The sequence below is a fragment of the Centroberyx affinis genome, unplaced genomic scaffold (assembly GCF_046629955.1).
Source record: "Centroberyx affinis isolate AG114_WGS23_722 - 3 ecotype Tasmania unplaced genomic scaffold, CSIRO-AGI_Caff_v1 ptg001047l_1, whole genome shotgun sequence".
In the NCBI taxonomy this organism is placed as follows: domain Eukaryota; kingdom Metazoa; phylum Chordata; class Actinopteri; order Beryciformes; family Berycidae; genus Centroberyx; species Centroberyx affinis.
In genome coordinates this window covers 1,466-145,644 of record NW_027279601.1, presented here as the reverse complement: position 1 = coordinate 145,644, position 144,179 = coordinate 1,466, and the positions used below count along the sequence as shown (strand labels likewise).

General features: G+C 41.3%; 3 protein-coding genes and 1 long non-coding RNA gene across 8 annotated transcripts; 1 reads left to right on the top strand and 3 right to left on the bottom strand.

Moving 5' to 3' along the window:
- Positions 1-183: 183 nt before the first annotated feature.
- LOC139647105 (multiple C2 and transmembrane domain-containing protein 2-like) lies at positions 184-23,889 on the bottom strand (the record flags this gene model as incomplete). The annotated part of the gene is made up of 4 exons (XM_071522955.1): positions 23,751-23,889; positions 7,023-7,606; positions 2,586-2,639; positions 184-301 (listed from the first exon to the last, which is right to left on the bottom strand). Coding segments are annotated over exons 2-4 (706 nt in total), but the record flags the coding sequence as incomplete, so codon positions are not given.
- Positions 23,890-29,019: 5,130 nt separating this feature from the next.
- On the bottom strand, positions 29,020-47,245 carry LOC139647103 (uncharacterized). Of its 3 annotated transcripts, XM_071522952.1 has the most exons (16): positions 47,151-47,230; positions 41,620-41,643; positions 41,437-41,470; positions 40,964-41,159; positions 37,000-37,152; positions 36,679-36,850; positions 36,442-36,542; positions 36,122-36,275; positions 35,498-35,545; positions 31,827-31,868; positions 31,641-31,674; positions 31,186-31,387; positions 30,776-30,928; positions 30,462-30,633; positions 30,225-30,325; positions 29,020-30,042 (listed from the first exon to the last, which is right to left on the bottom strand). In XM_071522952.1, the coding sequence occupies exons 2-16, from the start codon at positions 41,639-41,641 to the stop codon at positions 29,863-29,865; spliced, it is 1,764 nt and encodes a 587-aa protein (XP_071379053.1). In that variant the 5' UTR covers positions 41,642-41,643; positions 47,151-47,230; the 3' UTR covers positions 29,020-29,862. The 3 variants fall into 3 exon arrangements, with proteins under 3 accessions (XP_071379053.1, XP_071379055.1, XP_071379054.1); XM_071522954.1 differs by lacking the exon at positions 41,620-41,643 and having other exon boundaries at positions 47,151-47,245; XM_071522953.1 differs by lacking the exon at positions 35,498-35,545.
- LOC139647104 (uncharacterized) lies at positions 46,836-52,241 on the top strand. The gene is made up of 3 exons (XR_011695504.1): positions 46,836-46,989; positions 50,900-50,985; positions 52,088-52,241. It is a non-coding gene; the product is annotated as an uncharacterized lncRNA (long non-coding RNA).
- Positions 52,242-56,884: 4,643 nt separating this feature from the next.
- LOC139647102 (myocyte-specific enhancer factor 2A-like) lies at positions 56,885-138,565 on the bottom strand. Of its 3 annotated transcripts, none has more exons than XM_071522948.1 (11): positions 138,438-138,565; positions 125,736-125,861; positions 109,883-110,012; positions 99,964-100,167; positions 75,537-75,671; positions 72,352-72,580; positions 71,848-71,901; positions 67,999-68,159; positions 60,487-60,613; positions 59,056-59,146; positions 56,885-57,505 (listed from the first exon to the last, which is right to left on the bottom strand). In XM_071522948.1, exons 3-11 carry the CDS (start codon positions 109,934-109,936, stop codon positions 57,145-57,147), a joined length of 1,416 nt encoding a protein of 471 aa, XP_071379049.1. In that variant the 5' UTR covers positions 109,937-110,012; positions 125,736-125,861; positions 138,438-138,565; the 3' UTR covers positions 56,885-57,144. The 3 variants fall into 3 exon arrangements, with proteins under 3 accessions (XP_071379049.1, XP_071379050.1, XP_071379051.1); XM_071522949.1 differs by having other exon boundaries at positions 109,883-110,009; XM_071522950.1 differs by lacking the exons at positions 125,736-125,861; positions 138,438-138,565 and adding an exon at positions 123,262-123,388.
- Between the last annotated feature and the right edge of the window lie 5,614 nt (positions 138,566-144,179).

Sequence of the window (144,179 nt, the reverse complement as noted above, 5' to 3'; positions counted from 1 at the left end):
TTTTACTTTTGTTGCTTTCAGTACATTTTGATTCTAATACTTTTGTACTTTTACTTAAGTAACATTTTGAATGCAGGACTTTAACTTGTAACACAGTATTTTTATTCTGTGGTATTTCTACTTTTACTTAAGTCAAAGATCTGAGTACTTCTTCCACCACTGGTGGTAATATGAGGTTCTTACCACATCGGTCCCTGATGACCAGGTTGCGTCCCTCCCTCAGGTTGATGGTGAGGAGGAAGGACCTGGGAGAATCCCTGATGCTTTCCGCCACACTCGGAGCGTCACTGCCCATCTCACACTGGACACCACACCAAAACATTATTATTAGCATTATTATTAGTAGTAGTGTAGTAGTAGTATAGTGTAGTAGTAGTAGTAGTAGTAGTAGTAGTAGTAGTAGTAGTGCAGTAGTAGTAGTAGTAGTAGTTCTCATGTCACATTTCAGGGATAGTTTCATATTGTTTTCGTATCATTCCTTATTTCTGTGTCCGTCTCTACTAAATATGTTCTTCAAAATGTTGGAATTGTCAATTGTATTATGGGATAATGCAAATTTGGGATATTAAAATTTCCCAAATACATTCTTAGCTAGATTCAAATTTTCTTTGCTATACCTTTGTATTATTTTGCTGCAGCAATGACCCAATTTCCCTACAGGGATTATTTAAATTTCTCCTAGTCTTAAAATGATTATACAGATTATTTTGAGATGAAGACGATGAGATAACTGGTACCGTCTAAACGCTGAACACTAAATATACAGTGTTCTAAAACTCGTATGCACTGTAAAGGATTTAAATAATGGACTCGCAAGTACAATTGCTACAATTCTTCACATTGTGCGAGAGTAAGTTGCATGAAGAGCTTATTTACATATTCCTTGCAGGTGATTTACATGCTCAGTTAGCTTTCCCTGGATAAACAAAGGCGGGGAAAAAAACACTTCTAAATGATACTACATTTCGACCATTTTGTTTTTACTATTGTGTTTGATGTAATGTTCAAAGTACACACTGTGAAAGACTTTTGTGCGGTTGTCTGCTGTCCATGCAATGTATTATTTAATCACAGTTAAGCCTCTGGACCAAACCAAGCATCTTTCAGAGAATAAAACCTGGTGGCCTGGAATGACGCGGCTCAGTGTCCTGGCCCTGACCCAGCCACAGCGCACTGGATGACATACTGATTGCTGAACAATACTCTACCACACACCGCCTACCGTACTCCCGTGTCCTGGACATAATGCAATAATCTGGAATTCAACTTTAAAGGTCCCATATCCTCCACTGTCCAGAGTTGTATTTTGCGTCTTTCTGGTCCATTCAAAGCTGTGTGTGTGGCGTCATGAACCAAAAACACTCTCAGTCCATTTCTCCACGTTCATTTTCCAGCATCTCTCTGAGCCTTACCAAGAACAGGCCGTTTCTGTCGCCGTGTCTTTAAGCTCATTAATATTAATTTTTGAGGTACTTGTACTTCACTTGAGTATTACCATGTTATGCTACTTTATACTTCTACTCCACTACATTTCAGAGGGAAATATTGTACTTTTTACTCCACTACCTTTATTTGATAACTTAAGTTACTAGTTACTTTGCAGATTCAGATTATTAATACAAAATATAATCAACTAAATAAATTGTGATGTATTATTATAGATTAATGTAAGCTACCCAGGAGTATATAAAGTAGTGGAAATCAGCCCCACCTTTTCCAGCTGCAACATTAAAGTGATGCTTACACATTAATGCAATCAATAATTATAATTCAATAATATAATATATACTGTATTATTCTGAAATGGGCCATTCTGCATAATGAGTACTTTTACTTTTGTTGCTTTAAGTACATTTTGATGCTAATACTTTTGTACTTTTACTTAAGTAACATTTTGAATGCTGGACTTTTACTTGTAACCCAGTATTTTTATACTGTGGTATTTCTACTTTTACTTAAGTAAAAGATCGGAGTACTTTACATTAATATTAATGACCCCTCTGTTCCGATTGTCTAACCGTTTCCAGAGTGAAACGTGAGACTCCGCGGCCCGGGCAGCTACAGGTAGGGAAAACAACGACAACCGCTCAACCGCTTTGAAAAAAACACTTTGTTAGTCTATTATTTCTTACAAAAATGATAATGAGCGAACCTTTGTGACGCCACAAAGTTACGGAAGTCCAAACGGCTCGTTTAGAGGCTCGCTGCACTAATATGGATTGTGTGGATTTAGTTGGCGACCGTGTGTTTTGATACTTTCACCATGTTTAGATAGACCATCCAACTCCTTTATCATCACAAAGGCAAGGGAGTCCTGTTTTCCACGATATGGGACCTTTAAGGCGAGTGTATACGCCATAATAAGTAGTATCAAAATGATACAAGTTATAAGAAGATATGGTCTTTTGAGTGATTTCATTGATCCTCTCTCTGGTTCAAGGTGTTCTAATCAGTGAAATCACCCGGCATAGTCTTTGGTCGGAATGAAAACCTGCATACTCTCACCCCTGGCCTACACCGCTATGCCAACAACATAGAATTAACATAGAACTTCACAAATGGCCGAGTCGGACGATGGCACTTACACTGTGGTTGTCCGTGTCTTGTAACGTGTGGCCGTTGAAACCATGGTTATCGCGCTGTGGAGACAAAGGCAAATATTAGTTAGTTTGAAAATCTAATATGCAATATAAGGGAGCTATGAAAAAAATATATAAAATCCCAGAGGGTGACAGAGGAAATATTCAGTGAGCGGAACAGTTGGAAAGTCCAGGCTCTGATCTCTCTGGCATTTCCACCACCAGCGCAAAGCCTCAGAGCGTTTATTAAAAATTCCTGTACCCTAGGCTCTGAACAATGTTAAGCCAAAGAACACAGTAATGACAAAAAAAAAGGAATTTGCTCTCCCTCTCTCTACCTTCTCCCCTGCTGGGAAGGTGAGGTGCACAAACGACTGTGCCCTGCCTGCATGTTTGGTAACTGTTGCATTGCAGGGCTGAACGATTTTGAAAAAATATCTAATTGCGATTATTTTGACTGATATTGCAATTGCAATATAGGGCTGCAACTACCGATTATTTTCAGTGTCGATTAATCTGTAGATTATTTTCTCGATTAATCGAGTAGTTGTTCGGTCTATAAAATGTCAGGAAATGGTGAAAAATGTGGATCAGTGTTTCCCAAAGCCCAAGATGACGTCCTCAAATGTCTTGTTTTGTCCACAACCCAAAGATATTCAGTTTACTGTCATAGAGGAGGAAAGAAACCAGAAAATATTCACATTTAAGAAGCTGGAATCAGAGAATTTTGATTTATTTTTCTTAAAAAAATTACTCAAACCGATTAATCGGTTATCAAAATAGATGGCGATTAATTTAATAGTTGACAACTAATCGATTAATCGTTGCGATATGATTTGCGATATTAGAGGGAATGATAATTTTTACATCATTATTCTCATTTTCATTGAAAAACGTATTAAATGGATTATGGTGTGATTTTTGCGGGGATCTGTACCAAACAAAGATGTTTTCTTAAGTCTGTAGAATATGATGTGTAGGCCAGGACATCTCCGCAGCACCACAATATTTCATTTAAAATGCTATTTTGACACACATTTCACTTTTAACAAATATTGCGCCCCCTGCGATTTGAAAATTGCAGTATAGTAGGCCATATTCCGATTTCGATAAAATTTTGATTAATTGTTCAGCCCTGTTGCATTGCGCATTTGGCACTTGCTAAATTGGAAAGGTTTCTGTTATTTTACCTTGGGTTGACCAAATACCCCATTTTGGTGTGTGTGTGTGTGTGTGTGAGATGTCCCTGCACATTTTGAGTAAATGTGTGTTTATCTTAACCTTGGCCCAGCCTAAAGGTAATCTCTGTGTTTAGACACTAAACATCTCAAGGACTCTTGCGCATCACATACACACTCACATATGCATTCACACACACTCAACCCTGTAACATTTCGATTAGGAAGCCAGTTGATGTGGCAGCCTGTCTGAGTGTCCTGTAGGTTTCTGATGGCATAGCCTGATGTGGAGCTGAACAATTAATAAAAAAAAAAATCTAAATCGCAATATGAACTTGTGCAATTTCCAAATCGCTGAGGCTGCAATTAATGACTTGTTCAAAATGGATTTCTAAACACACTAATTGTGTTTGAACTAATTGGGTTTTTTTTTTATTTTAATATTTTAACAAATTCCAGCCTGTTTTTAGATCTACTTAAGTCTACTCTCCTGAAAGTCTGAAAGTCCTGAAAGTCACAAATGACCTTCGTTTAACAACTGATGCAGGAGACAATTTCTGTTTTTTCTGTTATTCCGTTTCATATTTCGGCAGCATTTGACAGCATCTGGATCACGCAATCTCAACAAACACTGGGTTGACATTTCAGTCACAGCAAAAGAGTGGCTCAGCTCTCTCCAACTGAACATTAAATAAAGTTTAGTATTATTTATTACTCCCTGTGACCTTTCTTTATTGCTATGTTCAACAATATCCATTACACAACATATTGTTGTTGTTGTTGTTGTTTTGTTTTTGTACTGTTGTGATTTTAATTGAGACCGAAGACAAATTTCCACATTGTGGACAATAAATGAAACTAACTAACTAACTAACTAACTAACTGTTTGCAGACAAACAACATTTGTGGGTTTTTATCTAAAATATAAAACTGGTCTTGACTGGGAGAGCATGTATCTGTTGCTGGACAAAAAAATACATATCTGCAAAAAGTCTGTTTTTCAGGAGTGAAAAAAGAATGATTTGATTTTATTCCCCTGGATTGTTTATGCGTGTGATTGCTCACCTTACTGGTTTTATTCTATTCTATGTACATTTTCTTGTCATTATTATGTTTTATTGTGTATTGAGACAACTGTGGCTTTAAATCAACTTTAACTTGAATAGGAATGCTCTACCATTGGGGCGTACTGAACAGTGAAGGTACATAGTAATTCAACACCAGTAGCTCTGTCTAAGCTGCTCTAGCAGCGACTGGGCGGATTCTAGGCGGAGATCATATGGGACTCTTTGTTTCCCTTTGTTCCCTGTAATACTATTAGCTACTGAACAAAGCATAGTCTGCATGGACACTGAGCTTTGATATTAAGCGGCTTTCTTCCTCATTGGCTAGCATGATCATCATGATAAAGACAAGATAATCAAGCTAGTAATTCACAGGTCACCTGGTTGTGTTTTGTCTAACATTACATACAAAGTGAAAGGAGATTCTTAAGGTATTGCTTTTCAATATAAGCCTTCAGGAAAGCTGTATTATTATAATTTATTGATATATTCTGTACTTTAAAACACTAAAAAACACTTTTTAGGCTTGATTTTAATATGTTCTGTATTCAGAATTGATTCTTGTTTTAATTAATCAGTGCATTTGGCATTTTATTGTTTTTGTCTTTATTGTTATATTATTTTCAAACCCCGGGGAAGTTTTGAAAAGCACTTTTGTTGTCAACTGAATCCGACCTGCACCAAGGTGGCTCCTGTTGATTTGCCTGTCCTCCCTAATAAATGATCTTCTGGCAAAAAAGCACCAAATAAACATAGCTGTCTGTCAATCTAACTCACACCAAACAATTCAAACAAGGTCCAAAATGATTAACCTGAGAAAAAAAAAATCAACTTCCTCCTCAAAATCAATCAGGGTTCCTGCAAAATTCTGGACTTTAATCTCTTGATTTGATTTGACTAAAGCCACAGAAAATATGTTGTCATATGTATATCAGGACAGTACAACAACATTTTCCCCGTACTTTTCCAAACATTTTGTGCAAGACCTGGAAGTGACCAAAAATATTTTTCCATACATTTACAGACTTTCTAGACCTATGTAGGAACCTTGGTCAATCCATTAAACCCTATGGCTATGGCACAGTCCCTGCATGTGATATTCAATCCTTCCAAAACTGCTGATATCTACTAATTGTCTGGCAATAAAGTGGAGCTGATAACTGACGCAATATTATTTGGTCAAGGTGATATATTATGAGACGTAGATCAAAGTGTCAGCTTATGGGAACACTGGTCCTGAGTACTCCAAGATGTTGATTTTTTTTTTTAGATATGGCTTAAACTACAGGAGTGATTTTGAACATGGCTGGGTTTTAGCTAGTGCCACATCTTACCATAACGTGTTGACACCATTATATTACATTACATTAAGTCATTTAGCAGATGCTTTGGTCCAAAGCGACTTACAATAAATGCATTTTGTCAACAGTACAGTAAGTGCATTTTGTCAACAACCATGCTCAAATCCACATCCGTGACTATCGGGATGTGTTTTGCGTGTCACTGAGATGGGATAACATAAGACTGGCAAAGATGTGGAGTGTTGACTCATTAAAACACACTCAGTCTGGCAGTGCAAATACACACACGGCCAGTGTTAGTACAGTACAGCTGTGTGGGCTGTTGATTTCCACTAATTCCAGCTCCTCCATGTGTAAAGAGCAGGCTGACTTTGTACAGTTTGAGTAAATAGACCTGACACCTGCTTCTGTGCCACAAGCCAGTCGCTTCATCGAAAGTGCATTAAGTCTTTACTACTGTATTATAGGAAGACAGTATATAATGCAGGAGCACACAGGGCCTTGAACGTAAACCTCATTACGGGTTATTAAAGCTATGGGTTGTCTGAAGACATTTGCTTGTTATTTTTTGAGGATTGAATTACAGTACTGTGCAAAAGTCTTAGGCACCCTAGATTTTTTAGATAAATTTTGTCTTGGATGTTTATTTTTTTTTTTTCTGCATTACTGTGTCACAGTAGTATCAGATTGCTCTTTATAGTATTTTTTTATACATTTAGAAACCTCTAATTTCATTATTTCTGAAAGCATCTCCGCTTGACAGATTTTTCTTTACATGTGCCTAAGACTTTTGCACAGTACTGTATATGTATTTTTTAAATATTGATGAATTTCAGGTAGTGTTTATTTCCCAAAATGGATACATAGCATTTGGAATGAAACCTTTCACACGCAGCTTACCTGTGAGCCGTCCTGGGAAACCTCCACAGTGGGAACGTCTCGGCTGTAGACGGTCATCAGCTCCGGCAGGCCCAGCTCCTGAGGCTCCATGCCCCCGACGGGTCTGTAGTTCCACTCTGGAGAGCCCTTCTCCTCCTCACAGGCACTGCTGAAAGACTCCTGGGAGGAGGCCCAGTCGGTGCGGTCTACAGGCACGCTCAGTCTGTGTTCGCCCCTCCCGCCTCCTCCTCCTCCGCCGCCTCCCGCCGCCCCCTGGCCACTCCCGCCGCCTCCGTGCCCCAGAGGCGGCTTGGCGAGCGGCGTGGAGGGGCTGCTGTAGCTGGGGGCGCCATACTGCGGGGGCTGCAGCCGGGGGGCGACGGGGCAGTAATCCCGCCTCATGTCGGGAGCCGAGGAGCTCATCCGGTGGTCGAGGGTGTGTTCGGGCCGGAGGTCCGGCTTGCTGGGGCTCAACTTGCCCCGCCGCAGGTTGGTCAGCAGGGGGCGCGCTCTCTGGCGCAGCTGCCTCATTATGCCCGGCTTCTTGGAGTCCATGATAGCGGGGGAGGTTCAGTTTGTGTCTAAGATCTGGACATCACTGACTGCTACAGTAGAAGACAAAGAAAGAACGGAGTCAGTAAGATATATACAGTTTCTGACTTAAGCCGCAGTTCATCCAGGACTTTTTAACCCCTTCTACTTAAGTTGATTTCACTACTGTTGACAAAATGCACTTATTGTAAGTAGCTTTGGGCAAAGGCATCTGCTAAATGACGTAATATAATGTAACCCTTCACAGTCATACAGTTCCACACATTGACACATGGGAAATTCCCAGTGCAACCACAGTCTTCTACTCAATTTCTGCAGGAATCGCCATTAATTGACTCACTCATTGACAAATTCAAATTAATTTCCTATGAACATAACCAGACCAGCCATTTTTGAACATGTATAATTTAAATACATTTCCTTGCAATAAAGTCTTTGAAAAAAACTCAATTTTGTCTTGAGCAGACCTCAAGTAATTACAATTATTAAAGGATGATGGATTTTATGTCAAAAACGGGATCACTGACATGTTTAATACACTGTACTCAGTAATATAGTAATTTATAATAAATAATAATAAATAATAACAGTAATTTAATTTTATATCAAATTCAAGACAGATTATAAACAATAAGAATAGACTGAATCCAAGGTGACTGCAACAAAGGACAGTTTCTTGTGAAAAGTTTCATTCTAAAAGGTTATACATGCCTTTTGGGTATTGAGCCTCATGGCCATTGCTCAATATTTCATAGCAACCATCCTCAGTAATATTCAATAGTCAGTTTTACATTCATGTCAGCAATCCTTGTGCACATAGGTGTCACATTGTTCAACCAATGTGTATCTCATGTTGGAATAAAAAAATATTTTGCTTTGTTGCAAAGGCTTTGACTATTTCCATTATAAAATGGATTCTGACAGAAGCAGAAGTGACATGCGAATCATAAAAAAAAACAAGAACAAAGAAAAGAGAAAATGAAAACCATCATGAAAACCATTTAGGGATCAGACTTAACTGTCATGTCACAGGTTGGAGGAAAGCAGGAAGTAAGGAGGAGGAACTGAGACTGAGACTATCATAAATCAATCCATCATCCTGGTTCAGAAGCTTTATGTGACAAACTGCAGCCAGCAGAAAGTAACATGTGGTTTCCCTGAGAAAACTGGAGCAAATGGGTTAATGTGATCGGCCCCAATCCAATGGGAATTAGATAATTAATGCTTTCACACGTGCACTTACATGCTGCTGGGATCTCTGGGTAAAAGACACAAGCCGTGGGTGGATGGATGGATGGATGGATGGATGGATGGATGGATGGATAAATGTAAACAAGGAAAGTATTTTTACTATCCACAGCTGTACAGGCCTCAGCAGTTCAGCTTTCATCAAAAAGAGAAAGAGCCAGGGACAAAACAATAACATGGACAATAACATTAGACACCTTGCTGGAATCAGTTTTCCTTATGGCTTTCCTTATGGATTTTTACATTGTGGTGAATTCATTAGTGGGGCTCTCTTTCAATCCCATCCATGATCTCACAATGTCTGATTTGGTTATGCACCCACACCATACTCAAACATTAAAAATTGACAGTAAGGACAGTAAGTAAGGATCTTCAGTCATCATTGCTCAAACTGGCACTGATTTTGCCCCGTCTTCTCTGTCCCGCTACCTGCAATTTCAAACATCAGTGTCCACCGATGATCCCCTGTTCCTCTCTGATGCTGGCAATGTTATCATGAGTTCCTGAACCCTTTCAAAGCCAGTTCAACATAGTCAGGGTATCATTGCGATAGCTGGTTTCACAAAACCTGATAATGGCAATCCTGGCTACCTGGTCTCATGAAGGTGGTCAGCAACTGGCTCCGTCAACCCAGGATTTTCCAATCCAGTTATGAGCGCGTGTTCATGTAAATGAGGCGGGTTTGTAACAAATAGCCAATCACATGCAACATGGACAGAGCCAGAGGGGACATTCTAAAAGGCTTTATGTGGAAATGGCTTAAGACAAAAAGATTTTTTCGTTGATGATTTTTTATTTTTTTTTTATTTTCCAGGTATACAGAAACATAAGAACTAGCAATGGTGAAAAGAAAAATCTAATTTACATCAATTTGATTTTTTTTATGAATTAATATAGTGAAAAAATGACACAAAAAAGGGCTCGACATGGCTTAATGAGCCAATATTGATATGGGGAAAAAAAGAATGTCTAGAAAAAAAATAGGGAAACATTTTTAAAAAATCATCAAAGTCTGAATTTAGGCAAAAACGAGGGTTTAATGTGGCCAAATGACCTAAAAAAAATTAAAAAAAAGACCTTCTTTAAGTCAACCATCAGGGGGATACAAGGAGATACTGTGGTGAAATGTTCCAAGTTAAAAATAAATCAGCAACATGGTCAAATAACTATGACAAGATCCCCAGTTGAAAATGAATGGAAATGAATGATCTTAATGTGGCTTAATGTGGTTTACTTATCTAAAACTAATGATGCATTAATTATCTAATTCCCATTGGATTAGGGCCAATCACATTAATCCATTTGCTCCAGTTTTCTCAGGGAATCCACATGTTACTATCTGCTGGCTGCAGTTTGTCACATATGCTATATTTATGATGAAAGGTCACAGTCAAGCCCTCGATTTTGCTTAAATTTGGACATTGATGATTTATTAAAAATATTTCTTTCTTTCATTACACCTAAATTTTAGATCTTTAAGCCCCATTAAGCTGTCATATTTAATGTTTTACGACAATTTACCACATTACTATTTAATTACAAGTATTCCTGTATATACCCAGGTTTTTCCTTTTTATGGTAGTGAATAATTAGGATTAAAGGTCCCCCTTATTTATCGATGTTTATTACTGTTTTTCTTCATCAGTTTTAGGTAAGTAAACCACATTAAGCGCATTAATTTCCATTCATTTTCAACTGGGGATCTTGTGATAGTTTTTTGACCACGTTATTGATTTATCTTTACCACAATGATTATTTGAACGACGTATACTGTAAATACGAATTGGTTCTCAATTAACTTATCTGGTCAAATAAAGGTTAAATAAATAAAATATCTCTGATCTAATAAATCATCATGGAAAGTAAAGATGTTCTTTTTATAGTCTCAATAATTCAAGGTTGAATCAGCCAGCCCTTTATCAAAACAGGACTGAAGAAATGTCACAACAACAGGTACATCACACAGCATTAGATTTGGCCCCCTGGAGCTACACCAGTGACTAAACCTGTCCCAGGGGCCCTTGTGGAGGAAGCCTTGGAAGCCCACAGTGTTTAGAAGTGTAGGCGATAAATCCCTGAGTGTGGGTGCCAGAGCTGGCCCTGAGCCTGTGACCGCATGTCTGCCCTGACTGGGAGACGCCACGGGCCGCGTACCTCCTTCAAATCTGCTATCCACACCTGGTGGGGCCAGTTTGGAGCAACCAGTTGGACCCTGGCTTTCAGAATTATTATCGTCGCCAGAACAATGGGCAGGAGAGGAAAAGGAGGGAAGGCATTCAGCCACTGGTTTGCTAACGCATCTATCCCCAGAGTCTCTTCGGGTCCCACCGTGGCATACCACAGGGGGCAATGAGTGGTCTCCTGAGAAGCAAAAAGGTCCAATCGAGCTTCCCTTAAGTGAGACCATATGGTGTGCAAAATTACCAGGTGAAGGCGCCGCTCCACTGGTTTGGGGTCCCCCCTGGACAGAAGATTGGCTGCAACACTGGCTGTCCCCGGCAGGTGAACAGCCCTAAGAGACACGCCCCCTCCCAGGAGGGGCCCCACATGCCTCAAAGAGGACGTCCCTGCCATACAGCCCCCCAGTCCGTCTCAGAGGCATCCATAGTTATGGTTGTTCTTGAACACACCGGTCCCATGGAACCCCTTCGCTGAGACCAGGAGTCATACACCACCAATCCAGTCTGTCTGTTCAGCCAGTGGGAAATGGCGATTTCGATGGCAAAGTAGTGAAATAAAGCAAAAATGCCTTTACACTCCAGACTAGAGCCCTGCGCTGGACTGTTTTTTTAATCCTGCTCCCGCCCGCTCCCGCTGGATTTCTGACCATTACCGCCCGCTCCCGCAATATGTGTGTTATTGACCGCCAGCTCCCGCCCGCAGCAAAGTTAAAACCTCCCGCCCCTGCGAGATTTGCGTTGGGTCCCGCGGGACCCCAATCCCAATGCAGTCCCACCTGTCAGTAATAACGTAGCAAAATTACGTTCTAGTGACAACTGACAACTGAGAAATTTGTCCAAATGTCAGACTTGCTTTGCTTTGCTTTTGTAATGACCTGCTTTGATTTTCTTTTCAACTGCATTTGTTGACTCCGTCTCCATCCTTCTGGTTAAATCACGGGACCCGCAGTTCATTTTTTGACCGCCCGCTCCCGCCCGCAGCAACGTTCCACCCAACCACCCGCTCCCGCGATATTTGCGTTGGGTCCCGCGGGATCCCAATCCCAATACAGGGCTCTACTCCAGACCTACCCCACATAAAATTAGAAAACTGTCTAATAATAATATCCTGTGTCATAAAAACGTATACAACTAAATAGTGTCTTTGTTGCTTTAGTTTGAAAGTCTATCATTTGTCCAAAAAGCATCTACATTTCATTATAGGCTGATATGGTGTGAATTAGTCTCAATTAAGTGTATTACAGAGAATCGGAGCAGCGGGAGCGGTACTGCGCTCGCTTTACCGCACCGTTGTTACGAAAAGAGAGCTGAGCCAGAAGGCAAAGCTCTCGATCTACCGGGCAATATTCATCCCAACCCTCACCTATGGTCATGAACTATGGGTCATGACCGAAAGGACAAGATCGCGGATACAAGCGGCCGAAATGGGTTTCCTCAGGAGGGTGGCTGGCATCTCCCTTAGGGATAGGGTGAGAAGCTCGGTCACCCGTGAGGGACTCAGAGTAGAGCCGCTGCTCCTTCGCATAGAAAGGAGCCAGTTGAGGTGGTTCGGGCATCTAGTAAGGATGCCTCCTGGTCGCATGCCTAGGGAGGTTTTCCAGGCATGTCCAGCTGGGAGGAGGCCACGGGGCAGACCGAGGACCAGGTGGAGGGATTACATCTCTACGCTGGCCTGGGAACGCCTTGGGATCCCCTAGTCAGAGCTGGTTAATGTGGCCAGGGAAAGGGAAGGTCGGAGCCCCCTGCTGGAATTGCTACCTCCGCGACCCGACCTCGGATAAGTGGTTGAAGATGGATGGATGGATGGATGGATGGATGGATAAGTGTATTACAGTATTTTAACAGAGCCCTGATTTGTCCCAAATTCAAGGTGTTAACCAACTGGACTTAATGTCACAAGGTTACAATAATGATGCGCACTAGGCACTAAGTGGGGTTTCCTCCATTATCAAGGTGAGTCGAGATGAGCGACTTCTGAGTCCACGCAGCAATGCAGGGGCTAGGTGACCCACAAGGAGCGGAGCGAACCAGCCAGAGTTTGGAACCTGACCAGTGATTGTAGATAAGTTCGATGTACAGCCCTGTAGGCGAGTACCAGTGTATTAAATTTTATGCAAGCAAAGATGAAACCAGTAAAGTGACCGGAATAGGGGAGTGATGTGAGAATTTTGGCTGGTTGAACACCAGACGTGCTGCAGCATTCTGAAGGCGTCCCAAAGATCTGATTGCAGAGACCGGTAGCCCGGCCAGAAAAGCGTTAGCAGTAGTCTAGGCGGGAGATAAGGAACCTTCATAAGGAGCGGTCGCATTTTTTTCCTGGCATTCAGAGAGAGCACAGTAGTCTGTGTGAGGGCAGACTTTCCCAAGGGAGAAAGAGTAGCTCCGTCTTGAGATCGAGCTTGAGGTGGTGCACAGAAATCTAAGCCCTAATGTCTTTAAGACATGCGGAAAAGCGCCCATCAATTCATGTTTCTGAGGGGGGGGGGGGAATGAAAGGTAGAGTTGAGTGTCATCAGCAGTGATAGGAGAAGCCAAGAGAGGAGATCACATGGCCGAAGGATTTTGTGTACACGCCCGAGTTTGAGAGATCCAGAGGGGGGGGGCCTCGGAGGCTTGAGATGACGAATCCTCCAGGTCAGACTGTGTTTACATGGAGCCTTTTAATCAGTAGTATCAATAGTAGCCCAATCAGAATAAAAATGCCTTATATAAACGCCTCAATCAGAATAAACTGGCCCGATCCGAATGAAATTTCATTCCGTTTGAGAGGGGTGGTTTAAGATAAAACTTTGTCATGTAAACACTCATTCCGATCACTGTCTTCATCTCGCCTCTTTCTGCACACGCTAGCGCATTTAACGTAAGTAACGTCAATTACGTTGCCCTTTTTTTCCGGGAGGATTCGAATGGATGTGCTTGTTATGTATGTAGGTGGTGCAGCCCGTTTTTATATCAAGCCCTGACTCTCCCGCCCACCCACAAATGGAGACAATCATTGAGGGGCAAAACAAAACGTCCTTTTCTGACACTTATGGAGTCGTATGTTTTGATAAAACTGTTGCTTAATCAGAAAGAACAGCAGTAAAGAAATAAACGACGCAGGTACATCTTTTAAAAACGTAAGCCCATGTTAGAGTGCTGGATTCGTGGTTTTGCGCATGTCAGAAACTTTTATTCTGATTAAATGGTAAATGGACAGCATTTATATAGCGCTTTTATCCAATGCGATTGTTACATGTAGCGCTCATGTAAACACTTGCGTGGCAATCTTCCTTCAGAATGATTTCATTCAGCATGAAAAAGAAATGTCTCATGTAACCGCAGTTATTGACTGCCCCTCAAGGTCAGACTCTTGAGGGTCCAACAGTTGGTCCAAGTTGTCTGATGCTGCAATAGACAATTCATCAGGATGACGACGAGGTTGCTTGGCCACTGGCTCCCAAGGATCTAGGGACACAGGGAGGCCCTGCTGGGCTGCCACAAGCTCGAGGTGTCTCCTGTATCGACTGTATCTGCGGTCACACCTGGCGTACATCGCCCCTTTCACACTGACAATTAGGGTTGGGGATCAAGAACCGGTTCCAAATTAGAACCAGTTCCAAAATTCTGATTCCAAAGGAATCATTAAGACATTTCAATTTCGATTCTGCTTATTGGTTCCTAAACAAATTTCACTCGCGCTAGTTTCAGTTTCCGTGGTGGCGGCATGCACCTTTGGTTTGTAGTCCGCCAGTAAAACCAGCAAAGAAGAAGAAGTTTACTGTTTCTTAGTTATGCAGTTTAGTTTAGTTATGCTAAAAGCGTTAGCGATCTAAAAGTCCGCAAGCCGTGATGCTAATTTTAGCTATGTTCAACTCATTGAGTTATGCTAAAAGAGTTAGTGATCTAAAAGTCCACTAGCCGTGATGCTAATTTTAGCTATGTTCAACTCCATTGAGTTATGCTAAAAGCGTTAGCGATCTAAAAGTCCGCTAGCTGCAATCGAGTTTTTACTAAAAGTATTAGCTCTCTGAACTAATCCAGCACTGGATAGCGAGCCCAGCCCACAAGATACAGAACCTGTTGCCTGCAGTAAGAAGACTGAACTAAGGAACATGTATTCCACACCTACTTCAAGTGCGGTAGGATTGAACTGTACACACACACATACAGCTCCGGAGACAGACAACATACATACCTTTCTTCATACCGGCCATACCGGAGTCGGAGTGACAACTGTGACTCTTACAAAGACTTTGAAAAATACCCGGGTCTTTATTGAGGTTTTTTTATGTGCGCACAAGTCAGAAGTTTCTGAATATGACTTGTGTAAAGTCATATTTAAAAAAAAAAAAAAGTTTTTTCTGTGAAATAAGCATGTGACCTGTTTTGACCCTGCCCCTCAAAGAATCGTAATCGAGAATCGTTAAGAACCGGAATCGATAAGCAGAATCAGAATCAGAATCAGAATCGTTAAAATCCAAACGATACCCAACCCTACTGACAATCCCCAGTGCGCTTCCCCCTCAGGGGCCTTCGCACACCTGAGTCCTCTCCCCCAGGGCTGCACTCAGGAGGAGGAGGTCTCCAAGCATGCGTAATATCATTAGGGGAAAGGGACACCATCGTCCTTACTCAGTTCAGTTTGTGATATAGCTCAAGGTAGCTTCTGCCCTCTCAGACGCAGAGGCTTCTGTCAGCTTTTTGGCTGAATCGCAACAGCGGGGCCAGCCCTATAAATGTGAATGTCTGTCACTGAGTGATGAAGTTACACCATTGGTCGGCCGTGGCACGTGGCACATCATAGGATCACACAGCCAGAAATTTAGGTTTCGTTTTCTCCGCCATCTTGTTTCTCCGCTGAGATCGGGAGCTAACTGAAGTTAAAGTAGAATCTATACAATTATATCATATCGCTGTTTATTTCGATGCATATGTGTGAGCTCAGTCCACCTGACAGCCCTCTGTTCTGTCGGCGGAGAGAGAGACACAGATAAGCATGGAGGTTTCGGCGCACCGAGGGTTTACTGCTGACGCTTTCCGGAGTTTCCCGGGGCCACGGTTCCGGCCAGTGCCGATAGCTGGGCGGCGATTTGTTCCCGGTGATCCGGCCGAGATTTCGGCGGGGGTCCCGATGCTGATGCGTCACCGGGCGAACGCCGTTTTCGTCACCGATGGGTACCGGAGCGACCGGGGCTTGGATCTGGAGGATCAATGCGGGCTGTGGGCGCGGTGGAGAGGACAGCGGCAGAGAGAGGAGACGGGACGCGCTGGAACAGAGATCAGTATGGGTGTATGGACTATTATTCTGTATATTAACAGTCTACAGCGGAGTTTGTTACACCATTGGTCGGCCGTGGCATGTGGCACATCCATACACGGTCCACTGTCCACCGATATTAGAGGGAATGATAATTTTTACATCATTATTCTCATTTTCATTGAAAAACGTATTAAAATGATTATGGTGTGATTTTTACGGGGGTCTGTACCAAACAAAGATGTTTTCTTAAGTCTGTAGAATATGATGTGTAGGCCAGGACATCTCCGCAGCACCACAATATTTCATTTAAAATGGCATTTTGACACATATTTCACTTTTAATAAATATTGCGCCTCCTGCGATTTGAAAATTGCAGTAGGCCATACTGCAATTTTGATAAAATTTCAATTAATTGTTCAGCCCTAGTTTTGACCTAGTCTTGTTTTCTTCTACTGTGCAATATACGCTGTATGTTTTCCATGGATACTTTTTGGCTTAGTCATCTATCCATATACAATGCAAGCTCACTCACATTCTGTAAATCAAGAGCTGAGTTGAAAATGAGATGAACAGTGGGAAGACAAAGCAGTCGGTGCATACTGCAGTGAGTTATTAATCCTTTAAGCTGGCATCTCTCCATTATCTCTGCAATGCAAACAGTGACTGCACCTGCCTGCCTGCTGCTGCGAAAACACGACTTTTGAAATGCAACAGCCCCATAATCCTCTTACCGGCATCATACTTTGTATTGTGTCATTACCCGTGACCCATGACCGGGCCTGTTATAAGCTGAGAGGGCAGGTAGGACGTGGGGTGGGGTGGGGTTGCAAGAGCCTGTCTGTATTGGTGAAACACATGAAGATGATGAAAGATGTTTACGGGGTTGTGGAAATTAGGAATTTTGTTTGAAAAAAATCAGAGTCCCACCATTTGAAAGGGGCATCTTCTCTCACTCAGGGATAAACAGTACAAAAATACACAGTGCACAAATAATTGTATAAACTAAAAAAAAACAAAAAAAAAAAAACGAAGGTAATCCAAGTCTCACAAAATGAAAACACTTTTACAAAACAAGATAGTGATAGATGGACTTCAGGTATTTGATATTAATATTTGATGACTTTTTTTCCCCAAAATGGATGCGTGTTTTCAAAATGATCTCTTCACATGCAGCGTCATGTATTTCCGCATGGTTTTCTAGATCTTAAAAGTACAGTTTACAGGTAGAGGTGTGCTGGTGTGTTTTTCCTAGTTGTCTGTTTGTTTGCAGTCACTCATCTCTTCAGTGACAATATCTAGTTTAGAGAAAACTCCTGACTCAGATCCGATCTCTGTAGCCTAGATTCATAATTCTCTAGCCTGACCCAAATATAAGGATTAGATGGCAGATCACTCAAATGGTCCGAAAAAAAAAACACACAGAGAGAGAGAGAGAGAGAGACAGTAGGCAGTGGGACGATGTCGCCATTAGTTGGGACAAATGACTGATGTTAATACCATCAGTTTATAGTCAGGCTTGGTAACCTTGAAAATGGTTCGATAATGATACGAGTTCTAGTTCCAGCTCTAAAACAAGACTTTTATTAATAATTTCTGCATGCCATCTGGCCTTCTACAGACTACAATCAGTTGATTTTCTTAGTACAAACTCCCATAAAAAAGAGCAAAGTCTTTAGTGTTTTGAAGCTTTTTTCAGTTGTACAAATCAATATCAAAATAAGCAAATAATTGGTATTGCTCTTCGATACTCAACACTACTTACAGGTTATAAGCAAACTGTACATCACATTATCACCGAGTATTTTTAGTACAAAGAGCACTTTGACTAATAGCCCAGCTACCAGAATCATTATGAGGTTAATGAGCTTAACTAGAGGGAATAAAAGGCCAAACAGCCTGAAGCGATTGATGCTTAACAGTATGGCGATTCTGACTCATGACCATCATTATTAGTCTCGATGATTTGAGGAACAAAATTATTTTACTGCATTTTTGGTATCTCATATCATATTCGAACTATTTTCAATGACAGATGACACTCTAAATGAAATGAGGTTTCAATATTGCCAATGCAGTTATTGATCATGATAACTAAAATCAAGACATAATGTTATGCACATTAATTGTGCATTGACCAAGTTACCAGACAGAGTTGTGGCGAGGCACTAACGGTTCCACTCTGGAAACAATGCTGTACCATCCTTATCCATCAATACTGCTGTATTGGTCACACCAGGCATACCAGTTAACCTGCATGACACCCTTCAGAACAATAGCCTGCATTCCTTTCTCATCATTACATTTGACATTTTAGGCATTTAGCTGATACTCTTATCCAGAGTGACTTAGAATAAGCTTAAATTCCTACATGAGTCATGTCACAGCACCCTGACAAATAGACAGAACAAATACTCCCGTGACCCTGCAATAATCATGGATGCTAGAGAAACGAAGGGAAAGACACCAGATGATCATGGATGACATGGATGATTTGAAGGTCTGAATGAGCTATATTGCATTTCCACACAGAGTAACCAATTTTTTGTTTCTAACATTTACATGTTTGTGTGCTGCATGGTAAAGCTATACGCAGTCCCTGTTTGATACAGTAGAGTCTTGCTCAAGGACACTTGGGTAGAGATGCTTCCTGGCCGAAGCGGGGATCAAAGCTCTGGCTCTCTGCTACCTCGGGAAGATCTGAGGCTGCACTCTGTCCTCATACCCTGAACCATAAAATGAATAATTAACTAGGAGTGAATAGGAACAACAATCCTGACGTTCCTGTTCTGAATCGTTACGACCAGAAGGTGACTTTGGTTATGTGCAGCAGGTAAGCCTAGCATTTACTGCATTTCCACACAGGTGTGGTCCCTAAGACAATAAGTTAACATGCCTTTATGCTTAGGCTGTGGCACGCTCCAATGGAGCTCCAGACACTTGTAAGATTGATAGCAAGGCACAGTGAAGCTGATCTGGTGGCTCCTGATGGACGACCGTCATCATCATTATCATAAATAACAACAATAATAATAATACAAATTTTATTATGTTGGCGTTTCCTTTATTTTGGCCGTCCCCTGCAGCCCCACGTCCTTTTTCATTTATTGTATACTCACTTGCCACGCTGATCATAGCTGGTAAACATGCAAGTGGCTCTAAGCTAATTCTCACTTGTTACTTAATATTAGGGCTGGGCGATATGGTTGAAATCAATATCACGATAATCATAAGGATTTTTCTCGATATCAATATATATCACGATATGGTTCATGTATGCAAAATCACGTTAAATAATCAAATGAATGTTCATCTCATTGAACCGAATGGTGATGTTAGGTGTGATGTCAAGCAAAACAGAAATATTCAAATAATATTCCTACCATACCTCATATGGTAGGAATATTATTTATTTACTATTATTATTATTATTATTATTATTATTATTTACTCGCCTCACTTTCATTACATTTACCTTTGAGTCATTTATCTGACACTCTTATCCAGAGTGACTTACAATGAGTGCATCAGTGAAATAAGCTTCAATTCCTAACTCGGAAAAAGTTGGGACAGTATGGAAAAATGCAAATTAAAAAAAGAAAGCAGTGATTTCTAAATGTACTTTGACTGGTATTTCATTGCAGACAGTATGAACACAAGATATTTCATGTTTTGTCTGGTCAACTTCATTTCATTTGTAAATATACATCCATTCCTGCCATTCAGGCATGCAACACATTCCAAAAAAAGTTGGGACGGGGGCAATTTAGGGCTAGCAATGAGGTAAAATAATTAAATAATGATGTGATTTGAAACAGGTGATTGTAATCATGATTTGGTACAAAAGCAGCATCCAGGAAAGGCCTAGTCCTTTAGGAGCAAAGATGGGCCGAGGATCGCCGGTTTGCCAACAAATGCGTGAGAAAATTATTGAAATGTTTAAAAACAATGTTCCCCAAAGAAAGATAGGAAGGGATTTGGATATTTCACCCTCTACGGTGCATAACCTGTACTGAACAAAAATTGAAACGCAACATTTTTGTTTTTGCTCCCATTTTTCACGAGTTGAAATAAAAGATCTAAGACTTTTTCTATGCACACAAAAGGCTTATTCCTCTCAAATTTTGGTCACAAATTTGTTTAAATCCGTGTCAGTGAGCACTTCTCCTTTGCCAAGATAATCCACCCACCTGACAGGTGTGGCATATCAAGATGCTGATTAAACGGCATGATTATTGCACAGGTGTGCCTTGGGCTGGCCACAATAAAAGGCCACTCCTTGTCGAGCACTACAATACGTAGTTACATCCACAAATGCCAGTTTTGTCCACAACCCAAAGATATTCAGTTTACTGTCATAGAGGAGGAAAGAAACCAGAAAATATTCACATTTAAGAAGCTGGAATCAGAGAATTTTGACGTATTTTTCTTTAAAAAAATTACTCAAACCGATTAATCCATTATCAAAATAGTTGGCGATGAATAGTTGACAACTAATCAACTAATCGATTAATCGATTAATCGTTGCAGCTCTAGGTCAGACGAATCCGTATTTCAGGCGGGAAGAATGGGACAAAATGACACCGGAAAGGCTTCATCACTTGGTGTCCTCAGTCCCTAAACGTCTTTTAAGTGTTGCGAAAAGGAATGGCGACATTACAAAGTGGTAAATGCTTTACTGTCCCAACGTTTTTTTGAAATATGTTGCCAGAATCAAAATTGAAATAGGTGTTTATTTTGGAAAAAAAGACAACAATAAAATTCATGAGGTGAAGCGTCAAATAATGTGCTGTTGTATTGTTTTCAATGTAATACAGGTCAAAGATAATTTACAAATCACTGTTTTCAGTTTTAATTTTAACACACCGTCCCAACTTTTTCTGATTTGGGGTTGCAGATCACCAACATTACAAGCGACAAACAGTGAGAAGGTCAAGACCCAGAGAAGTTGAAGGAATAAATATTCCTGTGACCCTAGAGTGATCATGGATGACAGAGAAGTGCTGGATAATTTTTTTTTTTTTTTTTTTTTTTTTTTTTTACTGGAGGACAGGATTATATTAGAGCAAGTACCTTTACATGCTCTCATATAATGGAAATAAGGGAGAGCAAGGTGTGGCAATACTGTCAACACCAAAGACTTCCAGTGAAAACAGTATCCCGGTGCTGACTAATCTACGGGAACTGCTTTAAAAAAAAAAAATACAGTAGCCATTACAGCTAGTTCTGGCCTGCATGCAGAAGTCCTGCTTAATGCTTTGCCCTTAGCAAACAGACCATTGATGCTACAGATAATAGATGTGCACGTGCTTCTGTAAGTACTTTGGAAGAGAAATAATGATCAGAGCATAAGATACTTCAGAACATATGAAGTCCCTTTAGGCCCAAATGAGAAGACAAACGTCAAAATAAAATTGACATACGGGAGAACACACTGACGCTATGAACTGGTGAAATATGGTGCTAAAAATTACACTGAAACATTAATTCTGGAAGCTTTTTTTTTTTTTGACTGTGCAAACACAAATAGGTATGATCAATGGGAAAACATGTACAGTTACTGAAAACAGCCCTTCTTCATTACTGGCTCATGAAGGTTTGACAGCTTTCACTTCTTTCGTTCTCACTTATTATTCATCTCTACTTATCTTGCGGTCTGGGTGAGGAGAGCCCTTCCCCTGTATGAGTGATGCCAGTCTGTGTCATGTTTTGTTAATATCATGGAAAACTTTAAGATGATATTTTTCCAACTTAAACCTGAAATTGAGATTCTGAACGGGCGTTAAGGAATGCCAAAGATCACAAATGTAACTTAGACCTGAGCTGGTTAGCAACTCAATAAAATATACTAACCCTAACCCTAACCCTAACCCTACTTCAGCATGAATAGGGCTAATACTGGATATACATAGGCGTGCACATAGGTTTTACAGTATGTGCCATATTTACAGTACAGTATTGCAGATGATAGAGCTGAGAGTGTTAAGACAGGAACCAGACAGAGCAAGCTGACACATGTAGACTGTAGACATGTAGACACCGTGACTGTTAAGAAAACCATGCAGGTCCATACAAATTTCCAGAGTTTCATTCCAAAATGAGATCTCCACCATTTGAAAAAAAGAGACTTTGACTCTCTTACAAAATGACTTCAAGGCCTAAAACAAAAATACAACTGATGATCGTTATTAAATGATACTGGGTTAATCTGTTGTTGAGAACATGAAAACACTTTTACAAACTGCATCTTCGAGATTTTAGACATCTGAATGATTCATTTCAAATCAATAAATGAATCCTTCACCTATTCTCAATTCAATATCAGACATGTCACTCATCTACAGCATATGATAGCAATTATAGATGTTTGTTTTTGCCTTTTTGTAACATTTCCTCAGTCAGTGGGCCAAGTTGAGCAACTCACACGCACTCCCTGTCTTCTCAGAATAAGACAAGAAACTATTTCCTGAAACCATTGCACACAGTTTGTGGTTCCCACACTCACAGGGGGCAAGACAAAAGCACATTTCACTGCAGAGAACAGACCACCAAAAATAAAATAACTCGTGCATTAATGATAAATCTATATGCAGCGGTGGATTCAGAACTTTTGATGGATGATTTCACGGTGAGAACATTTTGTAATGTATAGGCTACTTACAGAATCCAGTAGTAATACTAAGAGGACCCTGAGCACATAGTTCTACTGAGATTAACATCGCCCCAAACATGTTGGTTTCCAACCACAGTCAATAAACACAGTGAAACTAATTAGAACTTATTCACATAATTATATTAACTCAAATAGCCCACACAGAAACGGGACACTTCAATAACTAGTTACATACCGTGGAGAAATTGCCTGGAAGTGTCCCCGATACTCGTACAGAGAGATCACAGGCCAAACACCTTTCAAAAATTTGGCAATTCAATTGCCCTGGTTATCGACAAAGGTATAACGCTACATAATACACCTCAAGACCAGTTCTGAGTCATTGGAGGTTGCTCTTTAATTCGGCGTACATATAATCCACCAAGCGGTACGCAATTTGAAAAAAACATAGTTACAACATTGCTTCTCTACTGTCCACTACAGTCTATTTTGGTGGAGGAAGACTGGTGGAAAATCAAGACGCAGTTCTACCGGTTGGAATTGCATTGACACACGTGCTGTGTGGTGGAATGTATCGATGGCGAATTAATGAGTGGCACCTAACAGTTTGCTATGAAATTGTTTTAAATCATGTTCCACAAGCTAGCCTATGTAGGCTGCGTTTTCCGACAAACAAAGCATTAAATCACCACGTCAAGGGAGTTTGTCGTGAAGTTAATTTCAGAGAGAAAGTTATAAATAGAGGATTCGTAGGATTTTAAAAGTTTGGAGTTAGTGAAACGAAAGCCGTCGTGAGTTGTCGGCTGTCTGCCAGGTGAGATTCCCCTCCGGGCAGGTAGGCAGCTCACCTGGACAGCCCACCTGAAAGATAGCCGCACTGTCTGCTTCGAAAGATGAAGTCTAAAATAGACCTTTACCTTTTTCCGCTGCAAGAAACATCCTCAGACGATTAGCTCCCATTCAGCACATGGTTTCAGAAAAGTGTGGTTAGAAACGAGAGCAAACATCCAGCACAACCTGCGGGTTTGAGAGACTTCCTCCCCTCCTGTCTCCTCCAGACCAGCATCAAGCTAGCCACAATAAAGAATGGCACGTTGGGTCAAGATTTTCAAAATAAGACCCATATTGACGAGCACGCGTTTCAACGGTCTCCAAGTAATACAAACTCCCACAGCGAAAATAAAGAGTATAGCCTATTTAGCGAGGAATCTGTATTTTACGAAAATACACTGGTTTCCAAAATGTCAAAAGTGTCATTTTATAACCTTAAAATGTAATTTCCAGAGCATTTATAGCCAAATAGATCTATGGCGTGTACAGCTTATAGGCCTACAGTATATCAGGCTGCCAAAAATACAAATAAGAATTCAAATAGTCCTATAAAAACACTCAAACTGTACATTTATACCACACAACTTAGAAGTAGCATATGTCTACTATCTTGAAAATGTTAGTAGACATAGGCTACTTGTGGTGTCTAGTAGCCTAGCTATAAATTCGGTGTTAGGTGCATCTTTCTTTGTGTATTTATTCAATAGCCAATGCCAAGCACAGAGCATGTGCTATTCTGACTGGCTGGTACAGGAGCTCCCTGTGTCACGGCTATGGGTTGAAAATAAATCATTTCGAGATAGTATCCTACACACTGATGTCAGTTGTCTGGTATGTTTCTTGTGTTTAAGTCTTTTTTTTTTGTTGTCCGAAAATTACCTGTCCATGAGGCACTCAGGAATGCCATATTTCTTTTTAGTCTATTTTGTAACTACAGTTTCATTTCAAACATTAATGAATCCACTGAGGATGTGATACAATTATGTTAGAAAAAAAAAAAAATTGGTGACCCATTTTGTTTTGAAGGTACACCCACCTCACTTCCGGCCTCACGCTGGCTAACAAACTGTGGCTGCCAGTGACTGCTCGGAGAATTAAAGGGCAGAAAGCCTCAGTGTCTGTCGCAAACAAAAAACCAACAGCTCTTACAAATCTAGTAATTCTCTACTAATGTAGCCCTACAACACAAACCACCACCCATATCAATTCACTTATTTCATCACAAACAGATTCGTTGTTTTTTCGGGGGTTTTTTTGGGGTTTTTTCAGACAAGCTATCATTAAAAAGAGGGAGTAACCAGCCCTTTTACTGCAAAAACTTTTTACTTTACTTCACTACAGATAGGCTACACAGTAGAATAGAATTCCTACCATTTCTTAATAACGCTGCTACACTAACACTACATTAGACAGTACTAAATAATGACATCTGGTGGTCAAATTGTTCACACTTTTACAGCTGAATTCAACTTTTTAACCAACACACTTCTAGTTGCTCTCAGATAGATTAGGGCTGCAACTAACGATTATTTTCATTTTCGATTAATCTGTCGATTATTTCCTTGATTAATCGATTAGTTGTTTGGTCTATAAAATGTCAGAAAATGGTGAAAAATGTCAATCAGTGTTTCCCAAAGCCCAAGATGACGTCCTGAAATGTCTTGTTTTGTCCACAACCCAAAGATATTCAGTTTACTGTCATAGAGGAGTAAAGAAACCAGAAAATATTCACATTTAAGAAGAATCTGAGAATTTTGACTTATTTTTCTCAAAAATAAATTACTCAAACCGATTAATCGATTATCAAAATAGTTGGCGATTAATTTAATAGTTGACAACTGATCGATTAATCGTTGCAGCTCTAAGCTAGATCACACATTTTCTCCTGTAAACAGACCTTACTCCTTGTGATTATTTAAAGTGGCAAGTGCAAGAGATGCCAATTAATGTTCAGTCAACATGAATTGATCTGTGTCGGCCTAACCTAGACTACTTTTCAACATGAGTTGTATTTTTTTTTTTTATGCTTGCCTTGTCAGTGTAGCACACCATTCCCCTTCATTGCTAAGAGAGTCTTCTGGAAACATATTTAACTTATTGAACAGTTTCCTTCAATTTGAGAGCTGTCATAATACGCTTACACAATGACCTACATCAGCGGTGTGGACTCAAGTCAAATTTGCTGACTTTAGACTCGACTTGACAAAATCAAAAAAGACTTGCAACTCGAATTGGACTTTAACACCAATTACTCGTGACTTCACTTGGACTTGAGCCTTTTGACTTGAAAAGACTTGATACCTTACCCCAAACCCAAAGATTAAAAAGTATGTTATTTAAAAAGTGTGCCACGAATCAATTCATTTCCCTTAATTTCCTGAATCAACTAACGTTAACGCTATTAATTCCCAGCAAGTCGACACTTCATTTCCCAGATCCACTTTGTTTGAACCAATCTGACTGCATCCAATCAAGGTGCAGGAGAGAACCATGAAGAACTAACGTTATGTTACTGAGCGCCAGTTGGAAGAAATGATACCAAAGATAATTTCGTTCGCGTACAAAAACTATCAACTATCAACTATAACTACAGCTATCTGTTGCATCCACCGCAGAGCCACCACACCCCCCCTCCCTAGTTATTCCGTTGGCTCTGTGTCAGCCATTGTACAGCAATGATCTGTTTAAACAGACGAGAGTGTTGTGGGTTCCCTGCCCGACTCGTACTTTGATGTTCACCCAAAACGAGATGACAAATGGGCTTCTAGATTAGACGGCCACGCGCTGCAATCTGCTAACGTTACAGCAGTGAAATCGCAAGGTAATGTAACGTTAACGTTACTTCCTTCACTGAAAATGAATGATTTCTTCTGTTGTTAAAATGGCATTACATTTGGTGAAGAGCGCGTTATGACTTGTTTAGGACTCAAAACTCAAAGTTTAGGACTTGGGACTTGACTTGGGACTTGTCAGTCTTGACTTGGGACTTGCCTGTCTTGACTTGGGACTTGACTTGGGACTTGCAAAACAATGATTTGACATCCCGCTACACCAAATGATGGTACTTTTTAAAGGACAGTAGGTAACTTAAAGCAATATTCCACTTAACATGGGGGTGATTCAGCACTTGGCCACCATGAAAACCAGAATATAACCTATCCACCAAGATCGGATTCAGCTGGACGAGTTTGAGAGTTCGGAATTTTACTTCCCATGTATTTGAATGAGGCCACGAAAATAGCCTAAAAAACTCACATTTAACGCGTTGGTGAACAGATTCAACAACATAATCTGCTTATAAGACAACAAAGCAGTCCTGGGTCCTTCATCATTTTGCATTTCTATGCTTGATTTATGGTGCATTCCATTGCACTCGGAACTCAAGAGACAAACGACTTCCAACATGGAAAAGTGCAACAGAACGGTCGTTAAAGTCGGAGTTCCCAGTCGGAAATTCGGGCGAGGTTCATTCTGGCCCGAGTTCTCTGACATAAACACAGCTGATGTCACAGCATCAATCTGTAGGCTGCTTAATAAAATGTGATTTTACTTGATACTAGTGCAGTGCCCGTTCGCGCCGCTGCTGCACAGAGCGCTGTTCACTTGTTTATTCAAAGTTTATTAATATTGAACGACCGCTAACGCTAATGGGCAAAGGCTGTTGCGTCCATGTTTTCCCTAGAAGATGCACTGGAATGCATTTAGATCGGAGGTTGGTAGTTCGACACTGCACCTCCTCGGGTCCCCAGCTATACACCCGCCAAGCGTGAAGTAGATCGGACGAACGGTTCTCGAGATATGCAACGGACAGGCAGACAGACAGACAGACAGAGATTCCTTGCTTTATAGCAGTGGTTCTCAACGTGGGGTCCGGGGACCACCAGGGGTCCTTCAGGGCATCCCAGGGGGCCCCCAGCAAATTGATGAATCGTTAAACTTCATTATTTCATTTACAAGAACAATTATAGAATGTAGAAGAATGATCATAGTCTCACTGTTATGTCTCTACCTACAATAAAGATAGTCATGGAATTCTGGACAAAATCATATCTAACAATAAAAATATTCTCAGATTTGGGTCCAAGAGACAAAATCTCATCAAATGGGGGTCCGTGGCCCTGATATGGACTACATTATGGGTCCTTGATATGAAAAAGGTTGAGAACCACTGCTTTATAGTATGATGTAGTTTTTGTGTTATGAAAACCTGTTGTAACAACTTTGTAGTTTCCATTTGTAACGTAATTCAGTGACTTGTGCTTCATTACTAGATAGAAGTCTTTGCTGTATGAACTCGCCTGCTAACGTAACTAGAGCTGTCAGATAGCTGCCACTAACCAGGGGTTAAAGTGAAAAACAAATTCATAATTGATAACGTCGCAACGCGAAAAAAAGGACACTGACAGCGCACGGACAGACAAGACAGAGCAGCACCGTGCAGCAGCAAGTTATTCAGACCATCTGAATAGCGAGAAATATACACAAATCTATACTGAACAAAAATATAAACGCAACACTTTTGTTTTTCTCCCATTTTTCAGGAGTTGAAATAAAAGATTTAAGACTTTTTCTATGCACACAAAAGGCTTATTTCTCTCAAATTTTGTTCACAAATTTGTTTAAATCCGTGTTAGTGAGCACTTCTCCTTTGCCAAGACAATCCATCCACCTGACAGGTGTGGCATGTCAAGATGCCGATTAAACAGCATGATTATTGTACAGGTGTGCCTTGGGCTGCTCACAATAAAAGGCCACTCTAAAATGTGCCGCCATCTTGCTCTCTCTCTCTCTCTCTCTCTCTCATCTCCCCCCCACCCTCCACACACACACACACACATCCATACGTGCCATATGCTGCTTGTGCCTTATGCTTGTTAGTTTAGATCCATAGTTATAGTTGTGTAATAGTTGTTAATTAACTGAAGTGCTATTGATTACTGATTAATATTGCTAAATAAATAAGAGAAGTTGTCTGTGATTTCTTATGCATATGTGTTGTGGTAACTGCTGGTTGTGAGGGCCTGTGTGAACGAATTCACCCTTCACTGTTCACTCATAAATGTACAGTGGTACTGAAACGTCATCTGGGAGTGAACAGCCATTTTGAGACTGTCTTAAAGGTTCAGTTATTGGTCCCTGATTCCAGGGTGGTGCCCTGTTATTATTGACTCCCGTCAATAATTTTATGAATATTAATAATTCCATCATTATTAATTATTAATTGCTAATAACCAAACCTGCCCCTATCAAAGCCCAACACAAGTTACATGACATAATTCTGCTAGAGGGAATTAATCAAACTAAGAGGGGAAAGAAGTTCAAGTCTATCCCACAACATTCCACAATTATCTTTGTTTATTGTGTGTTTTATACAGCAGTAAACTTCAACACTATGAATCACCACCTGAATCAACACAACATGGCTACCAATCTCCATAAAACATAAGTCATAATTCATGGAGAGAGTGATACAGTCCCACTCTGGGCACATCCAGATGGTGTTGTTTTGATCTGTCCATACCTTGTTCATACTCAATTCAACGAGGTAAATTACAACACGAGATAAAATGATGTGACAAATTTTCAAACTCACCCAAGAACCTAGTGGCATGACATCACATGTTGCATTACTTAACGATATCCACTACATATACACAAATACAACAGATATTAAAAAACACATATGGCCAAAAAGTGAGCCATAAAGAGAGTTTTTTTTCTAGAAATATTGCTGAATCTCCCAGAAGTTTATTTTACTGAAAGCTCTATACATAACAGTATTGTATTATGCAATATCATGTCATGTTGAGTTCAACATTCTGTTCTGTGGGATATTGTAATGAAATATACATATAAAACAAGTATGGTTAAGTTTGGCTTCTTTACTCAACGTAGCATATTCATAGGACATTTTATTACATTATTGGTCAAGTTCTTACATTATTGGGTTTTATTATATTGAAAGTCATTACGTTATCGGTAAAATGTTATTACAATATCAGTCAGGACATTTTATTACATTATCGGTCAAGTTATTACATTATTGGGTTTTATTACATTTTTGATCAAGTTAAGTGGAAATTTTATTACATTTTCAGGAAATGATTACATTATTGGGTGCTACATGTCTTTTTATGCTGCAGTCAAGCAAGATTGACCATATACATATTGCCATGTACGCTCTTCAATGTTTGAAACTCAAATGATCATGGACAAGTGTGGACCGTTGAGGAAGTCTTCTCCAAAGTCAATCATCTGTCTCAGTGCACAGAGTGTCAGTGAATCAATGTCGTCATCTAAGCAGATTTCTGAGCTGTAGTTCTTCACAGGAAAGATGCGGTTCATTGGAATACCCAGCTTTGAACTGAATACCTCCATCTAAGTTGAAAGAATCATTTCAGTTGACAACTTAATGTAAAGTGTTGACCTCATGAGTTTTTTGTTTGCTCAAATACTGAGCTCTTTTGACTGTAAAGATAAATTATATTCTGAGGTTAAATTATCTCTGTTTTATCTATCTATCTACCTATCTATCTATCTAGTCACCTTCAGAGACTCACCTGTTTCTTAAGGAATTTGCTCTTATAGACATTTCTTATACTTTCATTGACCTCAGGATAGGCTTCATCAATTTTGGTGAGAATAGCCACTTGGGGAATCCCTGCAGATACAAAACAGAAACCTACTCAGTCCTTTCAGCATAATGCTTTTCAGACAGTTTGGTAACATTCACAGAACCCAATGTGGCACCGAGACTGGGCACACAAAGCAATAAACACCCTGATGTTTGCTCTTACCCATGTCACTGGCTGCTACTCTGATGTCCCTCATCTTCTTTAGGACTTCATCACTCAATAGAGATATTGCGTTAGCAGGTATGACACACACCAGAACATGAACTTTGTCATCCACAGTGGGGCTACTGTTATAGCCTTGGTCTCCCTCTGACAGTGTAGATATAGGGTTGAACTGGAAAAGAATGCAAACTCCAATTCAATAATGTGACTTGCATGTAAACAAGAGTTTCCATCTGCACGCAAAACAGATCACAGAAATTGATTATTTGCCTTGAATGATGTCAAACACAGTTGAAAGAAGGCAGTCATTTTACCTTGTAACCGTCTCTCACATGCCCCTTCATGGCCAGTCTGATGTCTTCTGGGTGGACTCCTCTGTTAGTCTCTACCTCAAGACCCATGATGTCATTGAAGCTGAAAGGGTAAAAGGTCCTGGGGTTTCCTTTTTTGATTTTGTAGGTTGTGTACTGTAAAACACATATGGAGGAAAGTTTTTATGACAATGTTGCCATCTATTGACTGGTGGACTCACACAGTTTGTAATCTACACAATGATGCTAGTTGCATCACTGCTGATTCAGTGTACTGTAATTATCTTTGGTGGTGTACAATACATGGTAGTCAGTCACAGATGGTTCTTTGTCAAATTTTAAATAACATGAAATACATAAGGAAATGGGAATGGCTGTTGCTTAGTTTATCCACATAATCAAGTTATTCATACTTTTTTGGTAAAACTGCCACCGGCAGAGGTTGAATCCACCAAAGCTACTTCCGTCATTCTGCCTTGCATGACATTGTTGACAGAGTTGATGAAACTGGACTTTCCAGCACCAACTGGGCCATGAAGCAGAATTCTGAGATGTTGAACCTCTTCGTTTTGAGGCTGGTAATCCTTCACGTACTGCAGATCTCTGTCTTTGACACTGTTCAATAAAGAAAAGACTTAGATTAGATTTTAGACTTAAAATATGTTCACTTTAAATTTTACAAATGGTGCATATAGCCTACTGTATTTAATGGTTGGTTCTCAGTTGTCACAGACAACAAGTTAACCAGGATGTTACTGAGACAGTAAAAAAATATTTATACTGTAGCCTTATTAACCTGCAACAAACAGTAAATACAGCCAACAAGGCAAGAAACAAAAAATAACTTAACACCACACACTTTACTCACCCCCATTGCATTTTCCTCCATGGTTCACTAAAAGCTGACAAATTTCACATGTTTAATAAGACATAAACAATGTTTTAAAGACATAATTTCATCAGCATTATTCAGGCATTTATTTTCTATGAATGATAATTCATCAATCAAAGTTGAATTTTGAACAATGTTGAGAATTGCTTTGGCATATCTTACTTGGAGAAGGTGGGGGGGGTTGGGATTGTTCATGTCCCATTGCTAGAAAGTAAGGCAAGACAAGGCAAGTTTACTTATATAGCACAATTCATACACATCAGCAATTCAAAGTGCTTTACAATTTTATATATACTGTATATAACGTGCAGTTCTTTGGCCTAATATTTAAATTAACAGTCTATTTTTTTTGCCTTAAATCAACTGTTACCATATATTTATTATCTTGATAGTAAAGAGAGTGAATATTGCAAACTTGGACTTATAGGCTCATAATGCCCACAATGGGTTGTTCTAACTTCCAATATCAATGGTATAATTGACTCAATATGCTGCAGCAGTGAAATATTTGTGCCTATTTGTTTGTGTATCTGTTTAATCCAAGTTTATGATGCCAAACTAAAATTACGTTTTTAAAAGGACATTTCAAAAGGACATTTCAGTTTCACAATGTAAACAATAGTAAATATTCCACTGTCCTATCAAATCTGAGGATAAACATAATGGAGCTTCAAGTAATAATGCTGAGTGAGATAAATGTTGCCTTTTATAGCTTCCCTCTTTCTCTGCACTTTTACTTTCACTGCGATACACCATGTGACTTAAAAGACATCCAACAGTTTCTTACAGACCATTGTCACTCATCTGACTTTTAGTTCCTTTTGTAAAGCACTTGCAAATGATTCAATTATTAGGTAAAATTAGGCAATGAACCAATTATGATCTGTGGTACAATTTTTGTTAAAAATCATTAATCACAAGTTAGAATTGTTTGACAGCCTCACATTATTTTCTCTCTAAGATCTATGATAGGAACGGTCAACAATGTACCATTGAGTACCAAGAGTCTGCAGGTTTTCATTCCAACCAAACATCAGCTGATTTAGTGATTAGGTCCTCCTCTCTGGTTGACATTGTGCTAATCAGCTGCTGTGGATTTTGGATGGATTGAAAACCTGCAGACTCTCACCCTCCATGGCACATGGTTTCTTTTCTCTGATCTATGAGAAACGGTGCAGACATTTTACTTAACTGTTCTCTGAGATGTGATTCCAGGAAACTGGACTAATAGTGTCCTGCTGTAATGGTTGTTAATGATTATTTGACCTTGTAATGTCGATACACAATATGACTACATTAACGTTATTCCAACATTATTACACTAGTAGTAGAAATGTTGCTTTTGTTTTTGAATAAACTTGACCAGCACACCTGCACACACACACACAGACACACTAATGAAATGGTTAGTTTTAGCTTTAAAATCATATCTTATCTTGTAACAGTGTAATCATGTCCCTCCACTGGTTACTCTCTCTGGTATTTATTTCCTTTCTGTCATGTGATTTATTAGACACGGATCTCTTCTGAGATAGCAGTCTAGTATAGTGAGGAGGGGGTAGGGGGAGAGAAGGGCCTTACTATGGGAGACAGGGTGAATGGTGTTATGGGAGGAGTTCTGGACACATAGGGTATCTTTGTGCCGGGCCTATGGGACCAGCCTAGAAGAGTGAAAGTAGCTGACTGACTGACTGACTACCCATTATTGAAAGTCACGCGTCAAGACCTACACAGTTATCGGGGTATACGTTATATTGCATTGTTTGCACTGTTAAGGCCCATTCACATCTAGAACGATAACTATAAAGATAACTATAACTGTAAAACGATTTAAATAGTTAGTAAATAAGTAAATAGAATGTATGTGTTCACACTACAACTGTAACTATAAAAGCATTGAAAATGACAACTATAACTATATTCTTGGTTTCATCTCAGAGCGATTTTTCTGGCGGTAGAGACAACAATAAAACATTTTCAACCAATCAAACTAAAGGAAGCTAGGTAACTCGCTCAATTTTGCTAGCATGGTGCTAAGAAAATAGCATAGTCTCTTGGCCAACCTGACCACAAATGCGCTATTATGAGACTGTCCTCCCACAAAAAACGACCCCATAGGTTGTTTGTACAAGCAGCTTATTACGACCTATAGTTAGGTTTTAAAGTTAAGCGCCCTCTGGCGGTCGTGTAAATAACGACAATGTGCTACATTGGTCTGCGTCCACGTCACCTGACTGTCAAGTTTCTCTCTCAACATTGAAATAGCGCGGTGGAAAGTCAGGGTGTTGTGGTCAGGCATGGTGGATGGGCGATACGTTTGCCTTCGATGTCGGCGACTGGGGTTCGATTCCCAGCGTTTCCAAAGGACACACAACCATGAGTCACATTATATATTTTTTTTTATTTAACCATGACCAAACCATTTTCCTAACCTTAAACAAGTTGTTTTAGTTGCCTAACCATAACCATAACCCATGTTGTTTTATTTGCCTAAACTTTACCATAACCTTAACCCTAACCTTAACCAAACTTGTTTAATTTGCCCAAATTTAACCAAAGTGATTTTAATTGCCTAAATTTAACCATTAACCAACCTTTGGGACATAATTCAATTTGTGGCAGAGGAACGTTTTCAAATTTTTCGAGGTCGTGTTCATTTCATGTATTTTTGTGAGATCACGTTGGAAATGCCTCTGTGGGTCGTATTAGAGGGTATGAACAAACAACCTATGTGGTCATATAGATTGGAGGACTTGTTGGATATTGTCCTATGTTTTTACAGTTTTTTCTGAATGCTTAAACACTAACAGTGATTCTTGAAGCACTATCTCTGAAACCATTAACACTTGTAGCCAATGTATTTACCATGTGTCAAACTGAATGCACAGCCTATGCTTTACACTCAGTTTGTCATTTTATAACACACTTTTTGCAAAACTGTAAACACAAGTCACTCCTTTACACTCAGTTTGCAATTTACAGTAATACTGTAACACACTTCTAGCAACACTGTAAACTTATGGCCAGACCAACAAAGAAGGCGAGATTTAGCCTAAATTCTTTCTGCTCTTTTTTTTCTAGGACAAATGTTTTTGTTTTCTTCTTGTTGTTTGAGGAGTGTTACTGTAGAACATTTTGACAAAAAAAAAAATGTAAATAACTTTTTCCCCTTATTTGTATTGATAGTGTTTTATGTTTGGAATACACATCCATACTTTACACATTTGGATACCTGTGTGTTTACTACATGTATGACAAAACTTTATTGCAAACTGCGATGCCCTGCACACAGAAAAAGCAAAGTGTTTTTCATTTATACTATCAGTGTGTAGTTGGTGCTTCGTGTGCTTATTCAAATGATGGTTTGTGTGTACTGTATTGACGCAAAAACACAATTTTTTAAAAGAGTTGGAAGAGTTTTGCAAGAATTGTTTGCTTTTGCAAGAGATGTAAAATGTTTTGCTGGTTTGGTGTGAGGTTTTGTGGTGTGTAGAGTTTTGCAAAAATAGCCTATAGTTTCAACGATAGTGCCTAAGCGATCAGAAAAAACTATAATATGACTGGGAGGTAATGACTTGTGTCCCTCCAGTAGCCTGTTGGTGATGTTGCAAGTAATCATGCTCCATTTTTTTCTCTGAATATTCGGCGCCGATATCGTTGTAGCGTGAACGCTTGAGCAACAGCATATCGTCCTAGTTTATAGTCATCTTTATAGTTATCGTTCTAGATGTGAATGGGCCTTGTTACAATACAGTTGAATTGAACTGAATATCAAAATGTTTACACGCACTTCCCAGGTAGGAACCCTTAAAATTGTACAAAGTGCCACTTACATGTGTGGTGGTGGTCTGGGAGAACCCGTCGGATGTGGTCGGATGCCGCTGCACATTGTTGGCAATGAGCCAAAATAGATTGAAAAACATTTGCGGGGTAGATTGAGTGATTTTGTTACTTTTACATCATGGTGAATATTTATTGTCAGAACATAAAAGGTAAAGTATTTATCTTTGTGGAAAATAGAATGTTGTGGAATGTTTTAAAGCCATTTTTCTCACTTCTTACTTTTAGACACATAACAGGTTAAAAAACTCAAAATCAACATATCACAAATTAAACATGTCAAATTTTCACCATGTGTAGGGTTTTTGCAGGCCACCACACTTACAGTAGCCTATCACTACAATGCAGAGGGCAGAACAGAACACGTATTATGCTAGGGTGCGAAAGCCAAGAGGCCCGGCTTGCACTAGGTCTACCTAGTCTTGTTTTTTTTCCGGGAAATATTGCTGAAAGTGAAAGTTTATTTCACTGACAGCTCTATACATACAGCATTTTATTATGCAATTGAGCTGTCTTTTTCATGCTTCAGTCAAGAAAGATTCACCATGTACAGTACATATTGCGATGTACACTCTTAAATGTTTGAAACTCAAATGACCATGGACAGGTTTACATACTGTTGAGGAAGTCTTCTCCAAAGTCAATCATCTGTCTCAGTGCACAGAGTGTCAGTGAATCAATGTCGTCATCTAAGCAGATTTCTGAGCTGTAGTTCTTCACAGGAAAGATGCAGTTCATTGGAATACCCAGCTTTGAACTGAATTCCTCCATCTAAGTTGACAGAATCATTTCAGTTGACAACTTAATGTAAAGTGTTGACCTCATGAGGTTTTTTTTGCTCAAATACTGAGCTCTTTTGACTGTAAAGATAAATTATATTCTAACTGAGGTTAGATTATCTCTGATACAAAATACAAAATCACCGTCAGAGACTCACCCTTGTCTTCAGGAGCTTGCTGCGATAGACATTTCTTATACTTTCATTGACCTCAGGACAGGCTCTATCAATTTTGGTGAGAATAACCACTTGGGGAATCCCTGCAGATACAGAACAGAAACCTACTCAATCCTTTCAGCATAATGTTTTTCAGACAGTTTGGTAACATTCACAGAACCCAATGTGGCACCGAGACTGGGCACACAAAGCAATAAACACCCTGATGTTTGCTCTTACCCATGTCACTGGCTGCTACTCTGATGTCCGTCATCTTCTTTAGGGCTCCGTCACTCAGAAACATTACGTCCTGAGCAGATATGACACACACCAGAACATGAACTTTGTCATCCACAGTGGGGCAACTGTTGTAGCCTTGGTCTCCCTCTGACAGTGTAGATATAGGATTGAACTGGAAAAGAATGCAAAATGCAGTTAAATATTGTCACGTGCATGTAACCAGTTTCTGTTATGTATTTTTCTGTGAACAAAAAAAAGTTGCATGCGAGACAGATCAGAGGACTGAATGTCAAATAGTTGAAAGAAGGCAGTAATTTTTACCTTGTAACCGTCTCTCACATGTCCCTTCATGGCCATTCTGATGTCTTCCACACGGACTCCTCTGTCAGTATCTTTCTCAAGAGCCGTGCTGTGATTGAAGATGAAAGGGTAAAAGGTCCTGGGATTTCCTTTTTGGATTTTGTAGGTTCTGTACTGTAAAACACATATGGAGGAAAGTGCTGTTTTTTATCACAATGTTGCCATCTATTGACTGGTGGACTCACACGGTTTGTAATCTGCAAAATGATACTAGTTGCATCACTGCTATGAGCTGATTCAGTCTACTGTAATTATCTTTGGTGGTGTACGATCCATGGTAGTCAGATATCACAGATGGTTCTTTGCCTAATTTTAAATAACTTGAAATACATAATGAAACAGGGTGGCTGTTGCTTAGTTTATCCAAACAATCAAAAGTTATTTGTTGTGTGTTCAGTGCAATTGTTGCATAGTATGATGCACTGGGGTTGTGCAATGGGTTGCTGTGTGTTCTTTTATTGTTATGTAATAACAATAATAAGAATGATATACTACCATAAAAATGTTGCCTGATATCAGACAGAACTGTCAACTCGTTCCACTTCATTTCCATCTTCAGTCTGACATTGCCTCCACTCTAACTGATTTCCGTGGGGGAGGGGGATTCGATTTTCCCTAACCAATCACTACAGACCAACGTATCCGCCTGAATCTAACAGCATTTTATGTTGACACTGATGCGTAGCCATGACAACACCAGAAAGTATAGAGCATCTTTGACAACACGGAACCAAGTAAAAACAAAGTACGACGACTTTTAATTGATTTAGAACAGCCTGGATAGCAGCGTTTATCTTGTCTATAGCGGTCGCCATTGTTGTTATTACTCCTCCTTGGTTCTGGCGTACAGCTTGACAACAGCTTGACAACAGCTTGACAATGGCGTTAGTCCCGCCCGTGGCGCTGATTGGCTAATCATTAGTCCCCCCCCGGCGCTCATTAGACCGATCATTTTTCAACCGAGAAACTGCTGTTTCATGTCACGATGCCAGACCAGAATCAGTCAACTGGTGGAGTGGGCGGATTCAAAGGTCTGGACCCAGGCAAATAAAAATGATTAGTACAATAGAAAACATCAGGCTATACCATAATAAATCTATAGCACCATAAAGTAGGTAGCTGGTATTCACAAGCTACCTACTCTACTCTTCAGGGTGAGTGAATGTAGACAAGTCATTGGTGTTATCAAGTGGGCACATTCCTTCACCGATGTTTCATTTAATTAGGCTACTTTACAATACACACTACCATCAATATTCCTTCCTATTCAGAACACATTACAGCTGCACCTTACCAATTCACACATTATGGAAGTTACAACCTACACTTGCCCAAGCAGACAGCAGATACCAAGCCAACTCAGCAGTCCACATATCCACATTGTATCTGCTTAGGCTAAGTTAAGTATTCCTGGCCCTGCTGGCTTGACTGGCAGCTTCATCTGCATGCCAAGGCCCGCTCAGCTGTCCCGCCACCCTCATCGTTTATCTAGCTAAGTCACACAATTACACAGAGGTACGGAGCCCCTCTGGGGTCACATGGTAGAAAAAAAACAACTCGATGTGTAAATCCGTGCGAACGGATTGGTAAAGTTTGCGAACGGATTTCTAAACTGTTTGCATGGATTGTGAATCCGAGGGCACGGTTTAGAAATCTGTGCACACAGTTTACAAATCCGTTCGCACAGTGGACACATCGAGTTTTTTTTTTCTACCATGTGACCCCAGAGGGGCTCCGTACAGATGCCCCTTTTGTGCAGGCTTTAAGTATGGCTACTACCAAACAAATATGTAAATATAGATTATTACAAAAGCCTATGCTAATGTACAAAAATGCTACCAGACTAATGCTAGATAGCTTAATAAATTAGCTATAAAATTAAATGTTATAAAAAAAAAAAAGTTTCTTCTAATGGCAAGATTAATGTCCTTTATCATAAAACAAGCAGGTAAAGGGTTCAAAACTGCAAACAGAAATCGGAAAAACAAACAGAAATCGAGTATTCAGTATTACTCAGTATTCAGTGTAACTTAGTATCACTCCTCTCATTCAGTATTACTCAATATTTAGTATTACTCAGGCTTCAGTATTACTCCATTCAGTATTCCACTAATAGTGGAGAAAAGGCACTCAAGCACAAAAGAGATTTATCACAGTCAGATCGTCTTATTCCCCCTCATCACTGTGTAGTATGAACACTTGTTGTGATGTTAATGCATTACTCCCTCATAGCTTTTGAGCACACCCCCATAGCATTAGGCTGACTCCTCCCTGGTCCAGCCCTCCAATTCGCTTATGAGGGTATTTAAGGCAGCTATGGCATCATCTTTCTCTGCCTCTGCCTGTTGGTTGCAATATTGGCTCCCTATTGACTCTGAGGTAGGTGATGCAGTCATGCGGTTGTTTCAGGTTTTTTTAACGTACCCAATGACTCAGTTTTATTTGTTGTTTTATTTGTCTCCTGTCTGCCTGTCCACTCGGCCGTACTGGTGCCTGCTTAGCTGAGATTTGTGACTCAAGATATGTTTTCTAACTGTTTCGATATACTAAGCCATGTGAAGTGGTACTGCAATTGACTAATCTCATCTGCTGTAGTTCCTGTCTGCCTTTGGGTGACATGGATGCTTACCCCTAGAGTCTGCTTAGCCAACGCACCTTTATGTCAAGGTACTGGTTACTTTAGTTGGTGGTAAGTTGGGTATGATACATACCTGAGGTAATTGTTATTATAGTGTTATAGACCTGTTACTAAAGTGTCTCCTGTATTGGTAGGTCTCCATTGGCTGCGGTTCTGCCTTCATAGGCATAATAGTGTTGCCTTGACAGTCATAGTGTTTTGCCTGTCCTGCCTGTTGTAATTAACTGTCTGTGATTGTAGAACTGGCTGATTCCAGTCGGATGGAACCATTTAAAATATTGCATAAAGGCTTTGACAGGCAATTGACTTGATTGATATATTTCTAATGAATAAACTTTGTATATTTGTAAATATCCATGTGCTATATTGCAAATTTTAAGAACCAAATACAGATTACACACAATGCGACCTTCATGGGGGGAAAAACGACACGAAGAAGACCAACTTCTGCTGTTGCGGTCACGTGATTTCCTGTCTGCAGCCAGGTGCACTTGGGTACTCTTGTTCAGACCGCACAAGTTCAGCTGAATAGTCGCTAGGGCTGGGTATCACCACTGATTTCCCGAATCGATTCCGATTCACAAGGTCCCGATTCGATTCGATTTCCGATTCGATTCAATATTGATTCGGTTAGGGATATTTCAGTTACAATATCAATTTTGCTTGGATATGAAAGAGATTCTCAGAGAACTAATGCTGCAAATTGTACAAGGAACCCTCTAACCTGGTGCATTATTAAAAATATTAATGTTTACATTAAGAATTGACCCAAAAGCAGTTACATTAATGTACTTTTTATGTAACATGACCAACACACTACAGCAGTCAACACAATATAGTGCAAGTTGTGCAACTCTACAGACTCTACAGGCATATATTGGGCATATATTAAAAGATCGATCTCGGGATTTTATGAATCGATATCGGATCATTCAAATGAAGATCGATTTGAAACGGAAAATCTGTTTTTTTAAACCCAGCCCTAATAGTCGCCGCCATTTGTGTCACATGGCTTAAATACCCTGCGCTGATTTGCTCAATGGATGTATCGGGTTCCAGTAAAAAACAGCAGTGATGCTTAACGCTTTCTGCTAACAAATATGAACTAGTAATAGTAGTCTAATCTAGAACTACTGTCAAAAGGCGATATCGGTTTTTGCAACAAAAGGGATTTTGGATTCAAAAAGTGTGCCATCTGAAGGATTATTTACAACAGTCGGTTCTTTGTTTTCCAGGAATGACGTTTATCGGTTTTTGCAAATGAACTCTTATTTTATAATATCTTACTTTTTTGTTTAAACTGTCATGAACGCAGTTCTGCACCAAAGCTGCACTCGTCATTCTGCCTTGCATGACATTGTTGACAGAGTTGATGAAACTGCACTTGCCAGAACCAGCTGGCCCATGAAGCAGGATTCTGAGATTGACCCCACTGTTTTGAGGTCGATAAGCCTTCACATACTGCAGGTCTCTCTCTTTGTCACTGTTCAGTAAAGAAAAGACTCACATTAGATTTGACAATTAAAATGTTTACTTTCAACTTTACAAATGGTGCATATTTTATGGTTGGATATTACCAGGACATTATTGACACAGTAAAATAGTATTTACTCTAGCCTTTTTAATCTACAACAAAAAGTAAATAAAGCCAACAAGGCAAGAAACAACATCTTGTGCCGTTTCAGTTTTGTGTAAAGAAACAGAAACACACATTAAGGGCACAGTGGTACCACACACACTTCATGTTTACACTTACTTACCCCCATGGTATTCTCCTCCATGGTTGGTTTAAAGCTGATAAAAAAAAATGTCATATTAAGACATAAGCAATGTTTTTAAGAAGTAACTTTGTCAACATCATGTACTCATTTGTCATTTTCTGTGAATGATAATCATATTTTAATTTTGAACAATGTTCTGCAAAGTATTTTTGCATATCTTACTTGCAGGTGGGGAATCTCCCATTGCTAGACCGTAAGTAAAATAAGAGAATATGTGAACATGTGCAATACTTAAGCCCGATGTTTGAACAGTTCGTTCATTGCCTAAAAACAACCGTGTGCATAACTTTGAGACTGAATACCTTGATAGAAGAGATGCTGCTAACGTTTAGATGATTCTCATAATGGCCACTTGTTGGAACTTGCAATAAAAAATTGACTCAGGCTGCGTTCACACATAGCGTTTTTCCCCCAACCGCTAGTGCCCTTTTCTCATTAAAAGCAATGGGAAGCCGCTCCCCAAAAGTGCTGCAGCCGGGCGTTCTTTTCCGTCAGAACGGAGCGCTTTCAAAAGTCGAGAAATGGTCAACTTTTCAGAAAAGTGTGAGCCGACATGAACTGCTTTTTTCTCAGCGGACCAATTCTCCACTTGCACAATGTAGTGTGACGTATAGCCGTTTTACGAACTGCACGTCTGTTTATTTCCGGTCAACGTGCTGTCAACTCTACAGTAACGTTACCTTCGCCTCCACCTTACAGTTACTTCACTTCAGTTAATTTTGTACATATTGTGAATAGTATTTACTGTTCGTTTTTGTATATAGTGTTTTTTAGCAATTTTGATTATTTTGATAATCACCTCAGTGTCTTAGGCCCTCTTTACACCTTGCATTAACATGCGTTTTGGGTGATCAGATTGCAATCGGATGGTGCTTGACCACATGAAAGTACAGGTGTAAATGCACCCAAGACGCATTGAGGACGGATTGTGATCCGATCGGCCAAACCACCTCCGGATGTGGTCAGGGACGCATTGTGACCACATTGAACACACGTGTAAATGCAATTGTGTTTTCAATCCACATACAACAACTACGTGGGCGGAAATACGTAATCGCGCGCGACTTTAGTCTTCGGCATTCCAGTTGTTGAAGACAGCTTCTTCCCCGGCTTCCAAAAGGCAAATTTATGGTTTCTGCGCCCGGTGTTCACGGTGTTCACGGTGTTCACGGCAGACCGTTCTCTCCACAGAGCCACAGCATTTCATGGTAAATGCAGTAGCAGCACGGTGTTCACGGAGAGCGCAGAATCTCCTCCTATTGTCCATTTTTGCCGGTTGTCAGCTGTCACTTGGCTGTCATTCGATTACACTTACTTCCCTGGTAACCAACTAACATAGCAACCATTAACCAATCATAGCCTCTGAACTGATCGCGGCGTTTGCGGAGGCCTCCGCAGAGTTTCATTTTTTGAGAGGAGCGCGGAGCTCGGTGCGGAGACGCCGGCCACACCGCAGAAACCATAAATTTGCCTAGTCCATACAATAGCGTGGCTTCACGGATGGGTATCATCTTTTTTTTTTTTTTTGGGAACCACGCAAACGAGAGGAGGATGCGACGTTCGTTGTTTGAGCTGGGGCTCGTTCAATCTAAATATGGTGTGTGCACCGTTTTGCTACGGGTTTCCGGGTTGAACGTCATGTTTCCTCGAAACGGTGTGAAACGGTGTGCAACGGGCTTTGAGGTACGTTGTCTCTCGTTTGGTGGGTGTGTCAGAGGTCTTACCCAATCAGCAGCGACGTGTATATAAACCCCGCCGTATTAAAAAGGCAGTGCGCACAATGGATCCAACAAAACTCCTTTACTAATGCGTCTGCTGCAGCTTGTTGTCTGCAACAACTGAACTAATTAGAAGACATGTTTGTATCTTTTGCTGTATGTACCATTGTGGAGTGACACTTTCATAAACTTTTCTACTCCACTCTACTCCTCTAAATATATAATGGTAAATATTACAATATCATATCACAACAACAGTGATCAGCAATAATGATAGGCCTAATACTCATAATAAAATAATTAGCTCATATAGATCCTAACACAGTCTTGAAGGTAAGAAGTGGATTATCCTTCACCTGAAATGTTTGCCTTTTCATCCTGAAATGCAAATGAGGCAAATGCTGGATCACTATAATTAAGAACCACACTTTCCACAAACCCCTTCACTGCTATTCTGGACGGCAAGGGCAGTGACTGTAACATCGAGCGTATTTTGTAGTATTAAACACATATTTAAAGAACGCAAAGAATGGCCTCCTCAGCTGCCGTAGTTGCAACACTTGCGTAGCACAACAGGGTGTTCAACGCACCACCGTTTCCGTTTAAATAAACGTTTTGCTACGCTTTGTCGGGGCTGAACGCAGGGCTGGACAGAGTGATCGGATCTCAATCGGATCTCAATGTGGACACTGGAGACACATATTGATACCTGCCCTATGGCAGCTGAGAAGGCCATTCTTTGCGTTCTTTAAATATGTGTTTAATACTACAAAATACGTTCGATGTTACAGTCACTGCCCTTGCCGTCCAGAATAGCAGAGAACATCCCAATGGAGTGAAGGGGTTTGTGGAAACTGTGCTTCCTAATTATAGTGATCCAACATTTGCCTCATTTGCATTTCAGGATGAAAAGGCAAACATTTCAGGTGAAGGATAATCCACTTCTTACCTTTGAGACTGTTAGGACCTATATGAGCTAATGATTTTATTATGAGTATTAGATCATTAGATCATTATTGCTGATCACTGTTGTTGTGATATGATATTGTAATATTTACCATAATATATTTAGAGGAGTAGAGTGGAGTAGAAAAGTTTATGAAAGTGTCACTCCACTTGTTGCAGACAGCGAGCTCCAGCGGACGCATTAGTAAAGGACTTTTGTCGGATCCATTGTGCGCACTGCCTTTTTAATACGGCGGGGTTTATATACACGTCGCCGCTGATTGGGTAACACCTCTGACACACCCAACCAAACGAGAGACAACGTACCTCAAAGCCCGTTGCACACCGTTTTACACCGTTTCGAGGAAACATGACGTTCAACCCGGAAACCCGTAGCAAAACGGTGCACACCTGGGGTGCATTCCATTTGGTAACGATTTCTCCTCGTCTCCTCGCCTCGCGTCTCTTCCTCGACTCCTCGGTCAAAGGTCACGGAGGAAACGAGGAGAAGATGCGAGGAGGCGAGTGAACCTGGCTTGTCAATTGGAACATCCTCACACCGCCATACTGACGTGTGAAGCGTTGCGTTGAGGCTCCTCCCGCGCAGGATGACAGCTGTCTAAATTATTCTAAGGCTCATGTTTTATCCACATAAAAACGTTTAACAAAGTTCAGATTAATGTTTAATTCATCTAAATTATGCCAGCCTATAGTGAGCCTTGTCTACCTCAAAAAAGGTAGAACAAAAAATCCCTAATGCCTAAAAAGCGTTTGTTTCTGTTTTTATTCAATTTTTTTGTGTTATTCTGTCTGCTGTTTGCTACATTTTAATTTTGTGAAGCATTTTGCAGCACTGATAAGAAGGTGCGATACAAATTGTCCAACTTTTATCCTTTATGCGACTTGGATTAGACAACGATCATGTGGCTGTTTGACACTTACTGGCAATGAACCAAAGTGCTTTCTTTTTATTCCTAAATAAATAAATACAATTCCCAAATAACCATAGATCTAGCTGTAAGAGCAAAATGTGCGATTTAAAACAAGGAAATGCTGTTAATGTTTAGTAAGAATTTATTCTCCAGAAGAGAAATTCCATGGCAACACAAACACAATTCATAAGCATGATGAACACTGAATGAGAGACACATCAAACAAACAGCAAACCAACTGGTGATCCAGAGAAGACACAGAAGTGATTCCAGCAAAAGACAAACACGCCGGCCTTTATGATGAAAATATGTGCTGTCATGGCAACGGTCATTACGCACCGTGACCAAGGTAATGAATATGGTGAGAATGGAAACAGAGGTAGGCTACGCCTAAAAGGCAGAGAAATTTGAATTTTATTTATTTTTTTACATTAAAAAAATAAAATAAAACTGTCTCTAATATAGTTGAAAATCGCTCCGTCTGCTGCTCAGCCCGTGCGTCCTCGGTCACTTCCTGGAGAAACCCCAGCAGCTCCCTCTGCTCTTCACCTCTTGGCTGCCGGGGGACCCGAGGAAGCCGCGGAGGTCAGAGGTCACACATGGGAGCGGGCAGCAGCATCTGATGGCCCCGGTTGCTCATCAGGGGGACTGGGATCGGGGCTGGATGGGGAGCGCACAGCGGCTGACTCCGGCTGCTGGTCCACACATGAGTCTGTTAAAGCGGGAGGGAGCGCCGACGGCCTCCCGCCGGTAGTCTCATGCATGAGGGAGAACCGGGGCCAACTGCAGCCGTTTGCTCCCCATCCTCAGACCCAGAGCCCGGTGCTGCTGACTTGAGGTCCTATTAGAAAGAGACGCGCATGGTAAAAGAGTCGCATGTGTGCATTTATAGGCTATTTCTATATGTCCTAATGAACGGATTTCATTTAGGCTTATTAGACCATGGAATGTCATTCATATTAATGATAAATAACTATAAAATAACTCCATAGCCTATAAAATTCACGTTACTTGCCCCCACTCACCCCACTATGCGCTGGAGGATCAGCTGGCCGTCTCCTCTGTCCCTATAATCACATTCAAGCCTTAAAATGATTTACTGATGCCTATTTGGGAAAAGTTTGACATCCTACAACTACAGCAGATCTGTCAGTATATGAACATTTAAGTATACCCCTTCATTAACAAATGTTAGGCTAACATTTAAAACCTCTGCTATTTCTGTTTGAAAAATATATAACAAGTTGGTGCTACTTACTTACCTTGCGAGGCAGCTGGATTCGCGGAATCATCTGGCAAGTCAGGTTAGCTACTTACACCTGTGGATTTTTTTTCTGCCAATGTCCGCACGTATTCTGATGGTATGGAGGCGGGCTTATATCCGCACGTGCCAATAGTTAATTGACTTCACTCATTATTTCCGCATCGAGGATACACCTGAGTATCCTCCTCCACGCCTTATTGGAGGACGGAGGCGAGGAGACTTGAAGGATCCTTCATGTGTCTTTTAACCAATTGGAACATCCTTAATGATGGCGGCTCATTTTTGGATGCCAGGTCAGCGAGGAGACGAGGTCGCGAGGACGGAGGAGGAGACACAAGACAATGCACCCGAGGAGACATGAAGGATCCTTCATGCGTTTTTTGACCAATTGGAACATCCTTAATGATGGCGGCTCATTTTTGGATGCCGAGTCACCGAGGAGACGAGGCCGCGAGGACGGAGGAGAGGACGCATTTTGGCCAAATGGAATGCACCCCTGAGGTCGCTATGGCTTTTTTTTTTTTTTTTTTTTACACTCGGTGCTTGGAAGAGCAGCCAAAACTGAAAGTGACTGACGTACACCGTCTTGCGAAAGCGAGCAGTAAATCTCCGACCTCATTGCTGGATAAGGGGTTTAAATTGTATGTGTCCAGCTATATCTTCAATTACGAAGGTGAGTAACGTTAACGTAACTTAAACATTAGCTACCACGGACAAATTAGTCTTGATCAAAAATGCTATAAACACTATATACAAAAAAGTTTTTATCTTGATATTTAGTGGAGTCTGGGTGTAAAAATATATATATATATATTAACACAAAATAGCACATACCTCTGCTGTTGCAGTACTGGGCTTCAAGTAATGATGCTGATAAGACAAAGTGAGCCTTTTACACCCTTCCACGTTCTCTGCACTTTTACTTTCACTATGATGAACCATGTGACTTAAAGGAACTCTACCACAGTTTCTTGTAGACCACTATCAGCCAGTGCCCGGTGACACCCATCAAATTGAGTATGACGCACTTCAAAATAATTAAACGAACAGTCTATTTACGAACAGTTTATTTCATGTAATTGAAATATAAAGTCTGAGTTCAGATGGTGGCCCTACAGCAGTGGTCTAAACTTTAAAATAAAAATAAAAAAATCATAAAAAATCACGAATACATGCTACAGCTCTGTAATTTTTTGAGGTTATCGGCCCAAATGAGACAAAACGTTCATACACTGGTACCTATACTACTAAATTATGAACTCCACCACTCTGTTTTTATTGGAAACTGTAAAACGAATTAAATCTAACTAGTCCCACATACTTTGTACAAATTAGATGAAATCACTACAGGCATCATTAGACCTGCCCAAATAAAACTATCGTTGGGTTTTTCATTTAATCAAAAATTGAGCCCACAGCTCATCAAACCGTCTGATTGTAAATGGCACTGTACACAACCACGGTGAATTGATGCTTACTCAATGTCCAATCTTCATGTAAAAAATAGAAAATATTTTCCTGTCTTTTAGACAATTTTAGACAAAAACTGATTTTTTTTTTTTTTTTTTTACAAAATAATAACAATTCTGCCATTATGGAAACCATTGTAGTCAATGGAAAATGGAGCATCTTTAAATGTCAGTTATTTGCTCGTGGAGCATTTCATACATGTACAAATAAATACAGATAAATGATCTTGTCTAGATAAAGTACACAAATTCTCAAAATTGTATCTTCTATATTTGACACTGGTTTGAAATCTGCCTTTGTATGGATGGACAGATCTTATCTTGCACCCTGCTGGCTGCCTCAGTCACAGTGTGATGCCTCCTCTCTTCAAACCACCAACAGATAGTTCAATAAGTTCATGACTTGCCCTTGTATTGGTGTCAAGGGTTGTGAGTTCAAGTCCTGGGTGATGCTGAGTAAATGTGCTTTGTTTGCTGTAATTTTCTTTTTCCTGTTACACAACGTCTGCCCTCCATGACTGCTTAAGATAAGATAAAATAAGATAATCCTTTATTAATCCCACAACGGGGAAATTTATGGTGTCACAGCAGCAAAGGGGATAGTGCAAAAGCAAGTAAAAGAAGGCATCAGTAAAAGCAACATATAATAAATAAATATATTATACAGCAATATTGTGATACAGTTATCACAATATTGCACATAAGGAAACATTGATACATTGCTTGCAGTCCTAGTTTACTTTTCTCTGAGATGTGATTTTCAGGAAACTGGTAACACAGCTCCAACCTGCCACTGGAGGGCAGCAAAGGATTAATCAGTGTTTGGAAGTATTCTGTGTTCTGCTGATTTCAATGTGATTATTGTTTGGTTGAGTATCTCCACCTGTGTCTTGTTAAGTAGAATATTTAAGTGACCGCAGTTCTCTGCTTAGAGTTTTGACCCTAGTGTTTACATGCCCATTAGTATAGCCTTGATTCTTCAGTCAATCAACTCTTCATTTCATATTCTGGTTTCCTGAATTTGTTTGCCTCTGCTCTTAAGGCCAATATTAGAGGAAATAAGGTAGATTCATGTTTAAACTACAGTCAGAGGATAAGTTACACAACTCATGTAGAACTACTGAAGTCCAGTCTTTAAGCTGAAAACATCTTATGTGTCCAGAGGGGTATTTCAGAAAGCAGGATTGGCAAATTATCCAAATCTGTTAACTCAGAATTCAAGAAATCTGGGATTTTCTGCTCCAAAAACCGAGATCAGAGTAAGTTTAGATCAGTTACTATGGCAACTTATGTTCTCAAGATAACCAGCACTTGGACTCACAGAGAACATTGGCTCCTGAGTCAGCTGTCAGTTGAAACGGCGATATCTGTTGCTAGGCCTCTTGCTGCTAATGGGGTTTGTCAAAATATCTTAAAAATAATCTGTGAAAAAGTTATGGCGACCAATCAATGTATTTATATCCACAGCCCGAAATGCAGCAGCACCACACCATTTTCACTCAGTGGATAGTGTTCTCCCAAACTCTACCCGGCTCCATGTGCAATTGTTTACAATCTGACCTGACTGTTGCAAATCTAGATTACTCCGCCAGTAACGCATTTTCACCCCACAGCAGTCTGTGCTGCAGCAGAGAAAAATAGTTCAGTGATTTCCTGATTAGTGAAAGTGTGCATAATGGCAGAATTGTCCTGTTTACTCTCAGCCACCTAGCCTATAAATGGCTTTTTATGCCTCCACGCCGGCGACAACCGTGGCCGGAGGCATTATGTTTTCAGGTTGTCCGTCCATCCGTCCCATTCTCGTGAGCACGATATCTCAGGAACGCCTTGAGGGAATTTCTTCAGATTTGGCACAAACGTCCACTTGGACTCAAGGATGAACTGATCAGATATTGTTGGTCAAAGGTCAAGGTCACTGTGGCCTCACGTCCCGTCCCATTCTCATGAACGCGGTATCTCAGGAACGCCTGGAGGGAATTTCATTACATCTGGCACAAACGTCCACTTGGACTCAAGGATGAACTGATTAGAATTTGGTGGTTTTTGACGTTTTTGGGTCAAAAAAAAAAAAAAAGAGGTTTTTGGCCATAACTCAAGAATTCATACGCTAATTATGACAAAGGTCAACTTCACTGTGACATCATAATGTTTTGCTTACCACTGTAGCTGAGAAAACGATCTTGGGTCATTCAACAAAAACGGTGGAAGTGCTGTCACTTACTTTTGCAGACACCAAAATCCGTTAAGTTGACCTAATAATCACATTAATTATATATGTTCAATAAATAAAGACTGTCCTTGCAATGATAAAACAAAGTTTATCGGCGGAGGGTTAGGGTTACAACCGTGAGGCGGTTATTTCTAGTTTGGGGATATTTTGACAAACCCCATTTGGACTCATTGTTAGCGCCCTCCCTGTCCTTTGCCGCTGCCGAAACACTTATCCATGCCCTCATAACTTCCAGACTCGACTACTGCAATAGCATCCTCTACGGCTCATCCAACAAAAACCCCAATAAACTTCAATACGTCCAGAACTCTGCTGCCCGCCTGCTTACCTCCACCCGCCGCCGAGATCACATCACCCCTGTCCTTCACAACCTCCACTGGCTCCCGGTCAAATACAGGGTTGACTTTAAAATACTACTCATCACCTACAAAGCCATAAACAACCTGGCCCCTCCCTATCTCTCCGACCTCCTCCCCCGACACACCCCTACCCGATGCCTCAGGTCTGCTGCCACTACCACTCTAAAGACCACCAGGACCAAGCTCCGGACCTGGGGTGACAGGGCCTTTTCAGTTGCTGCACCCTCCCTCTGGAACGCCCTGCCCAACCACATCCGTCAGGCTAACACCCTACCATCCCTCAAAACCCACCTCTTCAAGCTCGCTTTCACCTGCGAACCTCCTTCCCTCTCTGTCCTGTCCGTCCACCTCATGATTCCTCTAGTTTTAACCACCTACTTTTATTCTTGTCTTTTACTACTTTTTTTATTTTTTTATTTTTATTATTATAAATGCACCTATTAAATGATTTTACCCTGTATGTGAAGCGTCTTTGAGTACCTAGAAAAGCACTATACAAGACTAATGTATTATTATTATTATTAGCAGCAAGAGGCCTCGCAACAGAGCTCGCCGTTTCAACCGACAGCTGACTCAGGACTCAAGATTCTCTGCGGATCCAAGTGTTACAGGTATGTTGTAAGAGATATATGTCCAAAATCGCTGAACACATCCTTTAAACCAGTTAGTTCATGGATGCAATTCGTAATATTTTCTATGAATGTATGACAGTCAGTAGAAATGTTGAGAGGATGACCAACATAATGTTCTTTAGCCAACCTGTCATGGCAGCCGCCTGGCAGCTCTTTCTCTCTGTCTCTCTCTCTGGTGGGTGTGTAGGTCAGAGCTGCATTCTGCAGGTGGGGAGTGTAGCAGCCAATAATGTAATAACTACCGTTAATGTAATAACTGCCAATAACATAATAATTTTTCCGTTCTTAATGTAATAAAAGTCGATAATGTAATAACTTACCAATAATGTAATACAATTTCTGAACTAATAACATAATAACTTTTTGCGCATAATGTAATAAGTTATTACATTATCGGTAAGTTATTACATTATCGGTAAGTTATTACGTAATAATTTTTACGTTCTTAATGTAATAAAAGTCGATAATGTAATAACTTACCGATAATGTAATAACTTACCGATAATGTAATAACTTATTACATTATGCGCAAAAAGTTATTATGTTATTGGTTCAGAAATTGTATTACATTATTGGTAAGTTATTACATTATCGACTTTTATTACATTAAGAACGTAAAAATTATTACGTTATTGGCAGTTATTACATTAACGGTAGTTATTACATTATTGGCTGCTACAGGGAGGCAGCTGTACGTGCTTCTCCAATCAAGTAGCCTACTTATTCCCTGCTGTGCCTGCAGTCTTCGTCAGATCGTAGATTCTAGCGTGCTGTTCTCCAGCCGCTAGACTGTTGATTAGTAGACCGAATTTATAAATGTCTAATCTCAAGTCTAAGTTCAAGTCAAGTGTTGTTCAAGGTTTTTGGGTTCCTTGTTTCTGTGGCACAACCCATGGCAGCAACACCCAGTACGCTTAGCTCATGCTTACACCCTTTTTTTTTTTTTTTTTTTTGACTTGAATGAATTTATTATTATCATTTTCATCTCATATATTTATCATTTAACTTTCCAAATAAAATGATTCTTCCCCTATTGCAAATGCAGGCTAATGTTGTTGTCCTTCCATAACTTTTCCTACAGTATTTGGACATCAAATGCCCCGCTGTTGATGGAAATGTGAGGAAAAAAAAATTGGACTTGGAAAGTTCCACTCCTGTCTGTTTTTTTCTGTTTTTTCTCTCTCACACTTTTTTTTGTTATTATTTATTCATCATTTTTGTTGATTTACTGATTTAACCTGTTAAGCCCTAGGGTGATGGGGTGGAGAGGGGGGGGGTTCGCCACGACAGACAAAAATAAATCAAGGATAACTCCACAACGATCAGGTCTACTGTATATGCATCACCTTGGCCTCTATGGATAGGTAAGAACTCAGAGAATTTACTCCCAGTAGTAAGTCAGTAAGCTTGTGAGTGTTACCATGCCAGAGTAAACTCAGATACACCAAAGGAGAAATTAAAATTTTTATCCTCGCCTTAAATGTATTCTAAATTAGACAGTGGATATCACCATGATGGCAATGATCCCATGCACAGAGACTGTACCAAAGTAGATAGAAATACAACAAAGTACATATATACATTCTACAAAGGTTTTAGTGAGGATAGGTCCAGGTGGCCTCTCCATTCTGGCCACTTGGATACCCAAAGTACCCAAAGTGTGCCAAATGGGTTTTTTACCTTTAATCATCAGATTCCACCTTTGTGCACAGTATAAAATCAATAAAATAATAATATGTAATAATAAAACAACTAAATTGCATCAAGGTCCGAATTGAACACGCAAAAAGGACATTTATCTATCACGCAGAGAGTCTGAAACTGGAGGCTCTTGTTACTCTCTCAGATTTGAAATCCATGATAGCTGATTACCTTCCAAGTCAATGTGTCTGCTTTGCTAACAAAACATAAACTGAGTCGCTCTGTGACGATCCTCTGGCTGGAAAACCTTTTAGGGCGGTTTCATGGGTGGGGGTCTGATTCAGGTGGTGGACTAAAACTCCACTCTGAATGGAGTTCTCTGTTTGGGGTGTGGTTTTTGATCCGGGCCTGGGCCTGATCCCTGTCCTGATTCCGTTACATTTTAATGTGATTGTGTATGTTTGTATCTAATTTTGTATGTATTACATTGTGTCATGTAACAACTGCTGCTAGCATTGCCATTTCTTGGACCAGGTCTCTCTTGAAAAAGAGATTGCATCTCAGTGAGACAACCTGGTAAAATAAAGGTAAAAAAAATAAATAAATAATGAAAAAAATAAAATGGGGCTTTTATAGGGAAACCGAGGCCCTATCCAAAATGTCCGGACTGCAGACTCGCGGACTGAGCCCTCGCGGACTATGGTTTACGTATGCTGACGCTGACTGTAGTGCTCAGCGTAACTACGTGAGTTTGCAAGGGCTCAGGGGTGCGGGACTGCATACAAGGGGCGAACGGGACAGGACCTCTCCCCTCGCTCGTTGCCGTGGATACCACCGGCGCGAAATAAACGTTAAACAATCGATCACTGAAGGGTGCAGAGCAGAGGAGTCCATTAGCCGTTGCGCGCTGATTACAGTCAATGCTGGGTGGATATATGCTTAGATGTTAATAACTTGCACAGGAAAACCCTCATTTACTCAAGTCAAAGTATAAAAGTACGTGGACTTAAATTGACTTAAAGTATAAAAGTAAAAGTCGTTCTCTAAAAAAGTCATTTCTGATGTTCTAAACTGCTTTTCTGTTGAGCGTTCCTCTGAATCCCAGATGAGAAAGAGTCTGCAGCTCAGATCATGAACCTGAACCCTAGCCGCTGAATTACGGTAATTCCAAAGGTGCTCTATACACACAAGATGACGCATTACAAGCTGCGCCAATGGTATGAAATTCTATACACTTCCCGTCTCCTAAGTGGGCGTGCCCCCCGTCCCCCCCCCCACCTCGTTTGGAAGTGTTGTGAACGTATTCGTAGTAACGAATAGTATTATTAAGCAAAGAAACACAAGTTTTATTTCAGTTTTAACTTTTAATTCATGGTTTCATGTATATGTCCTGTTTCAAGTATAATTTCTGTTTATCCACCTGGAACGGTCGGCAGCACTGCAGTGACACCAGACCGACGGGAGATATGATGATGTTGCCAGATCTGGTGAGAGTGACAGGTCAGAGACAGGTCTCCAACAAAGTTAATTTTCTCCTGATTTGTCCGTCTGAAAAATGCCATTTTAGTGTCAGAATGTTTGGACAATACGCGGCTTGTGAAAAATGGGTCCAATATTTACTTTGGTGACTACGGGGCGAAAGAATCGGTCATAATCTGTGCTCACGTTCACTTCTCCCATTGGAGTGAATAGACCCAGGACCTGCCGCTAGTCTCCTAAAGGGGCGGGGCAATGGCCAAACCCACGTGACACAGAGACAGGAAATGACTCGCAGTTGCGCCGTCTCGTTTCTAAACCGTCTCTGGTAATTCTCTATTTGTTCCCTCTCTCTTCTTCGTGTCCCTTTGCTGAACAAGCAGCCATTCACATTTGGCTCTTGATCAGCTGCTTCCGGATGTGTTTTTTTTTTTTTTTTTTTTTAGAAAATCAGTTGCTGATTTTCCCGAGACTAACGAGTCTGAAGTGAAAGAAAAAATTTAGTAAAGCAGTGGTTCTCAAAGTGGGGTCCGGGGACCCCCAGGGGTCCTTGAGGGGGTTCCAGGGGGTCCCCAGCAAAAAGGGGAATAATTTATTTTCACTATAATTCCATCCATGAGTAACACAATGACAGAATCTATGACTATTTTGTCATGGATTCCATACACTTTCTGTAATAAAACATCTGAAAGCAAAAATCTTATCAGATGGGGGACCCTGGGACAATATCTTATCAAATGGGGGTCCATGGTCTAATTTGTGTCAGTTTAAAGATCCTTGACGTGAAAAAGTTTGAAAACCACTGGAGTAAAGTACAGATACTTGAAAATCTGTAACAAAGTATCTTAACTTTATTACATCCCACCTCTGCTCACTGCTACACTGCGGTGTCCATGATGTCACGCAGAGCTTATCTATCTACTTAAAATCTGGTTAAGGTGTGATATATCACCCTGGCAGATGCAAGTCAGATAATATATAGTTACACCAAAAGTGATATATATTAAAGTTAGTATATACAAAACAACAAAGAAGTATATTTTTTTAATACATACACAACAAATGTCCATGGCTTTCAGTTTTAAATCAGTATCTGAATGAAATATTGTCTGCACACAATATAAAAACACACACAGTAACAACATAAAAAACAGCATACTGCTTTGGCTGATATAAATATGGGTTTTTCAAAGAAGAGTGATGGAGGTGACGGTGAGGGAGTATTGCTTTCAGGTTGGATTCAGTTCGTGATTCAAACCCTGAGAAGATGAGCAGTGAGGGCCCAGTCCCCTGTCAACTGCAGGACGTCCTGTGTTTGGCGTTGGCACCCAGTGGGAGACATCCAGCAACGCTACAACTCTTTACCACTCAAATCACACTGCAAAAAAAAAAGTCAATTTTAACGAGTCGTTTAGTCTCATATTCAGTCTTCAAATCGTATTTTTCGTAAACCAAGAGTAAATTCTGAATTCAGAATAAAAATGCCAGTGAGGTGAGATAACTCCACTTCTTTCCTGTGCAGTTTCACTTGTTTCAGGACTTTTCTAGAAATTAGTGAGAAGCAAGTCAGAATATGGCAGATCACTGCATTAATATCAAGGAAATGACACTTTATTCTACAAAATTATTGAAACAAGTTGATTTGAATTGGAAACAAGTGAAATGAGCTAACCCCACTGGCAGATTTTTTCACTTATTATAAGAAAATGATGATTGGTAACACTTTGCAATAAGGGTCACTAAGTTAAGGGTTAGTTAATGCTTAATAAGCATTAACTAACCCTTAATTAACAGTTAACTAATGTGTCTGGTAATCATTTACTAATAGTGTTCATGTTAACTAAGGTATTAATTTATACATTATTTAGTAGTCATCTTTATAAACTATTAAATAATGTATAAATGAATACCTTAGTTAACATGAACACCATTAGTAAATGATTACCAGACACATTAGTTAACTGTTAATTAAGGGTTAGTTAATGCTTAATAAGCATTAACTAACCCTTATTAAGCATTAACTAACCCTTAACTTAGTGACCCTTATTGTAAAGTGTTACCTGATGATTTTAGGACTCAATAATAGACTAAATGACTTGTTAAGACAGATTTTTTGCAGTGCATGGAGTGACAAGATCGACAGAGAACAGTAACGTCCTGTTTTTCCATCCTTCTGTGCGCTGTATCCCGCTGAATGTAAAAGTGCTAGCACCACAATATCAGTCCGTGTTGCTAAGCTGCGTTCGATTTTAATAGGACGGATCTCATACCTCAAAGTACCACTGAACATTGCTGAAAGTTGACGAAAAACGGATCCGACACAAGACTTTTCAGACCAAAGATGCTCACCCCTTCTGAAAAATCTAAAATAACAATGCTAATTATAAGAACAATAAGAGCAGATCTATAAAATCAACACTTCATTTGCATAACGGTGGTGTCCTTCCTGCGTTCGCCCCGTTGGCGTGTGTTGACCTGACTGCTGTCGTCATGTGACTGTATGCATTTTATAAATAAGGGTGGCGTGACGTTTCAAATGGGCCACACCCACAAAGTGTGCTGCAAGTGTTATGATCCACATTTCTATGGACAAAACAAAAAAAATCAACATTTTCTGTGGTTGCTTTTTCTGTGTTCTGATCATTTATGTGAAATGCACATGTATATGGTGTAAAAAGAACTGCATTCTCATAAAAACAAAAAAAATTCTGGAAGTCGCAAAACGCTAACAAGCTAACAAACTTCCGCGCAAACTTCAAGAGTCACGAGTCATGTTGGCATTTTGAGACTTCAACTAAAAAACATTTTAATGATCTCGCTGTTGTTTGACAGCCATGAAAAGGTCACGACAAATTATTTGCACCATATACATTTCACATAAATGATTAGAAAATATTAAAAAAAAGCAACCACAGACAATGTCGATTTTATTGTTTCGCTCAGAGAAACTGAATAGGGGTTTTCGCAATTGTACCGCACTTTGCAGGCGTGGCCTCTATGCCGCGTCATCGCCATTCTTATCTATGTCACCCAGCTGTCCATTCGCATCCGTTTGACCGTCGGACTCTCCCTGCCCTCTGAGCGGCCAGCGCCCCCCAGAGGAGGCGAGTGGAAGTCCGGCCGCTGCTGCTGCTGCTGCTGCTGCTGCTCCTCCCGGTCGCTCCCCCCTTCATAGGAGCTGCAGGAGGAGCTGACGCTGTCCGCCGGAGACCTCCCCATCTCCGCCCTGGAGGAGGAAGACTGAGGATGAGGAGGAAGAGGCAGGGGAGGAGCCTGGGTCATGTAACCCGACTGGCCGAAGCGGTCGCGGGGCGGGGAGATGGGCTCGGCTTTGATGTTGACGTTGTGGTTGGTGTTGATGGAGAGGCTGGAGCTCACGGACCTGCTGACAGAAGGAGAGAGGGAGAGGATGGTTTCAGGCGGGGTTTTTTTTCAAATTATTTATTTTATTTAGCACAAAAGTAGTTCATACAAAATACCCATAATATATACCAACAAAAGCAAATACACAAGTGATCAAAAAACATAATGAAGAGCATGTGCAAGGATAGGCAATATAGAGATATATATATAGGCAACTCAGAAACAAAACCCAAACAAGAGTTAAAAAAAACAATAAAATAAATAAAATAGTACTGATAAATGAATGGGAGTAGAAAGTAAGTAAAGAGAGAAGGCAGAAAAAGATTTAAAAAAACACAAAAAAAAACAATGGAAATAAATATTTTAATATAACATATTGTGTGCATTCACACCGCCACCTAGTGGTGAAACTGGTCTGCGGAAGTCCTTTCATGTACTACCAGAAACGTCAGCTGATATCGAATGATGTTGATGATGTTGAAATTGCTTTATTTCCTGTGGAAAAGTTGGCTGGAGCTCAGCTACTGGGTGACATCATCTATCAGAAACCAATCACGCACTGGTGTTGCACTATGTCCTGCCTATTGCTGTAACACTATTGGTCCTAGAGCAGAAAATGTATCGGACAGTAGCACAGCAATGTGGTTGCTGGTCCTGTGAATGCACTCTGAGGTCATAACCCTTAACCCATAATGCATTTCTGTTGTTGCAAAATATGTGCAGAGTTTCACACCAGTATCATTTGCGTCAAACATGTAGATTTGGGATTACACTGCAATATATTTTCAATTTGATTCACTGATGAAACGTTTCCAACGAATCCATTATTGCTGCATCATTGTGTTGAAAATTTCCATGGAGAGTAAAAAATTAACATTGCAATATGAATTTCCATGGAGAGTAATAATTCAACACAATGAATTTGATTTACAGGTAAGGTAAGGTTTGTTCATTAACATTAAGACTGACAAAAGCCTATAATTAAGTTCCTCCACATTCATGGACCCCTAATTCAGTACACATTAGGGCCACGGACCCCCATTTGATGAGATTTTGTCTCTCGGACCCAAATCTGATATGATTTTGTCCAGAATTCCATGACTATCTGTATTGTAGGTAGAGAGATAACAGAGAAACTATGATCAAACTAGTCATTCTTCCACATTCTCTAATTAACCCTTCATCAATTTGCTGGGGATCCCCTGGAACCCCCTCAAGGACCCCTGGTGGTCTCCTGACCCCACGTTGAGAACCACTGATCTAGAGCATGCGTCTAGAATGGCGCCTTTTTTCCACAACTAGTTCATAGGATCATATCCCCTCTCGCATGCCATCCACATCTACAATATCGAGGACAGCTTTGAACTGAATTGTTTGACTGTATTTGACTTGTGTTTGACTGTGTTTGACTTGCTTATTTTGTGGTGAGATATTTTTTATAATCCCCTTGGTCTTCTAATCTCATCCCTGCATTCAAATGAGTAATTTCAATCTTTTCCTTGTGTTCTTTCACTGTTGTATTATATCATCAAAACCTGTTAGCAGGCACTGAGAGAGACAGATTCTTACCCCAGTGAAGCTAGCTGGTTTTGTTGCCATGCTGTCAGGCGGCCTGCAGGGGAGCTGAAGCCCGAAAGCTCAGGACTGTTCAGGGTGTAATCTGAGGGAAGACAAAAAGACATGCACAGCGAGTCGATATTGGCCTTTTATAAAAAGCTGAATATTGACCAATCATGTTGTCCACCTAAAACATGATGGAGGCTCCTCCTTGATCACACTTCAGGGGTGTCAGTTTGTAAAACCTGCAGTGAAACCTGCCTCACCCTGAACCTAGGGAGCTGCTAACCCACCGACAACAATTTAATTAGTACAACTTTTAATTTTTGTGTCCCATGATGATCTAAATGCTGTTTAGCATTTAAATGCTGTTTCAGTTTTTCCCTCCCACACAAGAGTAAAACTTGGAGGAAACAGGAATACTTGGGGATAATTTGGGGGATCTATTTTTTTTTTTTGCATAAAATGGTCAGATTTAAAAATACTGAATAGCAATACAAAGTATCAGCTATTGGCAGCTTCAATGCAAAAATATCGGTGCTGCCAGGGTGTCCTGGTGGCTCCGAGGTCTAAGGCGTGTACCATGTAAACGTGACATCCTGGGTTCAAATCCAGCCCAGGACATTTGTCGCATGTCATGCCTGTTTCTCTGTCCCTGTCAAGTTTGAACTATCTAATAAATCCCCCCCAAAAAAATGGTACTGACCTTCAAAACCTATATCAGTCTCACCAACAAAAATGCTAAGGATGTATGCACTCGCAGTAAGGTGCTTTGGATTATATGGCAAATGCTATGTATCTATTATTCCTGTTGGAATTTAGTTTCAGGGGTGCAAGGTTCATGAAACTCACTCAATGTCCTTTCACCTTTCAATAGACCCTTTTCGCAAACATGGCTGCCGTACTTCTGCAGGGTATAGATTGGTTCTCACCATTGTCAGGCATGTTAAAAAGCAAACTTTTTGTCTCTTCTGACTCTGTCTGTGATCACTTTACAGAAACAGCAAGATCTGTCAGTGACAACACTTGTATTGTGTTGTACATTATGTTGAAACACGAAATAAGTGATCACAGACAGAGTCGGGCCACAGAAAGTTGTCTTTTTAACATTGCTGCCAATGGTGAGAACCGAGCTATACCCTACAACAACGAAGCAGAAGTACGTCAGCCATGTTTGTGAAAAGGGTTGAACAAAGCAAGCAAAAAGAGAAATAGAAAAACAGCAGTGATACGCCAAGAATATCTTAGTTCATAAAGGTCAGTGAAAAGCACTGTTACCCTGCTGGGCCTTCAGCTGAGCTACTAGGTAGGTAGGTAGGTATTTCACTAAAAGTTGTGGAAGAGAGAACTACAACAGTGACAGTCTGAGCTATGAATAGCAGAGTTCACTATCTCCCCTCTCTGCTGCTCTCAATAACAACAATACAAATAATATTCAGGTACCGTTGCTGTAGGCAGAGCTGATGCCGGTGTAGACCAGACTCTGGTGAGGCAGACTGGGGGTGGTGATGGAGACCACTGGGGTGGACAGAGGCTGGCTGGACTGACTGCTGCTCAGCCTCTGGTTACTCTGAAAATAGATAATAATAAAAATAGGAACTTAGTCTACTAGGGTTATTCAATCAATTTACTTCGATTTCCTCCCTCTCTATCTCGTTCTGTGCTTAGACTGTAGTTAGGGCCGGGCAGCTCTGCTGCCGGTCCCTCTTGTATTTCCCAGTCTTCATTTGAGATAGAAAAATTACCTTATTTTTCCCACTTATCTTTAATGTATTCTGTGGTATGAGATTTTTTTGATATAAGTCCTTTATACAATTCAGATATGACACCCTTGTTTGAATCTTTCTGATAGGCACTAATAATTATTTTTAATATTGGGTCATTTAAATCAGTTTCATTTTTAATAGTATGTTCGAAATAGTGGCGTACCTGGAGGTATCTATAAAAATCTTGTTTTTCTAGACCATATTCTTCTCTCAGGGTTTGAAAATATTTTAATTGTCCCTTTTCCGTTAATGTATAAAATGTTGTAATTCCTTTTGTTACCCAAGATTTAAATCTGTGGTCCATCATATTAGGTTTGAAATCAGAATCATAAGCACACCGACAGATTATTTGTAATTTATTATGTAGTTTATATTCTTCTCTAGTCATATCCCAAATTTTCAATTGGCTCTTGATCCAGGGATTTTGCACACAGTCTATAAATCCTCTTAAATTATTGTCACCTATTAGTGCCTGAATTGGAGGATTATGGAGAGTTCAATGTCTTTCCACCTTGCATGAAAAGTCGGGTTACACAGATTTATCAAGGGTTTAATCTGGGCTGCGTAAAAATAATCCTTAAAATGGGGAAGTGCCAATCCTCCTTCTTTCTTTGAGAGTTGTAAAATTTTGCATTTAACCCTGGGCCCTCTTGTATTTCCCATTGTTCTTCTTCTTTTTCTTCTTCTTTTTCCGAGGAAATCTAACTTCCCATGAAAATAAACCAAACTTTGCACATAGGTCCAGTCCCATGCCAAACTTCCTCAACTGGCATTGGGGGCCAACAGTCCTGATGGTGGCGCTACAGCAACCGTCTAAAGTTGAAAACTTTGACAATCCTTTAAAAATCAGCTGTACGTGCTACGGCTTTGCAACTTCAACTATATCTCCCTCCACCTTTTTTGCTCATTTGACACCAAACTTGCTACACTGCATCTTCAGACTGTCCTCCACAAACGATCCAGCCAGATTTTTGAATTATCAAAAATTGAGCCCAGAGTGCATCAAAATGTTTTACTGTAAACGGTACTGTAAACAGCTACTGCGAATTCTTGCTAAATAAATCTCCAGTGTTCATGAAAATAAACGACAAAATTTTGGTGTGAAGGATAGGTGAAGTGTGGTAAATTTCATAATTGTATCTCAAAAACTGAATTTTTGACAGTATTTTGAATTCTGCCCTCATGTAAACTATTGCAGTCAATGGAAATAGAGCATCTTTAAACATCAGTTTCACTTATGGAGCAATCCATCTTTGTAAAAAATAAATTACAGACATCTCTATGCTGTCTAGATGAAGTACACAAATTCTCAGAATTTTGTCTTGATAACTGAATTTGTGACACTAGTTTGAAATCTACCTTTACATGCATGGACAGTTGTTATCCTGCACCCATGGCTAAGTTCTAGTATGAAGCCACCTCTAGTTTTCCCACTTCTCAGGAAGCTCAACTTGATCACAACTTGCCATTGGTGGCAAAGGATGTGAGTTCAAGCCCCGGGTGATGCAGAATGAACATGTTTATGCCTACTCAGGCATTGTGCTGTGTGGATTAGAGACTCATGATTTCAAAGATGTTTTAATGATAATTATGGTCACGGCAGTTCTGCTGATGGACCCTCATGTATTTCTCATTCATCCTCTTCTTCTTCTTCCTCCTCCTCCTCTTCTTCCTCTTCCTCCTCAAAATGCCCGGCCCCGACTCTGCTGCACAGCAGCTATAATTATACAGGGAATTTCCAGTTTAGCATGGCGTGTGATGCCTCTTTCCACCACAAGATGTCAGTATAAATTCATCAAAAACGTCAGCTTGTACCATGGTGTGTTTTTGCAAAGGGTGACATTGGGGTCATGAGCAGTAGTTCATTCCATTTAAAAGAAAATTCCATCTGCAGATACTCTTCCACTGATAGATATCATCAATCTGTGATAATTAATGCATTCCTGGAGTTATTCTGTGATGTGAAGTCTTGTAATTTACCTATTTGCCTCATCTACTTCAGTTAGTGATTTCCTACATTTCCCAGAATGACAGAATGACACAACCCCCAGAGATCCAGCTGGGTTTTTCCTGTAGGTGGAGGGAGTGATAACGGTACCGGTAGTAACGGTAAGAGAGCAACAGTTTCCAGTTGAGAGCCATGCCCCACTCAAAACACATGTCTTGTGGTTGCATTGCATTCTGGTCTATTGAGGCTACTGTGGGTGGAGAAATTGGTCACTCTGCCTCTTCCCACGACAGATTTCTCCATGTGTGATTGTTGAGCACCAAGAATGGTCTAAAAAGTCTAGACAGAAGCCCTTGATCTTTGATTCTGAAGGATGATGTGATGTGACGGGACGGGACGGGACGGGACGGGACGGGACGCTATGTCGATGTTTCTCCACTTACCGATGGGAATAAGAAGAATATACCACCACACAACAAAATGGACCCACTAACAGCAGTTTTTTAACAGTGTAAAGTTTTTTAGGGAGGGAGTTTCCTGCAGAATAAGATACTGACACACGGTAGAGGACAACAGGACTGAGTGTAAAGGGACAGTAGAACACATGCAACATTAATCTGAACTGGTTGCTATGAGATGGCTGTTTTTTCTGTGTTCAATGGCTGTGGTATACAGGTGCAGGTAGAGGTTCAGTGTCTTGCTCAAGAACACTTGGGACTGGACACATGCCTGTAAAACCTGTGACCTTCCAGTTGCGGGATTTTTTTTTTTTACCACAAGTCAACCAGAAATTTACCAACCACGCAAGATGATGTCACTGGACAAACCCCTACCTGACTCACCAAAATTAGTTTACTTGTAGGGTTCATCACTACCTTGGGTTAGGGTTAACATACCTTCAATTCTTTAAAAAGGATATTCAATTTGGTTTAATTTTGTCCTATCAATCATTTTGTAAGAGTAGGCATTGTGTATTTCAAATGGCGGTGATCTCAGTCTGCAGCGGAACTTTGATTATTGCCATAAAATGCTGATTTGCTTAACTGAATGTTTTAACAATGACAACAATCAACCAACTACAAATACCAGCAGGCAATTCATTCTGAATCAATAACACCTCAAATTAAATGATAAACCAAAATGTACACATAAAACAAAGAAACACTAACTGCTTGGGTAGTAAATCTACTTGTAATTAAAAGTGGTGAGGTCTATTAAACTTGACACATTTCTAACAGTAATTATAAGTCCTGTGTTGTTCCTCTCTGGTCTGTTGGCGTTCCAGTCAGATAACGTCAGCAAGGCAGAGTCACTGACATCACCCTGAATGAAGTCATTCACTGCTGAACACACACACACACACTCACGCATGCACACACACACACACACACACACATACACACACACACACACACACAAAGAAACGCACACAAGCAAACGCATATATAAAATGATATATAGCAAAAGACATGTATGTGCACATATGCACTCTAAGACACACACACACCCATAAATGCACATGCACACTCAGACAGACAGACACACACACAAGCAAACGTATATATAACTGGATATATTGCAAAAGACATGTATGCGCACATATGCACACTAAGACACACACACCCATTAATGCATGTGTATGCTCAGACACACACACATAAGCACATATGCACCCTCAGACACACACACACACACATATGCACTCACTGACAGAGGCACACATGACAAAACTGACCTGCTGATACCCAAAACAGTTCTGATGACTGGAAAGATATTATTTGGTTGTGATACATTATTAGACATAGGAACGGACAATATATTATTTGGCCAATGTGATAAATTATTAGGCCTAGGTCACCAAACTATGAGCTTAGAGGGAACATTGTTCCTGAAAGCTCCCTGTTATGATTTTTTTTTTTTTTTTTTTTCTCCGATTTGGCTTACAAATACATTTCTGGCCATTTTTGCTTGATCTTTGCTCTCCATTATAATGATAAAAACTACAAGATCAAATTTGGACTACCACCCCCTGCCATACCCAGTAGACACCCATGGCTGGCAGCACGCAACTACAGATCCAGTCAGTAACTGAGTGTTTGTCAAAGGCTTTGTTCACACTGCAACTGAACTTGTCCTGATTCTGATTTTTTTGCGTCCCATGTTACGCAGATCCAATGTGTTCTTATCCGTGTGCAAAAAGCTGAACGGAGTTGCATTTACAATCAGAATTTGTCCACGTTCCCATGACAGTAAGTAAAATCTACATCATTCACCAGACAGTTGTCATAATTTTGTCAGCTGTGTTGTGGCTGATCCAGCGTCAGCATCGAGGACAACAAGACAAAACAATGAAATGCAAGAAAGACAAATAGTCGACTTGATTGGTATTTGGGGAGACGGCTCAATTCGGGTAAACTGGAAAGCAAGGCACATACTGTAACTGAATTGTGTTGGAATCAAAAACAAATGTGACATTGTTTGTTATTGTTGCACACATCTTTTTGCAAATCCAAATAAGTACAGTATGTCAGTCAGGATTCACACACTTCTATACTCCTATATCAAACCCATGAGAAAAAGATTTTCAATACATCTTATCGGGTCTTTATTGAGCATTATCTACTCAACTCTAAAGAACAGGTCCCCATTGACTTCAGTTGTTTTGGAGAAGGCTGCTACCAAGTTGTGCTGGCAACCTCCCTGTGTGTTATATGGACTAACAAATTTCCCCTGTGTTTCATTTGGCATGAGGGTGAGTAGATGATGACAGAATTTTCATTTTTGGGTGAACTATTCCTTTAAATGAAAAAAAAAGTTCTATTACTGTGAGAGTTAAATGTTATCTTTCAATCTTCATACCTTAGCTGCAAATTTTCACACAACTCACAAAATCCTCTTCTCATTCAGAAAGAACTATTCCATCTACTCATGAGGAAAATCTCCTTTGGTTTCTTGGTTGCATACTATTGGAAATACATATACATACATATACAAGGTGACATGGATTATGGCTGATATCTGCACTTTTACATGTGTTGTTGGGCGGCAGGGTGGCTCTGGGTTTAGAGAAATCCTCTTGTAACTGAAAGGTCAAAGGTGCAATCCTTACAACAGCCAATGTGTCCATCAATATTTTGAACTGTAGTGTCCATGTGCAAGACACTGAACACCTACCTGCTCAGTCATTGGAAGTTGCTCAAGACAAGAGCATCAGCTAAATGACTAAACGGTAAATGATCTGTTCTTTTTTAGACAACTGAAACTATACATCCATATCCTTTTTGTTGTGTCGGGCCATCTACGTAATTTTCCATTTTACCATGAACCCACCAATGGGAACAAGTCTGTTTCTTATTTTTTTGGTGAAGTAGCACGACTACAAGCACTACAAGCCTTCTCGGCATCCATCTTTTCTTCTTACTGTACTTCTGCCACGCCCACTGCATTCACATTACAAAACAACCCAAGTTTTTGTGTTGTTCAATCTTAAAATATCGTGATAATGTTCCGCCAAAATATCGCGATATAAGAAATTATCGCCAGGATTTTATTTTATTTTTTTCAATAATTATTATTAACAACAGAAATTTTAGAAATCATTCATCAATCAATCAATCAGAAAATGGACAGAAATTTTGATGTGTAGATTTCTGTCCATTTTCAGATCAATCAGTGTGGCTGCCCCCTTAAGTGTAAAATGTAAAAATCCCCTGTATCCCACAGCCAGTGAAGCGATGGAGCTGCCTGGTCATCACAAAAAAAACCAAAAAAAACAAAACAACCAGCCTCCATCTCTGTTGTCGTGCTACTCGTTACACCATGTTTGATCATAGTGTGGGAGGGAAAGGCAGCAGTAACAGAGTTAAGGGCAAATCAATATCTCCAATAACTCAGCGCAGAGCATACTGGAGGCTGCTGCAGGACGCGGAGCTGGAGGAGGCAGAGAAGACTCAGAGAGCTCTGACCTCTCCTCCTACACCACAGACAGTTCGCTAAACCCTAAATGTCTTGTGCCGTGCTCTTTTCCAGGGCTTGTTTGGGCCACAGCTTGAATTGCATACATTTAAGAGTAGGCTTAGGCAGATATTCGATATTATTGAATATTGCGATATTTGCCATGGCACCATGTGTTGTTTAGATAACAACTGTACAAGCTTTTAAATTTATAAGCCTATAATCTACTAGTGGTAGGATAGTACAAAATTTTTAAAACATTTTCTTTTTAATTTTCCACAATCTGGAAATAGTAGGAATGAGCAAATGATACCAAATGGCCATTGTTTCCTCCAATGCTTGAATAGTAAGATCACATGTCTAGGCTGTTAATAATAATTATTGAAGAAAACCCCCAAAAAACAAAGCAAAACAAAAACGCAATAATATCGTGTATCGCAATATTTTGACAGAACACGATCACGACAATTAAATTTTGGATATCACCCAAGCCTATTTAAGAGTGAATAACACAAAAACGATTTTGTCCAAACAAAAGATTTTGGTACCGAAATTGTTTTAAAATACTTTTGGCATCTTATATCATATCACCTTGACTTTGCAGCTGGACGAGTTTGTAGAGTTCAGATTTTTACTTCCCATTACTTTGAACATATTTTTGTTTGTGAACATATTCAACCACAGATCCTGCTACTGTGATTTTCAATGGACTGTGGGTCCAACGTTTTAGAACATCATTTTGCCAAATAGCATTTTTATTGTTAGAAGAGCGGCGGGATACCATTTAGGAGAGATAATTCCTGTTTGGGAGACCGGATCTATGTTTATTTTTAAATACTAATTTTAGTGTAAAGCAAGAATAGAAATGCAAAATGATGAAGGACCCAGGACTGCTTTATTGTCTTAAAAACGGGATATGTAGTTGAATCAAACATATCAAATGTAAGTTTTCAGGCTATTTTTGTGGCCTCATTCAAATGAATGGGTAAAAATCCGAATGCTACAAACTTGTCCAGCTGCATCCGGTCTTGGTGATTATTCTGGTTTTTATGGTGGTCAAGTGCCAAATAACCCTTATGTTAAAATTAAATATAATATTGCTTAAAGAGGACATTTAAAAGACAATATGGAATACGTGTTTAATTATATTGTTTGTACATTGTATTATATTATATTATAGAATGACATTCACTCCCCAACCTATTTTCAAACCCTCCAACCTCCCAAACAGCCCCATAGCACCCCCTCTTCCCCTCCTTCAAGAACACACCGGACACACACACTCACCTGTGTTTGCATCACCCCTTTGCTGGATGGAGGGATGACCACTCGGAGGTCTGCCTTGCGGCTGGTGGGGACGAGGCTGCTCCCCGGAGGAGGAGGAGGAGATTTGGTCGGTATGATCTTCCCCAGGCTGCTCCCACCGGGCGCACCCACAAAACCGTTCACTGGACCCAGAGAGAGAGAGTGACACAGGGACACATGAGGAGCGGAAGGCAAGAGATACCCCATTTCCCCTTAGGGATTGATTGACTGACAGATGGAGTATGGAGTGTGTGTGCTTGTGTGTGTGTGTGTGTGCAAAAGGAGGTCAATTTGTCCAGTCATCACTTCAGTAGGACTATAGGTTAAGGTAAGGGTTAAGGAGTTAGTTTAGGGTTATATTTAGGCTTAGGGCTTGGGTTTAGAGCCAAGTGCAGAATTAGGACTAGGTTTAGGTTAGGGTGAGGATTAAGGTGACAGCACAACAGCGGCAGAGCGGCAGTCTGCATGGCAAGCTAGACAGAGAGTGAGTATGTGTCATTTAAAAGGCTAGACATTAAGGTCTGCATATGATGACTGGTTAACTTGTAAAGGCGTGTTGCAGAGTTATCCAATCAGCTGAAGCCAGTGAGTTTCCTGACTGAGCGTGCATTGCTCATTGTCCCCCACCAAAGGGGGGATTATGGATCAGTCTCCGTCCGTTAGTTAGTTAGTTAGTTAGTTAGTTCGTTAGTTCGCTAGTTAGTCACACTGTAATGTTGACTTTGTGCCGCTAGGGGGCGGCATTGACAATGAATGGGGACTCAGTGGTAAAGCAGGTCATACAGTTTAAGTTATCATAGGTAACATAACAGTCTACACACGCTACACACTTGGAGACATCAGACTGGGTTGATGTGTTGAAGTGAGAGTCAGTGGAGAATATTTGGGCAAACCTCTAACCACAAGACACTGTAGTTATTGTACAGTTGTTGGACTGTTGTACTGTTATTGCATCATCACTGCACTACCACTGTGCCTCAGTGTTGACTACTTATATCATTTTACCACTTACCTACTGTGCAATACCATATATCACTTATCATTTAGCATTTATATTATTCATAACACTCATGCTCCTGGTATTGTATGTTATATTGTATTATAAATTGTATTGTAGTGTACATTGTGTAATATACAGATTGTATTTATTGCGTATTGTAGTTCTTATATTTTGTACTGTATTGAGTAAAAACAGGACAATTACAGTTACTACATTTCAAGATATAACTTGTAAGCCTAATTCTGAGGAGAGTAGGCAACAGAAATATATGGTCAATCTGTCCTTTCATTGTCCCATACAAAAATGCTTATACAATTTCACTCATATTTCAAGTTCACTCAGCAATCACTGACTGACCCAAGGGTGGAACTACATCACTGGTGGGGGACAACATGTTTACTATTTGCTTGTTTTAGGATTTTATTTAGGTTTAAGGTTAAGATTGGAATTAGGATTAGATTTAGATTCGGGTAAGAGTGGAGGTTAGGCATGTAGTGGTGAGGGTATAGGTTATGCTTAGAGGTTAAAGAGTGAGCGTAGCCAGTGAAGGTCCTCATAACTACAGCGAGATAAATGTGTGCAACACAATTAGCCTGTGTGTCCAACAAGAACCTCCCTTTCCTTCCTTTCCCTTTCCTGCCCTCTTTGTCTTTTATTTTCAGTAGAAAGGAGTTCTACACTTCAAAAACGTTTTCAAATGTTTCCTCGCAACAGCAGGAGCCATGCCCAGCACTTCCCACGATGCATCAGTTTTGTTCTGCTAGCTAAAACGGGGGGGGGGACTTGGGGTTACAGTCCCATGTGTTAGATCCATTAAATCAACCCATCCACCACCAGGCTCTGGATGCACTGCTATATATTATACAAGAGATACTAATGAATAATTTATCCTTTTTCACTATTGCCGTTACATAATGGCAGCATCCATACGAGACAAGCTGTTCTGGGAGGGAGAGCAGGAAGATGACAGGGAGGGCAGTCTGGAGTGAGGACAGTCTGCAAGGAGGACAGTCTGGACTCTGGAGGGAGGACAGTCTGGAGGAAGGATGGTCTGCAAGGACAGTCTAGAGGGAAGACAGACTGTAGGGAGGGAGGGACAGTCTCTAGGGTTGAAAGTCTGGAAGAAGTACAGTGCAAGGAGGACAGTCTTCAGGGACAGCAGTCTGGAGGGAGGTCAGTCTACAGAGAGGACAGTCTATGTGGAGGACGGTCTGGAAGGAAAGTCTGGAGGGAGGACAGCCTATGTGGAGGACAGTCTGGAGGGAGGAGAGTCTGGAGGGAGAACGGTCTGGAGGGAGGACAGTCTGTGGGGAGGACAGTCTGGAGGGAAAGTCTGGAGGGAGGACAGCCTATGTGGAGGACAGTCTGTGAGGAGGACAGACTGGAGGGAGGACAGTCTGGAGGGAGGACAATCTGGAAGGACAGTTTAGAGGGAAGCCTGTAGTGAGGGAGGGACAGTCTCTAGGGTTGAAAGTCTGGAAGAACAGCTCAAGGACAGTCTTCAGGGATAGCAGTCTGGAGGGAGGACAGTCGGGAGGGAGGACAGTCTAAAAGACAAAAAGTAGTTGACATGACCCAGTAAAGAATGAGCTTGTGCGTCCAGAGATGGTGGATTGGTGGATTCACCAATCAAAGCATGGACATCCCTGTTGGCCTTTAAGATGAAACTGTTCAGAGGTTTTGCTGAGGGGGGTCAGGAATGGGAACTTCAAGCCGATGGATCCGCGGGGCTTCCGGAAGCTCCGGGTCTCACGCTCCACCTCCCTCTCCTTTTTTTTGTTTTGTTTTGTTGCAGAGGGTTCCAGCAGGCAGAGTCCTGTCTTCCATGTTACCACTATCTGCCATATTGATTAGCTTCACGCTGTTCAGTCTCAGCAACTGGTCTGGGAACTAGTTTTCTCTTGTGTTAGAGTGAGCGGGTTTTCTAACAGTCACTAGGCAGTTATTAACAGATATGAGTTTTTTTTCCCATATCAACCTTGAAGATGAATGGCAGAACGCGGTGGTGGCCTGTCAATGGAGGCGGCCATCTTGTCATCGCAGAGACGAGACATGACAAGCCGATTTGAACGGCTGAATCTAGAACTCCGTTGGAGCCACATGAGGCCGGAGGCACCCTAAATGCTTCAAAGAAAGGTCACAAAGAAAACTACATAAAAGCTTTTCCCTGTCTGCCACGGGAGAGAGAGGGAGAAGAGAGAGAGACAGAAAGAGAGAGAAGAGAGAGAGAGAGAGAGAGAGGTTATGGCAGGTAAACCCCCACCAGGGAGGATGCTGGGTACAGAGTGTGTGTAGTCCAGAGCCTAAGGGCATTCTGGGGTTTGTATGAAGCAGTATGATGGGTGCAGGCGGACAGGAGGTTCAAGAGACTGTCAGCCTGCATCCTGTCTGTCTAGATCAGCCTGAGGAGGGGGGGAGAGGAGAGGAGAGGAGAGGAGAGGAGAGGAGAGGAGAGGAGAGGAGAGGAGAGGAGAGGAGACTTCTCATTCCTCATTCTAACCTGTAGCTTTCTCCCTAGGCCACATTCAAGAAGCCAATAGCATGTAGGAATTGTGTTGAATTAAAGAAAGCATGTTTGTACTCGAATATGAAAAGACATTTTATCCCGGAACTATTTTTCTCTGCCGCACCACAGACTGGTGTGGGGTGAATTCGGTCCTTACTGGCGGAGTAATCTAGTTTTGGACAGTCGGGTCAGGGTTTGGTAGAAGACTGTCCACACAGGCAACGGGAGCTCGCAGTTTCAACTGACGGCTGACTCAGGATATTGTCTGTGGGTCTATGGTCTATGTGTGTGTGTGTGTGTGTGTGTGTGTTTCTCAAATACTTACCAACTGATCCAGATCCATTCTGCAGAGCCAGATCAGCGCCGCCCTGCAGGCCACCTGAGGGAAGACACACACACGCACACACACACACACACACACACACACACACACACACACACACACACAGCTTGTCATTTTATGCATGTTGTTTTTTTGTTTAGAGGTGAGTTTTTTTTATCAGCCTTGTTTCATCTTTGATTTTTTGCACCTTCTCAAATTCGTCATATTCTCCTTTTTCTCATTTTCATCATCTCCCCACTGTCACTTCTCTGCTGTTTTATCATTTTGTACATACAATTTTTCTCACTGTTAATAATAATAATAATTATTAACATTTGTATAGCACACAAAGTGCTATACAAGTGAGTACAGAAAGGAGTAAAAAGCAAAAAGCATAAAAGTAAACCATAAAAGTCAGCTTCATGGTTTGTCTGTGACAGCAGAGGTTTTCTGTCAAATTAGTTGTCACTCTCAAGATGACACACACCCACACACACACACACACACCTGTGTTTCCAGTGCTGGGGGGTCGTTGTGGAGAGGCTATGCTCCTGTGGAAGTGTGTGTGGGGTGAGGAGAGGATCCCGCTGTCAGTGAGGGCCGCTGTGGCTGCAGCCAGAGCCTGGGAGGTCCCACCTCCCCCTCCTCCTCCTCCTCCTCCTCCTCCTGCACCGGGGCTGTAGGCCATGCTGCCTGGGGCCACATGCATGAAGTTCTGCTGAGGAAGGCCTGTTGACTAGAGAGGCAGGGACAGATAGAGGCATGGAAACATGAGCTTTCCCCAAAACCAGAATATGATGCGATACTTAAAGCAGTAATCCCTACAAATATTGTTTTCAGCTCATGGTTATCTCAAGCCTACCATCTTTACATTCATTTAGATCTGCACACGACTCAGTCAACCCTGTTTCCGTGTTGTTGGTTTTTTTTTCTGTCAAATGTTTTTTATTTGAGCATGTTGACATATATACACATACATGAGCACATATATCCATACAAATATACAGGCAATTAGACCGGAATATGCCCCCCAAAGATGCCAATTTCAGTTCACAAGTGTAAGATAATGAGTGAGAGGTGACCACACCTTGTCAAAATATGGGAGCTTGTCCATAAGAGTGTACCTTATCCTTTCTAAATGGAGTGTGTTTGTAAGGTCGCTACGCCACATCTTTGTAGCGGGGGCTTCTTTCTTTTTCCAATGCGTGAGAAGCAACTTCCTTGCAATGATGAGACTATAGGATAGGAAACATTGCTGAGCGTTGGTTCATTTTATAGCATCATCAGATACTCCTAGAGTAACAACGGGTGGGTCTGGTTCTAACTGGATTTGAAGGATCTTCGATAGTAATTTTTTTGTTTAGTTTAGTTTAGTTTATTTGCACTTTTTTCATCACATGAAAATAAAACAAGCCCACAAACAAGTTTACTCATTCACAACACTGACAGCAAACACAATTTACTGCATTTCAATTCACTGTCACTGGATAAAGTATAGATCACAAAATATAATGATGAACCAACAAAAAAGATACAAAACACAGTAAGAGAGAAGCTTATCCCACGTTTGGAAACATACATCATGCTAACATTGCCTTCAACTCAACAAATTTAAAACTGGTAAACAATGGCTGTTTGTAATGCTGGTGATCTAAGAATTTAAATCAATTCTACTGCTCTGTCCTCATTCTAATTCACTGTGGAAAAGAGTGTCAGCTAAATGCCTCAAATGTGAAATGTAAATGTAATTCAACATGCGATGTTATCACAAAGACTGTGGCATTATAAACACCATTTCAGCATATTTTGCCCCCATTATTTTGAATATTCTAATATTCTACCGCTGTGTTGTGTTTTCTACCCCACTGTCAGCAAACTAATACATAATTGAGGAGTTGTGTTCCAAACGAGTCCACTCTGTTCCAAAACAACTTCCACAAAGCCCACTCTTCCACAATGCTTACTGGCATGAAAGTAAAGCACAGTATGGTATTAGTTTGGTATGGTGTCACACTGGAGATCGATAAGCTCCAGTCGCATGTTTGGTGGTGCTTTTTTGTAGTCGTAGGAGAGAGGGTATGACAAAAAAAAAATCCAATCCATCCAATTTGCCATCATTTTTTTTTATTTTTTTTTTATCACACACAGATTAGCCACTGCAGGGGTAAAGCTCCCACAGAGTTAGACTATACCACTGGTCGAGCAAGCATCACTCACTATGAGGTGAGAGAGCACCGTTTGGTGTTAGGAGTTAGGTGTCTGATCACTGTCTGACTGACTGATTGATGCATTCATTCCTCAAATTTGATGGTTGCTGGCAATACAGAGATGTCTCATGTTTTCCTCTGCCAGTGAGCCAGATTGACAGCGCTCTGACCCACTGAGAATGGTGGGAACACCAAGGGGGGCCAATCACCTTTCAGGGCGGGCGGATGCCACCTAATTGCCCCCTCCCTTGGTATATAAGGGCTTCGTGTCTGCAGTAGCCTATTGTTTTATTGTGCAATGACAAAGATTATATTAAACAACAGTCCTCTGCATTTTATAAGCAGGTTACACAGGTGTAAGGTACTGTGTGCGACTGTATGTAGGCTACAGTGGACAGACATTTGAGTTGAAGATTATACCTGCAATAAGCGACATCACACCTTATAACCAATCCTGAAACTAATGTGTGCTATGTGGAGATTTTACTGAGACATAATGATAAAAACCATATCCACACAGCAGCCAGCAGTGTTGGTGTTTTCACCTCTTTTTCTAAAGCTTGTTGTCAAATTCCGCACCAGAACGAAGCTCGTCCTGGTCCACTCAGTAGCTTTTCATTCCTCTAAAACTAGCTTGGCACCTCCGCCGCTGTTTGAAAGCGGTGCTCAGCCCCTCCCATTCTCGTAACGGCGGAATCGATGAAGCGAGCGAGTAAACTTGTTAAACTAGTGAACTTGCTACCTACCTCTTCACTTGTCATTGTGAGACATGTGACCTTCAGCGGGAGAAAGTTCTGGTAAAGCGAGACTGCTAACCGGCGAGACTTCTCCGCTAGTAAGTTTAGCTTAGCTATTAGAATTTATCCTTCAATTTGTCCTTCGTAGGCCTCCGTAGTGCAGTGGCTTTGCTGTGTGTTATTTACAAATGTGTTGCCATTTCTGTCGCCCTCTAGTGGTCAGAACATTTTGTTTATTGCAGCTTTCGAGTACAGTAAAATCTGTATATAGTTGAGGGCGTGACGTGAAAATATTTCCTGAATGGATACTCCTGTGTTTCCTTTGATAATGGTCCTATGACAGAGACAGTGAAGTATATTTTGTTTCCTACAGTTTTGAGAGCAGCAAGATGCTGGGTTCAAATCTGGACCTGGACCTTTGTCGCATGTCATCCCCCTCTTTCTCACCCAACCTTTCCAGTCTCTCTTCACTATCACCTATCAAATAACGGCAAAATGTCTTGTGAAACCTTGTGGAGATGTCCTTGAGCCGGGCACTGAACCCCTGCTTGTTCCAGTGAAGCTGTTCAGTGGCCAACAGCAGAAGACTGTGGTTATACTGGGCGGCTCCCAGTGTGAATGTGTGGAACTGTATGAATGTGAAGCAGGGTGGGGCTGATAAAGAGCATGGTGCTCAGTCCACTTTTCTTGGATAAAAGTTAGAAGCCAAACAGTCATGTTGAAGAATGACTTATACAATGCAACTCACCATTTTATGACTCCTCATCATATTGTCAAACTCCTCGTTAATCTTCTTGTATTTCTCCTCGGTGTGGGGGGTAAGGACATAGGAGGCCTCAGGGTCGGGGCTGTCGCAGCCTCTGTGCTCCTTCTTGTTCAGGGCCTGTGGAGGAAATCATCACAGAGAACAGGAATTAACACTACAAACCCCTGGGGCACGTTCAATCTGAAAAGGGTGTGCACCATTTTGCTACGGGTTTCCGGGTTGAACGTCATGTTTCCTCGAAACGGTGTGAAACGGTGTGCAACGGGCTTTGAGGTACGTTGTCTCTCGTTTGGTGGGTGTGTCAGAGGTGTTACCCAATCAGCAGCGACGTGTATATAAACCCCGCCGTATTAAAAAGGCAGTGCGCACAATGGATCCAACAAAAGTCCTTTACTAATGCGTCCGCTGCAGCTTGTTGTCTGCAACAACTGAACTAATTAGAAGACATGTTTGTATCTTTTGCTGTATGTACCATTGTGGAGTGACGCTTTCATAAACTTTTCTACTCCACTCTACTCCTCTAAATATATAATGGTTAATATTACAATATCATATCACAACAACAGTGATCAGCAATAATGATAGGCCTAATACTCATAATAAAATAATTAGCTCTTACAGATCGTAACACAGTCTTGAAGGTAAGAAGTGGATTATCCTTCACCTGAAATGTTTGCCTTGTCATCCTGAAATGCAAATGAGGCAAATGTTGGATCACTATAATTAATTAGGAAGCACAGTTTCCACAAACCCCTTCACTCCATTGGGATGTTCTCTGCTATTCTGGACGGCAAGGGCAGTGACTGTAACATCGAGCGTATTTTGTAGTGTTAAACACGTATTTAAACCGATTTCATCAGGCTCTCAAAAATTTTATTACATTTTCGTTATTACTGTGACGGCCCTCCCCCTCTGCCTGTTGACTGGCTGTCTTGTTTCCCTTCAGGGGAGGTTATTGGCAGAGTGGGCCAGGTCGTCAGCCAACTCATATCACCTGGGTAGCTGGGGCTCCTGGGGTATATAAGCTGTTGTGATAGCTTAATGGCTCTCTCTTTTCTTTTCTCTTCCTTCTCCTCACTATGTTTGGTCCCAGGTCTCCACCAGCCATGTGGGGCAAGGCCGGCATTTATTTTGCACCTTTCAACACGCACACACACTACACTTCATTCATCCATACACTGCAGACATCACTGATGGTTTACATTCATTCCCACTGATGCTTTTTGGTTTGTTTTAGGTTTATTTGAGTTTAATTAAGTTAAAATAAATTACTTTTTGTATTTAAATTCATGTGTGGACTCCCTCTTTGTCACATACTAGACCCGGGTTGTGACAAATTGGGGGCTCGTCCGGGATTTGAACCCGGGACCTCTTCCACCTTTCCACCCCGCTTCCACTCAACTCAGCAACCTTGGATCCTTAGGAGCAAATTAAGAGAGAGAAAGAAGACAAGATAGACCTGCAGAGCATAAGAATAGATGTACATCAGGAGAACAAACAAGCACTAGCACAACTAGGGCAGACGAGAAAGTGCATCCGCTATTACGTTCTCTGTACCCTTGATATGGCGAATTTCCAAATTGTAAGGCTGTAGAAATAATGCCCACCTCATCAGCCTCTGGTTTGGGTTTTGTAGCGATCGCAAGAACGTAAGAGGATTGTGATCTGTATGGACCACAAGTGGGGTTACACCTGACCCCAAATACACATCAAAGTGTTGCAAAGCCCATATTAATGACAGTGCCTCCTTCTCGATAACAGAATAATTAAGCTGGTAGGTATTAAACTTCCTAGAGAAAAATGCAACAGGTTTTTCGACCCCCTGTTCCCCTGCTTGCAAGAGGACAGCACCTGCCCCCACATTGGAAGCATCCACCTGCAAGGAAAACAACTCATTCAAACGCGGAGCAGCCAGCACTGGTGCTGAACACAACAGGGCCTTCACATTCTCAAACGCCGTTCGACATCTGTCAGACCAGATATACTTGGCCTGTTTTTTCAACAACGCTGTCAATGGCTCCACAACTGACGAGAAGTTTCTACAAAAGCTTCGGTAATATCCCACCATCCCCAAAAAGCGCATTAGCTCTTTTTTTGTAGTTGGAGGCGGATAGTGGACTATTGCTGCAACCTTATCCTGTACCATGCGCACGCTGCCCTGACCGACCACCTTGCCCAAATAGGTGACCGTGGCCCTTGCAAATTCACATTTTGCCAAATTGATAGTCAACTGCGCCCAGACCAATTTGTCAAACAACGCTCGAATACGCTGAACATGCTCAGACCATGTGTCACTGTAAATTACCACATCGTCAAGGTAAACTGCACAGCCATCCAGACCAGCCACAACCCGGTTCATCAGGCGCTGAAATGTTGCGGGCGCGTTGCGGAGGCCAAAGGGCATAACAGTATACCTGTACAGACCAGAAGGTGTGATAAACGCACAAATCTCCTGTGCTCTTTTAGACAGTGGGACCTGCCAATAACCTTTTAGAAGGTCAAATTTACTCACGTAAGTTGCCGAGCCCACTTGATCTATACAGTCTTCCATGCGGGGAAGAGGAAAAGCATCTGGCTTCGTAACGTTATTAACTTTACGAAAGTCAGTACAAGGTCTATATGTTTTGTCAGGTTTATTGACCAGAAGGCAAGGTGATGCCCAGCTTGAGCAGGAAGGTTCAGCAATCTGGTTGTCCAACATATTTAACTTCTTGGTCTAAATGTTTACGCTTATCTGGCGAAACACGATAAAAGCACTGCCTTATTGGTACCGCATCTCCCACATCCACGTCATGTTCAATAAGATGTGTGCAAGAGGGTACATCGGAAAACAGTGAGGGATAACTTTTAATCAGGGCACTCAACTCTGCACGTTTAGATTCATCCAAATATGCCAACATACAATCCAAATTTCCCAAGCTTTCTGAATTTTTCAACCGATCTCGCAACACAACATCAGGGGTTGAGGTCTCCTCCGGCAAGACTGGTGGTGATGAAGCAAAGCCCACTGTAGTGGTACAAAGAGAAGCATTAACACTGGAACTCCCATCTTTCCCCTCAACATCCGGCAAACGTGAGTGATAGGGTTTCAACAGATTTACATGACACAACTTGGTGGGTTTTCTACTTTTTGGAGTCGCAATGATGTAGTTTTGCTCCGACACCTGTCGCACCACAGTGTAAGGGCCTGTGAATTTAGCTTCAAAGGGAGAAGTCACAATAGGTTGAAGCATCAGAACCTGATCGCCAGCATTAAATTGCCTAGGTTCTGCACGCTTATCATAGAGACCTTTCATTTTCTGCTGTGATGTTACCAACTTCTCTTTTGCCTTTTCACCAGCCAAAAACAACCTCTGCCTGAAACCATTTACATAGTCAAGAGGATTTTGCGGGGGTTCTGTTATATTCCAGCTGTCTTTCAATACAGCCATGGGACCACGTACCTTATGACCAAACACCAGATCATTCGGGCTAAAACCTGTGCTCTCCTGCACCACCTCTCTGGCCGCCAACAGCAGCCATGGCAATCCTTCCTCCCAGTCGCAACCCAGCTCTGTACAATAAGAGCGCAACAATGACTTCAACGTTTGATGGAAACGCTCTAATGCTCCCTGAGATTGTGCATGATAAGCCGAAGCCTTGTTATGCTTGATGTGAAGTTGCTGGAGAATTTCTGCGAACATGCGAGAGGTGAAATTAGAACCTTGATCGCTCTGAATGATTTTTGGTATCCCGAACACAGAAATAAACTGTGTCAAAGCTTTTACCACAGATTTAGTGGTTATTGTTCTGAGTGGATACGCAGCCGGATACCTGGTTACTTGGCACATAACAGTAAGCAAATAAGTATGTCCAAGCTTTGAAGGCGGCAACGGACCAACGCAGTCAATAATCAGATGCTCGAACGGCTGATCAACTGCAGGAATTGGACAAAGTGGAGCTGGTCTGATTGCCCAGCAACATTGTCATGGCAAGTCCGCAACACCAACTCTCGAAACTTAGACGGTACCACAAACTGAAAGACAGGATCACCAACAAGAGCTTCTCCATGAGGCACCCACTTCCTAAACAACATGCCATCATGAAGAAGATACCCTTGCGCAGAGCTACTTATTTCGCCAAGTGGCAGAGCTCTGTCAAACAGCTCTTGTAAGCCCGTATCATTTTTCTGCTCTGTCACCAAATCAGCGCGTGACATAGACTGGAATTGCTCAGGCAAAATCACATCAACCTGGGCAATTTCAGTATCTACCTCCTGAGAGGTACGTGGCACGTCACTGGCCCTGCTCATGGTTTGTGTGGACTCCCTCTTTGTCACATACTAGACCCGGGTTGTGACAAATTGGGGGCTCGTCCGGGATGACAAATTGGGGGCTCGTCCAGTTCTGTTGATAAAGTTCAATTGGTGACAGATTGGAAGTTTATCTAGTTTGGTAAGGGTGTATTTGTTGAAATTCAGTCTAGTTGGTCTGAGTGTTGGTGGCATTTGTTTGAGTTCCTGTTAGGAATAGAATTTAGCTTAATCTATATATAGGTGGGCTAATTGGTTTCAAATGTGTTTAGTCTTAATGGTAGTACCTGTTGGTGCTAGTAGGAGACTAAAGTGGGTACATTATTACATTATTGGGTGCTACAAGCCCTCCTCCCTGCAGTTGCCAGAATGGTGAAAAAAAACCCCAGTAAAAAGTACAACGTGATGCAGACAAAACCAGAGTGAATCTGTTGGCTTTCACCCATTGGAGAGTATTGAAGGAGAGGATGGGGATGAAGAGCAATGCGGAGTTGACTTGTTTTGTTGGACAGGTAGGTGCCGGTTAGTCAGCTTTTCTACTACAAAGAAGCTACGCTAACAACGGTAGCTAGCTTCCAGCTCATGACACACACTAGCTCTGACCAGAACGCCAGTTACTCTGTATTAGGCAGCGAGGCTTTTAGATATAAAATGATTCAGCAGTGGTTTGGGTTGCAGGACACACCCACTGCCAAAAGGCTGACGCCCAGAAACGTCCCGAACATTCAGAAATAAGAAAATCCAGGCAGAAGGCAGACTCTCTGCAGACACACTCTGTCACACGCTACCAATGGGCCATAAGTAATCATTGAGGAGGATCATTTTTGAATGGGTTTATGCTATTTCAAGGGGGAAAATCCTGCTCAGTATGCCTTTAAGTATCATTTAAATATATTCACAAAAGTAATAAATATGAGAAAAGTAATGCATCTTGGCTTAAATGTGAGATATTTTCCGATATTTAACTTAATTAATGGAAAATTTGCACCTGAAAATATATACATATTGTTTGTCACGGTTGGCACCCCATAAATTACAAAAAAATGTGATCTGAGTCTAAACCAAGTTAAAAACAAATATTGATACACTTGGCAGTAAAAGCCATACTACAGCATGTTTTTGAATTGGGGAACGCAAAAGTACTTAATGGCTTACCCTTAATACAGCGTTACTTTGTAACTACATAGTAAGAAATGATTACTAAATGCGTTTAAAAGTAGCTTTCCCCAACATTCCTCTTTTGCTCTAATCTGATTTAGTTTTCCTTCCTTCCTGTATCCTACTTTGTAGTACTATTTGCTGCTGCAATGACTCTCCTACAGAATATAATTGAAATTTATTCTAATCTTAAAGGGGCATTAAGTAATGTATACATGTTATCGACCTCTAACATTAGACCATATCACAAGCTGAGGCCTTGCAGAACACAGGATGCGTATGGTTCTGGTTGTTCCCTATCTAATATGTGGTTGAAGAGCAGGAAGGGCAGCCAACCACTGACCTGACTAGAAACCAGATCTGTTTCTGATGAGGCTACATCACAGGATGCAACACTTCCCTGTCACCTGGCACTGAGCCTCAATTTACATTTCTGCAAGCTTGTAAGCGGAGGGTCCCGGTCTGATTTTCAAACCCTGGCGGATGGGGAAGCTTTCACCAAGTGACAGAATGAGTAGACACACGTATTCTGATAATCACTCCAGATCCTATCAAAGTGTTTTGGTGTCTGGGTGAGGGCTCTGGAGAATCCATTTGCAACCACAGTTAGAGACCAAAAGCTTGCAGCAGAGAGCAGGTTTGTAACAAACCAAAGCTTTTATTCATTCATTGCCTTTGCCTTTGTTAAACCATTATGCAGCATATATTACCTACAGCAGTGGTTCTCAAAGTGGGGTCCGGGGACCCCCAGGGGTCCGTGGCACTCCGCCAGGGGGTCCGTGAAAAGAAGTGTACCTCTGTCAAATGACACCATCAGATGACGAATTGAGGACATGTCTTCTGATATCAAGTCACAACTCCTGGAAAGATTAAGAGTGTCTAAATTTGCGGTTCAATTGGATGAGTCCAATTGCAATGCAGGCATGTGTTCAGTTTGTTATAGCCTGCATTTATTTTATGATTAGACTTTTATCAATCATTACGTATGAACTAAGAGTGAAACACTTGTGTGTGTGTGTGTGTGTTCTGAGATGTACTTCAAATTAGCACTTTTCTCTTGATTTCCCTTTGATATTTTGTTTAGGTACAGTGTTACTTGCAGCTAATTGATTGATTGTTGTATGGGTATTCTGTGTTGAGATGGTGCAAATATTTTTAATACATATCTAATATCTTTCTAATACATTTCTCTTGTGTTGTTCTTTCACATAACTAAGACTTTAGAAGTGTAAAAAATAGGCTACGTCAGATTATTCCAAGGGACATACATGTCAAGTCAAGTCAATTTTTATTTATATAGCCCAAAATCACAAATCAGATATTCTCTATCTTGTAAGGGGTCCTTGGCTGAAAAACAATTGAGAACCTCTGACCTAGTACAGTACATTACACATTTACACTTATATTTACATTTTTAGCTGACACTCTTACACAGAGAAAGTTACTCCGAGGTCAACAGTGGAATAAGCTTTAATTCCTAGATCACCAATGTTACAGGTAACCAATAGTAAGGAGGTCAAGGGTCAGAGGTGACAATATGGGACAAATATTCCTGTAGATTGATCACCTAAGAGCAAAGTGCTAGAAATAAAAACTACGGAGAGAGGTAGCTTATTGATCAGCCATAGATGGTTAAAAGTTCTGTTTTGACCACAAACTAATAATATGGCCTTCCATCCGCTTCCATGATATTTGTAACTCAGTCACTGTATACAGTAGAAACTCCATTCAAATTTCAAAATGCTCACTACGGCATACTGATCAACTGTTCATAAGCTCATAATGATGACATGTATAGTTTATGAGTTATAAAATACATGGCTGTCTATGGCCTTCCATCCGCTTCCATGATATTTATAACTCAGCCACTGTATACAGTAGAAACTCCATTCAAATTTCAAATGGTCACCACGTCAGCTTACAGCAATCACACACATTTTCTTCAGGAAATGCTTTTCTAGTTATTATTATTATTATTGTAATTATAGAACTTGTCACTTGGTAGAAGCAGTGTATATACAGTGGGAACTCTGACTTCCAGCTCAATCTATTCATCTATAAAGGACATTCCTAAGCACAGTATGGAGGTGGAGCGCAGCCAGTATGTATGAGTTTGAATAAAATACAGAGGATTAGGACAAATGGTTACAGTGACCATCCCATAACCGGAATGTCACAGGTTCAATCCCCATAGCAGCCATAACCAAAGCAATTCCCTCTGCCAATAGAGACTCTATAATACTCTACTCTGTTCTGTTCTATTCTGTAATTGAGTGAGTCTGTCTGCTGGTTTCTGTTTGCCCTTATGAGTTTTGAGACAGAGAGACAGACAAAAAGCCAGTCTAAGTAGTACAGCTATCAACAGTAGTCTTCCTCTAGAGAGATGCTCCACATCTGGGGCTAACTCTGTTGTATTCACCCCAGCCTTATAAACACAATGGATTGGAGTCATTACATGTTTTTTTTATAGCGTGCCTGAAACAACTTTGGGTTTGGTTGGGGTGTTTATAGCAGAGCAGGGTGGAGAGACGGGGCAATAAAAGGCAGAGAGACGCCCGGTAATGCCTCCCTGGGCACTACAGAGACTAAGCTGTCAAATGAGATTCATTAGCACCGACTCCTCTGTCTGTAGAATATCACATTACTGTCAGTAGCGTGGCTTTGACAGACATCCACAGCGCTGCACACACGCTGATATGCCGTCCGGGTAATGAAGACGCAGCAGTGAGGAAGGGCGGAGAACCTGGAATTAACACCAGTTCAGCCTCCAGACACCAGACACATGTTGTGTTCACTGACCTCTGTCTGAGGCGGGTGGGTGGGTGGGTGGGCTGGTTTGGGAGGCGGTCAGAAGGTGAGATGGTTCCGGGGGTGGGTGAGTGGGTTGGGGGGTTGGTCAGTGGTGGGGTGCGTCAGTCACCTTTTTTTTCTTTTTGGTGTATACATATTTATTGATCATGCATGCATGTGCTTTTGTGTACATGCTCCTAAGTTTATTAGTGTGTGTGCATGCATACATATGTGTATCTGCATGGGCATGCGCCCCTACGTAACATTTCCAATATAGAGTATATCAATTGCATGAAAAGTAAATGTAATGCATGTAAAGCAGTGGTTCTCAATGGGAGGCTCCGGGGACCACCAGGGGTCCTTGAGGGAGTTCCAGGGGGTCCCCAGCAAATTGATTAATTGTTAAACTTCACCTTTTAAACTTTTATTGTTATCTCTCTACCAACAATACAGCTAGTCATGGGATTCTGGACAAAATCATATCTAACAACAAAAATATTCTCAGATTTCGGAGAGAGAGAGAGAGTCGGAGAGACAAAATCTCATCAATTTGGGGTCCGTGGCCCTTATGTGGACTAAATTAGGGGTCCTTGATATGAAAAAGCTTGAGAATCACTGATGTAAAGTATTGGTGATGTGTTGTTTTCCACTTTCCTCTTCCAACCCCCCCGTGGGGTAAATAAAAAAAAACCAATAAAATTTTGGTCATAAAAAAAAAAAGTTTCAATAAGAGAAGCACAAAGCCATGCAGAAATAGAGACTGATGTGAAAGCACATCAGTGTATAATATATTGTATATATTATATAGTTATGAGTTTTAACTCTTTGTTCCACAGATCTTTCCCAACCGTTGAAACAGAGAGAAGAAACATGGAAGCTGATTTTTCTCCTCATGGTTATCTTAACAGGTAGAGACCAGATTCCAGGTGGTTTCTCTGTATTTAGACATCAAAAACAGATCCAATCTATCCACCAAAGAGTTAAAAATTAGGTCACACAGAGCTAGTCTGTCTACTGGTGTGTGTAACTGTGAAGTATTAGTGTGTTATTCTGTCTTTTAATCCAGAGACCAAGCATTTAATAAACCAGACCAGGAAGCTTTAATTTCTGTTGAAAGTGACTGTTACTCCCCAGCTGCCCGGTGTTCAGATCAATACGCTCATCAATAGGGGTGGGACAAAATATCGATACTGGAATATATCGTCATACTTCCTCTTGCGATACGTTATCGATACACTGGCGCCAAATATCGATATTTTTATTAAAACATGCAGGCGCTCTGAACGGATTCCCCCACATTAAGCCTGTTACCATTTTGAATTACCAGAGTCACTACTTAATGACTCCTCGTGGTGGCGCTTATCAAATGAATGAGGGTAAAGTGAACTGAAGTTAACTAACTTGCGGTGAAGAAGACAAATACCTCACTCAAGGGGAAAACGGCGGACAGTGGGGGAAAGCAAATCAGAGAGGCACCCAGGGGGTTCCCCAAGCGCCGGCTGCCGGCTATTTAGCCGTCTACTCACCTCTGTCTGGCCGGCTACTTTTATAACTGAATGTCACTAAACGTACACACTATCAGAATTTGCTAGTGACAACCGAATTTATGAATGAGAGTGACTGCGCATATGAATGGTACATACTGGAGCAGACTGAAGTAAAATGACTAGACTGTACGGTTAACAGGAGTCACATTACTGGGGGGCATTGGGGGCATTTTACCACTGCAAACATCCCTTAGCCGGCTACTTTTCCCATCTGGCTGGCTACTCAAAAATTTGAGGAACCCCCCTGGGCACCACAGTTCCTGCTTTTTGCCTTTTTAGGGGTATTTTTTCTTCTTCAGTTACACAGATATCGTGATGTATCGTAGATGAATTGTCTTGCAATATATCGAGTATCGCAGAATCGCTGTATCGTGATACCATCGTTATCGTGGGCAACGTATCGTGATAATATTGTATCGTGAGTTACTCTGTGATTCCCACCCCTACTCATCAATACTCACAATGTGGATGTTAGTGTGTGGCTATGTGTGTATGTATGTGTGCCTGTATGTGTGTGTGTGTGTCTGTGTGTTAGTGGACAGAAACATGACATATGAGCTGGTAGGGGAGTGCCCAGCTCTCTGTAGCTTCCATCTGAACAGAAATCAGTGCCAGTGCCTTCCAACATGGCCGCCAACAGGGTTTACAGACAACAGAGAGCACATGGTCATGAGGGCAGAGAGAGAGAGAGAGAGAGAGAGAGAGAGAGAGAGAGACAGAGAGAGAGAGAGAGAGAGAGACTATAGACATCTGGCCTCTAGATACTGCATGTCAGATTTATTAAATAGAATCAAATGATCAAAGCCCCACAGATCAGTGGTCCCAAATTATTATTATTATTATTGTTAGGATCCCTGGTTTAAAGTATACATAACTATAGGAGTTCCTGATATTAAAATGTTCAGAAACCCTACCACAGAGGATGTTCATGAAGCTTACACATCAAGTGGAACCTGACGGTGTTAAGGACATTTAGACAATATCAATGTCGACATATGAAAATGCGCATATCCTCTTTAGTTTTATTGTCACTTACATCCTATGCTCTGCTGTCTCTATCCACATCCTTGTCTTGATTTGTTGCTTTGGCTGGTTGACTTTGATTTTCCTGCTGCAACGTTGCACGGGATCACTAACGTTTCATTTCATCTCATCTCCCAGATATCCACTGTTTGAAAAATCTGACACCTATTCTTATCAACTGCTGACATGAAAGCAAAGCACATTACATGTTACTTTCAAAGTTATGATCCATAGTAAAGACTTTTGCTGAGAATACCTGGCAAGTTAGAGAAGTAGGCTTGTGACTGGAAGGTTGGTTGGCAAAATCTGGACAGGGGAACCGAATAAGCAACACTCTCCCTTCACTCAACAACTAACAACATTTAAGCTCCAATTGCAGTCTAGTCCAGTCTAGAAAGTGTGCTCAGAGAAGCTTCCCTGGATAAGATTAGAAAAGATTATAAATGTGTGACCAAGACGGCAACAAGTGGTTTCATCTTTCCGTGTGTATTGATACATAAAAAAAAAAAAAAGAAAATGTTAAAATGTAGAAATGTAAGTGAAAAGCCAAGTAGGGCTGCAACTAACGATTATTTTCATTGTCGATTAATCTGTTGATTATTTTCTCGATTAATCGATTAGTTGTTTGGTCTATAAAATGTCAGAAAATGGTGGAAAATGTGGATCAGTGTTTCCCAAAGCCCAAGATGACGTCCTCAAATGTCTTGTTTTGTCCACAACCCAAAGATATTCAGTTTACTGTCATAGAGGAGTAAAGAAACCAGAAAATATTCACATTTAAGAAGCTGGAATCAGAGAATTTTGAATTATTTTTCTTAAAAAATTACTCAAACCGATTAATCGATTATCAAAATAGTTGGCGATTAATTTAATAGTTGACAACTAATCGATTAATCGATTAATCGTTGCAGCTCTAAAGCCAAGCAAAGAAATTGAATAGTTCATCCAAACCCAAATTTGGTGACGCATCTTTTTTCTTCCAGAGACCAAAATGTTCAGTCAGAAGGAGAAAGCTCTTGCTGATTCTTACTACTACTACTACTACTGAAAAGTGCGGGTTATCAAATATATTTCAACATCCGCTTTGTCTTCACTGCCAAAGTAGTGAGGAAAAGTTGGGAAAATTTGACCGCACTTTCGTCCGTAAGCTCTATCTTCAGGCAGGAGGCCTCACACCAGCGTTTGATGGAGTTTACCGCCGTCCTATTGAAAACCACCAGCTTCCGGTTTGCCGTCTCACGCATTCCACCATGTGAACCGTAAGCCTGGACAATGACACCACTCCTCTGGCATCCAGTCCCTCTGCTTTGCCCTTCATTACATCAGTGCGTGGCCCAGATAGGACGGACTGGCCGAGCAACCCGTCGGCCAGCTGACTGTCTGTCTGTCCACCGCATGTCTTCTGCATTCCCAGACACTAGCAGTGTTATTAGATGCTTTCACCAGACACTGGCAACTCTATTTTCATCCCACTTACTTACACAGGCTATTAAAACCGTGACGCTCCATACCACACGCAACTGGTGACGACTTCAGAAATGGCCTGCCATCACCTTGCTGTGTGACATACAGTGTAAAAAGACAGTGCAAGACACACAGTTGTAGTGTATAAGTATATAAGTCCCACCGCAAGCTTGCTGAACTACTGCCAAACTTTTGCTCCATCACCAAAAGGAATTGTTTCGAAAGATCAAGTTGTGCTCTCTTTTCAGCCATCAGATTTGGAAAGGACTGGTCTGGTAACTAGTTGGTCAAGAGACACTAGAGTTTGTTGTTACAAGATAATGAGTTGGTTCTACAGTGCAACATTCAAAAGAGCATTGTCTGCAGAACTAATGCAGAATAGATGCAGGATAAATGCAAAGAGGACTTGTACAATGACTCCCACTGCACAATGGACTGCAGACTGACTTGTGCCTTCCACTGGTCCAATAACAGCAAAGGGAATGCCCCTGCTACAGTATGGTACTGGAGTATCGTGTGCCTGTTTCATCCGAACAAGCTGACCACAGGGGAGTGATACGGCGTGTAGGGATATCACATAAAAGTCTGTTAACGCTGGAATGTGTCTGTGTAAACAAGAAGCGCTGTAGTACTGTTTAAATATTCATCTCCTGTTTGAAGTGCCACGATTTATGTCCCTCATAGCCCACGGCTGTGAAAATAAACCAAGGCTGCTGAGCCCAGAATCAACATAGCCACTGTTTGATTTGGTTCAAATGTCCAGTCTGCTCCAACGGCAGAGAAAGGACGCAGGACTGATCACAATCTGGCATCTGCTCTGTATCACAAGCTGTAAAATACCTGCATTTTGACAACATGTTTGAGCCCTGCAAAACACATCACAAATGTTGCAGAACTGCCGAGCAAAAGACGACGCTCCAGTATCAATATTCAGGCCGTAATGACTCAGCAATCATTATTAGGGATTTGAGGAGAAGTGAGCCAAACTGACGCAGGAGTAAAGTCGTTGTATAATTCTCTCAGCTCTTTGTGCAGCGTCAGGGGTTTGATGCTTTGCAATCAGGCTCTGATTCAGGCGTGAACTCTACTTGACCTTATGACTAGAGGGGAGGGAAGGGGTTATCTAGAGGACAGTTGTTACCAAGCATGTGTTATCACTCCAGTTCTTTTAAATGTTTCACACCTTCACCAGCTAGCTTTGCGGTTCATCTTTAAATACGGGGGAGACCAAGCTCCTTTGAAAGGACAGTAGTCAGTCCACTCCCTTTAGCATTTTGTCTTGTTGAGACAGCAGGCAGAGAGGGAGACCCAGGAGTGAAGGTTGTTGTGGGATTTGATCCCAGCAGCGTGGTTCTATAGATCGGGGCCTTAACCACCACATCATGCATGGGCACCAAGGTTGTTATCATTAACGAAAACTAACTAAATAACGAAAACTAGGTGTGAAAAAACATTTTCCTTAACTGAAATAAAAATAAAACCGAGGCTTTACAAAAAACGATAACTAACTGAAACTGTATTGTGTGTTTACAAAACTAACTAAAATAAACTAAAATTATAGAGAAAATGTCTAGTTTTCGTCTTTGTCAATTTATTTCATACATAAGTCTAGTATTTTGAATGTTTGAATCTCGCCCCTGACAAATACCCCATATTACAAAAAAAGAGTAAAACTAACACTGAAACTAAACTAAAAAAAAAACTAAAACTAAGCATTTTCAAAAAATAAAAACTAAACTAAACTAGGAAACCCACTTTAAAAACGAATTAAAACTAAACTGAAATTGTCAAAACGAAATAAAAATAAAAACTAATGAAAAATGCAAAACTATAATAACCTTGATGGGCACTGAAAATTGTCTTAGCGTGTCTGTTGGGAGGATCTCAGAATGCGTTTCTCCTCAAGCAGCTTCACATCTGAGGGCGATTTCTTGCAATCGGGGGTGCATCAAAGATAAAATAAGACCTTCCCTTGAATCCTTTCTATTTGGGCTAAGAATAGGACAGGCAGAGGTGTTGAGATGTGATTCAACACACTTCTGGCAGAGATAAGCTTGATGTACATTAAGGCCACTCCACAGTTTGTTACAAAAGTATTCTGTCGTACTTGACCTGAACCGAAACAACCACTGTGCCGTATGCTACGGTGTCAGGGTTCAGTGTATTGTAGTTTTCACTTGCTGTTACAGTGTTCATCCATCTCCTGACTCTGCAGGCCTGTATGTGTTGCTGAAATGATTGCACTGCATACCTTGGAAGACCGCTCTGTTCTTGCTGAAACGCTACCCTGCAGCACGCGAACCCGTCTCATTATTATGACACAAGCAATTGGATCAGCTGACCAGTCATGGCTCTGTAGCTGTTCCAGCCGGCAGACCCACGCGGCCGTCACGGCTTAAGACGTCCTCCTGACTTCCACCTCCATTTCAAGTTGACGTCCCAACTTTATCTCTTCCATATGCTCTCTGTTAGACTATTCCAGTGGATTCCAACAGACTGTTTTTGCCCAGAGTCACTTGAACAGCGTGCTGCCAAACAAAGGAGAAAAGCAATGCGTGCTGGGTGCGGTCATGCTCATGTGCACACTCAAAATGTGTGGGTTTACGAGGGAACGTGACAGCTCTTTGTATCGCGGAGATATTCATCAGCAAGCCATCATGTCACAACATCAAATGTTGACAATGAATCCAAAGAAGCTTTCTGCTGGCCCTGCCAGACCTGGGGACGTCTGCTACAGCCAGTGGAGTATTGGTTTACATTGGTAGGCAAATGTCATGCCTAAATGTTGCAAATGGACTGACCGCTATGTAAAAGGGCAGCCTCTCACTTTCCCGGCTTTGTTTTAACCAGCTTGGCTGTCTGCGTGTTATTTGCGGGAAAAAAACAAATAAGGCAAATTATCCAGGCAAATCAAGCCGGGCTAATAGCTTACAGAGCTGACACGGGTGTCTGCTTGTGGTTTGCACAGAATAGCCAATAGGAGAGTAGGCATGATTATGCTTCTTAGATCCTTTATGGGCAATATTAATGATAAATACTAATATTTACTAATACTATTACTACTGCTAAGAGGAAGAAGAGCAAGAATTCAACATTTGTGGTTTTCTCAGAAACTCCATGCAAAGCCAATGTTACATCATGTCCCTGCTCATTGCTCAAACTGTACTGTGGTATAAAATGTACATCTGAAGGCAGGCAGGTGTGAGTTTCTGTCTTTATGTAAAACCCTCAATAAAAAGAGAATTTTAAAAAAAAATGTACATTTGAAGGCATTCATTCAATTCACAGATGACAAGTTAGAATTTGATCCTCTATGCACATCCATAAAAAATATTTTATTACACTTGGCCATTTGGCTTACAGGCATCCATACAGATATGATCAAGAATGTTTTCATGTTGAAAAGATGTGGAAGATGGTTCTCCTAAATTTGTCCATTGGTCTTTTTAAAATTCATCAGGTGATTAATAATGGAGAGGCGTTGTATTTGAAAACTTTTTCAGTTCTAACTCTAAGTGTTGGTGGATTTATTTTATTTGTACTTAGATCCTATTCTTTGCTTCTGTAACAAGCTAATTCCCCATCGAGGATCAATAAAGTTAAATGTATACATTAATGGAAATTATTTTGCGTGCGACAACAGGCAGCTCAGACAGTAACACACTACCAAAAATGGATTGTCAGGACAAGGGGGAACAAGCGAGACAAGGTATTTACCATCGATTTTAAAGGACGTAAATATTACGAGAGGAAGTGACATACGTGAAAACAGCAGTTCAATGTGTATACCGGAGACTAGGGCTGCAACTAACGATTATTTTCAATGTCGATTAATCTGACGATTATTTTCTCGATTAATCGATTAGTTGTTTGGTCTATAAACTGTCAGAAAATGGTGGAAAATGTGGATCAGTGTTTCCCAAAGCCCAAGATGACGTCCTCAAATGTCTTGTTTTGTCCACAACCCAAAGATATTCAGTTTACTGTCATAGAGGAGTAAAGAAACCAGAAAATATTCACATTTAAGAAGCTGGAATCAGAGAATATTGACTTATTTTTCTTAAAAAATTACTCAAACCGATTAATCGATTATCAAAATAGTTGGCGATTAATTTAATAGTTGACAACTAACCGATTAATCGATTAATCGTTGCAGCTCTACCGGAGACACATTTTAATGCTAGGTGTAAATATAATCCAGCTACATGAGGTCTCTAGACACATTTAATGCCATATAGTGAAGAGAGAAAACAGCTGGAAAACAGGACTGAACTCTCCTGAACCAGTGAAATTGGGATGGTTAGCTTCCTTTACAGCTGATGGTTTGGATACGGTACGGCATTGAGGCCTGTGTGCGTGTGTGTGTGTGTGTGAGGTGGAGAGGGTGGGGGCAGTAACTCGGCTATCAGCAAGGCAAACATTGCATTTGAAGCTTACATAAGCAGCCAGAACGCGAGTCACGACGACCATTCATTTTTAATGGCAGCGGCGACAAGGACGTGCTGTGAGAGAGAGGGGAGCACTGCTCAGGGACCATGATGCAACAGTGCCAGCGTGATGACCCAGTGGGGATCCAACAGGACAGGTGGACCACTGAAATCAACTCAGAAGAAAACACCAAAACATTGAACGCCCATTGGTCATCTTACCCAATATCTGATGAGGATTGGTACCAAAATCGTCTCTGTGTCTCCGGTAGATAGCTCTGCATGCTAACACTTCACCATGCAGTATAACATAAATCATAGGCGAATAGTCCAAATAATCCAAAATTGGTATTGTTTTATATTCAGAACTTCTGAAAACAAAATTTTAAACTTCATCATTAGTGAAGTACATTACGAATCAACAGCGCAAAAACTTTAGCTAACTTTGCTCACTTTCTGTGTAATCAAAAGAAGTGAAGCTCGAAGTCCCACAGGAGGAGAGATCTCTTGCCATTGAAAGTGCATTATCTTTGTCAAATTTTATTTACATTTTACCAATCCCCTGAAAAAGCCTGTCAGGTTGAGACCAGAGACTGTAAAAAAAAAAGATGGACGTAGTGAGTGTGTTCACCCACTGGCTTCTGAAGGGCTGTTTTGAAGCCTAGAGATTGTATGTGCGGTCGCTGTAAGTGGAAGTAGCAACTGAGGCCATAACCTCTTGTGGAAAAAATATATTGACGATATATTTTTAGAGAGAAGCTGGGCTGTGGTCCCATTGACTTGCATGGTGTTGGGCTGGGTCTGGAGTCTGTTTGGAGCCAGCCCCTGGTGGACATTAGAGGAACTGCCACATTGGCTTCACCCTTGGTTTTGGCCGCTTGGTTTAGACGCATCATTAAAATGAACTAACCCTCCAGGCTTAGAGCTGCTACAATTACTGAAAGTTTTTGTGTTTTGTGTCAAGTTATTCTTATTTAGTCTACCATTGAGGACACTGGGAATGAGAGTGCTTTATGTAACATATGTGTTATCCTCTGGGGTCAAGGACACATTAACTGTTTTTTTATAATGTATTTATCTATTTCCCAAATTAAATCAAATCAAATCAAATCAAATCAAATCAAATCAAATGCATCAGACGAAGTACTGAGTAAGTAGAAGTACTAACAGAACCAACCAGAAAGCAGTATAGTTTTCAACAGCAGAGTAGAGGAGATTAGAATTAACTAGAATTCATTAAAATGAATCAGTGCAGAGTAATGCCTTGCCTCCATTAGCTCTGCTCAGCCTGGCTGGGGCTAGCTGTTGTTTCACATCTTTGCTTTGGTTTGCATAGCTAACCAGCAAGCCAAAGAACAGCGGGTTTTTAAAGTAACAAGGCAACGGTAACAAATATGTCACCTTGATTTGACCTGCAATTGTTGCACCTTGGCCCATCTGTGTAATTGATAGAGATATCGCATGTGACAGACATGAAAAACAGACAGACCGATACAAAGGACTAAAATCTATATAAAATGTTTAAAAATTCAAAAAAGTGAATTTTAAAAACGGAAACATTTTTTAAATGCACTATTTCACATGAAAAAAAGTTGTGTCTCTACAATAAAATAAATAAATTCATGTAAATGCCTTATGTAACATGGTGGAGGCACAATAAAGAACAAAAAAAATGTAAAGTGACAAAAAATTTTAAAATGTAAAATGTCTCATATGTAAAATGAATATAGAACCAGAGGCCATGACAGTTGGACCAGATCCGCCATGGCCAATCCTCTTCTTCATCTTCCTTCTCTAAGCTTTCTGGGTCAGAGAGGTCCCTCTCTCTTCCTCTATTTCATTGTTCTACTTTTTTTCTACTTTCTCCCCCTCTCTTTCTCTCCAACTCTTTTTCTCTCTGTTTACTCTCTAATTTCTCTCTATTTCTCTTTCTCTCTCTTGGTCTGCCCATAGAATTCTATAAGGACTTCTGGGAGACACTATTGGTCAGGACTTGTTTTGCGTTTTGCGCAAAAGCGATGAGGCAGGGGTGTTGCTGTTGAGCTGTCCACGGGCAGTTCTGGCTCTCCTGCCCAAAAAATGGAACCCGAGTGACTTGGGGTGAAGTGCTATGCGCACATTTGGGTTAGGGTTAGGTTTGAGTTTAGGGTTAGGGGTCAGAGATCTCCATATATATCCTGTGGATGATGCTCTGGGGTACATCCATCTGGGGCAGAAGGGTGGAGAGGATGACCTTGGCTGTTGGATATGTCTGTGTGGCTGTCTTCACCACACTGGTCAGAGGTTTGGCCACATCCACCCTCCTGGTGCTGAGGTCACTGGTCCCAGAGTGTGTACAATGATGTGGGAGGGCTCTCCCAGTGTTTCCTATGTCAGCAGTCTAAGGGCAGACTGAGCGGTGGGACACCACAGCTTCCTCACTGCTCTCCTTGGAAACAGACTTCTCTGATCCAGGTGTTTCCCATTGGAGTCACACAGGATGACAACACTCGCTTTTCCATGCTTCTGTGTGTTGCCGCTGGGAACGTTGGAGGTTGTGGATTCCATTACTTTGTGTTGGTGTGGCCATTCTCTTTTGGAGCAGCAGGAGAGACTGGGGTGGCTGCTGGCGAGGAAGTATTTGTGTGTTCGTATGCAGGCTTGTCGTGGGTGTATTGTGACTGTATTGCATGTGTGTGGTTGTCAGTAGTAGTGCTCCTGCTCCTCATCTCGTCCAACTGATATTCCAGAGTCTGGCATTGCTGGCTCTGGCTCTGGTTCTGACTGTGTCCTCTTCAAAGAGCGTATCGTCTCTCTCTCCAGCTTGGCGAGACTCAGGGTCTCTCAGGGCCCTCATCTTTGGAGAGGCTGCTGAGGTGAAGAGGGTAGCAGGGTAGGGTCCAGGGACAGTGTTGGAGAGCGGTGGGACAGTGCAGATCCTCCTCTGAGTTACTCTTCATCTCTGGATGCTTCTGCAACCTCTGAGCCTCTGCTTTCAGAAGGTGGAATTTATGATTCTGGTCAATGTTTATGCCCCAAACTGGGACAACTGTAATTACTTTACCAAATTGTCTTCAACCATTCCAAACGAGCATAACTACAATCTTGTATAATCTGTGGTGATTTCAACTGTACTCACACTGAATCCGCGAGAGTTATTAACAATTTTATGAATCAACATGGTCTCTCAAAACTACTGAGATTTAAATTCCATGACCAAAAAGGCTACTCCTTCTCTAGGGTTCACCATGCATACACTCGAATAGACTACTTCCTCCTGGACAATAGACTATTACCAAATGACAACTCCTGCTCATACCTTAGTCTCTCTATCTCAGACTGACATTTTGCTATTTCATTTAAATTGTTTTTTCAGTCCTCCCACCACCCAGGTCTGGAGACATAATCATCTTTTATTAGCAGACAAACAATTTGTGGAATTAATTTTTGGCTCAAATCAATCTCTTCCTGGAAAAATAAGACCTCTCCATAAATCTTACACTCCACTTTATGCGAAACCCTTAAAGCTTTCTCACAAGGACAGCTTCTCCTTAAAAGCTAAGAAAGAAAAGAACTCTAAATTGATCTACTGTGGATCAAGATCAATTTAGCCCTCCCCAAATCTTTTCAAAGAAAGGTCTTATTTACAATCAGGATTTGATTTGCTTTCCACTGACAAGGCTACACAACTGCTTAGGAAAGCTCACTACAATACGACACCACAACACTGAATTTGGATTTTACACAGTTCAACTATTCAACTTTATACATCTGTGAATGTTCATCTCCCTGAATCCTTTTTTGAGAATCTGACTCCTCTCTCAGTATCTACTGAACAAAACCCCACTCTCGGCTCAGCCATCTCCACCAAAGAGATTCAGGATGCCATTACATCATTACAGAGAAATAAATCACCTGGCCCTGATGGGTTCACAACAGAACTCCCTTACTACAAGCTATGTTTACTGAGTCCCTTTCCTCTGGCCCACCTCCGGAGACTTTATGGCAAGCCACTAGGAACAAAAACCCTGTTTCATTTTTCTTGTGCTGTCCAATCCCGTGACTTAAAGCTGCACTAAGTGATTTCCGACCACTAGAGGGTGACAGAAACCACAACACATTTGTAAATAAAGCACAGCAAAACTACTGGACTATGGAGGCCCCTAAGGACAAACCGTGCATAAAGGCTAATAGCTAAGCTAAATGTACCTACAGAGCTGTGTCACCGGTTACCAGTCTTGCTTTGGCAGATTTTTCTCCCGCTGAAGGTTACATGTCCCACAATGACAAGTGAAGAGGCAGGTAGCAAGTTCACTAGTTTAACAAGTTTACTAGTTTAACAAGTTTACTCACTCATTTCATCGATTCCGCCATTCTGAATTTTTTTTTCAGGAATGGGAGGGGGTGAGGGCCGTTTTTAAACAGCCAGGGAGGAGACACGCTAGTTTTACAAAAAAAAAATTTAAAGCTAATGAATGGGCCAGGAGGAGCATCAACTCAGTCCAGATTTTGACAACAAGCTTTAGAAAAGAGGTGAAAACAGCAACACAGCTGGCCCGCTTGTGTGGATATTTGTTTATATCATTATGTCTCAAGCAAATCTCCACATAGCACACATTAAATTTTAAACTGTTGTCCAAGGTTTTAGCCACTCACATAGAAAGCCAAAGATTAGCTCTCCCGACCAAACAGGCTTCATTTTGAGGCACATGTACACAAACTTGCCTTCTATGTGGACGACGTCTTGCTATATCTCTCTAACCCTCTCGCCTCTCTCCCTCATACAGTATTCTAAACCCTCTTGACCAATTTGGTAAATTTTAGAGATTAAATGAAGTCTTCAAAAAAGTGAAAAATGTAAGCAAGCCATGGCCCAGTGGTCCAACCTCCCACTATCTTGTGGGGAGGGTCAACCTCATCAAAATTACTGTGTTCCCCATATTTCTCTATCCCTATTTTAATCAGAAAGTCCTTTTTCAACTTAATGTCAAAAAACACATGATCACTTTATTATGGGGGAATAAAGCACTCAGAATAATAAAAAAAATGTTTAATTACAAAGTCCGAAATCCTTTGGTGGCTTGCTCTTCCAATTTTTTATTATTATTGGCCTTGTAACACACCAAACATTCTTGCTTGGGTCCAGAAGTGCTCAGGGGAGGAGATGGTATCCTGGTTTCGGATGGAATTTGCTTCCAGTCATTATCACTTGAGCTCTGTAATTTGTGCTCCTCTGTCTTCTCTAGATAGTAAATTTAGCACTAACGTTGTAGTTCCCAACACAATTACGATTTGGCCTGAGCTCGCAAGACATATCAGGCTTTGTGGAACGTGTTTGCTCTCCAATTAAAAGTAATTAACTACTTTCCGCCCTCTCTCACAGGCTCAAATTTTAGTCAGTGGTATAAAGGTATTAGGTCAAATCTCATGCTTATGAATTGCCAAAACCTCACTTCTACAGAAACCTCCAAAGCAGACACTATGTTCAGAAAATTGTTTGTGATTTTCCAGAATTACCCCCATGTTGCACTATTGATCAGATTCTCTCTCTGAACCCTGGTTGTAGAGGCCTTATATTGCATCTGTATGATTAACAATGTTGCACCTTCACCCACCATCTACATCAAAAGAATATGGGACACAGATTTAGGGACCGAATTATCAGACGACCAATGGGAGGTTGCTCTGCACTTACTATAAATATCATTCCTGTGTCTGATTCAAATTAATGTGGTCCTCCAGGTTGCCTTTAATTGATAGCTGACTGTGGAGAGAGACAGGAAAGACTGGGGAAGACTTAGAGAGGGGACGACATGCGACAAAGGTCCCCGGCTGCGGTTACATGGTATGTACCTAAACCAACTGCCACCAGGAGGCCCATTTTCTCCCAAGCCCTATCTGTATCCTTTTCGGCTTCACCCCTGAGTTTCTCACCTTACCTAACAAAGCCCACACTATTATAGCTTTCATTGCTCTCCTATAGCAAGACGTATTCTCCGTCTATGGAAACACCAGTCTCTTCCATCTTTCTCCAGCTGGATTAAAGATATATATTGTAGCCTACATTGATCTGAACTAAATCTGTGTACCCCTTAGTATACAGTGGACTGTCTCTTACCTGACATTGGTATTGTCCCTTTCTTTTACCCACTGTATACACTATACTGTAGACTGTTAATGACTGAAATATCTTAAATACTTACACACAGAGGGCAGATTATATTAAATTAACTTGGGAGAATATACCACATTTGGTTAACATGTTGCTCTGGTCCTAGCACCATTGCCACCATTGACCAATATAGGAAACAGTTCAATGATATTAGGCAAAGAGCCAAACAGAAATTGGCAGCGAACCACAGGGACAGTTTGGCTATGAGAGGAGGGGTCATCCACCAGCCAGTACCTGGCATCGACAGAGGAAGCAGCCGCTTCCACAATCCCCACTCTGTGTGTCATGGGGCATACTGACAGTTCTCTGCTGGTTGACAGTCACTCACACCATAGCCAGGGGTAGGCCTATATAGTTAGAATGAAAAATGTTGTATCTTGTTTTTTCCTGCTTGAGGGAATCAGTCAAATTGGCCAACCTATCATCCACAAAAAGGGTTTGGGCATTTGAATAGGATCTATCCATCCAACTTTTACGTGTATCATTTTACATCAACAGTGGTTTGATAATTTACCCTGTCAGGTTAAATCCAAACATTGAACACACCTGTTAAGAATTAGACTAAAAGTCCAGGATCTAAATCTAATTCTCCAGGCTTGTACACGTTCTTCTGAAATGCAAAAATATAAATAGCATCCCTAGTCCTGTTTCCTGAGAGTTTATGGACACTGGATGTGATACATGTTCTACATTTTAGGAATTTGGCTGAAAACAGAGTGATTTGTAATGAGCGCAACAGTAGAATTCGCTTCAAATCCTTGATCACCAAAAAATGACAAGCAGCCAAAAACAGGGAGTGCAAAGGTAACTGTAGAATGATCACGTAAGAGAGAGGTGCGAGTAATAGAAATAGAATAAGAGCTAAGGATAGAGATAGAAGGTTTTTGTCACATTTTCTACACAAAAACCAGACTAAACAGTAAGACGGTTTTACCTGATTTTATCTATCATATGTATCTGGATAAAGCTCTCTAATGACAAACTAGCCCGCTATGTTCCAGATGCAGATCTGAACACACAGATCTGGTTGCCTTGTGCTTTCCCCCTGCTATTAGCAGCTCACATATGACAGAGATTTCTATTTCATAACATTTTGAAAGTGGTTGTGAGCTTAGTAGTCAGAGAGAGACTGGTCCCATAAAGGAATGGCCACAAATTGGATCGGATTTATTTCCAGTACTTGTTATTTAGGGATTATAGGTGCTATGTGTAGCATTTTAACATCAATAAATCCTAATCCTAATTCTGAGACATAATTACTAGAAACAAACGACACCACCGCTGAGAATACTGGCAGCCTCAACATCTACACTGTATTTTACACTATGTGCCACTGCATCAGATTTGGCTGGTTTTACCGTACAAATTGAGATTACTTTCACATCGCCATTAGTTGAAATGGCAGATGATGGAAGCAGTGAAAGATCATCCATGAAAAATCTTTTCCAACATGTTTATCCTTTTCGGTTTTCAGTGAAAGACCTTTGACCATAGAAGCAACATCCAACAATCCGACCGTCTCCACTAAACTAAATGAAACAAATGCGTTGGTGCTCACCTCTACAATGTCTGAGTTGGTTCTGCTCTCGTGGGGTTCGTTGTACTCTGTGTATTTCAGTAGGACTTTGTCCATGTCGGTGCTGGCGTACTGAAACAGCTTGTTGGAGCTGTTGAAGATGATGAGGGCGATTTCACAGTCACACAGAACACTCAGCTCGTAGGCCTTCTTCATCAGACCAAACTTCCTCTTTGTGAAAGTCACCTGGAAAGACAGAAAGCCAAGGACAGACAGCATGAGGCAACTGCTATTTATATTTGATGCACCTAGCTAATGCTTTTACCCAATTTCCCCATGAGGATCATTAACATTTCATCTTATCTTATCTTATCCAGAGAGACTAATAATCAAAAGCAAAATAAGCTTCAGTTCCTAGATCACCAACATTACAAGTCACCAATAGTAAGGAGGCCAAGGGTCAAAGCCTCTTAGTGCCTTGTGACATTCTTGTGACCACAGAATGATCATCCATGAGTGTATATGTATAAAAAAAAAAGACAAGGGATTTCTTTTGATGACAGCAAATTTGAGCAATTAGAGGAGGCACACATGAGAGAGAAGATATGATTCATTGGGAGAGGTTAAGATGAGATTCTTCTTGAAGAAATTAGTTTTCTGTCTACGATGGAGGATGGGGAGGGACTGTCCTGACTGAAGTGGGAAGGTCAAAGGTCATTCTGCCATTGGTGAGCCAGGAGGGAAGGGATTTGAGACTGGGTGGAATTGACTCACCATTCACTAGGATTCCCAGATTCTAGCCCCAATACCAGTGCCATTCTACCTCTTTTTCTGTATGGGAGAGAACATCATGTCAGATGCATGATTTAGGACCTATTCTGAATCCTTAGGGTCCACTAGTGAATCCAGCATACATCCAAGCAAGCAGATCAGCAAAATTTCAACTTTTAGAACTGTCCTGCCTTATTTCTTTGTCTGTTCCCACCAAAACGCACCATGGTAGGTGGTAGTGAGCAGTACACACCAATTTTATGATTTTATGATTGTGTCATTAAGGCACATTCCTAAAACCAAACAGATGTTGTGGGAGAGGAGAATATCAAAATTGGCAGCAAGGTCACCAAGTGGTTCGCAAAACTGGCCATGGCCCACATTTCTTCACACCACATATTAATTCAGTACGGCCGTGTTCACACTGTTCCTATTTTTCAAACTTTCAAGCTTTTTTACATGGGGAAAAAAGGGGTCACCTCAGAAAACACGCTGCGCTTGGCCTCTTTTTAGGCAGAGCAGAGCATTTTATACAGCTGACAAAAATTCAATATTTTAGCGGAGACCAGGACCGACCAATCACAATGAAGAGGAGGTGACCAGCCAATCACATCGAAGCAGAGGCAAAGTTTAGGACAACAACAAGAAGCAGAATGGAAATGGAGAAAGTAGCGGTTGTAAAGTTGGCAGTAGTTGTTACTGTGTCCTGAAAATGAGAAAGTGACAGTTGGACATCAGTACAGTATAGTAGTGTTATAGTAGTATTTAGTACAAATTAGTAAGTATTAGTTTAGTACTACTTTATGGAATGAATCCCACTTTTCATTATCAGAATAATTCGGTTGAGGCAGCAATTTTACTTAAATTTTTTTTTTTAAGTATTATAATGCAGTCCAAAAGCAGGGCAGCAGCCTCTATGTGTGAGTCAGCTGTCTAACAATGAGAGGTCAACACTGCCAATGAAGAGACAGGATCAGTTTGCAATACAGTGGAGGAAAATGTACCAACGAGAGCAGCAGAGATGCAGCCAATGCATCGATCTGGCTGTAACATGATCAGGGAGAGAGAGAGAGAGAGAGAGAGAGAGAGAGAGAGAGCAAAGAAGCAGGCAAGAGCACAAGCTAGAGAACAAATATTAACGAGTGTGAGCGTACGTGTGTTTACAGTTTATTGTTGTGAATCACTGTCCATTCATTTGGTCACTACTACTAGGTGTTTTTAACATATTTTCTGAATGGAAATTTACTGTTGGCCTTGGAGATAATGATTGACCTGTGCAATTTGAGTCGGTTGGTTGTTGGTCTTGAGGTGACCCCTACTTGCTCCTCTAGTCCAGTGGCTATGCCAATTGGAAGTGTAAACCAGGCTTGCGCCATCGAATATCGAATATCGCGATATTTTGTGAATATCGCTATATTTCCTGCAAATATAACAAATATCAGCGTTTTGTTTTGTTTTGTTTTTTTCCGTTTTTTTTTTATTATTATTTTATTTTATTTCTTCGAAATTACATCAAATTTCCAGACTATAATAATAATTCTTATTAACAACCTAGAAATTTGATCTTACTATTTAAGCACTGGAGGAAACAATGGCCGTTTGGTATAATTTGCTCATTCCTGCTATTTCCAGAAAAACAAGCTGATAGTGGAAAAGGGAACCCACTTGAATTAAAAAGACACATTCTTCACTTCAAATACGATTATTCAATATCGTGGAAAATATTTACACAATATCGCGATATTCGATAATATCAAATATCGTCTCAAACCTAGTGCATACATGCAAAACGTCCCTAGAGACATGAAAGGGAAAAAAATACTCCAACCACAAGAAGATACAACATCCCACTGATTTCAAGCAAATATACTGTGCCATCCAATATGGTGAACAAGCATTCTCATAACTGACATGTTCCCCTAAACCGGCTATTCCCAAAGTGGGGTATGCGTACCCCCAGGGGTACTCGCAGTTACGTCGGGGGTACAGCAAAAAAAAAATCTGTAGTACCCTCTCTGTGTCCAAAATAAACCCACACTTTAAAAAAAACACTTCAGTCACAGTAATTAACAGTCAGCAGTCCCATGATCTTTACAGTGTTTTTTTTTCCCACCCGCAGTCTGCGAAGACCCGCCCCTACTCTGCCTCTGATTGGCTCTGACCCTGATCCATCTCACTCCTCATGCCTAAACCTAACCAACCAAATATGAGAAGGCTTTGTATGAGGCTGAATAAAGAGCAAAATTGTTAATAACACTGTCATGTCTTCACATAGGCCTACTTTATGTTTGTTATACCGTAAAACTTCAATTAAATGCCGAGTCCCTTTTACTGGCCGGGTGTGGCTACACGTTTTGACAAATAAAGGCCGGTCTCAATTAGAAGCCGGTTGCCATTGACGCTGAGAAGCAGTTTTTTGTTTTTTTTACTTGCATTCTTTTACTTGCACTTGCAAACGTCAGTCACATTTGTTGATCGCCACGGCGGCACAGAGAAAAAAGTATGACCTGAAATTCAAGGTGTCAGTTGTCAAATTTGCTGAACAAAACTCAGGAGAAGCAGCAGCAAGACATTTCTCCGTTGATCTTTTTTCGGTTTTCATCCTTTCTAAAGTAGGCTACCGGTATTTTGATATGGGTCTCTCTCTCTCTCTCTCTCTCTCTCTCTCTATCTGCTTTAGAATGTAACTGCTGTGAAACGATCAGAAAATAACGTTTTATTTCTCTGATTCACCGGCTTTCTCGCTACCACCGCTCTCTCTCTTCATTCACTTTCTAGCTCACTCGACCACCGCTTCTCTCTCTCTCTCTCTCTCTCTCTCTCTCTCCCTCTCTCTATCTCTCTCTCTCTCCCTCTATGAGCGAGATCAAATGAATGATTCGTAATTGATATGTTATTCGATAGCCTAATTTTTATACAAGTAATATTCATACTGGTTTAAATAAACAATTTGATAGTATTTCCCATCTTTGCTAAGCAAGAGTTTTGTGCGAAAGGAATTAAAGGCCTGTCCCATATAGACGCCTGTCCCAAATATAGGCCGGTTGAGTTCAGTATTTGAAGCAAATAATTAGTTGAAGTTTTACGGTACTTCCTTTTTGTAGCAGGCTTGCAAACATGGCAAAATGTAACATCATATGAGAGTTGGCCGTCTGTGGAGATGGAGGGGGTACACAGCAGGAGGCTGAATGTTTGAGGGGGTACAGGACTTTAAAAAGTTTGGGAACCACTGCCCTAAACCATAACATGCCCTTCTACCATAAATCTAAATAGTTTGACTTGGACGCTGAATAATTTGACAGCACATAAGACCAAAGCGGCGCTAAATATCAACAATGCCTCCCATCCCTCATCCCTACTTCAGTCTCTTTGGCTAAATCCCTGCTGTGCATCGTGGGTAACTGTCTTGTTATGTCCTCCCACCCCCATGGCTTCTGGGATCCTGACTCATCTCACTCGCAGCTCGAGAAGCTTCCCTTGACTGCTGCTTCTCACACCTCAAAGACGGCGGCCATGGTGGATGAGTCACAGCCTTGGTTCATCTAGTCGTTCCTACCCTGCTTTCACGTCTATGGAGTCTATGGAGTATAAAACCATAAAACAAAGAAAATACAACTAAAAATGCATGTTTTTGATGTATTTGATGGGCTGGTTGGGACTTTGAGAGCCTTAATATCTGATGTTGTAAAAGCGGCACTGTTTTGTTCTTTATAACTCTCTTCTCATATCTGAGAAGGAAGAGGGAGACGTGAAGTATTCCATCTGTTGTTCAAAAAATAACTTCACACCCTCCTCTCCCATCCTGCTCTACTTGCTCTGATATGCTCCTGCAAATGAAGAAAAAAAACTCCTTGGGACCTTTTCTCATCAGCTCTTTTCACTCCATCTTTTCTCCATCATCCATGATCATTCCTGGGACACAGGGATATTTGCTCCATCTATTGTCAAGGGGCTGTGACCTCTGACCTTTGACCTCCTTACTATTGGTTGCTTGTAATGTTGGCGATCTAGGAAATTACGCTTATTCCCCTGTTGGTGCCACTGGAAGTTGTTCTGGATAAGATAAATGACTTGCATGTAAAGTGTAAACTGTAAATAGCAATCCATACATCAGCTAAAGCAGTCAGTTGTTAGGTTAGTAGTGTGGAACCTGGTGACTTTGCCGACTGCTCTCCACTTCCAGGCCCAGTTGGAGGGTTTTAGCTGTACAGAGTACTGTTATATGCAGGACAGCACTGTGGCTTCATAGCATAGACAGGCAGACAGAGAGAGACACACACAAGTATCGCTAAAGAATGTCTGTTTTAAAATCGTATTTTTCGGAAAACCAGTGAAATTTCGGCCAATGGCGTGAGATAATTCCACTTGTTTCAATATGTGTTTGTGAATATGAGCTAAAGATGTTATGACAGCGTTGTATGTAGCAGACAAGTGATCGGCCAGCCCCACCCCCTCTGTTGCATTCCATTGGTAGTTGGAAGTCGATGGTATTACCGACTTCCGATCGAAATGCATTCCAGTACGTCTGGGTTGGGGGGGGGGGGGGGGGGGGGGGACTTGACTGTGACATCACCTGTCCACTACATACAATGCTGTGATAACATCTTTACCTCGGCAATTCACAAACACGCCAGCTTACTCCCATTCACAACCTGGAGGAGGGGCGTCACCATAGGGAAAATGGCCCGGTTTCAAGATCTTACCCTGACAGTTTCACACCTATTCACACCTCCACTCATGTGACTCGAAAGACTCTCACATGACTTCATGAATCACCCACAGTGGTTAAAGGATAAGGACACTGGTGTTTTTCAGTGCATTTCTTACCATCAACAAATCCTACGAAAATAACAAAATCAGCATCGGTGCCCAATGCAGCCATGTCCCAGCAGCCATAGAACTCCATTGTATTAAAAAAAACGATTAAAAACACGTCAGAGAGCCATGCCGTTGCTCTGGGCAACATATTTCATCATCGCGATGCACCGAGCCGGCCGACTTTTTCCTCAAACTTAATAAGCCGACCGTAAACACGTTTTCCATCTCAGGAAAGTAGTTCCGTAGCATAGAAAATAGTCCCCGTCATAATGACGAATTTGTTCCCATTTGAATTTGATTTGGTAATAACTACAACAGCCTGACTTTTCATGGTAACAGTTAGCGATGTTTAAAATAGAAACTATGTCTTTGTGAGCTGTATTTCAAGGTTTTTAGCTTACAATTGGAGCCAATGACTTCCGGGTTGACAGCTAAAAAGGGAAGAAAGGAACGGGAGTAGAGCAAACGCATTGTTGATTTTGTTATTTCCATAGGATTTGTTGACGGTAAGAAATTTATTAAAAAAACACCAGCCTTATCCTTTAAATGATGGGGAATTCACCACCACTCACTAGAACTGAAGACGCCTCTCGGATCAGTGGTGAAACATCTTCAACTCTTCATTTTAAGTCCAGTGGAGTTTGTTTTTCTACTTTTTTTTTAGCATCTTACTACCTGGATGACTGAGATGAATCTACACGTGCAAGAATGGAGACAGTTCTCACTATGAATGAATGAATCCCAGTGCAGTCATCTGTAATTAGCCCTGTTCTGGTCTTGTTTCTCTTAATGTCAGAGTTATTAACTGCCTGCAGAGACAGCGGCCCTGCAGAGTCGCCACAGCACACTGTGGATGCTAATGATTTGTCACTATGGTGATGAGACGAGTCTGACAGGTTAACCATTCACTATCAAACGATCCTTTTCATAAAATTCCATTATACAGTGCATAGTTGGTCAAAGATGCATTCCAACTGGTAACCAGGGAGATAGCGATCTTTCTTGTTTTCTCCTGTTTTTTTTATTTTTAAGTAAAAGAATTCATTAAAGACTGTTGAAGACCTTTTTATGCCTGGAATTCATCATCAGATTTCCACTAGCAGAACATTGCAGAACATTGCTAATGAAAAAACGGGCAGTGTAAGAAAAAAGAACAGCACAAAATTAACTGTTGAGGGACATGAAGTTCAACTGTGTTTAGCAAAACAGACAAAATGCATATTGTACTACTAACCCTGTTCTGGATTAATCTAAGAGTGGACATGCAGCGCAAAGAAACCTGTCATCACATGGTGGAAAAATAATAGCTCTAAAGACTAGACTGCAATCACAATACTTTTAAGGCCTTAAATTTAGATAATTTATTTTACGACTTTATATGGACATCCCATAAACTTGTACACGACTTGGTCTTTGATGTGTTTGTAAATTATGTGAAAAAAAAAGTGTGGATGTGGATGTCCCTGAGAAGAGTTTTATTCTAAAACATTATATATTTATTTTGGGAAAAACCTTAAGTTTCTCATGTTGAACGTCTAGAGGATCCAGTCCGTAAAAGTGTTATTTTGTCAACTAAGGACTTCATTTAACTACTGTAATTTAAAGCTGCATTAGGCAACTTCACACATTGGTGTCTCCTAATGGCAGCTATTTTTTTGGCATCAGATCTAACTGTGACATCAGATTTGAAAAAAAACCCATTTATAGTGTATAGCAGAGGGTGTAATATGAGAGACAAACTAGAATTTGCCAATATGAACCTGAAACTGAAATTAACCCAGTCCATGTTGAAACCTCTCCCAATTGGAAGTTCCAAATACAAAGGATGTGCTCAGTGTAACAACATGATAAAGTGTAACCATTTTACACATCCACAATATGGGAAAAAGTATGCCATTTATGATGTCATAACCTGCAGCAGTCCCCATGTCATTTATATGATAAAGTGTGCATGTGGTTTGGTGTACACTGGGAAGACTTCACGTTCACTAAAACAAAGAAAAAGTGAACACAAAAGCTCTATTCAGAGAATTATTTTAAAGCAATATTCCACTTAAGTTTCAACATGGGGGTTATTCGGCAGTTGACCACCATGAAAACCAGAATATAAACTACGCACCAAGATCGGATGCAGCATTCGGATTTCTACTTCCCATTCATTTGAATGAGGCCATGAGGCCTGAAAACTGACATTTAATTTTGTGAAGAGATTCAACAACAGATCCTGCTATTGAGATTTTCAATGGACTGTTGGTCCAACGTTTTAGAGCATAATTTCGCTGAATAGCATTTTTATTGATAGAAGAGAACATAGCGGAGGGATACCATTTAGGAAATATTCTTCCTGTTTGGGAGACGGGAACTACTTTTATTTTTACCGCCAAAAGTAATGGAATTACAGTACCAAACACTGGTAATGTGTAATATTGTGATGCTTTGAAAATGAAGAACACGAGGCTAGAATGACTGACAGATAATCCCAGAATACATTCAAATGATACGATAGTGCGCAAGAGTCCAAATATACAGTGGGCTCCAGTGATAGCGCACACTCGACAGCTGAGCCAGTGTCTATCTAAAAATGCTCCGGCCAAGACAACCCAACATCAAATATAAACATCATCCCAGATATTTATTTTCTGGCCACATCCCTATTTCCAGAGCCTGCGCCTTCCTTCCAGACAGGCTGGTATTTGTTGTGCTGTTGGGGGTGATATATATAGAGGAGACAGACAGAGAGGGATTCCAGTGGGCAGCAGTGTGGCTGGGCTGGGAGAGAAGGCCGCTGTGTGTCCCTAACATTGACCCGCCCTGCTAATGACAGGGTGCCGTCCGGACCCAGCTAACCCCAAATTACTGCCCTCGCCACCAGCTGTGACCACTGCACTCTCAAAAGTAACAAGGCTCTGAGCGACCTTTAGGGGTTGTTCGGACTGCAACCACAGAGGGAACCATTGACAGGGTTTCTGCAGGTTCTTGAGAGTCAAATTGAAAGCTTTTTAAAACCTTTTGTAGTGCCACAAGGGATGCAACCTAAGACCGTTTTTCAAAAATGAATCCAAGCGAAAGTGTGGGGTAAATGACGGCTTCCCAATTTAACACAGCTGAAACTATCAGTTACAGCATAAACGAAATGACACAAAGTAGCAACTTCAGTTTAAGTGGATGCAGTGAAAACAAGGTATATCTCACCTAATGTACAACTCTAGTTTAGCTCACAAGTATAAACAAACTGTCAAGACCTATTCCAAGAGGGAACAGTGGAAACGTTTCAGCTACTCACACTGGTGGATAATACTGAATCCCTAGTTAGAGTGGGACGTCCTGCCAGTGAAGATGTAGAGTAGAGAGATGTAGAGTATTAGCTTATATGTAGACTCTCTGTGAGATCTCCCTATTGAAAACCTTATGGAAAACTAACAGCGTCCTGTTTTACAGACAATCACAGTGTAACTGTTCCATGTTGGGTAAAAACTATCTGCAAAAAGAATGATTTTCACGAAAGAAAAGAATGTTTTCTCACTGACGTCCATGAATTTTTTAAATTATACAGTCGGGTTTTAACAGGATTGAAGAGCTGCCAAGTGTCATTAAACTCACTCAACACATCAACGGCCATGGAAACTTAACATGCAAGTAAGAAAAAGTAAAACACAGAAATTGCAGCTGTGTTCCTTTCCGCAACAGCAGAGATATATGCTTGAGATGTGTGTGGTGGGATGGCAGACTGAGAAATGGCAAACAGATTAGTTTCATTCACTGACAATCTTTAACCCAGGAGTTACTGTATTGAGAACGAAGAAGGAATACTTGTCATTAACTCAATGGGTAGAGCAAGGCACCAACACTGCCAGGGGTAGGAGTTCCATTCTCTGTGTAGCTCAGTGGGTAGAACAAGGCACTAACACTGCTGGGGTTACATTACAGTCAAAATTAGGTTGTGCCTGTTGCACTAAAAATAAAAAAGCTTTCTATGGTTATAAGTGAAATTTGAAAGCCCCCCTTGTCTTGAGTGTCCCCTAGTGTAATGATGAGCTATCTTCTGTCCTAACCTGAGAACTCATCTCTTCAAGAATAATTAATGTCCCCCGATTTCACATCTTCCACCTCTATCTAATACGCTCGTCTGAAGTTCAGAAAACTCTCTCTCCCTACCTCTTCTCCCTAGATCATCCATGATCATTTTAAGGTCACAGGAATATTTATTCCAATGTCCTATATCTATTGTCTGGGTCCTGTGACCTCTGACCCTTGCAATTGGATGCTTGTAACGTTGGCAATCTAGGAATTGAAATTCATTCTGATGTTGCACTCATAAGAGCATCGACTGAATGACATGTAAAACAAGATCAAAGAGGAAGAAGACACTGACCTGCCGGTTCCTCTCATCCAGGATCCTGGTGATCTGGATCTTCTTCCGCCCCATGGTCAAAATAACGTTCCTCCTCTAACAGCCAAAGAAGGATATCAGTAAAGCTCCAGCATCAGCACAGCATGGTCTGCTGAGAGAGAGAGAGAGAGAGAGAGAGAGAGAGATGAGTCAACTTCATCCCAATCTTGCAAATGTATTCAAACACCTACACAAATCATTTTAGTATATGATCAAATTCACAATTGCATCAGTCTACAAAAGGTCGTAGATACCAGGCATCTAGGTTTCCAAACCTAGAGTTGATACTTGTGTTTTTGTGGAACACTCTTCAACTTGTCTTGGAAAGAATGAAGTTCTCAAGAATGCAAAAACAGAGAACACCTTTACTGTTTGAGGTGGACTGAAGAACACAGGACATCTTTACTGTTTGAGGTGGACTGAAGAACAGAGGACATCTTTACTGTTTGAGGTGGACTGAAGAACAGAGGACATCTTTACTGTTTGAGATCTTTACAGTTTGAGGTGGACTGAAGAACAGAGGACATCTTTACTGTTTGAGGTGGACTGAAGAACAGAGGACATCTTTACTGTTTGAGGTGGACTGAAGAACAGAGGACATCTTTACTGTTTGAGGTGGACTGAAGAACAGAGGATATCTTTACAGTTTGAGGTGGACTGAAGAACAGAGGACATCTTTACAGTTTGAGATCTTTACAGTTTGAGGTGGACTGAAGAACAGAGGACATCTTTACAGTTTGAGATGGACTGTGTTCTTGAGGTTGCCCCACCAATTAAGACACACAGCTGTTAATTTTCCCAGCTGGCTCTGTACTATAGACTTCTATATTATACACTATAAAATTTAACACTGTTTATTTGTGCCAGCTTGTTTGGACCTGATGCTTCATTCTTACAATGGATCTTGGGGCTTCCCATTTGTTCTAACAGCCTAGTTTACCATCAGAAGCATCTTCAATATTTTGTGGTTGGCAAGTAAACCTCCGGGATCTTTATCAGCCTTCCATCCTCAGCATTCTTTTGTTTTGGAATCGTACTTCAGCCATTAGATATGACGTCAAACGCATCATGGAGGACACAAGAGCAGAGAAGAACATACTTTCAGAAAGATCTAGAGACCAGTAGCCAGGATATCTGCACACCTTTAAAAACTTGCAAAGGGAATTGGATAAAGTATATCCAGTAAAAAAGGACTCCATGTACAAGGACCGCATTGCAATACACCACATTTAACAATCGCTTGCTGAGCTTTCAGCTTCAGGCCATCATCAGAGCATCACTGATGAAAGACCCAGACCGAAATCTGGTTAAATCACTGCATCTATTTCATTACGCACCTTGTTTAGTTAGCTCCAGACTCTCTTCCTCACAGCACACCTCCATGTACACTGTCTTGAATAAGATCACCTCTCCTCTCGTGTCCTGCCTTCTCATCCTGCAAGAGCGTCCACCTGTCTTGTTGTGTCCCTCCTCTCACCAGCTTGTGTTCCTGAGCCCCGCCTTCCCCCTGGAGCTCCTTAGCCCCGTCCTAATCTCATCTGATCTGCGAGGAGGTAGGGAGGGAGGCCAGGCCAGGCTTTATCCTAACCCTCCCTGGATTACTTTGATACACGGAGCCCACAGCCGAGCCACCAAGTGCCCTCCCTCCCCGGCAGACCAATTCATAGGGTTGGGGTCGGTGATTCAGTCCGTCAGCAGTGGAAATTCCCTTGCTTATTTTTTTTACTGATTTAAATTACCTCTATCTTTGGCAATTTAATATATAGCTGTGTGCTGGACACTGGAGTTGGGAAGCATAAGCAGGAACAAAAATAATGCCCAAGCTGATTTAAAATGTATTTACAGCCTTCCTCAGGCTGTGGTTTGGTCCGATTTGAATGTCTTGTGTGACTGCTTCCTATTGGGAATGCATTGCCAATTCATACTTCATCAGTTTTTTTTCTTGAGTGCAAGGACTAATACTAGAATTTAAAATGTAAAATGCCCCTTCCTTGCACATTCCTTGCACATGCTTCATATGAGTGCTGATGATTGGTCGACAAGAGGATGTACGCTATCGCCCGACCCGCCCTGACCCAGCCAAGTCAGTTCAGCTCAGGATACACACTGTCACAAAGACTCCTTGGGTATTTGGGATTTAAAGGTCATGAGGATTTGTCTTTGTTTTACAATCTGGATGATTTGATGGCAAGACACAAATATTTTGAAAAGAGAAAAAAATCCTCAGCTGTTATTTCCCCTGAAAGGAAGAAAATAGAGAGTGCATTCTCCCTGTTGTCCGTGTTCCTGGGTGGTAGTTTCAGTATAAATGCTATACTAGATAGTAGTCCCATACTAGATAGTCCTTGAGGAGCAGTAGTGAAATAACAGTACTTTCCTAGCACTTCTCTAACATACATGGTCATTATAGAAACAGAATTGGTTTGTTCTATCTATTGTCTGGGCGCTGTGACCTCTGACCCTTGACCTCCTTGCTATTGGTTGCTTGTAATTGTGATGATCTAGGTACTGAAGCTTATTCTACTGTTGACCTCACTGCAAATCGCTCTGGATAACAGCAGCAAATAAAATGAAATGCTGAAAATGTATAATGTAAATGTTGAAGCCTATGATTATTTTGTATTTGGAAAAATGATGGTTTATAGACAGTGTTTTGTCTATGCATGGCATGAAATCTATGCCTAAGGCTGCATACCCTGTACAGCAACACTTGAGCCCGTTCTACATCTGTTGTACATGTGCTTCCCAGACAGTTGCCCTAATCGATGCAGATGTAATATGTTACTATGGCAGAAACTCTATCTAGCTGTCAGGGAAAATCAATGCGTCCCATAGGATAAGCTAACAGCCAGCAGTGTCCAACACTCTCACAACTTTCATTCCAAAATGAGATATTCATCACACCTAGTCTTACAAATGATTGATAACACAAAACAAAAACAACTTATGGTACTTTTTTTTTTAAAGGACAGTAGGTAAATCAAGTCCGTTTTGAAATACTGAATGATGAATTTCTTGCCTGGGGAACAGCCCCCCATGAATCACAGTCTTTAGCATGGCAATGCATAGGGGTCTAGATGCAAGCCTATCCACCGTCAGTTATTTCGGACAGATACTGTCCGACAAACCTGATTGGATGGTCGATGTAGGCGGGACAAACCTACTTATGACGAGCGTTACAGAGCGACAACAACTACCAAATTGACAGCGCCGGCAAAGGAATTGGGTGATCGCAAGCTAGATTTAGCGATTTCGGCATTTTGTGTGTGTGTTTGGTACCTTAAGTCTTTAGTTTACAATAGTTGTAAAGATTGGATATTCTAGAATTAACAGATATTGAACAATGAACTTTAAGTGAGGATTTTTCTCCCCTAATTGGATATATTGCATTTTGGAAATTAACTCTCTCTGTGTTGTGTTGTTTCAGTCCAAAGCCCCCAACATTTACTCAACATCTATGAAACAACTCTAGAGTTTTCTAATCTATACTCCCTCTGGCCTTCTCAGAGCTTCTCTTCAACTTCCAAACACATCCCTTCCTCCTGGCCCCCTGAGTGAACTTACAGCCAACTCCTCTTTATCTCGCCCATGAAATCCAATTCCTGCGGAGCGTTGGAAGTGTGACTGTGCTTTGTGAGAGCGTGAAACACACTTTTCTAAGGTTGGATTGTGCAGGATTTCATTTCCATTATGTTCCTGCACAGGACTTTTGTATGTGTTATGCCTATACGATTATAGAAGTGTCGCTTGCTGTTGTTTATTCAAACGGACGCCATTCTCCTCTCGTCAACATAGAAACAGCACTGTACTTTGCAAATAAATGCATGAACAGAAAATAGTCTCTTTTTTTTTTTTTTTTAGATATCTGCCACTTGAAAAAAACTCTTACAAAATGATGGCTGGCATGAGCATAAAGCACATCATGGGTTGCTAATGGAGATAAGAGTCATCTTATGATCTTATTAATCTTATGATTTTCAGGAAAGAATGATCTGCATTTTTGATGTATTGACTAATGAATTTCAGGTAGCATTTTTTGGGGATATATAGCATTTTGGAACAAAACCTTTCATATTTTAGTATATTTCTGATTAGCATATTTCTATTGATAATAGCAACATTCTTATAACATTCATTGGTTTTTTTTTGCTTCGCTGTCTTTGCTTGCTGTCTACATTGTTTTAATATCTGTATAAAGCGCATTGTGTGTGTATTGTGACAGGTGTGTAAAATGCACTTAAAATGAATTTGGTTGGAATTTGAGTAGGATTCCATTACAGTTCCTGTACCTTTTTGTCATGTGAACTGACTGCAGATCCTGAAATTGTTCTGTCATCTTATCAGTTTGGTGACAGGGTCATCTAATGGTTAGAGAGACTATTCTGTCACTGAGAGGCAACAGGTTCAATCCTCCTAACAGCCAATGGGCCGGATCTACTAACATGCCACAATTCCAGACACAGCGCAAAAGCAATTGCGAGTGCAGTTGGTACCGTCAGTGCAAGGTATTTACTAAAGTAAAGCATGCAAATGATCAGATAATTAAGTAGAATTGCCAAATATAAGGGCCAAACAATGTGCACAATAGCCTGTTTGCTGCAACTCAATGAAGGGCAAAAGAAGAGCGAGTTTCTCTCCAGTGGAGATGGAAGTGTTGGTGGCGGAGAAAACCCCAAAGAGCTCTCTGCTGCAAAGAAGAGAGAACATAAAAAGACACAAAAAGACACTCTGGAATGACATAACAAAGTGAATGTAGTTGGGCACCAGAAGTGTGATTTAACGCAGGTAAAAAAAAAAAAAAAGGTATGATATGAGGAGGTGAACCAAAACGCTTGCCACAAAAAAAGCGTGTTCCCTCTGAAGAAGAGCCATTAACTCTTTTGGAGGAGCAAGAGCAGCAGACCCTGACTGAGACGCAGGTGCCAGGTGTGGGGGGGGGGGGGATGGAGGCCTGGTGGAGGTACGGTTAAATATAGCTGGAGAAGCCCTAGCCTTAACTCTAACCCTCTCCACTGTCAGTGACAATTATTACGCACAAACGTTTCAGCTGCGTTGTTTTCGTCAAGCCAATGTCCCTGAGACATTGGTTCATAATAAGCCAGCAAATCCAGCATGTTGTCAGCCAATTGAGAGAAGAGCCTGTGACTTTTCTCTTTGGTATATTTAGGTAATAGCGCAATTGAGGGCGCTTTCTGCTGAGGCTCAAATGGTGCATTTTCAAGTCAACGTACTTGTTTGTAGATGACTGTGTAACTTTGATCTTGGAGCTGGTTCCAGAGACACCCTGTGCGCAAAGTGATAAGACGTGCTTTTCCTAGGTCTTGAATTCTGCGCACAATCAACAGATGATAAAGGCCACCGGCTCCGCTGTCAACTTCCATAAATCCCTCCCTTTATTTTGGAACACCCACTAATGCATATGAAATTAGGCCAGAGCGCAAAAACGGCGCACCCAGATCAACCCAAGATTTCTAGCGCAAATCCCCTGTGTGCTGTCTTATTTGATCAGATAACAAGGTTTTTGCACTCGCAATTCGGTTTGCACTGGAGCAAATTTTTAGTAGATCCAGGCCAATGTGTCCAACAACAGCCATGTGTGCTGTTTAAATGCCCTGGAGCAACTGAACACTGAACTCCAACTTACTCGCTCAAAGATAAGAGTGTCACTGAAGTGGGACCAGCTAATAAAGGAGGGAGAGCTCCAGTAGAAATGCACAGTCACCAGCAGTAGACTGTGGTTGTACCGGGCAGCTCCCAGGGAATGTGGACGTGGATGACCTGGGAGCTGTATGAATGTGAAGCAGGGTGCTGCTGAGAAGAGCAAAACCTTCGCTGAATCAATGAAGGTTAAACCAACTGTCTTCCATTCAGTGACCTAAGAACACATCACAGCTCATACCATCCATTCCAAAACACTACATATGCATTGTGGAAAAAGCTTCCCACTCGATATTCATCAATTAATGCTTCAGAACCACAGCTGGCTCTATCCTCAAAAACAAGCAAATCCATAATGTTCTTTACATTCATGTCAGCAGTCATTTTGTAAGAGTGGGTGTTTTTTTTTAATATAGTGGTGAACCCTATATGTAATAACACCGCATTATGTAATAACTGGACAAAATGTAATACATTTTCACTTCATTATGTAATAACACCCGCATTTTGTAATAATCTGCCGCACTTTGTAATACACAGTCTGAACGCGATATGTAATAAATATCCCCGCATTTTGTAATAAATTATTACATATTGCGGTGGTTATTACAAAATGCGGGAGTTGCACTTTTTTATGATGAAAATGTAATAATACATTGCATTATGTAATAACCAGCTATGGTTCTTTCTATCGTGGCTACTTGATAAGTAGTTTTTGCAAGTTAAAACTGAACTGTTTGTATATTAGAAATCCACTGCAGATCAGTGTGTTGTTAGGCTATATGCTGTGGTTGTTTTTCACTTAACTACTTAAATTCTATGAACCCTCAAGTACAGTTTTTATTAAGCTAAGGAATACAGTGACACTTAATGTAGTTTTGACCAATGAAAGATAATACTAATCTACTGAACTAATTGTATTTTGAGTTAGTATGATTCATGCTAGAATGCATAAAATAAACATTGTTGTTATAATGTTATAACGATTTTTATGAATGAAGACATCAATTTTGGTTGGTTATTACATTTTCATCAAAAAAAAGTGCGACTCCTGTATTTTGTAATAACCACAGCAATATGTAATAATTTATTACAAAATGCGGGGAAATTTATTACATATTGCGTTCAGGCTGTGTATTACAAAATGCGCCAGATTATTACAAATATTACATAATGAAGTGAAAATTTATTACATTTTGTCGAGTTATTACATAATGCAGTGTTATTACATAATGCGTTGTTACAAACCCATTTGAAACATTTTATACCCACAGTCAGTACATTTAACTTCAGGATAAAATCACCACCTGATCAAGTAATACAGTACATTACATGTACGTAATACATTTGTAATACAAGTATTACAAATAGGGAGTACACACACACACACACACACACACACACATCTACATTTTAGTCATTCAGCTGAGCATAAAACTCTTATCCTATCCAGAGCGACTTACTCTGAAGTCAACAGCAGAATAAGCTTCAACTCCTAAATCACCGACATTACAAGCTGCCAATAGCAAGGAGGTCAAAGGTCAGAGGTCACAGCACCCTGACAATAGATGGAAGATATATTCCAGAAGGAAAGATTCCAGGAAAGATTTCCCTCCTGCTGCCCTGCTAGCACGATTTAAGCTTTGATTTGATTGAACTTTTTTGTAGAAATCATACTGAACACAGACGCTGGGGAGAATGCAGTTTTTCTCCATAATAATCAACTTATGCAAAACATACCAGCAGCGAAACATTTCACAAAGTTCAGATTAATGTGTAATTCATCTATGTCCGCCCCTAATGAGCCTCATCATGGAGGTAGAACACCTAAAAGAAATGTCTTAAGATGATGTGTGTCTGTGCGTTATTGTCAAATTGTTATGGTTTTGCGACTTGGGTTAGGCAAAGTTTTATTCTTTTTATTCTTTTTATTCCCCTAAATGACCACAGATCTAGCTGTAAGAACATAATGTGCAAAATAGACAATGAAAGGCTGTTAATGAGGTTTAGTAAGAATTTATTGTCCCTGAAGAGAAATTCCATGGCAACCCCATTTTATTTTTTCTACACATTTCTGACGGTATGGAGCTGGGCTCAGCCTATATAGGCACATGAATTATCTCCACTCATCATTTCCGGCCACGCCTCATTGGAGGACAGAGGCAGAAGGCTTGTAAAATGAGAGGGGAATACAGAGAGAGAGAGAGAGAGAGAGAGAGAGAGAGAGAGAGAGAGAGAGAGGGTAGAAGAGTGACAGACAAAGAAAGAGAGAGTGGTAGTAGCAGTAATAGTAGTAGTAGCAGTCAGTGTGGGACTAAAGCTGACATAATGTAATGTAATGTAATCGGGATAAACCAAAACCTACTGTCCTATTGACAGCATAACATTAAACCAAAGGGAACTCAAGTCCTTGGTTAACTAAGAATGTTGCACAGACTGGATCCTCTAGATCAGTGTTTCTCAACGTGGGGTCCGGGGACCACCAGGGGTCCTCGAAAGAGTTCCAGTGGATCCCCAGCAAATCGATGAATTGTTACATTTCACCATTATTTAATTTACAAGAAGTTAACACAGTTAGAGAATGTAGAGGAATGACTGTTTTGATCATAGTTTCTCTGTTATCTCTCTACCTACAATACAGATAGTCATGGAATTCTGGACAAAATCATATCTAACAATAAAAATATTCTCAGATTTGGGTCCAGGAGACAAAATCTCATCAAATGGGGGTCAGTGGCTCTAATGTGTACTAAATTAGGAGTCCTTCATATGAAAAAGGTTGAGAATCACTGCTCTAGATTATATAGATATTGAATGATCAACTTAAAGCCATGTTTTTTCTTTTACTAACATTCAGAATACACTAGCGTTTATCAAATAAAAACAGTAAAAAATAGCAAAATTTACACTTTCAACACCATGAGCACCAATTAACAGCCTCTGTTAACGTTTCCTCATGCTCAGAATAAACAAAGTCAAGACTGGGGAAGCGTGATGGTGCTGGCTCTTAAACAGCACCAGGCTGTTTGCAGTACAAAGCAGAGTAATTGGCAAGCCTTTCATCCCTCCTCCTCCTCATTAATGACAGCGCGTTCATCTCTAATGGTGGTTACCCCACTGTGACCTCTGCTCCAGTCGCTCCGACGGTGAATCAATGAGGCTTCAGGACTGACGCTGCCCAGCATGCACTATTAGCCGGCTCCACTATGTAGGAGCAGAGAAATGACTCAAGCACACAAACAGAAATCAGCCACGGTGAGGTTTATTTCCATTTGCTGGAAGATGGAAAGAGTTTTTGTTTCATCGCTGCAGTGTTCGGGCATGGATTAACACTCTTTGTATCTTTCCCTTCCTTGCTCAGCTACTTGCTTTCTTCTCCTCCCTTACCTCCTCGCTCTTCGCTCCTTCCCTATTGGCTCAATCTCCTCCTCCTTCCCCCAGCTGCCGTATTTGCATCACATCCGTCAGCGGCGAAGAGAGAGAGAAGGTTTCCCGCTCGAGGCGTAACGAGGCACACCGACAGAAGAGTTGCGTTTTGTTTTTTGTTTTTTTGGGGGTTTTTTTGTCCCTCCGGCAAGCCCGGACATTCTTTGAAGTCGATACAAAAAGTTCTTATGAGAACTTTTACATGGTAAACAGGGCCCCGCCGAGTGGTGGATCCGCTCCCCGGGGGGGGGGGGGGCGGAGTGAGATCAGGCTTGTTTACTGGCTGCAGCGTTTAACACCTCCCTGTTTACAGTAGCGCTCGGTGCTTCAACCCTTCCCACATCCCCCACTTTATGAACGCGAGTTTTTCTTTGATGTAAGGAAAGCGAATGACAATTTATGTAAAAAAAAAACATAAAGGAGCCGCGGCTACTTGAAAGAACCAACGTTGAAATTTGCATTTTCTTATGCAAATCACGCTCTGAAAACAATGCCGCACAAACTCGGAAACCGAGCTGGAGTTCCCGCGACCACCGGCAAACTCTCTTACACTTTCCACTTCATCCGCCGGTTTCTCTGGGCTCGGGCTGGTTTCTCTTGTGTGTGGTTAATGTGAATTCAAAAATAAAAGCTTTTCACATGCAGCAAAGTGATGCCTCCTCCCAAAGCTCTGTTGCAGGGGTGAACATGCGGCATGGTGAATTTTGACACCGAATGAGGATATTCACTCAGTAAAATGTAAATGTGCATTGATGTGAATAGCCATGCTCTATTTGGTGCAATCTGTAAACGAGTAAATCTGGAAGCTGCAGACACCTGTAAATGTGTCAATAACCATCTTAGTGTGAATTTTACTTCAGCAATCAAAGTAACATTTTAGTTGTAATAGTATTTTTTTTTTATATATTATTTACAATGCATGGAGCCTAGAGGGTGCAACCACTTTTTCCTACTGGTGCTAAAGTGGTACGGACAAAGAACAGTTATTGCTTGGCATGTCTGTTGCTGTCTATTTACATTTCTGCCACTGCTGACATATCCTGCACAAGCCATAATGCTTCATGTCATGTTCATGGAGGCTTCAGCTATCACCACTGTAGTTTAGGTCAAGGGAAATATTCATATTCAATTCACTGTTGTAATAGCATCTGACAACGAAAGAACAGTTAATGATATCTTTATGAAAAGTCCCAAATTCTACCACTGCACTTCACGTCACGGAAGACCACGCATGACAGTTTAATGTAATCTCAACACATACAACCAAATAGTTTTTATTTAATAGTTTTTATTTATTTACTTATTTGTGACTCTTTTTAACATTTAATATTTGATATTTTTCTTTATTTTTCTTATGCCTACTACGTAGTTGTTGCTTGCCTTGTCCTAAGAATTTCATTGTTCAGAATGACCTGGTGTTATACTGTGCAGACTTTGAGCTTGCATTTGATAAAAAGGCCTGTTATGACATATCAAGTTGCCATGACAAAGACAAAAAGTTACCAGTTCATTTCAGCTTTGTTTTTCCTTTCCAGACTTTTGCTTGTGCTTGTTTAATTACTGGAAGAAGCCTAGAGGCTGCCAATAGACAAAAAAAAAAAAAAAAAGCAGGTACCACAAAGATAAAAATTTGTGAAATAGAAATATATTTTTTTACATTCTATGAATCATCGTGCGACCGCATCCTGAGCACCAGGATGACAACTGAGGATCCTAACATCATCTCGACCGATCTGCCCATATAGCTTTGGGGCTGCGTTCACTGACACCCCGTTAGTCCAGCGTGCCGCATGGTTCACACACATTCCCACAGCCGTCGTACTACAGCTAGTAAAAAACCTGACAGCAGTCTGCTCATTTAATTACTGGACCGCTGTGATGTCATTTCATTATTGTGTTGCTTTTATGACAGTGGCAGTGGGGATAAGATTTTCCTGTCTCAACACAGAGACACTGATGTCATGCCTGCAACACAGATTGAAACGCAAGCTGCCCTGTAAAAAAAAGAAAAAAAAACCCTCTCCTTTCACAGTCTCTGTTCTTTTGATGAAAACACAAATTGGTCTCTAGCAGTGCCTTTAATACCGACTAGGGCTGGGCGATATGGACCAAAAATCATATCTCGGTATTTTTAGGCTGAATGGCGAGACACAATATATATCTCGGTATTTTCTACAAAGTGGGCTAAATGTTCAGGTGTAAGTAGGGCTGGGCGATATGGACAAAATCAAATATCACAACATTTTTGACCAAATACCTCGATATCGATATTGCGGCAATATTGTAGGGATGACTATTGGTGCTTTCTCAAAATATTTACACAATGAGATTTTTGATAAATAATCATCAGTAATGTGGATATAATGACTAAGTGGGTAAAGGCAAATAATAGAACAGCTAGAACAGTCTGGTAAGTTCAGAAAATGACATCACTGTACTGTAATGCAGCCTTTAAAACCAGGAAAAGACACTTATGCCATATCACCATATTACGATATCCAAAATCTAAGACGATATCTAGTCTCATATCACGATATCGATATAATTTCGCAGCTCTGCCGGGCCATGAGAATTAAAAGGATTTATTTCCAATGACAGACATTCCCAAAGTTTTTTTTGTTTTTGTTTTTTTTTTACACCAGGGACCTTCATCACACATCTGCCCTGCTGGAGTGAGACACAGGCTGGTGAAAGGAAAAGAGAATTTCTCGACAGAGGTCAATAGACCCCTAACCCTATCTTCCACTACAGGCGGGACGATAAAGTGGAGAGAGTGAAACTTGTGATCAGAATGCCATTCTTTAGGAATTCTCGCACTGTGCCAACTTCTATCAGTGAAATTAAACTGGGGGCCCCCAGGAACCCTCTAAAGGACCCCCGGGGGTAGCCCTGGGCCGCAGTTTGGGATCCACTGTCCACAGCCAAGTAAGATGTCTGTTGACAGGAATTCTGACAGCTAAGGATGTGGACTAATTAGATGTACTGTATATTATCAACAGAATCAGACAGTACACAGAAAGCACACACACACACACACACACACACACACTACACATACATATACACTTGCAGTAACTCATGTAGGTTCTCCTCTCTTCTGAGCAGATGAGTGTGCACAGCCACATAATCCATCAGTGGGGAAGTATCTGTAGCCTCAACCCAATCTTTTGATCTGCTAAATGAAATTATAATGAATTCTTTCCCATTTTTGTTTGTTCCTGCGCTCATTGAAATTCGATGCTTTCAGCAAAGTAAGATCTTCCCCTTTTTAATGTTGTGAAACGATCTGAGGCCTCCGTCCTGAGGATCCTCCAGGCGATCTCTCTCCCCCCCCCCCCCCAGTCCCCACCATCTCTCTCTCTGTGATTCCTGGGTAAACAGATGAGATTTGCGATGGAATCCCAGCACATTATGGATTCCTTTTCATGTCGGAAAATGCACGGGATAAGAAGAGTTCAGTGGTAGCCGTGGTAGAAGTCCTGCCTCATGCATTTGCCCTGTATCCATCCTGCATTACTGCTGCATACAGAGGCAGCCATTGTAGAATAGCTATGTAGCACATAGAAACCAGGAGGTCAGGAAGGGGGCGTGTGATAGTGAATACACTATCAACTGAAATAAAATTAACCCAAGATATTAAGGTTTTTAATAAGGATGTTAAAGGCTGGCTGAAGCAAAATCAGAGCTGTAGGCATGTTTAATCATCATTTGTTTTGGGGGGTTTTTTTGTGGGGGGTTTTTTAAGACTTCAAGTGAAAAGTGCCCAAGTAATGAAAAATAGTACATGCAAAGAGAAACAATACTAAGAAAAAACAATAAATTTCAAAAATCAATAAGACACAAATTAGTATCCTATACTGCACAATCCACATCACTAGAATACAACATGACTGGTTACTGGTTAAACGTTACATGTGGTGCTAATTAAACACCTTTGGAGCAATCTCTAGTGTGCGGACTCTATCTTACTATAATTGTATGTAACCTGGTTTATTTTCTTCTTTTTTACTTTTTTGTCTCTTAAGAAAAGCCTAACTAGGGACAGGAGTTGGAAACTAGCAATAGCTACAAAATCTGTATGCAGAACATCAGCTGCATTAACCACTTGAAGTGGCACCATGTTAATTTGCATTGTCCCTATCAGATAAACTATATAAATAAACAAAAATGATTATGGTATTAGGGATCTTTTTATAAGATTACTCAGTTAAACATGTAGTGTCGTGTAAACACACTATTGAACCAGCGGTGTGTGGATGTTGTAACCTGGTCCTAACCTCAGCATGGAGTGAGAGAGTCTTCATGTACAGCCAGCATTAATAAAGCTTTGGCAACGTTAAGAACTGTGTCAGGACTCTGAGCAGACCCACATCTCTCTCTGGTCTGGACCCCGTCTCTGCAAATCAACATTGAGTTTAATTAAGCCGAGCCACACTGCCGTTGACCCGACGCACAGTTTAAGTTGGCACGGCCAGGGGAAACCTATTTACTGAGAGCAACAAAGGCAGTTTTATATGACTGCAGGAAAGTAGATTGAAGGGCTAATATTTGGAAATCGTTTTATTTGATTTTTGTATTTATTGAGTGTAATTTCTGAGCCCCTCTGCGGCGTATTTAGCATCACATGTGCGGCTGTGTGGCCTGGCAGTCAGATGGCAGCCGGCCAGAGGTGTGGCTGGTTTGGAAGGACCAGCTCAGGCTTGATTACTGGGGCGACCCCGCAGGAACAGTTTTCAATTCCACTAGATTAGGAGCTCTTCCAAAAACCACAGCCGGAGAGAGGAGAGGAGAGGAGAGGAGAGGAGAGGAGGGGAGAGGAGAGGAGAGGAGAGGAGAGGAGAGGAGAGAGAGGAGAGGAGAGGGAGGAGGAGAGGAGAGAGGAGAAGAAGGAGAGAGGAGGAGAGGAGAGAAGTGGAGGGAGAGAGGAGAGGAGAGAGGAGAGGAGAGGGAGGAGGAGAGGAGAGAGAGGAGAGGAGAGGAGAGGAGAAGAAAAGTGAAGAGAGGAGAGGAGAACAGAGGAGAGAGAGGAGAGGAGAGGAGAGAGAGGAGAGGAGAGGAGAAGAGAGGAGAAGAGAAGAGAGAAGAGAAGAGAGGGGAGAGGAGAGGAGAGGAGAGAAGTGGAGGGAGAGAGGAGAGGGGAGAGAGGAGAGGAGAGGAAAAGTGAAGAGAGAGGAGAGCAGAGCAGAGCAGAGGAGAGCAGAGGAGAGGAGAGAAGAGAAGAGAAGAGAAGAGAAGAGAAGAGAAGAGAAGAGAAGAGAAGAGAGAGGAGAGAAGTGGAGGGAGAGAGGAGAGGGGAGAGAGGAGAGGAGAGGAAAAGTGAAGAGAGAGGAGAGCAGAGCAGAGCAGAGGAGAGCAGAGGAGAGGAGAGAAGAGAAGAAAAGAGAAGAGAAGAGAAGAGAAGAGAAGAGAGAGGAGAGGAGAGGAGAAGAAAAGAGAAGAGAAGAGAAGAGAAGAGAAGAGAAGAGAAGAGAAGAGAAGAGAAGAGAGGAGAGGAGGAGAGGAGAGGGAGGGTTGTCAGTATTACACTGAACTGCTGTGACATATTAGTTGTACTACTACTAGGCCTACTACTACTACTGCTACTACTGCTGCTGCTACTACTACTAATAATAATAATAATGAATTAAAAAATAACCTTAGTACCCAATAAGTGGGCCAACACACCAAGAGCTATGGGTTGGACTATACTGCCTGGAGAAGTGTGTGTTGGCAGTCAAGCAGAAAGCAAGTGAGAAAGTGACGATGCCCCAGCCATATCAAAGGCAGAAGAAGCCTTCCACAGCATTATTATAGTGACTCTCCTGAAACCTTGTAATGCTTTTCAGAAAAGAAAAATCTCCACACAAATGTTACATACCCATTTTTGGGGAAAAATGTTACCTGTTTTTATTGTTAAATATTCACAGATGGTTACCGCCCGAAATAGCCGAGTTAACGTCTTAATATTCAGCGGTGAGTTTTACTTTCATCTTGGCAGTCGTCTTTGTCAAAGCAGGTGTCATATTTTTCGACTGCCGGCGATCTCATTTTTGGAACGAAGCTCCTCATATTTTCGCTTTAGCGCAGTAGGTAAGGCCCGAGGTTGTCGGTAGGTTTTCGCCGGGTTTAGTGAGATGGCTGTGATAGAGCCGGGGACAAAGTGCATTCTTTGGCTCAGGTCTGGAGACATATTGGACTGCTTTGGTATAATCAAGGCTTAGTTTGAACATAGGACAGAGAGCAAAGCAAAAACGTGTGCTCCGGCCAACAGTGTGTGCTTTACATGCAGCAGGAAAACATTTTCCAGCGATGAGATAGGCCTTTGTTTATTTGCAAATCATGCTCGACTCTCACTCAGAACCATTACGAAAGCACTCACTACTAGAAGGTATTACTCAACACAATAAGCAGATGTAATCAACATTTCAGCCCTACTGCAGCATAAAAATGGACATAAAAGCCAATTTTTATATATTTCCCCTGACCCCTGAATACTATCTGCAAGTAATTTAGCGCCGTATAATGCAAATCAGAACTTTTTCGTAAATATTATTCTGTGTCCTGCTGGGCTGATGGGAGCCAGGTCTAGCTAATTTCAATCAACTCAGTGGTTTTATGACATCGAACCCAAATGAATTAGTAATAGTCATCACCAGCCAAAGAGAAAGGATATGATGTCGAAGTTGGGTTGAAGTTTAAAGAAAGATTGTTGCAAGAATTTAAAAAAATAATAATAATTCAGTGATTCAGCCTTAGAGCTATCAGATATTACCTGGAAATGTTTAGTATCTTCCTGACAGGAACAGAGGAACTCTTCAACCTCCAACCTGGAGGACAGATCCAGATCCAGACCGGAATAGTAGCAACACCACCTCTCGCTTTTGTTTGGTTACAGATTCTGAAAGAAAAAGAAAAGAGTCTTAGTGTCTTGATTTCTCAGCCCTGTTATGATCAGGGTGGGAAACTACCGCCAGCCTAATTATAATATTTTCACATTTTCGCTGTGGTTTGTAACAAAGCACAACATCTGCAATTTAGTGGATACTTTCGCCCAAACCAGTCCAATGTCTTCCAATCCAGTGCCATGCATGCATTATCATTTAGTATGGGTGGTCCCAGTGGGAATAGAACCCCAAACACTGGCAGTGTGAGTGCCTTGCTCTAGCCATTAAATTATATAAGACCATGTAAGTAATCTTATATACTCAACCAGCCACTTTGGTAAGAAACCAACCATCGTTTGGAGTCCTATCCTATTCTAAACATCTAATGCCCTATTTTCTAACCTGGTATCCAGCCCCTATGAATCACAGTTTTCAGCACTCTTCGATTTTTCATGGCGATTCATAAGGGTTCTGGACGCTAGCCTATAAAAAGCGTCTGCCAAATGTGAAATTGTAATTGTATCCGCCGGCAGTTATTTCGGACAGATACTGTCCGAGATACCTCACTGGCTGGTCGATGTAGGCAGAACTAATCTACTGATGACGCCATTACAGAGCGCAGCAACCATAGCAACAACAACAACAACCAACATGGCAGCAGCACCGGAAAAGGAATTGGATGATAGCAAGCTAGAGTTAGCGATTTCATCAGTCCTTAAAAAACGTAATGGCATCGATGAATTAAAACAGGAACAATCCGTGTGTTTAAAAGCCTTTTTAAGAGGTCAGGATGTATTCACCGTGCTTCTCACCGGCTTTGGTAAGAGCTTCATTTACCTGCTCGCTCCTCTGGTAGCTACAGAAATGGGACTGCCGAATCCTCTTGTTATTGTCATTTGTCCATTGGTCGCTCTTATGGAAGATTGAGTGAAAGAGGAAGCAAAATTTGGTATTTCTGCCTTGCGACTTGGAGTGGACTCCGCAAAGGAAATACAGGAAGAACGAGGGACGATCCAGTAGTTCGGGGGCCAGGGTGCTCGACGACAAGTGGCAACAAATGACGACAAATGATATCGTTGCCGACGGTTAAGGATCGGTTGCTTGGAATTGTCGACGAGGTCCATCTCACTCAAAAATGGTATGTAGCCGACAACAATAACACACTGTTGTCTTCACAGGGAAGTGAATGCCGCCATGATTGTTGTTGCTATGGGGCACCTCCAGATTACGTCAATCTGCTTTGCTACTGTGGTCAAAGAGTTTGATCATTGAGAACTAACAGCAACCAATCGGTTGGGGCAAGAAATTACATCACCGAATCAGTGGTGGATAGGCTTGCGTCCAGAACCTTATGAATCGCCATGCAAATTCGAAGAGTGCTGAAAACTGCGATTCATAGGGGCTGGACACCAGGCTACCTATCTTCATGCTGGCATAGACACTGTGGCACTGTGACCTTCTGCTGGCAAAATGTTGGCACAAGAGAAATACTTCTTCCACTATCTCATCCACAACTGCTTGTAGCATGTGTGCAGGCCTTCCCTTTCGGTTGGTTAAATCCCTATAGCCAATCTGAAGGCAGCAGTACAGGTTTGTGCGCTCCATCTGTAGGCCCGGTGCGCATCTTCCAAGAGCTGCACAATTACACATGCCTCATCCAACGAGGGTACCTTGATTCAATCTTGCACAACGAGCACCAGGCCCGTGCAAAATAAGTCCAGGATGGTTGGCTAAAATTTGGCAGGCTATTCCGCACAGCTTGTACACAGTGCATAACCTCAGGAGTAGAGAGTGGAGACGCACTGGACGCAGTAGATCACAGCGCTCCATTCCGAAGTTCTCTCTCCAGTCTACTTCACTGAACTCCCTCAGGACCACCCGTTCCAACCAATCCTCACTGTATCCTCATCCAAAAACACCGGGTTGCCAGGGTGCAGCAACTGCATGCGGTGTCTCCTTCTTTCCAACAGGTTTCCCAAAACTAGCACCTGAAGCGTTGGGCCATCACGTGGTAGAGCAGAATCATGGCTGTAGTCTACTCTACAGGTAACTACAGGCCGGTGAAATACTGAAAGTGGCTGGTAAAATTTTAGATGCTCCAGCCTCTGTGGAGAAACATGTTAGTTTCCTGCTCTGGTTAGGAAAAGAGAGCAGTGATGTTGCAGCTTTCTGCTAGTTTTATTACGGAGATTAAATGAGAGCAGTAATTCACTTCTTAAGAGGACTTCTCCCATAGAGAGCAGACTGCTATTTTCCTCAACTGAGTCATCACACACACACACACACACACTCTCACAAATATGTACGCACACACATACACACACACACTATTGTTTGTGTGAAGGCCATCTGTAATGAATGAAGCCATCATGCTGGATGTGATGAAACCTTCAGCGAAAATACGATAATCGTTTTTTCCACAACAGATATGATGTCTGCATAATCATATCAGATGGAAGAAGGATACTCCGTACCGGTCGTGAAAACTTTGATTTGAAGATATAAGCTCAATAGATGGAACTGAACTGAAATGAGCCCGTGCTCCTCTATAATCACATCACTCTGGATGTTAGCCTCGGCACCGACGAACAACAAGCACAAGCCTCCACAGCGGAGAGTCAGCTAAACTTAAACCCGTCTTCTTTGCTGTGTGTGATACGGCATGTCATTGGTTCAGCCAGGCGTCGCCGCAGCTAATCAAAGTGGATAAGAAATGCCTTAGTCCACACAGGAGCAGCCTGCATTAGCCACAGTAAGCCATGTAATTGACAGGAGAGAAAAAAAAAAAAAAAACTCAGTCAGTCGGGGGGGATTGGAAATAGCCTCTCAATAAAACACACACACACACACACACACACACACACACACACAGTGCAGTCTCTATTTCTTCAACATGTGGTGCTAAAAGAGAAGCCTGTCTTTCTTCAGAAGTGTTGCTATTTCTGTTTACCACAAGGCCCCAAATATTCTATCATTAGGAAAACACGGAGGGAAAGGAAAATACCATTGGGAAACACATGGACTCGTACAGCCCAACAAAGGAACCTATCTGACAGGGAGGCCTAGTGGTTAGAGACTGTCATGGTCTGACTCTGTCAACAGCCATGTATCCCTTAAGCCAGAGGTTCTCAACGCGGGGTCCGGGGACCACCAGGGGTATTTGAGCGTGTTCCAGGGGGTCCCCAGCAAATTGATGAATCGTTAAACTTTACCATCATTTCAGTTACTAGAAGTAGAGAATGTAGAAGAATGACTGTTTTGATCATAGTTTCTCTGTTATCTCTCTACGTACAATACAGATAGTCATGGAATTCTGGACAAAATCATATCTAACAATAAAAATATTCTCAGATTTGAGTCAGAGAGACAGAATCTCATCAAATGGGGGTCCGTGGCTCTAATGTGTCATAAATTAGGGGTCCTTGATATGAAAAAGGTTGAGAATCACTGCCTTAAGCACTACCTGCTCCGTCATTGTAAGCCGTTTTGGATAACAGCATCAGCTAAATGTAGCTTTAACTTAAAGTAATAATTCACAACATTTTATATAAATATGTTTTATTCTCTATCACTGATTACAGTAATAGAGTAATAACAATAGTGATAATAGCTAGTTCATTAAAGCTTTTACATTTGGTGTTCTAAACACCTGGTGTCTAACCCCTTGTTCAACTGTACAATATTCCATATCTGATTGTTCCAACTCTTTCTTGAAGCTCTAGCTGCTTATATTGAATGTAATATTCAAATACAAGACGCCATGTTTTTATGGCTGCACCATTACATCAAATGCAAAAAATGTAGATGTTGTGCATCATTTTCTACACGTTTCCCTGTAATTCAGCATGATATATTTGGTGTCTTTGGAAAACTTGTTATCTTGACTAGAATTTAAAATAAAGTTCTGTGGGTTTGAACAAAGCTTGGCCGTGCAACCTGCGATGGAGACAAAGATGGAGACAAAATCCAAAACCATGGTTTTCCTGGATTACAGGTATAATGTGGTTGTGATAGGGTAAATGTATACATTGTTGTGTTGCTTGTTGAGATTGAAGAGGATGTTGGAAATGACTGGGTGAGGTGTTGTTGGCTACATACAGTAAGAGCCCACTTTACTCTCACCACTGTTCCTCTAACATCTCCAATCCAGGTTTCTGCGTAGTTCCACATAGATTTGGGGGAGTTGTTTTGTTTTTTGTACCATTCTCCTCTCTATTGAGTTTTAATGTCATCCGGAGGACCAATGAGGACCAATCTCTGTCATATTGTATTCTCTCTTAGAAGCTCCTTGAGGTTTCTTTGACTCACCCACACAGTTTCAATTTCTTCTTTTCAGTTTATATCATTTGTATGCATTGAGCTAACTCTAAACAGAACCTGGACATACAGGGCATGGCCATTTTCTCCTGCTAAAGTCTCTGAGGGTCTGGTGCGTGGCTCTTGATGTGTGATTTCATGAAGCTCTCAGCCCACTCAGTAATCACACTGGCCCTCATTTATCAGTCTAACGTAGAAACCAGCACAGATCCGAGCGCAGAAATCATCTTACGACAGGGTTCACGTGTGATTCATGAAACGTTCATATCTCGCCGATCACAGCGTAAGAATGATCGGGCGTTGATAAATGTGGCGGCTGAAAACAATTGTCATTTAAATATCACGCCCCTAGATATTCTCAGTTTAGAGTCCGGATGGGTCATGATTTTCAAATTTTCGAATAGTCATTAAATTATAAAAAATCGAATAGTTTATGTGACTATCGTCCTGTCTTGGGGGGGTGATCTTCAAAGAATGGTCGAATAGTTCCCAATGAATATTGAATAGTATTTTTGCTTGAAATGCCCATCCCTAGTTTAGAGGCCTCGCCCCTAGAGTTTACGACATGGAGAGGCGTAATACGTCCAAGAAGAGAAACTTCTCCGACCTCGAAATAGAAACTCTAACCTCCCAAGTCCAATTGAACCAATTAGTTCTATTTGGCAGCCTGAAATGTGGCATCAAAGAAAGTCGGAAAAATGCAGTATGGAAAGAAATCACTGCTGCGGTCAACAGCATTGCTGTTGACAATCGAACTCCAGCTGAGGTTTGAATATTTAATTTATACATCCGTGATATGTATAGCCTATATATATAATAGTAATAGCGTGAATAAGTGATTGTTGTTGTCAATCTTACAAACAGGACATCCTACCCTATATTGTGGTGTATGTTCCCAATTTATGGAGGGTGTCAGGTTTAATTTTGGTAGACTGAATGAAACGGTCTTTTAATGCAAGCCTAGTACCCCTTCTTAAGTAAGTTGTAAGCTTGTTTCCAACAGTCACCAATAAACTTTAACGACATGCTTCATGTCCTGTTAACAGTTTTAAACAAGGGGAACATATCTGGGTTTGGAAAAATGAACAAATATCTTCATTGGATATACCTACTCACAGACCAGTAATCCAATCTGAACATGATTAAGCCAATACTCCAACTATGGAAAATGTCATGTAAGTGTCCTAGGTTGATCTCAATCAGAGAAAGGTCATAATTGTAATAATAAAATTGTAATAATAAAAGCCAAACCCGGTTAACACACCTACATTTCTGCTCAATATTTCCATTTGTTTGGCCATAGAAACACCACACTCTGATAGTCTTGGTCATCTGAAAATGCATCAGCACAAACAACAAAACATACCAAAAAAAAAACCCTGACAAAATGTCCTCATATATTTCGTCTGATATGGAAATGGCTGAAGGCTGGATCTCCTTGTGTCACACCCTTCTCTGAGTAAACTAACCCGACTATCAAATATATCCATGTAATCCCGGGTTATCAGGGAAATCATGTTCTTACAAACCATGGAAACACTGTGCATGTAATTGCACTGTGCATGTAATTGTACCCACCATCCACAAAGCCTACTGTGCGATGAACAATAGTTGTCAATGCAACCCATAATAGAAGCAGTGATGTCCCTTAAAGCATTTAGCGACAACAAAAAGTTCCTGTTGAACTAATTCGATCATGCCAGACTTGGGCAAAAGGGTCAAATTTTCAAACTTGAAAAAAAAATTCATTATAATTAAAATTTAATTACATTATTTATTCTGTCTTGAAAACAATATGTCCATCTCTGAGGCTGTTTGTAATGAATAACCATACCAAGTTTCCTTCCAAAAGGAGATTGCCACCATTAGAAGAATGTGACACCTACTCTGACAAAATGACTGCTGGCAAGAAACTGAAACCCATGATTATACATAGTTACAAGTTACTGACTCTTGAGCCATTAAAGGGGCATGAGGTAATCTATGACTTTTATCAACCTCTATTGGTGACCAGTAGGAATTGGAACAACATTGACAAGACTCTAACACAGCCTCCCCTCCTGTCCCCTTAAAGTCACATTTTCCCAATGTAGTGGAGTGAGCTAGCTAATTAGAGATCGAACATAAATGTCTAGTGAAGAGGAAATATATCACCAAGCAAAATACTGGAATAATAATACTGCTTTGTCATTTGGTCTTGGGGACAAGGCTCTTTAGCTTTTGTAGCTGAAATGTATCACTTTCTCGTCGCACTGTCCTCTATTGGGAATGCCAGTAGGTGATGGAGTCAGGTGTCTTTAATCGGTAGGGAGTTTCTCTCCAAAACAGAGTACGGACTGATAAGTGACTTTTGAAAGACCTGGCCAAGAGTCATTGGCATTGATCAACAACCCTATCAACAGGTATATTATGGTCATTTTGTGCTACTGGGCAGTAAAAACTTTACTTATGTCACCTTTAACTAACATAACTGTAACATTTTAGAGGATGTGATCTTCTGTGTTTTTGAAATATTGAGCATTGAAAATCAGGTAATTCGTGAATACTGTCCTCCATTGGTTTCATAATATCCCAGGCTAACGGATATCAATAGAAAGGACAGCACAGCATCTTCTCCAGTATTGTGCATATCTGCCATTTAGGGAACACTGAAGCGCCTTACAGTGCCATGAAATCCAAACCAAGAGGGCGCAACCCACCCCCTTGGTGCATCCCAGCTAAGATTTTAGCTATTGATTAACATTTAACCTAAATCTTGTAAACTGGTCTTTTTATGTCTTTCCTGATTATTTCTTATTTTCTGTTATCTTGTGTGTCATAGCTGTAGATGTACAAAGTATGTGTGTTAACCAATAAAACTTGTGCACAGGAATCTGGCTCATACGTGTTGCATTTATGGAACGCCTGAAGAATGAATTCCTTCAGATTAATTAATTGAATGTGCTATGTTGAAATTGCCTCTCTAGCAGTGTTACCCCAAAATTGACGATGACTATGCTTCATCAAACACATAATATTATAAGCAGACAGACGGAGGGACGGACGGACGGATGGACGGACGGACGGACGGATGGAACAGGGTGAAAACATAAACCCATCCTACTCCGTTGGCAGAGGTAAAAATATAAATAAAAAATTGGCTGCTGAAAGAAAAAGATATATAGTATATTAATATAATATTACATATATATGTGTAATATCATATATATATATATATATATATATATACACAGTATATATATGTGTGTGTGTATATATATATATAACATAATATATTACATATATTACATAACATATACATATTATTAATTGGATTGGATTGGATTGACATACTGAACCCAGTAAGAGATAACTAACTGGAGATGGGAGAGTTCTGTTATCCCATATGCTCTCTGTGGTCTCAGCAGTCTGACAGTGTGACAGTGTAACCATGACCTGATTACCTGTCTCCTGAAGCCTGTAATCACTAAAGCCAGCAGACAGGCCCCATCAGCCCACTGACAGGGAAGATAATTGAAGGTGATGCTACATGCTGCTAACCCTGCTAATGAAATATGAAAACAAAGCAGAGGGAGAAGGCAGTGGGGTTTCCAAGAGGCCTGGAATCCAGAGCAGGAAGACTAACATTTTTTGTCATTTTGGTAAATTCTGAAATTTCCCAGCCACATTTACTATTTTACCAGAAAACTAGATGTTTAGAATATGACTCCAAATGATGGTGCGAACCCTGCCAAAGTGGCAGGTAGACTACTTTACTTACATGGTCCATGATGGTTTGTTATCTGTAGAATAAACCAACTTACCAGACACAGAGCAGTATTTGGCACCTGCTCATTTCCCAGCCTGCTATTGCAGAATCTGTCTTACTGAACTCTAGAGTTAAGGCCAATGTCCACTGCCTCCGTCTTGTGTGCACTGACGTGATGTGACTGCCATTAGCCAACGTGACGTGAGTCACATTGACACAGATGTAATGTCTACCAGCAGCAGAGCAACGACAGCCAGACTTCCTCAGTGTTTTTAGTTATTTATCTCAGTTATGGGAGAGCCATCCACCAAACAGGATGTAGGTTTATTTTAAATATTTCAATTGGTCTCCCCTCTCAGTTTTTGTTTCGGTCAGTGGCTTAAGGAAACTGAACTCTTGGCACGTATAGGCCCTTTTCACAAACATGGTTGCCGTACTTTCCGGCAGGGTATAGCTTGGTTCTCACCATTGCCAGCAATGTTAAAAAGGCATCTTTCTGTCACCCATAACTGTCTGTGATCACTTCTTTTGCGTTTCAACATAATGTATAACACAGTACAGGTACATTGGCATATCTTTCTGCTTCTGTTGTCAGATGACTGCGCAAGTATCTGTGATCAAGCTCACGGTCAGCCTTTGGGGATAACTGCGAGCTGGATGGATGCTAGATGGCTATTCCATTACTAGCGTCCCTTTGGAGCTAACCGTGAGCCCCACTCTAAGCCAAAGATCCTTATCCAACTCACTGTTAACAAAAACGTCATTTAGCGACAACTTCCAAACGCCTGCTTCTTGGTGGCTCAAACTTACATTGAGTGTCCTTGGGCTTAGTATCATGTACATGCCACCATAAAAGTTTCAATAAAGTCTTACGTTTTTGCAAAACACAGCTTTTTGGAGTCGGGAGCTACTGCTAATGCTACCATGCTGATGACATCGACTGCATGCACAGGTTCACGTCAGCGTCATCAGCGTGGTACGCTCACGAAGCAACATCTCAGTAAGCGTTACATGACTGACTGACTGACTGACTGACTGAATGCATGCCCTGAATTTTCCGTGTGATGCCCTTGGCTGCACCGTGGGAAAAACCTGGATTGTTCTCCGATTATATCTCCAGGCTACTTTGCTGTACGTAATGTGTAAATTGGCTTACTGAGCAAGCAAACTGAATGGACTTATCTTACTCCCAGCTCCTTTTCCTTTGACTTTAATGTTCTGTAGTAGTCACTCAACCAATTGTTATTACATAGTTATCACATAATTATTACAACGTTATTACATTCCTATATATTTATGTTTATTCCTGTGATTTGTCTAATTATTCTCTTTTGTCTTAAATACCATAACAACATACATTAAAGGGGAGGTATCCTAGGATGTGGCAATTCTTAGTATTTATGGTGATTTTGGTACTTGGAGGTGTGAAGTAATCACAGTAAAAAAATTGAATCAAATTACTATGCCGTTTCCACACAGTCCCCTTGTGCAAGCCAGTCAGATTTTGCTCCAGTTTCTATGTAGACACTGGACTGTCTGAAATCGACCAATCAGCGCTAAGAGGAGGGCGGCCTTCCAGAATGGCCAGCCAATCAGATCAGTAGCTCATTAGCATAGAAGCTGTTTATATAAAACTACCTGTTTTCTTGTAGGTGGAAAACAAACACTGGGAAGTGAATAGCTAAGGCTATAACTAAACGATTTTTACTGAAAAAAACTTAAAAGATAGACATTTTATAGAGACCAGGTAATTATATAAAATTGCTGAAAAAGCAAATGATACCCGTGCTTTAATGTAACTTCAACCAAGATTGTTTTAAACTACAAACTCTCTGCAACCCCCATCCTGTAAAGGACAATTCTGGGTTTTTGCTCATTTTCTGCCTAGACTTTTTGTTTTACACCACTGTAGATCTTTTTCAGTGCTTTTATCACATTATGACATATCTGCTATTTTTCACTCATCTTAGTTGTTTTTAAAAAGTAAATATTTTGACACTAATTCTAATTAGTCTAATTATTACAAGTTACTCCCAGTAAAGAAGAGTGTCAATTTTAAGCCATAATTATGTAAAATCAAGCCTTAATTTCCATTTAATTTTACAGACTACAGCTGCTAACGTAACCACAGAACGTAACGTCGGTTGAAAATTTTATTTTGGAGAGGAAAACGTGGAAATCAGAGAAGCAGAAATGCCCCCTCCTGTCTCATCTCGGCTCTCGCAGTGTTCCTGAATGCACACGTCAACATAAACGGTGACTTGAAACGGAGGTTCCTTCAAAATATAAAAGTTTATAGCCTGATATGAATGTAGTGATGCAGCTTTTCAAAACGTGATCGTTGGCTTCTCATGTACAGTGATGGATTACCTACTGACTGAAGTAGAAAGAAGATACTGTTTGGAATTGAATGGGAGTGAATGAGCCCACAAGAGGTAGGCTATGGCAAAACGGCATTTAGAAAAAATATGAGCAGTTGGACAAGAGTACAAACAATGTACTAAAGCCGCAATAAGCGAAATGTTCTGACCACTAGAGGGTGACAGAGGCTGCAACGAATTTGTAAATAAAGCCATACGCCCACTGCACTACGGAGGCCAACCAAGGACAAACATTGCAAAGCACTGTACATAAACGCTAACAGCTAAGCTTTGCCAGGCCTTTCCCCCGCTGAAGGTCCCATGTCCCACAATGTCAAGTGAAGAAGCAGGTACCAAGTTTGCTAGTTTAACAAGTTTACTCCTTCACTTCATCGATTCCACCATTATGAGAAAATTTTCTGGAATGGAGGGAGTGAGAGGTGCTTTTAAGCTAAAAAATATTTAAAAATTTGGGAAGCTACTGGATGGACCGGGAGCAGCTTCGTTCCCTCCCCAGTCTTTCCTGTCTCCCTTCACTACAGACTATCAAATAAAGAATATATAAAAAAACATATCGAAAACAAATAAATGGAGAACTGAAGAACTATCAGTAATTTTAAAAGGGCCTGTCATGCCTCTAAAATGTGGTGATGTACATGGGGGTTAAGGGGCCCATTCCCCTTAGGCTCCCCCTATACATTTAGAAGGCGTGTATAGATTTCCATTATGAATTGTGGAGACTTTGGCTTAATGGTAGTAATTTCCAAAAATATCTTTTTTTGTGGTAAAGTGAGGTGTAACATTGTATTGGCATTTTGTTACAGATACATACACTGATAAGAATGTCACAAGTAGAGCTGACTTTGCATCAAACCCTTTAAGACCATTGCTTGCAAAAGGAGTCATCTCTCTGTATATGAGATATTGACTGATATTGCATTTTCCAATGAAACCCTTTAAATACACATATCCTGGGCATTCTGTGTTACAGTAAATAGCTGTATGGTACGGAGCCCCCAAAGTCCCAAAAGGTGATATTTTTTTATCTTGTGCGCACAAGTTATTATCTTGTGCGCACAAGATAATTAACTTGTTCCCACAAGATAAATATCTTGTGTGCACAAGATCCATATCTTGTGCGCACAAGATAATAACTTGTTTGCACAAGATAATAACTTGTGCGCACAAGATAAAAAAATATCACCTTTTGGGACTTTAGGGGCTCCGTAGTATGGCTATACTATACAGCTATAATTTCTTTTGGCTTTATATCGAGACTGTTGGAATATACTGACAAGTCCCATACCCCAATGAAAAATCACTATAACAATCCTACAGGCCTTATAGTGCGTCTATGATAGTCAATAGTGAGTTTATAGTGACCTTATTGTACTTTTTGGTATGTTTTATATCCCATGGTATCACTGTAATATTGCTATAATAGTCGTATAGTGACATATAGTCTGTCTGTGGTACTCAATAGTAATTTAACCTTATCATACTTTATGGTATTTCTTCATGTCCTATGGTATTACTATAGGATTTTCTGAGGTATATTTTAAAGTCTACTGTGATATTTGTGTGGTATCTAAAATGTATTTATCACAGCATTATTTTAAAAAGAAAGGAAATTTTAAACTGTAAATGTAAACAACCATATCTCAAGGGAAATTAATCTGTTAAAACGTGCATTGCAATAATACTTTATTAATACTGTTCCTCCAGTGGTTTAATTGCCATTCCCTGTCACTGTTACTGTAGAAATTCGTCAATACACTGCAATGGAAAATGCCTTTGAATGGGTATAGCCAGTCTGCCTCTCACTCAGTTGATCAAAGTTTTATAATCCACTCCATCAAGGCACTGCTTCTCACAGCATGTACAACGCGCGCGCGCGCACACACACACACACACACACACAGCGCTCGCCACGAAGCGTTAGCCCTGAGCAACACAAAACCATAACAAAAACTAATTCCTGTCTAAAATACATTCGCTTACATTCTACTCAGGCTGCAAGGTCATACAGGCGAAGTTAGTTTGTTAACCAGAACATCGCAACATGACATGAAGTGTTTGCCTCCCCTCCCTCTCTGCCCCCATGTCCAGGAAAGACAGACAGTGAATGTCTCACATATGAAGACAGATGTGTTTTCTCCACTTACCCCTCTCTCCCCTCCAAGTGCTTCCCTCGATAGACAGATAGATAGATATATAAATATATATTTGCTTCTATCAAAGTGTCTACGGCAGACAGGCAGGCTGATACTCGTCCGCTATTTTTAGGAAACTGACAAACTCAGAGCAGCAAGAGGCTTGGCTCCGCCCTCCCGTGTGTGTGTGTGTGTCTGTGTCTGAGAGAGAGAGAGAGAGAGAGAGTAGCCTAACCTTAACCACTTCAGATGAAAGTATTGACAACAGCGCGTAAGTCACTGTAACAGTATAACATTATTACTACAGTATTAATCTGGGATTTAATATTCATATATCAAAACGTGGAGATGTCAGAGTGTTCTGCTGACTAATACTACACAGCATGCGAGTCGCCTTTTAAATACAAGCCCAGTATAATAACTGATCCATTGATATTTGATGTTATGAGGCGGCGGTTCGCCTGAAGGAAGAAGAGAGCTCGTGACTGAAGATGTGTTAAGGGGAGGAGATCCACTGACGCTCGAGCCCTTGAGCAAGGCACTGAACCGCCAACTGCTCCAGTGCTTCCCCCTGGTGGCCATCAGAAGAAGACATGTGGTTGATAATTTCATATTATGCACCATATTTGTGGTTCCAATTACTCAATATACAGGTAACTGTGATAACCAGAGAAGCAGTTATGTGAATGACTGATAGAATGTATATTGATCAATTTCCTCAAACCAGTAATCGCTTAAAGTAACATATTACGTTTTGATTATTTTCCCTTAATTCATGCAAAATCCCCTTAAAATTAATTAAGGTAGTTATTAATGGAGGAGATCCCATCGAAACCTCCTTAAACACCCCTTTGATGTTTGACTGCTTACTTTCTAATATAATGAAAAATTCAGGGAGACAGACGAAGACAAAGACAAAGATTAACCATCATCTAGTAAATTAAAAGACAGTGTTTCAATCCAAAACTAAATCAATGCACTCTTACGATTATGCTGTAATGTCAGCATAACCGATAAAGTCATGCACACAACAAGACCACAAACACACATAAAAGTTTGACTTATGTAAATGACTGCAGTGGCTCAGTGCGTCTCGGTGCGCTTACTTTGAAAATCCCCGGGGTTGGTTCCGCCGCCTCTGCTTCCTTTTACATAGTTTCATCCCGTTTCATCCCCGAAGTGTGTAAAAGAAAAATGAGCGAAGCGTTAACAGTTATGAATTATGTTCATTATTTAGGCTATTTGTTAATTTATTTAGTTTAGCTCTACTTACATTGACCGCTGCAGCCAACACGCTTCAAAACGCGCAACTTTTACTTTGAAGGCGAGCTGTCTCTGTTTCCGGCTCTCGACTTCCTTGTTCAATTTTCATTGTACAAGTTGGATAATGGAACAAGCTGACGCTTGGCGCGCTGAATTGCATTGCACGTCTTAGGACAATGAAATAAGGAAATACCTGCTAAACCTGACACAAGTCCACCTGAATCTGACAAAAGACAGCTAAACTGTCACAGTCTGGCATCTGTGTTCCTCAGATGCCATTCTCCACCTGTCCACCAGATGCCCTCTGACTTTCCTCCTCCTGTGCTCCTTCGCTCCTTTTCCCATCATCTGACTGCCCCACCCATCTTCACACCAGTTCCCACTTCCTTCATCTGCTCTGCAATTGCCTGGCCTTCCCCACCAACCTCCTCACCTGCATCTCATTCCCTAATCAGCCACTCTACATATACCAATCTACTTCCTTTGCTCCTCTGTCAGTTCGTCAAAGTTGCTATGTTGCTCATGTCCTGCTTTCAAGCCTGTTACCCTGTATCCTGCTATCTGGAATCTGTACCCGAACCTGCCTGCCTGCCTACCTGTAAGCCTATATTCAGTATAAAACTTCACTTCAGCAATAAATCGCTGAACTGTCACATTCTGCCTCGACTGTCTGAATTTGGGTCCTAGTCTCTGCCTGTGACAGTACGAACTGACTAGTCATGGACCCAGCAGACACACTGAAGGAGGTCAATGAAGTTTTGTATGCTGCGGAGCGATTCTCTGCCTACCGCCGTGAGACCTCCAGCATTAAGCAGAAGGATGCAGCTTTTTCTTTGGCAATTCACACTATTTCTTCCAAGCTGTGGCTGCTGGAACTACTGCCTAATCTTAAAGAGATTGTGAACACTTATACTGTGGATTCTGTTTCGGCTCCGGCTGGTTCGCTGCCTGTATTTCCTGCTCCTGATTTGCCATGCCTTTTGCCTGGATCCCCTACATCCCCGGCTGCCTGTCTGGCAGCCTCGGGTGCTGGGCCTGCTAGTCACCAGCCAGTCTCTTTGCCTGCTAGTCTTGGGGCTCCTAGCCTTCAGCCTGCTTCACAGCCTGCTAACCACCAGCATGATAGCCACCTGCATCCTAGACTCCAGCCTGTATCTCGGCCAGCACTCTGGTCTGCTTGCCATCAGTCTGCCTCCCAGTTTGCTAGCCCTGGGCCTACTAGCCACCAGCCTGTCTCCCAGTCTGCTAGCTCCCGGCTTGCTAGTTTCCAGCCTGCACCTCTGTCAGCATCTCAGCCTGCTTCCTGGCCAGCTAGCTTCCAGCCTGCACTTCTGTCAGCGTCTCAGCCTGTCTCCCGGCCTGCTAGCCTCCAGCCTGCTAGCTTCCAGCCTGCTCCTCTGTCTGCATCTCAGCCTGCCTCCCAGTCTGCTAGCCCTCAGCCTGCACCTCGGACTGCTCGCAACCACTAGTCAGTTAGGCTCGGGTTTGTGACAGGCTTCCTGCCTGTCCTGAACCTGTCTCTCCTCAGCCGGCTAGCTCGTTTCCTGCCTGTCCTGAACTGGCTAGCTGGCTTCCTGCCTGTTCTGTTCCTGCCTGTCCTGATCCTCCATTCCCTGAACCCCATGAGACTGATTTGGATCAGCTGTAGAGCCACCCTGACGTCCAGCGGTCACCCTATGAAGGGACTCGCCTTGCCATTTTCAGGGGGAACTGCGGAGTCTTCAGAAGGAGGCAAGGTCCCCATGGCTCCCGACACCACAGGCTCTCAGCAGTCCAGCGCCACAGGCTCTCAGCAGTCCAGCGCCACAGGCTCTCAGCAGTCCAGCGCCGCAGAGTCTCTGCTGCCCAGCACGGCAGAGTCTCCGCTGCCAAGCACCACAGAGTCTCTGCTGCTCAGCGCCACCACTGAGGTCCAGCCTGTTCCTGCGCCGCAAAAGCTCCCAGTCCCCGAGCTGCGGCGGTCTCCTGTTCCTGCGCCGCAAAAGCTCCCTGTCCCCGAGCTGCGGCGGTCTCCTGTTCCTGTGCCGCAAAAGCTCCCTGTCCCCGAGCTGCGGCGGTCTCCTGTTCCTGTGCCACAAAAGCTCCCTGTCCCTGAGCTGCAGCGGTCTCCTGTTCCTGTGCCGCAAAAGCTCCCTGTCGCCGAGCTGCAGCGGTCTCCTGTTTCTGTGCCGCATAACCTCCCTGTTCCTGAGCTGCAGCTGCCTCCCTTTTCTGAGCTGCAAAAGTCTTCTGTTTCTGAGCTGCAAGAGCCTTCTGTTTCTGAGCTGTTAAAGCATTCTGTTCCTAGGCTGCATCTGTCTTCTGTTCCTGTGTTGCAGCAATCCGCTGAGCCTGAATTGCAGCAATCTTCAGTACCTGTCCTGCTGCAGTCTCCTGTGGCTGTGCTCCAGCAGCCTCTGGCTCCTCAGGCCATGCCTGCCGTCGTCCAGTCAGATCCCCAGTCGTTGGCGGCATCTGCTGATGCCCTGCCATTCCCCGTCGTCCATCTCCACTGACGGCCACTGCAGGACTCCGGTCCCACATTCCAGTCTCCGGCCTCCGGTCCCGCATTCCTGTCTCCAGACCGGTCCTGAACTCCTGACGCTGGAAGCTGATCTCGCAGCCTGCCCTGACCTGCAGCCTAATCTTCTGGTGCTTGCTGCATCTCCTGACCTCCAGCCATCATCGCCGGCCTCCTGGGCGGTCCTGCCTGCATCACCAGTCTCCAGGTCACCCCTGTCCTGCCCCCGGGCACTTGCCTCCACTTACCTACATCTCATTCGCTAATCAGCCACTCTCTACATATACCAATCCACTTCCTTTTTTCCTCTGTCAGTTCGTCAAAGTTGCTATGTTGCTCATGTCCTGCTTTCAAGCCTGTTACCCTGTATCCTGCTATCTGGAATCTGTACCCGAACCTGCCTGCCTACCTGTACCTGCCTGTAAGCCTATATTCAGTATAAACCTTCAATTCAGCAATAAATCACTGAACTGTCACATTCTGCCTAGACTGTCTGCATTTGGGTCCTAGTCTCTGCCTCTTACATAAACCTGACACAGCGGCAGCTAAGATTGCCGCAAGTCCACCTAGATTTAACAAAGTACATCTACAAATGACAAAGGCGGCTGAGGATGTCCTAAAATGGCCACTGTACTCCAGTTGTCTGCCTGAACTAGCTTTGCAGGCTTTGCTTCATTAATGTCATTATTGTGTGTGTGTTTTTTGGACACTGCTTTCATATCATTACTACTACCAGACTGTATTCATGTCAGCCTTATCTAAAAGCAGAGTTTACAGTGTGCTTTATATGGTGTTGTAGCTCACTGAGTTGAGTGTGGCACTAACAATGCCAGAGATGCTGGTTTGATTCCTACTGGGGTCACTCATGCTAACAGTGTATTCACACATGGTAGTGTAAGCATAGGCGGATTATGAGACAAAGGGCCCCTGGGCACAGATAGTTACTAAGGCCCCCCCCCCCCAGGTGCTGAGTGGACAGTGAACACTGATGCGCTTGGACGGTGCGCTACAGGTGCGCCTGGCGTTGCCAAGCAACCAAAGACAGCTACTTCACAAAAAGTTTATTAGTAGTTATCTGAAATAATGGATTACCATCGCAGTAAAATTTTCGTAGTAGCTTTACTTCTTTATCTACATATGGAGCAGAAAAAGATCTTGCCATGAATGCATCCATCTCTCCAAGCCGAGTACGGAAATATCGGCGGTAGATCCTGGACCTTCGTTTGGATGGCGAGCGATTCAAGGCTTATTTCAGGCTTTCATGCGATGTGACATGCGGTGCACTTGCGACGTTCCAAAAAGTTTAGGTATTTGTATCTCGGTGCGCCGTGGTTGTGGTCAGTACGCGTCGTGACCACATTGCCCTCGCGTTTGCGCACGTCTGCCGTGCGCCCCCATTAAAGTGAATGGATTTGAGTGCCCAAAAGACGGCATGTGAACCGGCCCCTTGGGAGAGGAACAAAATTCTAACAATTACAAAGGAATTACAAGGTGCAAACACATATTATTCTAGGCCTAAAAAACATATTTTAAAGTGCAAAATGCCTCTGATTGCCCACTGACTTGGTATGAGTCAGTGGGTCCTATTCTGACAGATCAGGAGTGGAAAACAACATTTTGGGGTCTTCGTAAACCATGACTGTACATTACAAGGCCTTTGGACAATAATGCAGCGCTTTACTGATAAAGCGCTATATAAAATGAGGGGAACACTCACTGTGACAGAGCCATGTTGACACCTTCAAAACAAATGTTTAGGTTATTATGGGGGAATTTTGGGGCTTTGGTAAATAAGTAAATGACAAAGACCTTCGACTGCAGGGCAGTAAATGTAAAGTTAGTGACAGCATCTTCATGTATCAGGCTCTGGCTCAGGGGCCCCCTGAGCTCTTAGGCCCCTGGGCCTGTGCCCGGTTGGCCCGTTTATTAATCCACCCATGAGTGTAAGGTGACCTCTTCTTTAAAAAGAGGTAGTTTGTTTATTCCAACAA

Coding starts and splice junctions, on each gene's coding strand:
- LOC139647102 (XM_071522948.1), bottom strand. CDS start 109,936: ATGGGGCGGAAGAAGATCCAGATCACCAGGATCCTGGATGAGAGGAAC. Junction 72,581..75,536: donor TGATGAGGAGTCATAAAATG/GTGAGTTGCATT, acceptor CTGCCTCTCTAG/TCAACAGGCCTTCCTCAGCA. Junction 71,902..72,351: donor CCCCAGCACTGGAAACACAG/GTGTGTGTGTGT, acceptor GTCTTCCCTCAG/GTGGCCTGCAGGGCGGCGCT.
- LOC139647103 (XM_071522952.1), bottom strand. CDS start 41,641: ATGGGAGATTCCCCACCTGCAA. Junction 31,388..31,640: donor TGGAGGAAAATGCAATGGGG/GTGAGTAAAGTG, acceptor TTTATTGAACAG/TGTCAAAGACAGAGATCTGC. Junction 30,634..30,775: donor ATGTGAGAGACGGTTACAAG/GTAAAATGACTG, acceptor ATTCTTTTCCAG/TTCAACCCTATATCTACACT.